This window comes from Pongo abelii, chromosome 18 (genome assembly GCF_028885655.2).
Source record: "Pongo abelii isolate AG06213 chromosome 18, NHGRI_mPonAbe1-v2.0_pri, whole genome shotgun sequence".
Lineage (NCBI taxonomy): Eukaryota > Metazoa > Chordata > Mammalia > Primates > Hominidae > Pongo > Pongo abelii.
Window position 1 is genome coordinate 44,966,893 of NC_072003.2, and position 119,306 is coordinate 45,086,198.

The window sequence follows — 119,306 nt, forward strand, 5'->3', positions numbered from 1 at the left end:
CTTTATGGAGGTATAATTAACATATAGAAATTATATACATTTAAAGTGTATAACATGATGGCCAGGGATGGTGGCTCACACCTGTAATCTCAGCACTTCAGGAGGTGGAGGTGGGCGGATCAACTGGGGTCAGGAGCTCGAGACCAGCCTGGCCAACGTGGTGAAACCCAGTCTCTACTGAATATACAAAAATTAGCCAGGTGTGGTGGCGGGTGCCTGTAATCTCAGCTACTTGGGAGGCTGAGGCAAGAGAATCACTTGAATCCAGGAGACGGAGGTTGCAGTGAGCTGAGATCATGCGACTGCACTCCAGCCTGGGCAACAGAGTGAGACTCTGTCTCAAAATAATAAAAATTTAAAAAGTAAATACGTTTGCTATACCCTAGCCCTTCTCATTTCCAAACCTACATTGACATGTATTTGCTACTTGCTCAGATTATATCAAAGATGTTTAATTTTCCCCTAAGTGAAGACCTTCTAGGAGCACACATTTCTTGGGAGTTTGCTTTCCCTGCTTCCCCGCATCCTACAAGAAAGGGTTTTCTCCCTCCTCCATTTCAATCCCTCTACCTGTGGCCCATCACAACCTTCTACCTGCCCTAAGGTGGCTGTCACCTGCTCTTCCCTGTCTTGTTTATGGCTTTGCCCTCTTTCTCATCCACATGTCCACACATGCGCTCCAAAATACCTGTTCTCCTAAAAACACTTTAAGCCCATCTGCAACCTTGAGATCCTGCCCTCGCTATCTCTTTCTCTGTAGCCCCAAACTGCTCAGCATAGTGCCTTCCCACTCCTGCTGTCTTGGAGGCCAATGGCCCCTCTGGAGGCCGCTCCCCACACCCCACAGCGGCACTGCCTCTGCTGACCACCCACCTCTCTAGTCTTCCCTCCTTTGGCCTCTGGGTCCTCACTTTCCTGGTCTTCCTTCTAGTTCACTGAATATAGTACCTCAGTCAACTGCAGTGAGAAAGCGGAAAAGTCCAGAAATAAATAATTCATCAGTTTCAAATTGTGTGCCGTTCTGAGTAGCATGAATCATTCCTTTTCCAACGTATCATGCTGACACTGTCAGGGCCAAGTGAAAGCTCCCCACTTATCCTCTGAAGGTTCACTGGAAGTTAACTGTAAAAAGGCAGATGAATAGAAGAGAAGACCTAAAAAATTATTAACATGCCCATAAATCACACTAATTACCCCACCATGTAATGAGGTATAGCACGGTCTATACCCTTCTGCTTAGGGGAAAGGGAGGCAGGGAAGTGTGGATGATTTCAGGGGGATACTAAATGATTTTTAGGGAATTCAGTGGGCTTAAAGAACATACAGTGAGGCTGGGCGTGGTGGCTCACACCTGTAATCCCAGCACTTTGGGAGGCCGAGGTGGGTGGATCACCTGAGGTCAGGAGTTCAAGACCAGCCTAGCCAACCCCATCTCTACTAAAACCCCATCTCTACTTAAAAAAAAAAAAAATACAAAATTTAGCCAGGTGTGGTGGTGCATGCCTGTAATCCCAATGGCCCAGGAGGCTGAGGCAGGAGAATCACTTGAACCCGGGAGGCGGAGGTTGCAGTGAGCTGAGATCACGCCATTGCACTCCAGCCCAGGAGACAAGAGTGAACCTCAGTCTCAAAAATAAAAAATAAAATAAGAACAAAAAAAGAACATACAGTGACCTGGGACAAAACCTATTGGGCCTTTAGAGCAGACGATAGTTTGTGACAAGTCTGTCCAGGTGCCTTGGCCGACTTCAGTCTTTCTTCCTGCAATATGGAGTTCAGTTAATGAAAACTCAGGGAGGTGAGCAGAGGTGATTGTTTCCTTCTTTGGTGAGTTCAGACTTTAGGCAGAATAAAGGAATCTCAGAGAACATTGTTCTGTGCTTTGGGAGGACAGAGGACTAAGAGATGGGGGATGTGGGGAGGTCAGAGAGGCCTTGAAGTTTATCCTTCAGTTCAGCCTGACAAAGCGCCATATTTCGGGGTATCAGTTTATGGGCCCCCATATCACTTAGTAGCCAACTAGATTATCAGATCAAAAAAAACATAGTGCAATTTATATAGGGTTCAGTACTATCTGTGATTTCAAGCAGTCACGGGGGATCTTGAAACATATCCCCCGAGAATAAGGGGCACTACTCTACTCCTTCCTGCTCTCATTTATCTTCCTTATGGAGTCCTTTCAGACTCCATAAATGGAGGTGATTCCCAGGGTCATATACTAGCAAGGGCCTAAGGCAGTCTATGGCAACCACTGTGGCCATGCAGGAAAGCAGATTTGCTCATTGATTCCACAAATAATAAATATATACAGTCTAGACTATGTGCCAGACATTGTTCTAGGTTCAAGGGAAACAGGGTAAATGAGACAGACAAGGTCCCTGCCTGCACAGAGTTCACAGCCTAGCAAGAACATGCAACAAACAAGTAAAAAATCAATTAACAAGCAAATTTCAAGTATTCAAAAAATACTAACAATAAAACAAAATGCAGGCTGGGTGCAGTGGCTCACACCTGTAATCCCAGCACTTTGGGAGACCGAGGCAGGAGGACCACTTGAGGTCAGGAGTTTGAGTCCAGCCTGGCCAACATGATGAAACCCCATCTCCATTAAAAATACAAAAATTAGCCGGGCCTGGTGACATGCGCCTGTGGTCCCAGCTAGTCAGGAAGCTGAGGCAGGAGAATCGCTTGAACCCAGGAGGCGGAGGTTGCAGTGAGCCAAAATCACGCCATTGCACTACAGCCTGGGCCACAGAGAGAGACCCTGTCTCAAAAAAAAAAAAAAAAAAAAAAAAAAATGCAGCAGTGTGATAGAAAATGATGCGGGGAGACAAATTCAGACTTTTATGCAAAGCACCTGTTTTTAAATTTAGCAACTATTTTTGTTTAAATTTAAACACTACACAAGCCAGAAAAACTTTATTTCCCAGGCCAAATTGTCCCATGGCCCACCAGACTGCAACCTCCATTCTAAGCCCAAACTACTCAGGGCACAGTGCAGGGACCAGCTGTAAATGCAGTCTTTCTTGCTGGAAGGAGCTTGTTGGAAATGCAGTCTTCCCCACCCCAACCCCAGACCTGCTGGATCAGAATCTGTGTGTGGCAAGATCCCCAGTCCCCAAGTGACATCATTCACATTTGATGCAAAGCCTTTCTGAACTGACCTCTCTCCTGAGGCTTTATTGGTTTTCACATTCCTGCTGGAAAACTTGATGTGAGTTCTTGCCTGTGATTCACCTTCACTGTGCTACAAAGCCAGATCGGAGCACAGCCTTTCCTCCAGCACAGATGCCTCAGCTGCATCCTACTTCCCTGCCACAGCCTGTGTGGACCCCCACCATCTCGCAGTCCTACTGCTGGGAGAGCCTCTGGGAAGTTGCCCTCTGAGAAGCCTCCACCTACCCTACCCCACCTCTAGAATTAACTGCTCCCAGTACAGGCGTCACAAACTTAAATGCCCCAAAAAGCCAGGATGATGCCAAGCAGAGAAGCAGCCACTGGTGTATGTGCAGTGGGGTGTGAACCCAGTGCAGTGGGGTGTGAACCTGGTGTGGCCTTTCAAGAAAAGTCAGAAATCAGGATTTTTTGAGATATCTCCATATTGAAATGTGACCAACAGGCCAGGCGCGGTGGCTCACACCTATAATCCTAGCACTTTGGGAGGTAGATTGCTTGAGGCCAGGAGCTCCAGACCAGCCTGGCCAACATGGTGAAAACCTATCTCTACTGAAATTACAAAAAAAATATAGCCAGGTGTGGTGGCGGGCACCTGTAATCCCAGCTACTTGGGAGGCTGAGCCATGATAATCACTTTAACCCAGGAGGCAGAGGTTGCAGTGAGCCAAGATCATGCCACTGCACTCCAGCCTGGACGACAGAGTGAGACTCTGTCTCATAAAGAAAAAAAAAAAAGAAAATGTGACCAACAGGTTTCAAAAATGTTAAACACCATGCCAGCCAAAATAAACGTACCTATAGACCACCAGTTTGCAATTTCTGAGACATAGTCCACTTGTTATATTGTGTCAGAGGCTGTGAGTTCTTCCAAGGCAGGAAACATGTCCTGTTCCCTTTTGTATTGCTAGCATCTACGACTCAGTCCAACTTAGTAATGGAAAAAACTAAATAATACTGTTCCTCTTCTATAAAATGTGATATCACTGTGTCATTAGCCAAATGGCTTGGGTTTAGAGTCAAGCACTGGGGCCTGGACCATGAGGTTCTGCACCCAGCTGCCTGCAAGAACCATAGATTCATCAGCAGTATCACTGCCTGAGTCAGGGTCGGTGAAGGCTGCCTGTGTTTGGGGTCCTCTGCCTCCAAATCAGAGTATCAGCTTCCCCAAGAACAGAAATTACTATGGGCTTTGATCCCCTGGGAGAAAAGGGTCCCACTATAAGTTGTTACTGGATCTTGATGTGAATGCTTTGAGAGCAGATATGGACTAGGACAGACAGTGCATATTCTAAACAGCAGAGAAAGGGAGGGAGGGAGCCCCAGTCCTAGGAGGAGTCCCATCGGGGTGAGGCTTGTCCCTCTATCTGCAGTTGTACGGAGCCTGGGTGGGCCTGAGCATCTTCTGTTGGAGAAAAAGGTGGCCTACCTTGCCATAGGCTGCAGGGAGAGGACAGACACTAGGTCTCTGCCACTCTGATTGGAGAGTGTGGGGCTCCCCTCATGAGGAAAACAGAAACAAAGAAAAGCCAGGCCGAAATCTTGGCTTGCATTTTCCACTAGAGGGCAGCTTAAACTTTCAAAAGAAAATAAATCTTTTCCACTTTGTGAAGCATTGAGGAGTCCTTCCAGTTTCCTCTTGAGCGACCAGGCCCTTCGTGAGGCCCCTGGGGATGAGAAAGGAATGAACTTAGCCCTTGCCTCATGGAGCTGGCAGTCGGGTGGGGAAGCAGCAAATGAAAAAGAGGACACCCGGTGAGGGTGCAGTCAGAACCTAGAACAGTTGCTGTCAAGGAGAGAGCTGCTGTCAGGAGACAGAATCCCAGGCAGGGGCTCTGCATGGAGGTCTGGGGAAGACATCCCTAAGAAGAGAGCATTGAGTAGGAGCTTCAGGATAAGACGCAGGCGGCTGCTGGCCAAAGGTGGAAAGGGACAGATTCTGGAAGAATGGAGGTGGGAATTCAGGAAGGAGGGTAGGGATCCAGGAAGAGGGGAGCCCTAGCTTGAGAAGCCCTGAGACGTGAGAGAGGGTGGGGTTCCAGAAACGGAAAGGCGTCCTTGAGGGCTCAGCATAGAGTGTGACAGGGGAGTGGCCAGAGATGAGGTTGTGGGGTAACAAAGCCTCAAAGGCCTTTGCAAAAGCTCAGATTTTAATCTACACATAATGGGGTGCCATTGATTAGATTCAAAGAAGAAAAGAGGTGACTTGACTGCTGCTCTGGCAAAAGCTATCTGGCTGTTGTGTGGAGGACACACTGCAGGACTTAGCGTTTGGGAACATCTGTCTCCTAGACACAACGTTGTGTAAAACGAACAGGAACACCGCACATTGCACAGTGCTCTCTTGTTTACAAAAGGGGTTTCATTGGATGCCCAGCCCCCCTCCTTCCCCTTCCCCAACTTTACTATGAGATGTTTTTAGCCTTAATTTATACTAGAGGAAATTTCTTTGGTGAGTTCTTATGAGGTGCCCATAGTCAGAGTGATCAGTAAATGGAGGAGACTGGATTCAAACCAAGGTTGACCTGACTTCCAGCTGAGGGCTTTTTAAATTATGACCTTGGCTCTATGGCCCATATTATATATATATATAAATTTGCACATATCATGTAAAATGGATGCTCATATCCTGGTCTTTGAAACCCTGCAGAAGCAGGTCAGGCATTTAACACTATAGGCTCCATGTGTCCAGATGTATGTAGTCTGGGAAACCAGTCCAGGACACAACTGAAAATTCTCCAGAAAGTAAGAAGAGGAGAGGGGAGCCAGTGTCCAGTGATCTGCCCTCTCCCTCCAAGCCACAGATAACCCTAAATGTGCACAGGCCAGTGTTTGTGCATATATCACACCTACTGAAAGAACAGATCAGTTGGGCGTGGTGGTGTTCATCTGTAGGTCCCAACTACTCAGGAGGCTGAGGCAGGAGAATCGCTTGAACCCAGGAGGCAGAGGTTGCAGTGAGCCGAGATGGCACCACTGCACTCTAGCCTGGGTAACAGAGCAAGACTCTGTCTCAAAAAATAAAATAAAATAATAAGGAAAATGTCAAAATGCTGGTGAGGATACAGAGCAACTGGATCACTCAAACATTGCTGGCAGGAATGTAAAATGGCAACAGCTAATCTGGAAAACAGTTTGGCACTTTCTTAAAGGAAATGTACAACTACCATATGACCCGCAACCGTACTCCTGGGCATTGATCCCTGAGAAATGAAAATTGTGTTCATGCAATCACCTGTACACTAATATATGTAGCAACTTTATTCCTAATAGCCCAAAACAGGAAAAAAAAAAAAACAGATAGCCTTCAACAGGTGAATGGTGAAACTGATATCTCCACAACATGTGTATCAGTCAGAGTTCTCCAGAGAAACAGAATCAATAGATTTTACACACACACACATGCACCAGAGAGGGAGAACTTTGAGGAGGTAGGTCATGCAATTGTGGAGTCTGGCAAGTTCATAGACAGGCAGGCTGGAGACTCAGGTAGGAGTTGATGCTGTAGTCTTGAGGCAGTTCCTTCCTCTCCTTCCTCAAGGGAAACCTTGGTTTTTGCTCTTAAGGACTTCAACTGATTGTATGAGGTCCACCCACATTATCAGTCTCCTTTACTTAAAACCATTGATTGTAGATGTTAACCACATCTACAAAATATCTTCACAGCAACACCTATATCTGTGTTTAACTAAATGACTAGGTTCTATAGCCTAGCCACATTGACACTTAAAACTAACCATTATAGCATATTTAGCAATTAAAAGGAGCAAACTACCATTATACATAACAAACCGGATGACTCTCCAGAGAATTTTGCTGAGAAAATAAAAAAGCCAATCCCAAAAGGTTACATACTGTATAATTCCATTTATATAATATTTTTGAAATGACAAATTTTTAGAACTGGAGGAGCAATTAGTGGTAGCCAGAGATGGAGAGAGGGGCGGGGGTGGATGGGAACCAGAAGGAGGAGGGTGTGGTCATAAAACTGCAATATGAGGACCCTTGTGAGGCTGGAACTGATCAGTTTCTTAACTGTGGTGTTGGATAAGTGAACCTATACAAGAGATAACTTGTGTAACACTACACTCACACACATACACATACATGCCTGTACATACATATACACAAATGCAATGAGCACAAGTAAAATTAGGGAAATCTGATTGAGATTAGTACATTGTATCAATGCCAATACCCTCATATAATAGGTACTATGTCATTCTTTATATCCAGGTATAATGGATACTCTTATACTATATTTTCAAAGGTTACCATTGGAGGAAACAGGACAAAGTGAGTGGCCATCTCTCTGTGTCATTTTTTTTTAACATCAATCTTATTAAGTTACAATTTACATCAACAAAATGCACCCAATTTAAGGGCACACTTCTATGTTTTGACAAATGTATACAATTGTATAATCACCACCACAAAAAAATATGTAGACTATTTTCGTCATCCCAAAAGATTCCTGTGTCTCTTCCCAGTCAACCACCCTCTCGGCAAAACCCCTACTTCTAGACCCTAGTAACCTTGATCTACTGTCACTAGAGATGTGTCTTTTCTAGGTTTCATATAAATAGAATCATAGAGTGTGAATACTATATGATTCCAATTACATGACATTCTAGAGAAGGCAAAACTATGGAAACTAAAAAGATCAGTGGTTGCAAAGGGTTGGGGGAGAGAGAGTGGGATAAACAGGCAGAGCATAGTGGATTTTTAGGGCAGTGAGTCTTTTCTGTATAATACTATAATCGTGGATATGTATTACAGTATACATTTGTCAAAACCTATAGAATGCACAACACCAAGAGTTAACCCTAATGTAAATTGTGGACTTCAGGTTGATAATGACGTGTTGTTAGTGCAGGTTCATCAGTTCTAACAAGTGTATCACTCTGGTGGGGGATGTTGATAATGGGGGAGGGTGGGGGAGGGTATATGGGAATTCTCTGTACTTTTCACTTAATTTTGCTGTGAACCTAAAACTGCTCCTTATAAAATAAAGATGTTTTAAAAAGAAAAAAGTAAGAACAGCTCACAAATCTTAAATGCAGCTGATACATTCTTTTTAACTTTTTTTAATTGAAAAAAAAAAGGCTGAGTGTGGTGGCTCACACCTATAACCCCAGGACTTTTGGAGGCCACAGTGGGAGGATTGCTTGAGCCCAGAAGTTTGAGACCAGCCTGGGCTCCATAGTGACATTTCAAAAGAGGAAAGAAAGAGAAAGAGAGAAAGAGAGGAAAGAAAAGGAAGGAAGGAAGGGGAAAGGAAGGGAAGAAGGGAGGGAGGAGAGGAAGGAAGGAAGGAAGGAAGGAAGGAAGGAAGAAAGAAAGAAAGAAAGAAAGAAAGAAAGAAAGAAAGAAAGAAAGAAAGAAAGAAAGATAAAGAAAGAGAAAGAAAAAAGAAAGAAAAGAAAAGAAAAGGAAAGGAAAGGAAAGAAAACATATCAGCACCTACCAGACCTATAAATTTTAGAATCTTCAGGGCTGGATCCACCTCTCCTTCATGCGTCTATTCTTTCACTGGGCAATTCTATCCAGTCTTACTGCAACTCTAATATGTATGGACAGTTTTTCTTAGCACTAGCTCTCCATATCCAATTGTCTACTACGTATTTTAAGGTCAGCAGGTCCAAATCTAAACTCTTTATCAGTCCCCTCAAACTTGACCTCCATCCAGGATTCTCCACTTGAGTATGTGACACCATTATCTATCCAGTTTCTCAAGAGAAAATAGAGGAATCACCTCTCTACATCCAATCCATGAGCAAGTCTTGTAATCCAACTTCCAAAGCGTGTACCAAATTCTTAACACTTCTCACTCTTTCTCTACAATCATTGCCCTATTCCAAAACATGATCATCCTTTGTCTGGGCAACTGCAATTACCTCTTAATTGGTCTCTGCCTCCCCAGCCTAGAGTAAATGATCTGCTATTCTTACAGCCCCCTGTATTCTTCCTGTGCAGCTCTTAACAATTTACACTTTTCTGGTTTTCCTGCCTCCCCTTTAACAGGGAGCCCTGGCCAGCCTGGTGGCTTCCCCTTGGAATCCTAGTGTTTTTGAGAGGCCAAAGTAGGAGGATCACTTAAAGGTCAGGAGTTTAAGACCAGCATGGGCAACATAGCAAAACCGTGTCTCCACTAAAAATTTAAAAATTAGCCAGGCACAGTGACCTGCATCTCTAGTCCCAGCTCTTCAGGAGGCTGAGGTGAGAGGATCCCTTGGAGCCCAGAAGTTCGAGTCCGCAGCCAGTTATGATTGCACTATTGCATTCCAGCCTGGGTGACAGAGTGAGACCCTCAACTATTAAAAAACAACAACAACAGCAACAACGGTGAGCTCCATGAGGACAAGAGTCAGGTCTGCTTTCTTATCATCTTGTCCCAGTGCCCTGCACACTAGCTGGCACACTAAATGTTCATAGAACTCATCAGTAAAGAAATCAGGACATGGCATGCATACTGCTGAGGACCAGGCCCATAGCCATCTTCCCAGCAGGGAAGCTTCAACAGAGGAGCTGCCCCCATTGCACTTCCCATGTGGTTTGATTTACAAGTGTTTAACTTACCAGCAACTTTTTCTCAGGATCACACATGTGCCTCTGCATATAGTGGAATTCTATTTGGTGTTTGATTCATGTCCTGCTCAGAAAGGCCTTTCCTGACCACCCATCTAAACTAGATCTCACCCCACCATCCCATCATCCTCCAGCACCACACCCAGTTAGTTTCCTGCAGTGCATTTTCACAATCTGTAATTATGAATTTCTTTCTCTACTTGTTTGTTCTGTCTCCCCCCTAGGGTGAGGACTATGAGGATGATATTCTGTCCACTAATATCTCCTCAATACCCAGTACAGAGACTGGAACTTGGTTGGAGCCTAATAAATATTTCTTGAGTGGATGAAAGAATGCATGGAAATTCCTCTTGGCCCTCATTAAACAATCAGTTCCAAAAAATGGGCACTTTCTCGGAAATTGGAACGAATGTGATTTTTCTGCTTCAATTCTCACTAACCTGCCCAGAAACCTCCTGGCTTCTTGAAATGTCTGTTAAGAATACATATGTAACTTACCTGCACATTGCGCACATGCACCATAAAACCTAAAGTATAATAATGATAATAAAAAAAAAAAAAAAAAAAAAAGAATTCCAGCTATCCCAGTGAGCATTTGTACACACAGCACAGCTGGGCTGGTGGGTTAATGATGCAAGGAGGCCTGTTCTCCCCTCCTCCACCACCCCCATCACTGCTCTCACCCAGACCTTCCTCCTGTTCTCCTAAGCAAAGGTCCCTAGAATGGAGCAACCTCTCCCTCAGGAAGCCTCCGAGCCCTTTTGTCGGAGGGAGCCTCACGTGTTATTCTTCCTCAGAGGACATTCTTGAACAGCTGGGGAGATGTGCCCTGGGAAAGGCATCATTCTATATAGTCCTGAGCTCAGAAGCAGAGCCAGGAGGCATTGTCTCTTCAGGACTAAGGGTTTCTTCTCTTCTCAACCCATACCCAAGCCTTAGTTCATCCCATGCAGTCCCATGACTTGAAGCTCCATCTACATCTTCACTCCTCAAAGCCTGCCCTGTGGACCAGCAGCAGCACCTGGGAGCATGTTTGAAGTGCAGATTCCCAGGCGCTGCCTGGTCCTAGTAAATCAGCATCTGCATTTTAACAGATCCCCAGGCAACTCACAGCACATGATAGTGTGTTCCTCCATGCCTGATGACTCCCAAGTTACCTCCTGTCCTGACATCTGTCCCAGCGACTCTGCAGCTGCTCACGTCACATCTCGGCCTGGAAGCCCATCAGGCATCTGAAACCCAACATGTCCAAACCAAACACTTAGTTCCTGCTCCCTAGGCCTGCTCCTCCCCAACCCTCTGGGCCATGGTATGTTCAGGCACAGGGCACTCCTAAGACACTGACTGAATAACTCATTCTTCATGGGCTGATTCATTGCTCAGTTGCTGGACTGGAGGCCATGAAGAGTTATAAGGAGAGCTTAACAAGTGATAAAAAGCCTCAGGGACAGGTCATGACTGTGCACACTTGTTGTCTCCACTACTCAGGAGACTGGAGGAAACCTTGAGCCCAGGAGTTTGAGGCCAGCCTGGATAACATAGCAAGACAGTCTATTAAAAAAAGTCTGAGGGATGTTGGAGTTATACAGCATTCCAACACAGTCCCCTCTTGTGTCCTGCTTAGTGACTTTATCATAATGAACTCCATCCATGTGTATCAACTTGGATACATCCTGAAGCATTGCTGAATAATGAGAAGTGGCAAATGACATGTCAAACCTACAAGAGTGATCACTAGCACTGTCTACCAAATATTTCCAGTTCCCACAGGCACAAACTTTCCCATTCCTTAGAGCTAGGTGATTCTGTTAGAACAGGCAGGTAGCCAGGCAGGGGCAGCTTTCTTTTTGCGCATCTCTGGTCTAAATTTTTTCCTTCAAGAAGACCAAGAACTGGAGGACTCCCTCGCTCTTCTGGGTAACAATTCCATATGACTTGCCCTGGCCATGGAAATATGAGAAGCAACATGAATCACTTCAGAATGGAAGCTTTAAAAGACAATCCACTCTTTTTTTCTTCTTTGCTTTCTCAGCCTCTCGGCCTGAGTCTCTTAGTGGTTCCAATTAACAGATCCCTGTTGTAGACACTTCTCAACCATGTGTTGGAGTGAGAATTAAATGTTTGCTGAGCCACTGAAATTTTTGAAATATTTGTTACCACACCAAAGCCTACCCCTTCTTGAGTAATACATCCACACACAGATGCACACGTATGCACAGACACACACACACACACACACACACACATCCCACCAATAGATATGTTTTCTGAGAACATAATATATTATGGAAATATCTTTAGGGCCAGGCATAGTGGCTCTTGCTTGTTATCCCAGCACTTTGGGATACTGAGGCAGGAGGATCCCTTGAGCCCAGCAGTTCAAGACTAGCCTGGACAACATAGCCAGACCCTGTTTCTAAAAAAATAAAATTAGCTGAGCGTGTACTGCATGCCTGTTGTCCCAGCTACTCAGGATGCTGAGGATGCTGATGTGGGAGGATCACTTGAGCCCAGGAGATTGAGGCTGCAGTGAGCCAAGATTGCAACACAGCACTCCAGCCTGGGTGACAGAGGGAGACCCTTTAGCAAATTAATTAATTAGTTAATTAAAACCCCATGTATCTTTTGTATAAGTAATCCATGTTCGCTACAGAAAAATTAGAAAATAAGAACCGCTTTGGGCATCTCATCACTCACAAGTCTTCATCATTATCTGACAAAGCCCATTCCCTTCCACCCGTCTCAGAGCCTAAATCTACTCTGTGGCACCCACACAATTTTTTTTGCTTATAGCTGCAGTTTTTCACCTATTTTGGATTTAATTAGCTTGGAGTGGGGCCCAGGTATTCATATTTTTAAAAAATGCTTTTAGGTTGGGTATGGTGGCCCATGCCTGTAATCCCAGCACTTTGGGAGGCAGAGGTGGGAAGATGGCTTGAATCCAGGAGTTTAAGATCAGCCTGTGCAAGAAAGCAAGACTCTTGTCTCTACATAAATAAATATTTAAAAATTAGCCGGATGTGGTGCTGTGCACCAGCTACTCAGGAGCTCAGGTGGGAGGATCACTTGAGCCCAGGAGTTCAAGGCTTCAATGAGCTATGATTGTACCACACACTTCAGCCTGGACAATAGAGTAAGACTACATCTCTTTAAAAAAACTGCCTTCTAAGCAGCCCCCTTCAGGGACTTATAGATAAAACTCCCATCTCCCTGGGACAGAGTACCTGGCGGAAGGGGTGGCTGTGGATGCAGCTTCAGCAGACTTAAATGTTCCTGCCTGCCAGCTCTGAAGACAGCAGTGGATCTCCCAGCACAGTGTTCAAGCTCTGCTAAGGGACAGACTGCCTCCCCAAGTTTATCTGTGATCCCATGCTTCCTGACTAGGAGACATCTCCCAGCAGGGGAAGACGGACACCTCATACAGGAGAGCTCTGGCTGGCATCTGGCAGGTGCCCTTCTGGGATGAAGCTTCCCAGATGAAGGAACAGGCAGCAATCTTTGCTGTTCTGTAGCCTCTGCTGGTGATACTCAGGCAAATAGCATCTGGAGTGGACCTCCAGCAAACTCCAGCAGATCTGCAGCATGGGGGTCTGCCTGTTAGAAGGAAAATTAACAAACAGAAAGAAATAGCATCAACATCAACAAAAGGACATCCACAAATAAACCACATCCGAAGGTCACCAACATCAAAGACCAAAGGTAGATAAATCCACGAACATGAGGAAAAAACAACAAAAGAGCTGAAAATTCCAAAAACCAGAATGCCTCTTCTCCTTCAGAGGATCACAACTTCTTGCCAGCAAGGGAACAAAACTGAACAGAGAATGAGTTTGATGAATTGACAGAAGTAGGCTTCAGAAGGTAGGTAATAACAAACTCCTTGCACAAGAACTATGTTTTTCAGCTCCACTAGGTCATTTATGTTCTTCTCTAAACTGGTTATTCTAGTTAGCAATTCATCTAACCTTTTTTCAAGGTTCTTAGCTTTCTTGTGTTGGGCTAGAACATGCTCCTTTAGCTCAGAGGAGTTTGTTATTATCCAAACAGTGTCTGGAGTGGACCTCCAGCAAACTCCAGCAGATCTGCAGCAGAGGGATCTGCCTGTTAGAAGGAAAACTAACAAACAGAAAGGAATAGCAAGAAGAGAGGTTTAGAGAAAAAAGAGTAAAAAGAAACATACAAAGCCGCAAGAAATATGGGACTATGTGAAAAGACCAAATCTATGTTTGATTGGTGTACCTGAAAGTGATGGGGAGAATGGAACCAATTTGGAAAACACGTTTCAGGATATTATCCAGGAGAACTTCCCAAACCAAGAAAGACAGGCCAACATTCAAATTCAAGAAATACAGAGAACACCACAAAGATACTCCTCGAGAAGAACAACCCCAAGACACATAATTGTCAGATTCACCAAGGTTGAAATGAAGGAAAAAATGTTAAGGGCAGCCAGAGAGAAAGGTCGGGTTACCCACAAAAGGAAGCCCATCAGACTAACAGTGGATCGATGGGCAGAAAACCTACAAGCCAGAAGAGAGTGGGAGCCAATATTCACAAGTATTAAAGAATTTCCAACCAAGAATCTCATATCCAGCCAAACTAAGCTTCATAACTGAAGGAGAAATAAAATCCTTTACAGACAAGCAAATGCTGAGAGATTTTGTCACCACCAGGCCTGCCTTACAAGAGCTCCTAAAGGAATCACTAAATATGGAAAGGAAAAACCAGTTCCAGCCACTGCAAAAACATACCAAATTGTAAAAACCAATGACTGTGAAGAAACTCCATCAACTAACAGGCAAAATAACCAGGTAGCGTCATAATGACAGGATCAAATTCACACATAACAATGTTAACCTTAAATGTAAATGCAGTAATTGCCCCAATTAAAAGACAGCCACTGGCAGATTGTATAAAGAGTGAAGACCCATTGGTGTGCTATATTCAGGAGACCCATCTCACATGCAAAGACACACATAAGCTCAAAATAAAGGGATGGAGGAGTATTTAGCAAATGGAAAGCAAAACAACAACAACAAAAAAACAGGGGTTGCAATCCTAGTCTCTGATAAAACAGATTTTAAACCAATAAAGATCAAGAAAGACAAAGAAGGGCATTACATAATGGTAAAGGGATCAATGCAACAAGAAGAGCTAACTATCCTAAATATATGTGCACCCAAAACAGGAGCACTCAGATTCATAAAGCAAGTTCTTAGAGACCTACAAAGAAACGTAGACTCCCACACAATAACAGTGACAGACTTTAACACTCCATTGTCAATATTAGACAGATCAATGAGACAGAAAATTAACAAGGATATTCAGGACTTGAACTCAGCTCTGGACCAAGCAGACCTAATAGACATCTACAGAACTTTCCACCTCATATCAACAGAATATACATTCTTCTCAGCACCACATCGCACTTATTCTAAAGTTGACCACATAATTGGAAGTAAAACACTCCTCAGCAAATACAAAAGAAAGGAAATCATAAAAAACGGTCTCTCAGACCAGAGTGCAATCAAATTAGAACTCAGGATTAAGAAACTCACCCAAAACCACACAACTACATGAAAACTGAAGCCCCTGCTCCTGAATGACTACTGGGTAAATAATGAAATTAAGGCAGAGATAATTAAGTTCTTTGAAACCAATGAGAACAAAGACACAGCACACCAGAATCTCTGGGACACAGCTACAGCAGTGTTTAGAGGGAAATTTATAGCATTAAATGCCCACAAGAGAAAGCAGGAAAGAGCTAAAATCAACATGCTAACATCACAATTAAAAGAACTAGAGAAGCAAGAGCAACCAAATTCAAAAGCTAGCAGAAGACAAGAAATAACTAAGATCAGAGCAGAACTGAAGGAGATAGAGACACAAAAAACCCTTCAAAAAATCAATGAATCCAGAAGCTGGTTTTTTGGAAAACATTAACAAATAGATAGACTACTAGCCAGAGTAATACAGAAGAAAAGAGAGAAGAATCAAATAGACACAATAAGAAATGATAAAAGGGATATCACACTGATCCCACAAAAATGCAAACTACCATCAGAGAATACTACAAACACCTCTATGCAAATAAACTAGAAAATCTAGAAGAAATGGATAAATTCCTAGACACATACACCCTCCCAAGACTAAACCAGGAAGAAGTCAAATCCCTGACTAGATCAATAACAAGTTCTGAAATTGAGGCAGTAATTAATAGCTTACAACCAAAAAAAGCCCAGGACCAGATGGATTCACAGTCTAATTCTACCAGAGGTACAAAGAGGAGCTGGTACCATTCCTTCTGAAACTATTCCATACAATAGAAAAAGAGGGACTCCTTCCTAACTCATTTTATACCAAAACCTGGCAGAGGTACAATAAAAAAAGAAAATTTCAGGCCAATATCCCTGATGAAAATCAATGTGAATATCCTCAATAAAATAATGGCAAACAGAATCCAGCAGCACATCAAAAAGTTTAGCCACCACGATCAAGTTGGCTTCATCCCTGGGATGCAAGGCTGCTTCAACACACCAAATCAATAATTGTAATCCATCACATAAACAGAACCAATGATAAAAACCATATGATTTTCTCAATAGATGCAGAAAAGGTCTTCAATAGAATTCAACACCACTTCATGCCAAAAATTCTCGATAAACTAGATATTGATGAAACGTATCTCAAAATACTAAGATCAATTTATGACAAACCCACAGCCAATATCATACTGAATGGGCAAAAGCTGGAAGCATTCCCTTTGAAAACTGGCATAAGACAAGGTTGCCCTCTCTCACCACTCCTATTCAACATAGTATTTGGAAGTTCTGGCCAGGACACTCAACCAAAAGAAAGAAATAAAGGTATTCAAATAGGAAGAGAGGAAGTAAAATTGTCTCTGTTTTCAGATGACATGACTGTATATTTAGAAAACCCCATCGTCTCAGCTCAAAATCTCCTTAAGCTGAGAAGCAACTTCAGCAAAGTCTCAGGATACAAAATCAATGTGCAAAAAACACAAGCATTCCTATATACCAATAACAAACAGAGAGCCAAATCATGAGTGAATTCCCATTCACAATTGCTACAAACAGAATAAAATACCCTGGAATACAACCTACAAGGGCTGTGAAGGATCTCTTCAAGGAGAACTACAAACCACTCTTTGAGGAAATAAGAGAGGACACAAGCAAATGGAAAAACATTCCATGCTCATGGATAGGAAGAATCAATATCATAAAAATGGCCATACTGCCCAAAGTAATTTACAGATTCAATACTATCCCATCAAGCTACCATTTGCTTTCTTCACAGAATTAAAAAAAAAACTACTTTACATTTCATATGGAACCAAAAAAGAGCTGCTATAGCCAAGACAATCCTAAGCAAAAGGAACAAAGCTGGAGGCATCACACTACCTGACTTCATACTATACTACAAGGCTACAGTAACCAAAACAGCATGGTACTTGTACCGAAACAGATATATAGACCTTTGGAACAGAACAGAGGCCTCAGAAATAATGCCACAAATCTACAAACATCTGATTTTTGACAAACCTGACAACAACAGGCAATCAGGAAAGGATTCCCTATTTAATAAATGGTGTTGGGAAAACTGGCTAGCCATGTGCAGAAAACTGAAACTGGACACCTTCCTTACACCTTATACCAAAATTAACTCAAGATGGATTAAAGACTTAAATGTAACTAAAACCATAAAAACCCTAGAAGAAAACCTAGGCAATATCATTCAGAACATAGGCATGGGCAAAGAATTCATAACTAAAACACCAAAAGCAATTGCAACGAAGCCAAAATTGACAAATAGGATCTCATTAAACTAAAGAGCTTCTGCACAGCAAAAGAAACTATCATCAGAGTGAACAGGCAACCTACAGAATGGGAGAAATTTTTTGCAATCTATCCATCTGACAAAGGGCTAATGTCCAGAATCTACAAGGAACTTAAACAAATTTACAAGAAGAAAACTGCATCAAAAAGTGTGGTGGGGGGGAAGTGAACAGACACTACTCAAAAGAAGATATTTATGCAGCCAACAAACACATGAAAAAAAGCTCATCATCACTGGTCATTAGAGAAAATGCAAATCAAAGCACAATGAGGTACCATCTCATGCTAGTTAGAATGGCAATCATTAAAAAGACAGGAAACAACAGATGCTGGAGAGGATGTGGAGTAATAGGAACACTTTTACACTGTTGGTGGGAGTGTAAATTAGTTCAACCATTGTGGAAGACAGTGTGGTGATTCCTCAAAGATCTAGAACAAGAAATAGCATTTCACCCAGAAATCCCATTATTGGGTTTATAACCAAAGGATTATAAATCATTCTATCGTAAAGACACATGCACACATATATTTATTGCAGCACTTTTCACAATAGAAAAGACTTGGAACCAATCCAAATGCCCATCAATGATAGACTGGATAAAGAAAATGTGGCACATATATACCATGGAATACTATGCAGCCATAAAAAAGGATGAGTTCATGTCTTTTGTAGGGACACGGATGAAGCTGGAAACCATCATTCTCAGCAAACTAACACAGGAGCAGAAACTGAGCGCTGCATGTTCTCACTCATAAGTGGGAGTTGAACAATGAGAGCACATGGACACAGGGAGGGGAACATCACATGCCAAGGCCTGTAGCATTAGGAGAAATACCTAATGTAGATGACGGGTTGATGGGTGCAGCAAACCACCATGGCATGTGTATACCTGTGTAACAAACCTGCATGTTCTGCACATGTATCCCAGAACTTAAAGTGTAATAAAGAAAAGAATAAAAAATTTAAAAACAATAATACAAATAAAATAAAATAAAGATACAAAGACAGAAAAATGCGTTCCAGCAATTCTAGGGTACAGCTGAGCATAAAAATCACTGCCTTCCATCATTGCTCCCACCTACCTCTTCCTTGTCTCCCATCCCAGTTATCATATCTCACATTCCTGTTGAATTTGACCAGAATTGTTTCTTAAGTACAAACATTGTCTAAAGAGCCACTTTCTCTTTCCAGCAGCTCAGAGAACCCATTGCTTGGGTGCTGTCTCCTGAGATCCTAACTTGATGATTATGTTTTATTTGCTCTGAATTCAAGGTTTTGTGTACACTGTGGGCACACACAATGAAACTGCCTAAAGATCAGAATTAAATGCTCAGAAGTAACCCATGTAGACAGCTGGATGTTCTGATCCAGCGATATCCGCTTGGAAAGGGTTTGCAGCATGGCGGCCCAGTTGGAGGGAAAATTCCATCCCCCAAATATTCAGAGGGCCTTTTATTTCTCCCAGTTACCTCTAACTCTCTCAGAACTTTTTCTACAAACAAAAGATACAGGAGTAAAAAAAGTCAAGATTTTTATTTCATGCTTCTGCCTTTACAGATATTTTTATACCCAGGAACAGTGGCAACTAATGTTTGAGGGCTTATTTTAAGATAGACACTGTTCTAAGATTCATGACAACACGATGGTCTAGTCAAAATAGTGTCCCATTTTACACATAAAGAAACTGAAGCTGGTTGTGGTGGCTCTTGCCTGTAATCCCAGCACTTTGGGAGGCTGAGGTGGGAGGATCACTTGAGGCCAGGAGTTCAAGACCAGCCTGGGCAACATAGTGAGACCCCAGGTGTGATGGTGTGCACTCATAGTCCCATCTACACGGGAGGCTGAGGCTGAAGGATCACTTCAGCCTAGCAGGCTGAGGCTGCAGTGAGCCATATTCACCCCATTGCACTCTAGCTTGGGCAACACAAGGAGACCTTGTCTCAAAAAAAAAAGAAAAGAGATAAAAGAAACTGAGGCACACAGAGGCTATGTTGCCTGGAACAAATAGCTCTCCAGTGATAGTGTGCATTTGAATCCAAGCCACTTGACTCCAGACAGAGCAGACTCCTCTGCTCTTAGCCACTCGGATCTAGAGCCACTTACAGGAACAGTAGTACGGACCGAATTGGCTTAGAGCAGGGGTCCCCAGTCCCTGGGCCACAGACCAATACTAGTCCCTGGCCTGTTGGGAACTGGGCCTCATAGCAGGAGGTGAGCAGCAAGTGAGCAAGCGAAGCTTCATTTGTATTTGTAGCTGCTCCCCATCACTCACATTACCCCCTGTCAGATCCCCAGTGGCATTAGATTCTCATAGGAGCAGGAACCCTATAGTGAATTGCACATGCAAGGGATTTAGGTTGCACACTCCTTATGAGAATCTAATGCCTGATGACCTGTCACTTTCTCTCATCACCCCCAGATGGGACTGTCTAGTTTCAGGAAAACAAGCTCAGGGCTCCAACTGATTCCACATTATGGTGAGTTGTATAATTATTTCATTATATATTGCAATGTAATAATAATAGAAATGAAGTGCACAATAAATGTAACGCACTTGAATCATCCTGAAACCATCCCCCTCACGCCCTGTGTGTGGTTTCTTCCATGAAACCGGTCCCTGATGCCAAAAATGTTGGGGACCACTAGTCTGCAGTAAAAATATTGAATGAGCATATAGTTACCGGATGTTCTTAAATGTTGGAAGAGGAAGTGCAATGCAACACAGTGCACATGCGGGTGCTGGATGGATGAATGTGTAAATGTTATGGAGGGTACTGAAGATGATGGATGCTTTCCTTCAAGAAGGAATACCGCTAACGTCCAAAGGGGCCGACCTTGAGCCACTGCCTCCCAGGGAGGAAAGCTCTTTATGTATCTCAAAGAGGCTATCTGGAGGACTTAGGCAATAAGTATAGCTGAGGAAGAGTTGGCTGATATGGAAATAGAACCCCCTCCCCCAAATGCTGCCATATTAACACCTACTATTTGGCCTCATGGTTGTCACCTTGCTGTGCCAGCCTGAAGGGTAAAGCGACCTCAATGTCCTCTCTTGCCAGCCCCTGCTGCTTTCCTCTAGGGGATTTATGGGGTGTAGAGTACATGACCAGGAATGCCATCTTCAAGATGGCAATGGCGTAGGTGATAGTGTGCCTCCTCTATGGGCCTGCCATCATCAGCTGGGACTATTTAGCCAAAAGAAGCATCCTGCCCTGAGGGGAAGAATGGTGCAACTGGTGCTTCCTGATGACAGCCTCCAGTATTGAATCCTTCACCCTCTCATCAGTGTAATTTATTTCAACTTGAGCATCCATGTAAGATTCAGAAGCCCACCTCCCTGAGGAATGACAACATTGCCCCAAGCCGAGACTGCGCAGAGATGAACTTCAGGGAGAAAAAAGAAACACGTCATATTTTTTTCTTTCTTTCTTTTTTTTTTTTTTTTTTTTGAGACAGAATCTCGCTCTGTCGCCCAGGTTGGAGTGCAGTGGCGCAATCTCGGCTCACTGCAAGCTCCACCTCCTGGGTTCACACCATTCTCCTGCCTCAGCCTCCCGAGTAGCTGGGACTACAGGCACCAGCCACCGCTCCTGGCTAATTTTTTTTTTTTTTTTTGTATTTTTAGTAGAGACAGGGTTTCACCGTGGTCTCGATCTCCTGACCTCGTGATCCACCCTCTTCGGTCTCCCAAAGTGCTGGGATTATGGGTGTGAGCCACCGCACCCGGCCACATTTTTTCTTAAATCAGGAAAGAGGAGGAGCAGGAGAAGAGACCAGAGCCCCTCTCCCCAGCACCGGGGCTTTCCTTGGATGTCCTGAGACTCAAGATTTCTCACCTCTGCAGATGGACCTCAGAATCCCACGCAGCAGAACGGCTACAGGGCAGCAAGAACGCCTGCAATGGCAGCAGGTAGCCAGGCCTCCCCAGCACAGCATCTCCCAGAACAAGCAAGAGTCCACGTCACTGGACATCATGGTGTGTGCATTTGTCCTGTGCTGGGCTCCCTACACTGCTCGTGATCATCCAAGCTGCCTGCCATGGGTCACACGTCCAGCACTTTCTCTATGAAACATGCTTCTGGTTGCACTGGCTGAATTCGGCTATCAGCCCTCTTCCGTACCCATTCTGCCATGAGTTTCAGAAAAGCATTCCATCAAACCGCTGTGTCCTGGAAAGGCCAAGGAAGATCCACCCACCCCCATATGTACATGTGACAGAAACTACTCTTGTACTGTTAACGGTGGAGGCTGTCCAGGTTCTTGGCGTCTTGAACAAAGAATTGGACAAAATGCACAAACAAAGCAAGGAAGGAATGAAGCAATTTATTGAAAATGAAAGTACACTCCACAGTGTGGGAGCGGGCCTGAGCATAGGGGCTCAAAGACCCTGTTACAGAGTTTTTGTGAGTTTCAATACCCTCTACTTGGGGTATGCCCGATGTAAATGAAGAAGATGAAGTAAAGTTACAAAGTCATTTATGGAGGACCGCCCATGGACGCCATAGCTGAAGTGTGAATTTGCCTTATGTTCCCTGCCTCCAAACCCTATTTTCATGCCTCAGTACCAGATCACCTGAACCCTCGTAAAGGAAAATTTAAAAAATCTCAGGACCCTCAAACTCCCTATGCCAAAGGGAAAGTTAAGCCTCAGGCTGAGTTGTGCAACACCCTCTTCCAAATGAACAGCTGTTACCAGCATTAAGCATCAGCCAGATCCCCAGGGAAAGGTCGAAGGCCTCAGGCATCTCCAGATGCTCCCACAGATCATTCTTAAGTAAATTTGTAACCGCCCAATGGGTTCACCTTGCCCACTGTCTAGACAGAGCTGATTTATCAAGACCAAGGAATTGCAGTGCAGAAAGAGTAATTCACACAGAGCTGGCTCTGTGGGAGACCAGAGTTTCGTTTTGTTTTGTTTCGTTTTGTTTCTTTCAAGACAGAGTTTCACTCTTGTCGCCCAGGCTGGAGTGCAGTGGCACGATCTCAGCTCACTGAAACCTCCGCCTTCTGGGTTCAAGCAATTCTGCCTCAGCCTCCTGAGTAGCTGGGATTACAGGAGCCCGCCACCATGCCCAGCTAATTTTTTGTATTTTTAGTAGAGACGGATTTCACTATGTTGGCCAGGCTGGTCTCAAACTCCTCACCTCAGGCAATCCACACGCCTTGGCCTCCCAAGGTGCTGGGATTATAGGCATGAGCCACCGCTCCCAGCCTGGAATTTTATTATTACTCAAATCAGTCTCCCCGAGCATTTGGGGATCAGAGTTTTTAAAGATAATTTGGCAGGTAGAAGCTTGGAAAGTGGGGAGTGCTGATTGGTCAGGTTGGAGATGGAATCACAGGGGGTCAAAGTGAGGTTTTCTCGCTGTCTTCTGTTCCTGGGTGGGATGGCAGAACTGGGTGAGCCAGATTATGGGTCTGGGTGGTGCCAGCTGATCCATCGAGTGCAGGGTCTGCAAAATATCTCAAGCACTGATCTTAGGTTTTACAATAGTGATGTTATCCCCAGGAGCAATTTGGGGAGGTTCAGACTCTTGGAGTCAGAAGCTGCATGACCCCTAAGCTGCAATTTCTAATCTTGTAGCTAATTTGTTAGTCCTGCAAAAGCAGACTGGTCCCCGGGCAACAAGAGGGTCTTTTCGGGGTTATCAGTTTTGTTTCAGAGTCAAACCATGAACCGAATTCCTTCCCAAAGTTAGTTTGGCCTATGCCCAGGAATGAACAAGGACAGATTATAGGTTAGAAGCAAGATGGAGTCAGTTAGTTCTGATCTCTTTCACTGTCATAATTTCCTCAGTTATAATTTTTGCGAAGGTGGTTTCAAATTTTTTCCTGGCCTCCCATAAACAAGGATGTGTCCATTGTAACTTCAGATCTGTAATGCAAGCCTAGCTCCTAAAACTAAAGTCCGTTGGATTGCACACTGATTGATTATGTCCGTTACGAGTGTATCTCCCCAGATGCAGAACAAAGATGAGATCAGCCATTCCTCCACCTACCCAGAGACATCTGTGTCATTGATTCTTCCTTTACTTCTCTTTTTCCTTCAAACACTCATCTTATCTATGTAAAATATAGAATTACTGGACATTAGAGTCTCACAGGACTGTAACCATTCGCTTTATTGCCTACCTGCCCTTCTTCCTACATGCCTTCCCCAACCTCCCTTTAAGGAAATGTATAAATAATGAAACCTCCTGAAAACATCTCTGGAAAAACAGACACAGACACACCTGTGGCTCACGGTTTTCCCAGACACGCCCCAAAGCTGGCTGAATGATGCTCAGTTGATTGAGCCCCTGGCCTCGGTCACTCATTTCAGCTGTCACCCACTATGGTCCATGGAGAAAAGAGTCACAAACACTTCCCTAGGCCCTGCCACCAACTTCACTTTAGTCTTTGCCACAAGGAAACATGGAACCCATATAAGAAACGAGTTCCTACAAGCTCCTTTGAAATGTGGTATATGGAATTGCCCTCCAGGGCTTTGTACTCAGAGTGGTCAACAGCATGGAGTTTACCCGGGGGCTTATTAGAAATGCGGGCTCTCTGACCTCACTCCAGACTTGAATTCCAGAATCTGCATTTTAACAAGATTCCCAGCTGATTTGTATGTTTAATAAAGTTTAAAAAGCAGTGGGACTGAGCAGAGTGGCTCACACCTGTAATCCCAGCACTTCAGGAGCCCAAGGTGGGTAGATTGTTTGAGGCCAGTTTGAGACCAGCCTGGACAATATAGCAACCCCCCCACCCCACACCCCTAAAAAGTAAAAGAAAAAGAAGCATTCATCCCAGGGATCTGCAGGAAGATAAAATTGCTGAGAAAGATCATTTTGTACTACCCCATCTCCTGTGGAGACATCCTATTGAAGGCTTAAAATCACTGCAGCTCAAGTTTATGTTATTTTACCAAATTTCCACACAATATCCTAATCAATCCATTTTATTCCTTGATAAGGCTCGCTGTTTAAATATAATTCAACCCTTTTGTTTGTACTGTTTTGGGGTTTTTTGTTGTTGTTGTTGTTGTTGTTGTTGAGACAGTCTTGCTCTGTTGCCCAGGCTGGAAAGCAGTGGGGTGATCTTAGCTCACTGCAACCTCCACCTCCTAGGCTCAAGCAATTCTTGTGCCTCAGCCTCCGGAGTAGCTGGATTACAGGCATGTTCACCACACTCAGCTAATGTTTTGTATTTTTAGTAGAGACGGGGTTTCACCGTGTTGACCAGGCTGGTCTCGAACTCCTGTTTTAAAGTTGATCCACCTGCCTTGGCCTCCCAAAGTGCTCAGATTACAGATGTGAGCCACCATGCCTGGCCTTTTTGTACTTTTAATGGAAAAAAACAAACTGTAAAATATTTTTTAAAGGTTTATTCTGAGCCAATATGAGTGACCATGGCCTGGGAAACATAGTCTCAAGAGGCCCTGAGAAAGTGCGCCTGGGGCAGTTGAGTTACAATTTTTCATGTTTTTTGTTTTGAGACAGGGTCTCACTCTGTATCTCAGGCTGGAGTGCGGTGACATGACCACTGCTCACTGTAGCCTCAACTTCCCAGGCTCAGGTGATCCTCCTGTCTCAGCTTCTCAAGTAGCTGGAACTGCAGGTACACACCACCACACCTGGCTAGCTCTTGTATTTTTGTAGAGATGCAGTTTCACCATGTTGTCCAGGCTGGTCTTGAACTCCTGGGATCAAACGATCTGCCCACCATGGCCTCCCAAAGTGCTGGGATTATAGGCATGAGCCACCATGCCTGGCCAACAGTTTGGTTTCATATGTTTTAGGGAGGCAGGAATTGCAGATAAAATCATATCAATACATGGAAGGTATACATTGGTTTGGCCTGAAAAGGGGGGACATCTCAGAACTGCGGATTACAAGTCATAAGTGGGCTTTAGGGATGCTTTAGTTGGTAGTTGGTTGGAAGAGTTGAGCTTCATCTAAAGACTTGAAGTCAGTAGAAAGGAATGCTTAAGTTCTGATAAGGCGGGAGGTAGTCTGCTGTCAGTCATGCGATGCCTTATGAGAGTCAGGTTGGAAAGTAAGCCACATTATCCTGAGTTAATAAAAAACCCATTTAAATGAAGATTTTATGGTTTGTAGGACGTGACTTAACCTCTACCTTACAATGGACTTAGGCCTTGTTTATAATTTAGTATCTTACTGCCACAGTGTTTTGTCAGTCTTACATTTTTTCTTTCCTTTCCCCTCAAATTCAAACAAGTGGCAGTAATGATTTTTTTTTTTAATATGGAGTCTCACTGTGTCACCCAGGCTGGAGTACAGTGGTGCGACTTCAGATGAAATGATTGTCCTGCCTCAGCCTCCCGAGTTCAAACGATTGTCCTATCTCAGCCCGCTGAGTAGCTGGGATCACAGGCATGTGCCACCTCTCCTGGCTAATTTTTGTATTTTTAGTAGAGACAGGGTTTCACCATGTTGGCCAGGCTGGTCTTGAACTCCTGGCCTCAAGTGATCCACTTGCCTCGGCCTCCCAAAGTGCTAGGATTATAGGCATGGGCCACTGCGCCTGACCAGTGATCTATATTTTAAACTTAATACTGGTCAGTTGTGCCTAAACTCCAAAAGCGAGGTGGTACAATGGGGTGAGTCCAACCTCCCTTCTCATCATGGCCGAGATCTTGGTCTTTCAGGTTTCACTGGGGTCTCCTTGGCCAAGAGGTGGTCCATTCCATCAGCTGGGGGGCTTAGGGTTTTATTTTTAGTTGACGGTACTAGTATATAAAAGTATTCCTCACCTTTGTGTATGTAATTAAACACAAGCCTTGAAAAAAAATGACAGAACCTGATTTCTAAAAATATATCAGGCAGATTTTACATTTTACTTTTTTTCTTTCCCTCATTTACTTTTTTCTCTCTCCTTTCCTGTCATTGTGCATAGATTTTACATTTTACATTTGCAAAACTATACTAGAAGATACAGCCCCTTTCCAATGCAATGTCTCTGGGTAGGCAGAGGAATGGCTAATCTCCTCTTGTCTTTGCTCTGCACATAGGAATATAAGCTCGTAATGAACATTATCAATCAGTGTGCAATTCAATGGACTTTAGTTTTGGGAGCTAGACTTGGATTGCAGACCTCAAGTTACAACTGGCACATCCTTGTTTATGGGAGGTCAGCAAAGCAATTGAAACCACCTTTGCAAAACTTGTAAATGAGGAAATTATGATAGTGAAAGAGATCACACCCAACTGACTCCATCTTGCTTCTAGCCTTTAAGCTGTCCTTGTTCATTCCTGGGCATAGGTCAAACTAACCTTGGGAAGTAATTTATAGTTTGACTCTGAAACACAATTGATAATAGCCCTTTCCCAACAGTTATGAAGTGTCCAAAGGTTTCCTTGTGTTTCTATTTCACTCTCTGCTAAGTGAAAATGGATTTAAGTCACAGCCTAAGATTTTACTTATTTGAAGACATTACTGACACAAGGCTGAACACAGCAATGAGTGGTAAAATAGACAATCTGGCTGGGCGAAGTGGCTCACGCCTGTACTCCCAGCACTTTGGGAGGCCGAGCTGGGTGGATCACAAGGTCAGAAGTTTGAGAGCAGCCTGGCCAACATGGTGAAATCTCCATCTCTACTAAAAATACAAAAATTAGCCAGGCATGGTGGTGCACACCTCTAATCCCAGCTACTCTGGAGGCTGAGGCAGGAGAATCACTTGAACTGGGGAGTGCAGAGGTCTGCACTCCTGCCTGGGTGACAGAGCAAGACTCCATCTCAAAAAAATAAAATAAAATATACAGTCCATCTCCAGAGATTTTGGAAGCATGGACCATTTTGTTGGACAATGCAGGTGTCCTACTGGAGTAATCAGCAATACAAGACCTATCCCGCCCCCTTCCAAATGAAGTGATTTGCATTAACACAAGCCCAGGAAACATTTGTCTTTAATCAAACCTGGGGCAAGTCACTACTCTTTGGATTCAAGTGTGCAGTAAATGTGTAGATATTGGCACCTGAATCAGTGTCTGTTGTCCATGCCCACAGCATCCCCATAAGACCAACCCCAGCAAACAGGAAGGTCTCCTGCACAGATTTCTCTACCTTTCATTTACAATATGCAATCTGGAATCCCCATTGTCAAAGACAATCCTGTTGGGAAATACTTTCTGCTTGAGCTTATTACCTTGAGGCCTCTGAGTGGGAGAGCAAATGTAATGGAAGACTCCTCTGGAACCTAGACTTTGTGTTTAAATCCCCTCAGTGCCTGTGATGGTGCATTTATTCCTTGAGGTCTGTCACATTTCTCAGTGGCTCTGAGAGTTGCACATGAACTGTACACTACAAGTGCTCATCATTCTCCTTCTAGGTGCTCTGGTGCCTGATCAACTCAAACGCCTCTCTCTTTGACCTGCGTGTATCAGCCAGGGCTGTTAACGGACAGGGTGTTTTGTAGTCCATTAACCTGATAATCACCAGTCTCAGGTTTGAGGATGAGTCAGACACATGGATTTCCAGGCAAAGAAGGGATCATCTGGACTCTAAGAATCACTGGTTTCCTGCATGGAGACAGTAAAAGGAGGGTAGGAAAGTCTGACATGGCAGGCATCTCTCATCCACTCACAGCATCTTCCTAGATGTATCCTCCTGAGCTATCCCCTAGTCTTGGAATTTAATGCCATTCGGCACCAAGCCTGCCCTGGTTCAGCGTTTCCATCCACCTGTGAGGGATTCCCCAGCCCCCCACCCCCATTAAGGACCCCATTATTGTAAGTTACAATAAAAATTACTAAAAAAGGAAAGCAGGGAGTAGCAGACACACAAAACACAAAGCCAAATGTTTATTACACCCAATAGACATAAAATTACTCTATCGAATTACTGTAAAAGGTTTTAAATGCCAAGTCAATTTTAAAATACCTATTTCACTACCAACAGCCAAGCCTATAACTTGCTTCAGCCCATAGGTCTGAGTAGCCTGGGACTGCAGGCCAAAGCACTGGCCTCAGAAGGCTAAATAGGCTATTGGACTTGACGTTCAATAAGAATTCATACAACCCTCTGCAAAACTTCCCCATCTCCAATCCCTCAAAGCTCTTCTTCACTGCTCTCCTGGGCATACCCTTACCATCTTCTGTTACTATGGGTCTGTCCTCACAGCAGACTAACATTCTTGAAGCTAGGGACTGTGATCTTCTTCACCTTTAGATTCAGTGCCTAACTATATCTGGTACTCAGGTTTTTTTTTTTTTTTCTTTCTTTTTTTCTTTCTTTCTTTTTTTTCTTTTTATTATTATTATTATTATTATTATTATCATCATTATACTTTAGGCTCTATGGTACATGTGTGCAACGTGCAGGTAAGTTACATATGTATACACGTACTCAGTTTTTGTTCAACAACAACAACAAAAATCTGTAAGTTAAGGATACCAGTAGTGCTTTGGTTTCATTTTTATTTGCTTTTTTTTGTTGGTTTATTATTTTTAAAGTCAAGTTTCTTTACCTCAACCTAGAAAATAAGAGATAATTTACACACTGTACTAACATTATTTTACTCACAAACCAACCTCTCCAATTGAGTTCAAATTCAAGTATTCTCGACTCAAGTCTTTTCTACTATTCCAGTTGTATTTCACAAAACATGTAAATAATATGGACATGTCAAGCCATAATCAGGTTTATACGGGGTAAACTAACACCTGCAAAGAAGAGAAAGGGTTTTCTGGACTATGACATACCACAGAAAGGCTTAACATTTGATACATTTTAGTGGTACTAATCTTATAACTTTGGGAAACATCTGTTCATGTAAAGTCCAGCAAGGGCTAGTCATCAAGTGCTAGCAATGGGAGGGCAGATGGTGAGGGGTTAAGTGATGTAGTCATTTGAAAATGTCTATAAATTTTCCCTTCAAGAAATGGAGCTTAATTCTCCTTACCCTTGAATATAGGCTAGACTTAGTGACTCCCCACTAACTGAATAAGGCAAAAATGAGCATGTCACTTCCACGGGGAGGCCATTGAAAGGCACTGTGGTTTCCTTCTTGCTTTTGCACTCAGGGGAAAGCCAGCCACCATGCTTTCTATGGAAAGGCCCTCAAGGAGAGGAACCGGGGCCTCTGCCCTCAAGGAGAGGAACCGGGGCCTCTGCCCTCAAGGAGAGGAACTGGGGCCTCTGCCTAACAGCCAGGTCAGTGAGCAGAAAAGTCAGCCCCAGTCAAAGTGTCAGATGACTGCAGCCCCAACCAGTATCTTGCTTGCAACCTTATACCACACCCTTTGCCAGAACCATCAGCTAAGCCACTCCCAAATTCCTGATCCAGAGAACTGTAAGATAAATGTTTGCTCTTTTAAGACACTACGTTTTGGGATAGTTTAGCATATAGTAGACAACTAGTATCGATGGTGAGCCTTTGGGGGGTTTATGTGAATTCATTATGCTTTGGGAAAAGCAGGGTAAAGTTGAGGAAAGAAAAGGGGTAAAAATGACTGAAAGAGTAGATGCTGACTTGTTCAACAAGTGCTTAAAACTAGAGTGAAGTGAGCTCTGTGAATAAATGCGAATGACCATTAAACTTCATAGCCATTCTACTAGTTCTTTTTATCAATTAAAGATAGTATGAAAGGGGAAAAAAAAAGCTCCAAAATTGTTAACAGCAACTTTATTGTTTCACTGGTGCAAAAAAATCATAATTGTGATGCATTTCCTGCTGAATTTACAATGAAGGTGATACATAAATTATATAGATCACAAATTTTCTTTTATACTATTTAAAACACAATTATATTGATAAATATGTCCAGAGTACAACATAGATTCTTAATGGATGGCTGAGTCCAAATATGCAAAATATAGCTTCTGGTTTTGACCATGGTGCTTTAAAATTCTCAAACATGCATTAATATATTCTAGTTCTAGGGAAAATCTTACACATGGCCTTATCTTGCAATTTAGGGAAAAATCTAAGCTGAATTTCACCTACAATATTCCTTTCTTCTAAATTAATCTCAAATTGGACTAGAGAACAAAAGAGACAGACACTTTTGGGTTAGTACACCCCAGTAATGAAGAAAATACACAATCAACAATGAAACAAAACAAAACAAAACAAAAGGAGAGCTTCATTAGTAGCCAAGATAAGTGCTTGTGGGTTTTTGTGCGGGATTTTTTTTTTTACAGATCACAGGAATTTTAAATAGCAGATCAGTCATGCTACTTGGGATGATCAGAAAGACTTGAAAACTTACCAAGTAAATAATTTTATTAAGGTCCTGAAGGTGAGTGTCCGGAGGTGCTGGGTAAAACACATCACAGGTAAGAAACAGGAAACCTACCTCAGCATTTCTGAAAGGCACAATCTATGGAAGGGAAACCTAGCATAATAAAACCCTCACTGGATGTACATGGAAAGGAGTATGGTGAGCTGTTTCCTTTTTAAAGGATGAGACCTTCATAAATTGGCCCCTCGGATTCTGGTGATTCCCGCCGCAAGCACAAATGCTCCAGTGTGTTATGAAAATGTTTGTTAATCTGCTCTGTTTCTTCACTGGATTCAAGATTCGGGAGGTCTTCTCGAATCTTTTGGATAAGCTGGTTTAAAATCTGAATTGTTACCTACAAAAGAATATGTACAAATTCATGATCAAGCATGTACCATAAAAAATGAAAGGCAATTTAATAAAACTGTTTTGAGGAGCTTCTGTTACACTCGTCAGTTACTTGAGTAATTATGAAAAAAGAAAGATGGGGATACAATTCCTAGTTTGAACAATTACTGACTATCAAAAAAAAAAAAAAACAACAACAACAACAACAATTTAAAACAAGCAAAATTGGCCCGGCACAGTGGCTTATCCCTGTACTCCCAGCACTTTGGGATGGGAGGCTGAGGCGGGCAGATCACTTGAAGTCAGGAGTTTTGAGACCAGGCTGGCCAACATGGTGGAACCCCATCTCTATTAAAAATACAAAAATTAGCTGGGCGTGGTACCGGACGTCTATAATACCAGCTATTCAGGAGGCTGAGGCATGAGAATTGCTTGAACCTGGGAGGCAGAGGTTGCAATGAGCTGAGATTTTGCCACTGCACTCCAGCCTGGGTGACAGAGCGAGACTGTCAAAAAAAGAAAAACAAGCAAAAATTTATTTAACTTACAAATCTTGACCAAAACTGTATTGCTAAAAGGATACTGCATTTAGGAATTATTATTATTATTATTATTTTTTCTTTGAGATGGAGTTTCACTCTTGTTGCCCAGGCAGGAGTACAATGGCACAGTCTTGGCTCACTGCAGCCTCCACCTCTTGGGTTCAGGCAATTCTCCTGCCTTAGCCTTCCAAGTAGCTGGGATTACAGGTGCCTGCCACCACGCCTGGCTAATTTCTGTACTTTTGGTAGAGATGGGGTTTCACAATGTTGGCCAGGTTGTTTTCGAACTCCTTACCTCAGGTGATCTGCCTGCCTCAGCTTCCCAAAGTGCTGGGATTACAGGTGTGAGCCACCGTGCCCAGCCTAGGAATTATCTTAAACTAGAACATTATGACAAATTAGCCTATTATTTGACATCTGTAAATTATTTTATATTTTTCAAATGAACAGTGATTAAAGTATCAGAATGATAAATTTTTGTACATATCAAATCTCCTAAGAGTAGGAAGGGAAAATATTAGTTTATTAACAACACTTTACTAATTCACTTACCACATCATTTTCCTTTTCATAAAAATAGATGTATCTGTTCAGAATTTCTATGAAAAGCTGCACTTGTAGAGAAGGGTCCATGCACTGATCTGCTATTTTTAGAGCTTTCTTTAGGCACTCCATTACCCTCTTGCCTCCGTGAAGCTAAAATAAAAAGGTAGGGAGACAGTGAAGAGATTAATAAAACATCCCGTTTTCATACAGAGAAACACAACACTACCGTGCTCTTTCGTGTTTTTTTATTTTTATTTTTTAATTCTATTTTCTTTTTATTTTATTTTATTTTATTTTATTTTATTATACTTTAAGTTTTAGGGTACATGTGCACAACATGTTTTAAAGGGACATAACAAATTTAAATCCTTTTCATTCTCTTTCTTCTTCTGTTTTGAAGTATACAGCTCTATTTTTTAAAAAACAGGTAGTGGTTTGAACTTGCCATGTTACAATATCCTCAAAGCAGAGGCTTCACTACAGGATGAGACTCTCTTTTATCACAAAACAAAGCAATTTTGTTCATCAGATTTCCAAGCACTGCAAATGTTTCACCTCCAGAACACAAGGCCATGGCAACCGATCCCTGTTATTGATCCTGTCTGCGATCATGCAGTCACGAATGACCTTACCTCCTCCCCATGTTTGTCTGTGTTTCTGCCAGACCAGAAGAGATGTGCACAGGTGCTCACAGCTTGGCTCTGATCAGGTTTCTTCAGAAGTTTGGATGCAGCAATGGCACACTGAGTCCTCAGAGTTTCATGATTCTCTTCACTGAAGCACTTTATCCTTTCCAAAGTGCCAGTGATCAAGGTGATGGCAGCTAGCTGTGCTTTGGAATCACTGACCTCATCTTCATACAGAGAAAAGGCCTAGTGAACACAAAGCAGAAAGGACTTTCAAGGACCAACCATCCTCTAGTTGAGCATTTCCCAAAGTACTTCTCACCAAACCTCCATCCTGTGAGACTTCTGCAGCCTTCATATCAGAACATGCTGCACACTCTCTTGAGAGCCACAGGACACAGCTGAGATGGTAAAAATGCTAAAAAGTTGCAATAAATGAACTTCTTTCCACTTTGTTTAACCCAGGGTTCCCAAACTGAATTGACAAAGGAACCATGTTCCGTGAAACATTTTTACAATGAGCCACTTGGAAATCTTAGATTTCATCAGCAAATGATCAACACTAGTCAATTATGACAATCATATTAAGAGGTTCCATGATGGTGGGAAGGTGGTAGTTATGTATTCAGTAAAAGAAGAGTAAATTCATGTGCATTACCACCATGCCTGCAAACAAACGACTGAACCCAGCAGAGCTGACGTAACAATGTAGAAAGAACAGATCATCACCTGGAACATGAATTCATATGCGACTGTTTCATGATTTTCAAAACCAATTTCCCCAGCAGCTAGTGCTCCTTGAAGAAAAAGTCTTAAGGGCAATTCTGCCAGCTGTGCTTTGATCACAGCACTGATAGTCTGGTGGGAAAATGAAAAAATCTTCTGGCATTTCTTTTCCCATTTGTCATCCTAAAACAAGAAAAAACATTTTAAGTTACCTTAAGTTCAAAATTAACTTGTTCCAGGATATCCATTTTATTTAAAACTTTTAATAGAACAAAATAGTGAACGCAGTAAGTTGAACTCACAGTTTTCCTGTCATTTCCTTCTCTGTTTCAGTTATAGGGCACACAAGTAAATCAAGCAGAATGTCTTCTCAAAGCATCATTTGAGGTTAAATTGCCTTTGCAATGTTAATGTATTTGATATTTGTTTTTTCTTTTATTTTCTTTCTTTCTTTCTTTCTTTTTTTTTTTGAGACAGAGTTTTGCTGTTGTTGCCCAGGCTGGAGCGCAGTGGTGCAATCTTGGCTCACTGCAACCTCCGCCTTCTGGGTTCAAGTGATTCTTCTGCCTCAGCCTCCTAAGTAGCTGGGATTACAGGCACCCACCACCACGCCCAGCTAATATTTGTATTTTTAGTAGAGGCAGGGTTTCACCACATTGGCCAGGCTGCTAACTCCTGATTTCAAGTGATCTGCCCACCTCAGCCTCCCAAAGTGCTGGGATCACAGGCGTGAGCCACCACACCTGACCTGTTTTTTCTTTTCTTTTTTTTTAAAGCTCTGTTACCTAGGCTGGAGTGCAGTGGTGTGACCACAGCTCATTGCAGCCTTGAACTCCCGGGTTCAAGTGATGCTCCCACCTCAGACTCCCGAATAGCTAGGACTACAGGCTCGCATCACCACACTCAGCTAATTTTTATTTTTTATTTTTTGTAGAGACAGCGTCTCATTCTGTTGCTCAGGCTGATCTTGAACTACTGGCCCTGAGAAAACCTCCTGCCCCAGCCTCCCAAAGTGTTGGGATTACAGGCATGAGCTATCACACCTGGCTGATATTTGTTTTTTCTGATTTGTAAGTAACATTCCCAAATTGGAGGAAATTAGAAAAATACACAAACTCATCCACACATCATCCCTAAATCTACCACCCAGGGATAAGCATTGGTAAGATTCTGATGCTAAACGTCTTCCTTTCTTTTCTTCTATGTAAATGTAATGTAACTGGAATTCGTGTGTGTGTGTGTGTGTGTGTGTGTTTTTCTCTTTGGCGTGATCTCGGCTCACTGCCACCTCTGCCTCCTGGGTTCAAGCCATTCTTCTAACTCAGCCTCCTGAGTAGCTGGGATTACAAGCGTGCCACCACACCCCGCTAATTTTTGTATTTTTAGTAGAGAAGGCATTTCACCTTATTGGCCAGGCTAGTCTTGAACTACTGACCTCAAGTGATCCACCTGCCTTGGCCTCCCAAAATGCTAGGATTACTGGCATGAGCCACTGCATCTAACCCTTATTTTCTTACTTGAGAGTTAAATAAAATTGATTCACACTTCAAGTAATTTGTATGTAATTTTTCTCTTTTTTTTTTTTTTTTTTTTTTTTTGAGACGAAGTTTCACTCTGGTTGCCCAGGCTGGAGTGCAATGACACGATCTCAGCTCACCGCAACCTCCGCCTCCCAGGTTCAAGCAATTCTCCTGCCTCAGCCTTCCAAATAGCTGGGATTACAGGCATGCGCCACCACGCCCAGCTAATTTTGTACTTTTAGTAGGGACGGGGTTTCTCCATGTTGGTCAGGCTGGTCTCAAACTCCCAACCTCAGGTGATCCGCCTGCCTCGGCCTCCCAAAGGGCTGGGAATTCAGGCGTGAGCCACCGTGCCCAGCTCTAATTTTTCTTTCACTTATTTTGTCCTAACAATTTTCCCAATACTAATTTGAAATCATTTTAATGCCTAGAAAATATTACGGAAACTGGCTATGGCATAATTTATTTAACTATTCCCTTTTAGAAATAATCAGTAATATTACAATGAATGTTCTATATACACCAAGTTTTATTGAGACCCTAATTATTCCCTTAGTATAAATTCTTGGAATTCCACTTGGAAGTAAAATTATTGGATATTTTAACACTCTACTTACATACTGCCAACTTCCTAGAAATATTATAGTAATTCACACTGCCAACATTATTAGATGAGAATGAATTTTCATCACACCATCGCCATTGCTGAGCCTTATTTTTCTTTTTTCTCTTTGCCAATTTGATTTCTTAAAAGGTTCGCTGTTGTAATTACAAGTGAGGTTAAATATTTTATCATGATTGACTATCCAAATTTCTTCTTGTTAAAGCAATCAGTTCTTTTCATTTCTAAAAGATGGCTGGGCATGGCGGCTCATGAATCCCAACATTTTGGGAAGCCAAGGAGGCAGAAGGATTGCTTGAGCCCAAGAGTTTCAGACCAGCCTGGGCAACATGGTGAAACCTTGTCCCTACAAAAAATAAAAAATTAGCCATTGTGGTGGCACATGCTTGTAGTCCCAGCTACTCAGGACGCTGAAGTGAGAGGATTGCTTGAGCCTAAGAGTTCAAAGCTGCAGTGAGCTGTAATCATACCACTCTATCCTAGTCTGGGCGACAAAGACCTTGACTCAAAAAAATAAAAAATAAGTGACGGTGACAGTCATAGATCTTGGCACAGTGTATGGCAACACAGCAAGTAATGGTAGTAAATAAGTAAAGGCTAGTTACTTTTATTTATTTACCCTAAATCATTTTTATTCCCAGAATTTTTTCATCTTATAACTGAAAGTTTGTGTTCTTTGGCAACTACTGTTCTAGTCTTTGCTTATACAAGTTCAACTATTTTTTTTTTTTTTTTTTTGAGGCAGAGTTTCACTCTTGTTGCCCAGGCTGGGGTGCAATGGTGCGATCTTGGCTCACTGTAACCTCTGCCTCCCAGGTTCAAGCAATTTGCCTGCCTCAGGCGCCTGAGTAGCTGGGATTACAGGCGTGCACCACCACACCCAGCTAATTTTGTATTTTTAGTAGAGACGGGGTTTCTCCATGTTGAGGCTGGTCTCGAACTCCTGACCTCAGGTGATCTGCCTGCCTCAGCCTCCCAAAGTGCTGGGATTACAGGTGTGAGCCACCGCGCCCGGCCGAGTTCAGCCATTTTTTGGTGACTGGGCCTCCCTCTGTCGCCCAGGCTGGAGCACAAAAGCACAATCATAACTCATTGCAGCCTCCAACTCCTGGGCTCAAGCTGTCCTCCTGCCCTAGCCTCTTTTTTTTTGAGACAGAGTCTCACTTTGTCACCCAGGCTGGAGTGCAGTGGCATGATCTCAGCTTACTGCAACCTCTGCCTCCTGGGTTCAAGTGATTCTCCTGCCTCAGCTCCCAAGTAGCTGGGATTACAGGCATGTGCCCCCACGCCTGGTTAATTTTTGTAGTTTTAGTAGGGACGGGGTTTCACTATGATAGTCAAGCTGGTCTCAAACTCCTGATCTCAGATGATCTGCCTACCTCAGCCTCCCAAAGTGCTAGGATTACATGTGTGAGCCACCATGCCAGGCCCTGCCCTAGCCTCTTGAGTAGGTAGGACTGCAAGCATGCACCACCACGCCTGGCTAATTTTTTAATTTTTTTTTTTTATACAGAGCTCTTGTTGCCCAGGCTGAAGTGCAATGGTGCGATCTCAGCTCACTGCAACCTCTGCCTCCCGGGTTCAAGTGATTCTCCTGCCTCAGCCTCCCAAGTAGCTGGGACTACAGGCATGCACCACCATGCCTAGCTAATTTTGTATTTTTAGTAGAGACGGGGTTTCTCCGTGTTGGTCAGGCTGGTCTTGAACTCCCGACCTCAGGTAATCTGCCTGCCTCTGCCTCCCAAAGTGCTGGGATTACAGGTATGAGCCACTGCGCCCCACCTTTTTATTTTTTTATTATTTATTTATTTATTTATTTATTTTTTAGACAGAGTCTTGCTCTGTTGCCCAGGCTGGAGTGCAGTGGTGCAATCTCAGCTCACTGCAAGCTCTGCCTCCCGGGTTCAAGCCATTTTCCTGCCTCAGCCTCCTGAGTATCTGGGATTACAGGTGCCTGCCACCACACCCGGCTAATTTTTGTCTTTTTAGCAGAGATGGGGTTTCACCGTGTTATCCAGGATGGTCTCGATCTCCTGACCTTGTGATCTGCCCACCTTGGCCTCCCAAAGTGCTGGGATTACAGGTGTGAGCCACTGCACCCGGCCTTATTTTTTAATAGAGATTGGGTCTTGCAATGTTACCGAGGCTAGATGAATTCAACTTAAAAAACAATTCTACATATAAATGAAGTCACGCAGTATTTGCCTTTCTGTGTTTGGCTTATTTCACTTAGAATAATGTCCTCCAGATTAATCCCTGTTGTCATAAATGGCAAGATTTTCTCCATTTCTACAGCTGAATATTATTCTACTATGTAGAGAATATGTGTGTAGATACATATGTACATACATATATATATACAGCTATATATATATACACACACACATATACACAACACAATGTCTTTATTCATTTATTGATGGACACTAAGGTTGTTTTTGTATCTCAGCCAAGATGAATAATGCTGCAATAAACATGGGAGTGCAGGTATCTCTTTGAGATACTGATTTCCTTTCCTTTGAATACGTAACCAGATGTGGGACTGCAGGGTCACATAGTAGTTCTAGTTTCAGTTTTTTGAGGAAACTCCATACCTTTTTCCATAACGGCTATACTAATTTATATTCTCACCAATAATACACAGGGTTCCCGTTTCTCTACATCCTTGCCAACACTTGATTTTCTGTCTTTTTGACAACAGTTATTCTGACAGATGTGAGGTAATATCTCATAGTGGTTTTGATTTGCATTTTCCTGATAAATTATGTTGAACATCTGTTCACATACCAGTTGGCCACCTGTATGCCTTCTTTGGAAAAATGTCTATTCAGATCCTTTGCTCATTTTTAAATCAAGTTATTCATTTTCTTGTTATTGAGTTGCATTCCACATATGTTTTGGATATTGACCACTTTTCAGATGTATAGTTTGCAGATATTCTCCCCCATTCCATTGGCTGTCTCTTCACTCTGCTGATTGTTTCCTTTGTTGTTCAGAAGCTTCTTAGTTTAATAGAGTCCCACTTGATTATTTTTGCTTTGGTTGCCTAGGTTTTTGGTTTCATATCCAAAAAATCACTGACCAATGACAAGGAGGTTTTTCCCTGTGTTTTCTTCTAGCAGCTTTATGGTTTCAGGTCTTTAATCCATTTTGAGTTCATTATTATATATGGTATAAGATGAGAGTCCAAGTCCATTCTTTTGCATGTGGATATCCAACTTTCCCAATACTATTTATTGAAGAGACCATCCTTTTCCCCATTGTGTATTCTTGGTATCCTTATCAAATATTAGTTTATTGCACATTTGGGTTTATTTCTAGACTCTCTATTCTGTTCCATTGGTCTATGTGTCTGTTTTTATGCCAGTACCGTATTTCCATACTGTTTTAATTACTATGGCTTTGTAACGTAGGCTGGCTGCTAGTTTTATTGTTATATTCACAAATTCCTATCCATAAATGCGGGTAAAGAGTGAAAGATAAGCTGGCCTAATAAAAATTGGCCAAAAGCTTCTGTTTCATGCTGGTAGGTCTACTGAATGCATCTTTTTTTCTTTATTATGAGAAAATTAAGTCCCTACTGAGGCTGGGTGCAATGGCTCACACCTACAATCCTAGCACTTTAGGAGGCTGAGGCAGGAGGATCACTTGAGGCCACAAGTTCGATTCCAGCTGGTCAACATGGCAAGACCCTGTCTCTAATAAAAATACAAAAATTAGCTGGGTGTGGTGGTGCACACCTGTAATCCCAACTACTTAGGAGGCTGACACACAAGAATCACTTGAACCCAGGAGGTGGAGGTTGCAGTGAGCCAAGACTGAGCCACTGCACTCCAGCCTGGGCGAGAGAATGAGACCCTATCTCAAAACAAACAAACAAACAAAATTAAGTTACTGAGGTTGTTCCTTGACATAAACCTGACTGTCCAACTTTCAGGTACATGAGCTTGAGGTATTTTCTTCAAAACTACACCATGAAGACTCAAGCCATGATTCTGGCTTGAGGAAGAAAAAAGCTCATAAAAAGTTGCCCACAACTCATGATATTTTTCAATTATATGCCTTTAGAGAGAAATGACTGCAATGCTAGGCCCTCTCCTTAGGTTTTAAAGCTAACCTGAATTAGAACTTAGGAAAGAGTTTCAGCATAAATTCACACTGCTTTAATCTTGCATTTTTAAGTGCTTTTTATGTGATCCCTCAGTTAGTATGTGATCCACCAACGTCACCATTAGGAACACTTAGCACAGGATAAGTAACAAATAGAGAGTTGCTGAAAATGGGATTTTATTATACCACTGTCTATTTTCGTATGTTTGAAATTTTTTATAATATAAAACAAACACACACACACTCTCAGAGCGAGGAAAAAGGAAAAAAAGTACCTAAATACTTAAAAGTAAACTCACCACTTTAGAATTCTCTTTGTATTGAAAAGCCAGCTGGTAAGCTGCAAATACCGAAGGCGGCAGTGTGAAGCGAATCCACAGATTTCCACCAGCTCCAAAATGTTTTCATGCTGTGTTCAAAATCTGACCCAAAAGCAGTAAAGAAAAAAAAAATTTCCAAACTATGATTAATCATTTGTGAAATAAATGTGGGCTTTAATCATCATTGCTAACATTTTGTGAATATATACAATGTACCATACTTTCGGGTAGGCAATTTACGTATTTCTTATCTCCTCAAGTTGTCACAACAACCCAGAGACAGATAGAATCCCATTTCACAAACGGGGAAGCCTGAGTTTCAGAGATATTGTATAACCTTCCTAAGGTAGCGAGTTAGAAGCAAATATATATTTAAATATATTTTCATACACACATGTGCAAAGTATGTTGCATTGATAAAGAATGTAGGCTCTGGCCAGGTGTGGTGACTCACATCTGTAATCCCAGCACTTTCGGAGGCCGAAGGTGGACAGATCAGTTGAGGTCAGCAGTTTCAGACCAGCCTGGCCAACATAGGGAAACCCTGTCTCTACTAAAAATACAAAAATTAGCTGTGCGTGGTGGTGCACACCTCTAATCTCAGCTACTCAGGAGCCTGAGGCAGGAGAATTTCTTGAACCCAGGAGACGGAGGCTGCAGTAAGCTGGGATCATGCCACTGCACTCCAGCCTGGGTGACAGAGCAAGATTCCATCTGAAAAAAAAGAAAAAAAGAAAAAGGAAAAGAAAAGAAAGAAAAAGAAAAGAAGAAAAGAAGGCTGTGAAGATAGACTCACAGACTCACATTTAAAAGTAGATGCTAATACTTACCACATGTGTGGCCTTGGGCAAATTATTTACCTTCTCTTAGCCAGAAGTTTCTGTAAACTCCTCGGGTTGTTGAGAAGATCAAGTGACACATGTGAAGTCTCACCACTACTTAGCACAAGGCATACAACTATATGCATATTACTGGTACATCATACCTCCTCATTCAAAAAAATATTAAGACCGTTTAAATCAAAGAAAATGCTAATAAACTTTAAAAGAGCCACTTGTGAAATATTCCATGAATTCTGTGTTTTTCTTGGATGTTTTTCTAAAATGGCACAATGTATAGCAAATTCAGAAAACTTACAAGAAAAACACAGAGTTCATAAAAAATTTTTAATACGTGTGACACAATGACACCCAGGTTTTGTGAAATTCTCTGATGTGGTAGATGAATAAGAGAATGCATTTCCCCTAGGGGCAGTCAGAGCTAATGACCCTATCAGTAAACATCTCTATACATAGGAATAACCAATCAGCTGCATGCAGAAGGCTTACTTTCTTTTCTTTCTTTCTTTTTTTTTTTTTTTTTGAGACAGAGTTTCACTCTTGTTGCCCAGGCTGGAGTGCAATGGTGTGATATCCACTCACTGCAACCTCCACCTCCCAGGTTCAAGTGATTCTCCTGCCTCAGTCTCCTGAGAAGCTGGGATTACAGGCGCCCACTACCATGCCTGGCTAATTTTTTGCATTTTTAGTAGAGATGGGGTTTCACCATGTTGGCCACGCTGGTCTCAAACTCCTGATCTCCGGTGATCCACCCACCTTGGCCTCCCAAAGTGCTGCGATTATAGGCGTGAGCCACCACACCTGCCCAAAATGCATACTTTGTAACTACTACATTTGGTATGCAATAGAAAATGAAAACACACAGACACACACAATCTCACACAGAAACATAAGGGAATCATTTAAAATAATCAGACAGTCACTCTTGTACAGATCACATAGCTCACAGAGTACAATACCACAGTCCTGGAATGTTTGTCACTAAGCCAAGACAAAGACCATCACACTACCAACAGAAGTCAGCCTCTTATTTCACACTGATTATGAAGAAGCACAGGAATGTCAACTACAATGAAGAAGGTCAACAGAAGGAGATGAGACAGGACATTCTCAAGCAAATGTCTTTTTCATCATAGCAGCCTAACAGCTTAATGCATCCAAGAATAGTTAAACTACTTTGCCCAAACAATAATTAAGCAGCCAACCGTGCTAACCCTTCACTAAAATAAATTATCTAGTGTCAGTCACTGATACCCCTACTCAGGCAACACGTTTTATCCATTTCACAAAGATTCCTGTGGACTAATAATAAAGAGAGAACCTCACGTGATTGTTCTTTATCAGAAAAAAAAGTTAAGAAAAAGGCAAAATGAATTTTTTAAATCTTTCATCAAAAAACAAAAACTTGCATTTTCAATGTGACAAATGTAACTTATACTTGCAAATTTGGAAAAGTAAAATTAAACATAAGAATTGTATTTCGTGTAAAGTTTATTATAAGCAATACACAGTTCAGAAAAAAAATGAACATGGAATAATTATGGGCACTCAAGTAAAAGAAGATTGACTTTTTTGTAATTTCAGATAGCCTTCAAAAGAAATCAGAGCAACTGAATTGTTACTGACATGCTTCAGAAGTTTACAAACAATTATGTGTTTATATATAAAGTAAGAGCCCATGGATGTCATGAATCTTTTTTTTTTTTTTTTTTTTTTGAGATGTTTTTTTTTTTTCTGTTGCCCAGGCTGGAGTGCAGTGGCACAATCTCGGCTCACTGCAACCTCCACCTCCCGGGTTCAAGTGAATCTTTAATTCAGTTGCCCTTCAAAACCATCTAAGATCAGAAGGTGAATTAAACCATTTTAAGCACTTCAACATGTGATTTCACTAGGAGCTGATACAGGGTTATAGTAAGAGTAAACTTGTACCAAGTACTGCTGGTCAGGGTCCTCAGAGCGCAGCAGATGAATGAAGGGCCCACATGGCTCTGCTCATCAGCAAAGTCTTCTGGATCAGGGTCTTCTACAGGTTGATCTGGCTTATCTTGAATCAACGTGGATACCAAATTCATTATGGAATCCACCTGTATCATGTGAGGCACAAGAAACCCAATGACGTGAAACCATTGGCATATAAAGCCACTGTCAAAAGCGTTTCCAGTTATAAAATTACAATACAGTATCAACAAGATATTCCTTTTTTTTTGGTTAGAAAGTCGATACACATGTACGTCATACACACACAAACAGAAAAAAGTCTGGAAAGATATGCAAAAAATGTTAATTAACAGTGGTTATTATCTATCTGGTGGAATTATAAATGTTTTATAATTCTTTATACATCTCCAATTTTCTAATTTATATAATGAATGAGTTACTTGTAAATTTTCTTTAGTATTGAATTACCCTCCCCTCCCATCTCAGGTATCTAGGTCCAAAGTCTAAAATTGTAACACAGTTTCCCTAAAATAGCATGTAGGTATTCTCTTACCTGGTCTTGAGAGACAATTTCTGTGTTATAATTCAGAACATTACTAAGCACATAACAACTCATGCACTTTCTGGACTCATAGTCAAAGTACTCAAAGAGTAGGTGAAAATGTTTTAATTTCAAGACTGTTAAAATATTTTTGTAAGTGTCAACTGATATTTTCAAAAGTCTGGTGAGTTCCTTTGAAACTGCACTACTGGTAGCAATACTACAAAAAGAAATACAGAAGTCTTAATGAATAAAATTAACTTTCTATATACACAAATAGCACTTATTTCATAAGAATTTGAAATTTTTCATTACATATTAAAGTAAATGGGTCAAGTGAATCATACCACCAGAAGACTAAAACGACCTCCTTTCTTTCTTTCTTTCTTTTTTTTTTTTTGAGACAGAATCTCTTCTCTGTCGCCCAGGCTGAGTGCAATGGCGCATCTCCGCTCACTGCAAGCTACGCCTTCCGGGTTCACGCCATTCTCCTGCCTCAGCCTCCCACGTAGCTGGGACTACAGGCGCCCGCCACCACGTCCAGCTAATTTTTTGTATTTTTTTAGTAGACACGGAGTTTCACCGTGTTACCCAGGATGTTCTCGATCTCCTGACCTCATGATCCACCCGCCTCGGCCTCTTAAAGTGCTGGGATTACAGGCATGAGCCACCGTGCCTGGCCAACAACCTCCTTTCAAGAGGATAAAAATGCTTATCTAAACACAAACATATATTCATCTATTATTTTTCTGTTGATCCAAAACTAGACACAGTTTCCAACTCATGAACAGATGGTATAGCTGGAGTTAAGATGACTGTCTAGAATTTGATGACATTTCTTAAGGGAAGTATTTTAAGCGGTAGTTTGGTTCCGAGGGGGCAGCCGACAAGTATTGTATATTCACGATGAAAACAAGTGGGGAAAAGATCCACGCAAAATCAGTAATTCGACACAATAGAAAAATATATAAACTGTTCCTTCTGCGTCAGATGTTGGTGATTAAGGAAAAGCAGGCTGACTGACTTTTAGGTAGTCATTAGTAAAAGCATTCTGTAGATATTGAGGCATATTGGGACATTTATTACAACCTCTTTAGAGATTGTTATTTCTAATTATTTTATCTATTTTTACTTTAAAATTCACTTGGGTGGAAATACATAGATACATCATTTAGTTTTTTAATTTAAATTTTTTAATTTTTAATTTTATTTTTTATTAGAGATGGGGTCTTGCTATGTTGCCCAGGCTGTTCTCAAACTGCTGGGCTCAAGTGATTCTCCCAACTCAGCCTCCTGAATAGCTGGGATTACAGGTGCAAGCCACCACACCCGGCACATCATTTAATTTTCTCTCACACTTATTCCATATCTGGACTTGTTTTCGGTTCACACACACACGAAACCAAAAATGAACAAAAGAAAAAGGGTAATGCAAAGGGGGGAAAAAGAAGAAATTTTCTTGATGCGCGTAAACCACTGGAAGGGAGATAGAAAGGAGGAAGATTACATGAGGTAAAATTCTGAAGAATATGGGCATGGGAGGCGGGCCTGGCTTAACCCAAATCCGGAGCAATGGGGAATGGGGCAGGAAGGGAACTGCTGGGGAAGGTAACAGAATCAGAACTGCCCACAGTGGCCACTAGAGGACGCCATAGGTCTGGGACAGAACAGCTGAGGCGGCTTCAAGTTGGAAACAGTACTGTTGTTGATACGTTCTTTGAAGGTATCCAAATCAAAGCTCAAAATAGAAACGATATTTAAACCAATTTAATTCTGCACCTTAAATATACATACGCCTCTCATTTGTCACCATGTACTCATTCGCAGGAAAACACCTCTTATGGAAATAAATACTGTCTGACAAAGTTTCCTTACCAGTTTAAGAACAAGCAACTCATACAAACAAACTCATTTCATACTCAATACAGCAAGCTTGTCCAACCTGCAGCCCACAGGCTGCATGCAGCCCAGGATGGCTTTGAATGCAGCCCAACACAAATTTGTAAACTTTATTAAAAGATTACGTTTTTTGCGATTTTTTAAAGCTCACCAGCTATTGTTAGTGTTAGTGCATTTTATGTGTGGCCCAAGAAAATGCTTCTTCCCATGTGGCCCAGGGAAGCCAAAAGATTGGATGCCCCTGATACACAGAAAGGGATCCAAATTGGAGAGACTGGTCCCTGAAGACTGCCTGTGGTCCATAGGTACCACAATTTCATTAATATACACAACCAAGTAATTGGTCACCACTTTCTGCCCCTAGTAGTGCTAACCATGACAATCTTAATGCATGATTAAAACAAGACAAATGCCAGCAGTTCAAAAAACAATTGAGAAAGAAAAGCAAATCTAGGACAAAAATGTCTTTATGAGGATTTTTACAAAAATGTAACTTACTGCTCAAGGTTGAGCTTATTGAATATCTCTGCTGTTGTTTCTAGAAGTTTATCAACATAGTCCACACGATCAGGTTAACATTTCCTGGCAAGATTAACGAGAGAGACTTGTAAAGATACAACAACAACAGACATACACCCAAAAAAAAGCTGCTCTAATGAAAGGACTAAGCAACTTAGAAAGAAAGACAGAAAACTTTTAGATAATAATAACTCTATTCCAGGTAAACACCACAGAATAAAACAGCAGCCCAAATCTCACCCATGCCAGCATAGGTCAAGAGAAAAACCTAAACTTTCGCTCCCTCAGATTAACACCAACTCTTTATTAGCAAAGAAAATACACTTTTTTACATCAAAAAACAGTAGCACTTGGTATACAAATAAAAGATGAAAATATCTGAATCTTGCCATATTAGGCCAGTAAGAAAATTGCAATGTTTAACAAAAACTCGGTTTTCAATGGCCCATTAATAACAGAATAATTAAACGACCATAAAAATTAAGCCTATATACATATTGGAAATACATTTCAATTTACACATAACATTAAACAAACTTGGATGAAAAAAATTACTTATTGGCTAAAAAACTCTGCTACTTATTAAAATTATGTATTATTGCTTAAAGAGTACCTACAGAATTCTCACTTTCATGATTCTTTGCAGAAGAAGTGGAAATCCATAGTCCAGAGACCCTTTTTAAAAATGAGCCAGTGATAACCACAATCTATTTATAACTCATATAAGATTTCACTCATTTTATAAATTTTCCCAAGCATTATAATTAGGTGGCATCATGCTTTCCATATTACTTACATCTACAGAATTTTTCCAGCAAAAGATTTCATAGGACTTTTAAAGTAGTTATTAAAATTTAGAACTGCATGTATTTTCCAAACTACCAGGATTTCAATCCAGTGTGTATTTTTATATTTATGAGGTCAGTCCATGGTGTATGCCTTGTGTCCTTGAATTAATATGTGAGAAATGAAGAGAGTCCTGTATTTGGCACATTCACAAAGTTATTCTCCAGAACAGGTAATTTTATGCCACCAAATACAAATGGAAAAAACTAAAGGCCTTACCACATTTTGTACATTTATAAAGCTTTCCTTCAGTGTGAGTACTTTCAAATTTTCAAAAATAATGAAAAATGCCAGAAGGCTTTATTACATTTCTTACAGTCTTAGGGTTTTCCCCTAGTTTGGTTCATTTCTTGTCATAGAAGAAAACTGGGAAAATCAAATACTTTGCCACATTACTCACATTTATAGAGTTTCTCTCCAGTAAGTGATCTTTCATGTTTTTGACAGAAACTGTAATGACTAAAACCTTTATCACATTTTTTTACATTCATAAGACTTTTGTCCAGTTTGAGTTTTTTAATGTCTTTGAAGAAAATAAGAACATCTGAAGCCTTTACTGCAATCCTTACATACTTATGTTTTCTGTGCAGTATGAATTTATTTACGTTTATGAAGAGAACTGGAAATAGTGAATGCTTTCTCACATTTCTTACATGCATAGAGTTTCTCACCAGCATGAGTTATTTCATGATAAAGAAAGTTACTAGAATAACTGCAGGCTTTCCCACCTTCTTTACATTTATAGGATTTCTCTCCAGTATGAGTTATTTCATGGTCACGAAGGTGGCAGAACTGACTGAAGCCTTTACCACACTCCTTACATTCACAGGGTTTCTCGCCAGTGTGAGTTCTTTCATGTATGTGACAGGACGTGGAAAAACTGGAGGTTTCATTACATTGTTTACATTTATAGGGTTTTTCTCCAGTGTGCCTTCCTTGATGTATTTGAGATGAACTGGGGAAATCAGAGACATTTCCACAAACTGTAAAACTATATTGTTCATTTCCAGTGTGCATTCCTATGTCTCTTCAAACTCTTGTGAGAGAAATGAAGGTTTTCGACACTGTTTACATTCATATGGTTTTTCTCCATATTCCTGACACTCATATGTTCCAGAGTGAGACATGATGTGCCTATGAAGTGGGGAATGGCATTTGAAGAATTTTCCACACACTGCATTCACATGTTTTTACTCCAATGACAACTGTCTTGCTCAGATGAAGATTTTGAATCTGGTTAAAGGTTTCTCCACATTGCCTTCCTGCCTTACTTTCATGCAGTGTCTCTACCATATAACTTCTGCAAAAAATGACAAGCCCATCATTAACAGTTGGTTTACTATAATTTTATTAACAGGTTTTGAATGTACATTGGTTGCTATGGCTATTACGAAAAGTAGAGGTTTTGTACCTTGACAAAAGTAGAGGTTTTGTGTTTAAAAGTGAATGGATTGATTACCCATCCACACAGCTCCTTCCCCCGTAGCAATGATCAAAACAGTAATATTCATATTTGCAGTTTCTTAGTACTTGATATAGGTTGGATATTTGTCTTCTCCAAATCTCATGTTGAAATTTGATCTCCAGTGTTGGAGGTAAAACCTGGTGGGAGGTGCTTGGCTCGTGGTGGTAGATCCCTAATTAATTGTGCCCTTGCAGTAATGAATGACTTCTCACTCTATTCATTGCTGTTAAATGTGATTGCTAAAATGTCTGACATCTTCTTTTCCTCTCTCTTGCTTCTTCTCTCACCATGTGACGTGTCAGCTCTCCTTTCCTTTCCACCATGATTGGAAATTCCCTGAGGCTCTCACCAGAAGCAGATGCTAGTGCCACGATTTTTGTACAGCCTGCAGAACTATAAGTCAAATAAACCTCTTTTTGTTATAAATTACTGAGCCTCAGGTATTCCTTTATAGCAATGCGAATGAAATAACAAAGCACTGTTTCCAAGTAAACTATATTGCAAACAGTGAATATCTACATTACATTAGAGTATATAGGTTTGGTTAAAAACTTTCTAAATATAAATAAATTTGAAGTCGTGCTCATTTAATTTGTTTGCTTGCTTTAGAAATATTATGACATGCTAAGACTGCCCCAAAGAATATTACCTCCTCTTAAGTGGAAATTATCTTAGATTTCTCCAAGATTTTCTGTACTAATCTTCAATGCTCTGATTTTCCTATTTGTTTCCTAAAATGTAGACCCCACAAACAGTACAAATTATTAGACATTATTTTTAAAAATTAGATTATAAGTGCTATGATGTAGATTTAGTTTTTACTCAACAAAATGTATGTTGAAATTTGATCAACAATATGGCAATGTTGGGAGGTGTTTGGGTTATGGGCACAGATCCCTCATTAATAGATTAATAGCCACCATTGGGAGTACATAATTTACTGCTCCTGCAAGACTGTATTAGTTACCAGAGAGTTGGTTATAAAAAAAAACAAGTTTGGCTCCCTAGACTCATTCTTACTCTCTCACTATGTGATTTCTTTGCATATGCCCACTTCCCATCTCCTTTCTCTCATGACCTGAAGTAGCATCAGGCCCTTACCAGCTGAATCTACCCAATCTTGGACTTTCCAACCATGAGCTAATACAACATTTTACTCTTTGTAAGTTACCGAGTGCCATGTATTTTGTTATAGAAACAGAAAACAGAATTAAACACAAGTTTCATTTTACACTGTGGCCATGCCAGATTATTCACCAAAATATTACCTTTCCACATTCTAAATCATGGAACAACATTGAAAACCATGAAACACTTATCCTCTAATTGACAAAGTAAAGAAATCTTGTTATTTTTACCTATAGAAGTCAGGTTCCTGAAGATTTCCTGCATTACACCTCTACAGAGCGCCTTCTGGGAAGAAGGCAGCAAATTCTACTTCTCCTAAGTGAAGTTGACAGCCACATCCTCAGATGCAACTTAGTCCTAAAACATCCCACGTTTATGTAGACAATTGGTGAGAATGATTGCACTGAAAATCTATAGTCAATTCACAAGATATTCACCTGATTCTGTGCTGCCCAAACATTTATTCCAGGATTTAGTAGACAGAACTGTTATTCTCTGTCCACAAATACTTCCTCCCACACAGCAGTCCTGATGCTAAAATTGAACTATCCAGCAGGCAAAGGCAGAGTAGCCTTTTGGTTGTTGGGCCCAGGGAGTAAGATGTGCTACTAGGTCACTTCTACTTTCTCCTTGTTCAGTGTATTGCTAGTACCTGTCATAACAATGTCCTACTACATGATGTGCATATAAAAGTTAATTTTAGCCATCCTAAGACAAATCATCCTTAGAAAGGCCTGCTTATAATGTTTCACCTTTGCTGGTATCAAAGAACTTAGATTTGGGGAGGGATCCCAACAACCTATGTGATAGGAGTAGCTCAGTGTGGCTAAAAAGTTTATCTAAACAATATGGCATTGCTGAACTCCTGTATTGCTTCTGAAAGTCTATTATTTTAATTCATTATCACAGCACTGCCTAGGGGATCATCCTCCAGAAAATACCCTGAGCCCTGAGTATCCATTAATGAACTTCCCTCGTAGACAATATTTCACAAGTATATTGTCACAACTTGTTCATTGGGAAAGTGTGTCCCTCCCCTGTGGTTACATGAAGAGAAAACATTTGATAGCTTGTAAAATGTATACTCCAGAACAAATTTAATTGAGAAATAAATAAGACTAAAAATATTTAAGAATTACAACAGAAAAAGTTTAGAAATTCTATTAGCAACTGTCAAAGCAGAATGAGTAAGTGGAAACGTAGCACATGTTCTTAAAAATAACCCATATCACCTGGATGTCACCTCTTACAAATGAAGTCCTAAAATTCAGAAATCCCCAAAACAGGCTTTGTAGTAGTTAACAAAAACTACTTTTCAAAATGTATAAAAATAATAAATGTCTAATACAATTTCAAAGTCTTCTGAACAAAAATGTAATAGCTTGCCAAATATCCATAAAGTATTCTCAAATATAATATGTAAAACAGTGTAGTATTAGCAGAGATGTAAACAAATAGGCCATGAGAAAGAAAAAAAAATCTTTAATGAGCTGGAGTTTATATGGAAAGTTGACTAATGACAGAGGAAACACTATAAAATAGTGTAGAAAATCTCAAGCACTTTAAAATGTGAATCAAATTTAATTGGTATTTAATCGGTAAAATGCATTCATTCCTCTCTATTCTATGGATAATAATCAATTGATTGTATATTCAAATGTGCAAAATACAACTGGCAAACTTGCAGAAGACAAAGAATAGGCAGTTTTTGATGTAAGGAAAAGAGACAACAAGAAACCAACACGTTCAAATATATTAAAATTAGAGAATTAAAAGACAAAAAACTGACACACAAATCTGCAATACATACAATATTAAAAAAATTAATGTGCACAGTAAAAATAAATGAATAAATAATTTACCACATATGAAAGAGGATTCATCTCCTTGGCAATAGAATACTCAAATAAAATATAATATAGATAATATTTAACATTTATTACAAAGGGAAAGATTAGTCAGCTAGAGAATTCTAAGTGTTGATGACCACACCTAACAAATAATTATGCATGAATAAAGGAAGAGCCTGTGGATACCCTCTATTGCTATTTATTGTGATTTGGAATTTACCACAATCTGCAGTCTAGTAATTTTTCTATACTGTCCAGAAAATTGATTGTGCATTTACATTAGGAGACTGAAGAAAATGATAGGAGTAATATTTCTTTCCAAGAGCAAACAGTTGACTTGAAAAAGCCCACTGAAGTGGACAAGTGGATAGCACATAGCCTTAGACACTAGTGTGTGTAAAACAAATTGAGGCAAGGAAACCACTGATAAACATTTTCATTTTAATCCATTAATATTCATAGCATAAATAATACATGTTTAAGGTGGTGAATTTGATGGTTGCCCTGATTTGATCATTACACAATGTATGCATGTATGGAAATTTTACATTGTACACCATAAATATGCAAATTACTATTTGTCAATCAAAAATAAAATAAAACTGAAAAAAGACACCAAAATAATAAAAATAATAGAATTATATACTGGGACAAAAATAAATAAATTAAACCTGATTGAATGTTGGAAACTCCAGCTACCACTTTTTCTTCCCTCACCCTCTACATTTCACATACTTTGACTATCCTTAGGAAGTACAGTTGCCTTTCCTTGGAATCATTAGTAAAGATTAAGGAGACGCTTGCCTTGGCTGCTTAAGCATGTATGTTATAACACCCAGAGAATAATGAAAACACTGTTCAAATTTATGGTGTGAAGGAAAATAAATAAACTGAATTATTTTTAATTAACTCAGTGTTGAAGCCCTATTTCTTCTGTCTCCCATATGTGAGGTAAAAATTATGAGGAATTTATTAGTATTAAAAGTATCATTTAAGGAGGAAGAAAATAGAGATCTCTGTGCACTTGAATGATAACTCACACATATTTCAGGCTTAGAATGTAAGGAGATGGAGGTGGAATAATGTCTTTATTTTAGGCAGGAGCCTCTGAGAATAAATGCAATGGGTTAATAAGGCAAGAGAGCCTCTGGATGCTACTTTCTTTTCCCTTGCCTCAGAATGGGCTGTGACTCATCACTCAGGGCTTCTTCCGTCACATGCCCTCTGTCTTTGCAATTGATGTCACAAAGTTCTGCTGACACTCTCTGTGACAGAGCTGTTTGGAACTCACCTTGTGTCCCCATCCTGAGCTGCTAGCTCCCATCTCTCCACTCGGTGAGCAGCTCCTATGGCCGATCCCCAAGTGCAGGGTACTCTGGGCTTCTCTCTTCCCTGACAGCCTCAGACAGAGGAGACAGAGATCTTGGGGTGAGACTCGAGCTTCTTCCAGAGTGAGTCTGTCCCACAAGGGCTACACCGCAGCCTAGAAGACATGCCCAAAATGCCTGTCACCAAATGTTCAAAGACCCTGTGAGGTACATCTTCTAGATTGAAGTGAAGCTGTTTTAGCCCAGTCTTTCTTCTTGAAGGTATTTACCATAGTTTATGACACATAATAGTGTTCAATAAGTAGCACGTTTTCTCTTTTCCTGCCAGGGAGTCACAAAAAAACAGCCAAAGGGAGAAAGTGTAAAAGAGAGAGGAAAAAGTGTATTACTGAAGTGAGGGTCAGGAATGTTTGTGCACGAGGCTGATTTGAGCGAAGATCTGAGAAGGAGATTATGAATTGTTCTGGATTAGTTCCACCATTTCACCATGATAGCATCTTCTATAATCTCTATCAAAAATGACTGCTTTGCTTGAAAGCCTTTCCCCCAGAAGGTACTGGTGTGTTACCTTTATCAGCTTAAAAAAACTAAGCCATACAATAAATTAAATATTGTATGTATTGTTTATGAGCTTAAAAAAATTAGGCCAGGGATGATGGCCCATACTTGTAATCATTTTGGGAGGTGAAGGCAGGTGGATCTCTTGACCTCAGGAATTCAAGACCAGCCTGGGCAAGATAGCAATACCCCATCTCTAAAAAAAAAAAAAACAAAACAAAAATTAGTGAGGTGCGGTGCCATGGCTCTGTAGTCCCAACTACTTAGGAGGCTGAGGTGGGAAGATCGCTTGAGCCAGGGAGATTGAGGCTGCAGTGAGCTGAGATCCAACCACTGCACTCCAACCTGGGTGACAGAGTAAGACCCTGTCTCAAAAAAAAAATACATTTCTGGGGTTTTGTTTTGTGTCTTTGTGTTGTTTAAGTAACTGGTATTTTCAAGCTAAAAATTAAAAGTATTATGGAAAAACTAATAATGTATTCATAGGGAAAGAATAAGGTCATATAATTTATTTGTTATAAGATGTAAATGTTATGTTCTAGAAACTTTTTCTCTGATTTGTAAAATTTTCCCTCTCAAGAAAGTTTTTCTTTATGTCTTATAATTTAAAGACACTCTGAATTACTTAAAGCGTGATAGTTCTGTTGTTGAAGTGAGGATAATGTTGCATACAACCTGACTTTTGTGGCATCGTCTTACCCTACTTTTCATAACAGAGATACCAAGGGTTGGCCTTAAGAAACTGGGGCTATTTTTGCATTGTGATTTCAGAGATGCTGAAAATACTGATTTTCTGATACCCAAAATTACACTAAAAATTTAAGAGACTTGGGCTTTTTTGAGTCTTGAAAAGTTTTCACCCTGAGTTTCTATTAAAATCTAAGATGAAAAGCAGCTTCCATCCAGAATCCTACCAGGGGTTGCTGCCAGCCAACTGAATGACTTGGATTACAAGTGTGAGCCACCATGCTCACCCATCCAATATCAATTTTTACTGCAGTGTTATAGTCTGGTACTAGCATAAGTATAGATTCATGTAGGCCAACGGAATAGAATAGAAGGGTCACTAATAAACACATCAACTTATGGTAAATTGATTGTGTCAAAGATGCCAAGAAATTGTAGTAGGAAAAGTCTTTTCAAAAAATTTTGCTGGGAAAATTAAATATACACTTTGCCAAAGGAAAAAGTGGACCCCTAACTCAAACAGGAGACCCCCAAAAATACTCAAAAAGGGTAATATATCAAAATGTAAGAGGTTAAACACAAAATTATTTGGAGAAATCTTATAGTTAATATTTGTATTCTTGGGTTACATAAATATGTCTAAGATATTACACAAAAAGCACAATTTTATTAAAAAAATTATACTTTATTGAATTGGAAACTTTTGCTTTTAGAACATCAAAAGGAATATGAAAAATATGCTGCTTAATGGGAGAAAATATTTTAAATTGTACACATTATTTGGGTCTATTAGGGTTTATGAAGAACACTGTATATATATATATAAAATCTTGTTTATATATGGAATCTTAAAAACCAAACTCAGAGAAGCTAGTATCTAGAATATATAAAAAACTCTTAAAACAACTATTGACCAATTAAAAATGGACAAAAGATTTGAATAGACATTTTCCATAGAAGATACACAATTTGCCAATTTGCTCAATTTCATTAGTTGTTAAGAAAATACAAGTCAAACCACAATTAATACTAGTTGACACCCACTAGAATGGCTGTACCAAAGATACAATGACAAATGTTAGAAAAGAAGTGGAGAATATGGAACTCACGTATGCTGCAAACAGGAATGTAAAATATTGCGCCACCTTGAAAACAAAACAATACGAAATAAAAATGCGGCTATCCCTCAAAATGTTTCACATAAAATCACCATAGGACACAGAAATTCTAACCCAAAGTTAGTATGCAAAGGAAATTCCTATAATCATACAAAGACTCTTATATGAATGCTCATAACATGTGGTCATGTCCATGCAATAGAACGCTACTTGCCATCCAAGAGGAATTATGTAATGATGCAAGCTACAACAGAAATGAAACCCAAAAACATTAGGCTAAATGAAAGAAACCAGTCCCAAAACACCACATAATTCATGATCCTGGCTATTAGAAACTCTGATAATAGGCTCATCTATAGAGACATAAAATTGATTGTTGTCTAGATCTGACATGGCAAAGGTGAATGCAAATAGGATACATTTTCCTCTTTAGGGATACAAATATTCTAAACTTAGGTGGTAATTAAGCTCGCATGGCTCTATAAATATACTAAATAGCCTGGTGTTGTACTTAAAATATGTGATTATATAAAGTATACCTCAGTAAAGCGTTTTAAAAAATTAACATGTCAACATACACTAAGGTTGTTTAAGATTTTCAGAAACCCAAGTCACAGATTGTAAAAATGAAATCTATTTCTTGTCCATTTCAAAGCATAACAAAGAAAAGGGAGGCGGCAAGCTAACACGCAAAGATTTGGTTACTGATGCAGGGGTATTAATGGGCAGGAACCATGTGATTCGTTTAACCAGGTCAGAAAAGCAAAGGAAATGATTGTAATTTATTGAAGACCGCTCTGACTCAGACTGACTCAGATTGTTAGGAATGTGAAAGCTGTACTCGTAGGGTTGGGCATATTTCTTATCAAACACAGATCAAAAGAGATATCTCACAGAAAGGTTATCAACGACTCTCCTATCTGCAGTTGCCTAGAGTTTTACAGTTGTCTACCGCCACTCCTAAAACTGCACTGTAGTCACTCATTCTGAACCCAGTGTAACACTCAAATCTAATACGAAACTCCACATTTCATGACTACCACATTCAATCATTTGCCTTTTTTTTTTTTTTTTTTTTTTTCATTTTTTGGCCAGCCCTCCGCATTCCCTCTGTTTGTAGCCGTACCTGTCGCCGCTCGCTCTGGAGCAAAATTGTCCACCTCTGGAGCTCGGGCTGCGGGTCCGAGTTCTGCACCGGGTGCCCGTGTTGGCTGGCTCAGGAGCTGTGGGGCGGGCTTGGCGCTCACAGGGCGCAGATGTCCCCTGACAGTCCCGGGAGCCTGCGGCCGCCCCCCGCACCAGGCCGCGCTCCCCTCTGTAGGCACCCCAGGGGCTTGGATCTGCGCTGGAAACTGCGCCTGGCAGAGAAGGAGCAGTGGGAGCGCAAACCTTACCCTCCGCTCCGCACCGTCGGCCAAGTAAACCCAATTCCAATTCCGTAATAAAAGGATGCAGAGGTGCGCGACTAGTTCCGTCCTTTCCTGCTGCCGGCCCTTAAGGGGTGGCCCCGCTGTCCCCAAGGCTGGAGGAGGTTCCCCGCCCAGGAGCACCGCGACTCCCCCCGAACTGAGTTTGCCAAGCTCCACGTGTGGGAGGCGGGAGCCCCGGCCTCCTGGCCGCCTCCACCGGGCGGTGCGGAGGGCGAAGCCCTTCCACCGGGACCCAGAAAGGTCTGACGCCTGGCAAATACCCCGCCCCGGGTTGGTGCGACCCCAGGGGCCCCATGGATCTATCTCACAGACGCCCTACAGAAGGTCCCTGCAAGACCTAACTTGCTGAGGCACCTTCCTTCCACACTTTACCCCTCGGGGGAGCCATCATTTCCCTGTGAGCCCCCCTAGATTATTCCTGCACACCCCGCATTGACCTCTGGCCTTGGAGCACCCTGGAGTTTTCCCCGCCCGGAACTGTGGGGCGGGGACTCCACAATTATTCCCCTCCAAAGACCCTTCTCAAACCTGTCTCCTGGCATCAGCGACGCTGACACACCGCGGCAACTGCCCAGGCTGCCTTCTTCCCCGTCCCAACCACCTCGGAGTCTCCACAATGACTTCCCCAGGTCGAGGGCTGTACTGAGACCCCGCACAGCGACCCCGAAACACAGGGCGACCCTCCAGCACTCCCTCAGACATCCCGCCCACCCTACAGGGGAGACCAGGCCCCACCCTCCACTTAGGCGATGGCTTCCCCCAACCACCCCTAAAAGGATGCTTTCCCGGAGACCACGCACAGGGTACCTCTGTCACACAGGAGCGACCCTATGAATCCCTCCCCAGATATCCTCGCGCCCTCTCCAGAGGGAGATTGCACAAGCAGAGAACTCCCCTGGAGAGGATCCTCAGACACCATCCTCAAAGCCACCACCCACAACCAGAAAGACCCAAGGGAGAATCGTGGCCGCAAAACCCATGTCCACACATGCACCCCTCCAGGCCGGCATCTCCAGGGCCCCCACTCATGGCCACCTCACCCCATGGTGACCTCAAAACGCTCTCCCTACGTTGCAGGGAAAGAAAGGGAGAGTCCAGCCAAACTTCCCGCAGGAGAATCCATTTTCCTTTTATTAATTATGCAGCGGAGCTAAAGTGCAGGGCACGAAGGATTTTACACAAAATTGTAAGTTCTTATGTAGAGGTTTTCATGGAAATTTAAACATTTAACAATGATAGGGATAATAGATAATAAACCCATCCTAAGTACATTATCACTAGGTTTCAGCAATTCTTATTTTGCCATTTATTTTCAACTATCAATCCAAATATCCTAGTAGTATTTTAAATCAAATATAAGATACAATATCATTAATTTTGGAAAAATTTAAGTAACTATATCTAACAAGTGAAGATAAAAAAGAAAATATTATCACAACTAATACAATTTTTAATATATAAAATAGATAAATTTGTGTATTCACCAAAGAGTAGACTCTACAACCACTGAAGTTTCGCATGAAATGTTTTAACATGTTTAGTCTAATATTTTATCTTCAGACACAAAATATCAATACATGAAAATATTCAATTACATATAAAGGGCCATAGATTATGGTTGGAGGAGGAAATCACAAATCAACAGTGGGATATTCCAAACCACTGCACTGTGAAAATAAAAGCAAGAAAGAAAATAGGGATTCCTATTGTTCCCGATAAAAGGAAAGGAAAGGTAACTCCTAGAAAGCCACTCCCTCACTTTGCCATATTCAAATGTCTAGAACAAGGCACAGGTCTGGCCATACCCAAGGAAAGATTCAGGGTGTAACAAAAGACAGCAGAGATCATAAGGGCCTCTTAGGATTCTGCCCGTCACATCCACCCTTGCACAAAACTTGATCTAACGTCTCACATTGGTGGGGATCTGGTCTTGTAAGAAAAAAGAAAGTCTCAGAAAGTGTTTCCCTTGTAGACTCTGAGGCTGTTGATCCTCAGCACCTTCTATTTTGGAAGCCAGAAAATTCTTTCATGATTGAGAAGGGGGGCAGTCCTGTGCACCATAGAAGTCCCATTGTTGACTGCATGTCAGTGGGTGCTGCCAGTTATTACAACCAGAACTGTGTGGGCAAACTTCCTCAGGATGCAGAAGCCGCTCCTGTGAGAACCGCTGCTCCTCTCCATATGTGAACAGACTGACAGGTGCAGGCAGCACCAGCAATCTCTTGAACCACTGAGGTGCACTGGAAAATGTGAGTTGTGGTGTGTCCCTGTGTTAGAATTATTGAGAGGCTTTTGTTTTGCTGACAAGTGCTGAGACCATACAATGCACCAGGGCAAGATTAGCTGGGAACATGATCTTCTGATAATGTTTTGAACCCAGATGTTCCGCCTTTGTTGTTTTCCCGGAACTGGGTAAATTCAGTTTTCACTTCCGTAGCTCCCCTAACAATCCCAAGGCCAGGTCTTTTACTGCTTCCCTAGGTGGTGTGACCATTATTGGCCTGGGGGAAGATGAGCTGATTTAATCTCTTCCTTTATAACCATGATGTAGGGGCCTCATTTCACATGCACAGATTCCCTCCAAAGACTAGATGAGCAGGACTGAGCCACCCTGGTGCTTGGAGTAATGACAGCCTTGCCCCGATGCCACTCTCTCCCAGTCATTGTTGAGTTTTGGGCCATCATGTATTCAGTGCCTCAGTGGACAGAGAACCAAACCCACGTGCTCTCAGAAATCTGGAGCCAATTCTAAAGTTTTTTGAGCTCTAGCTCAGCTCAGACTACTGTCACCTGCTAGGGACTGTGGGAGACTGTGGACACTATTGGCACCTGCTTCAGACTGTGGGTGACTGGACTCTGAGCTGGGATGTGCTGTGTCCATGTGACACTCCTTCTCCCCAAGAGTTGTTCAAGGTGGTGCCCTAGGAATGCCATCTGGACCCAGTGAAAGAGGAAGGGCAGGAAGCACCTGGCACCCACTGTTCATACCACCATCACCCAGTTCCACAATGTGGCTAACTGGAAGATGCTTCCTGTAGATGAAAATCCTAAACACTAACAACAACAACAACAAAAACAAATAACAAAACAAATAACAAAACAAAGAAAAAAAAGAAAATCCTAATTTTGTTGTTTCTTTCAGCAGAAGTGATATTTTCTAGTCTTTACAGTTGAGAAGCTCAGGGTCTTTTAAGGCCAATTTCTCTCTTTAAGATAAGATGGCATTAGAGCACCGAATACCAATGAAGTTCATGCTGACAGCCCTTTTCATTGCAGCGGCATCTCGATGCAGGTCTTTGTATTCACACGGCCGTGACCTAGCCTAGGAAAGTAAATCAAAGAGAAAAGAGGTATAATTTAAAAAAGGGCTCCAACTTATTATTTTTTTGAGACTGAGTCTCACTCTGTCGCCAGGCTGGAGGCAGTGGTGCGATCTCCACTCACTGCAAGCTCCGCCTCCCGGGTTCACGCCATTCTCCTGCCTCAGTCTCCCGAGTAGTTGGGACTACAGGCGCCTGCCACTGCACCCGGCTAATTTTTTGTATTTTCAGTAGAGATGGGGTTTCACCGTGTTAGCCAGGATGGTCTCGATCTCCTGACCTCGTGAACCACCCGCCTTGGCCTCCCAAAGTGCTGGAATTACAGGCATGAGCTACCACACCCGGCCGGGCTCCAGCATTTTTTAAAAGGCACCGCTGATGAGAAGCCACACATACAGATTCCTTTAGATGGTTCCTTTGCAGCTGCTTTGGCTGAGGTTTACAGGGTCAGGTTCTGAGGATGCTACTCCCTGCCCATTCACTAAGGTGATCTCTTTTAAGGGCTATGAATAGATTGCCAGAGCCAAGAGGAACTTACTTTATTAAGTTATTTTAAAATTGGGCTCATCGCTTAATGATACCGTTACATAAAAAATAAAATAGGACTCCCAAATATTTCAAGAGTATTGTGACAAGATCCTAACAACAATATCATCTGCTACCTGTACACCTGTTCCTTCAACATAATAAACATGCACTGGTGCCAAAAAATCAATTTACTCAGAGATTCAAATTCTACCCAATCTTTATTAGTTACTATATACTCAAAGCAAATTTTAATGAGACAGGTGTGTGCTGGGCTATTTTGGAACATCCAAGAAGTCTAATGACTGAAACACCATAAGGTGCTACTTTACTTGCACATTGTGGTAGAAAAATGTATTATTCCAAAGTACCACCAAGATACCAGAGAAAGTGCCAATTTTATATGTGTCTATTTCAGTTGTAATTTTCCTGTATACTCACCAAGGGTCATAAGCCATAAATCTTACGTTGCCCCATGAAAGTTACCACTTTCATTAAAAACCCATGACCTTCCTACAGATAGTACTTGAAACACTGGCACCTTGTACAGTCTAAGTACAGGTCTATCAGCCACTACTGCTTTGTCTAATAAACTCACGGGACTGCACTGTATTATATACAGTAGACAATGATGTAAATTTCCAAACTGTGTAAGTAAAAGACAGTCAAGAGTGGTAAAGTGCATTGTGTATACAGATATAATTAGGAATACAATTGCATTTATTCACGTATTGTTGTCTGAATGGATAGAGGTTAAAAACAAAACCCATTAAAATCACATTAAATTTAATTAAAAATATTCTGAATTATGGTCATAGCAGAAAGAATATCAATAATTTTTTAAGAATATGGATCATTGGCTGGCGCGGTGGCTCACGCCTGTAAATCCAGCCCTTTGGGAGGCCAAGGTGGGCGGATCACCTGAGGTCAGGAGTTCGAGACCAGCCTGACCAACATGGCGAAACCCCGTCTCTACTAAAAATACAAAATTAGCTGGGCATGGTGGCGCATGCCTGTAAACCCAGCTACTTGGGAGGTTGAGGCAGAAGAATTGCTTGAACCCGGGAGGTGGAGGTTGCAGTGGGCCAAGATCGTGCCATTGCACTCCAGCCTGGGCAACAAGAGTGAAACTCCGTCTCAGAAAAAAAAAATGTATATGGAGGATCATTGGCTGGGCGTGGTGGCTCACACCTGTAATCCTGGTACTTTGGGAGGCCTAGGAGGGTGGATCTCCTGAGGTCAGGAGTTCAAGACCAGCCTGAACAACAAGAGCGAAACTCTGTCTCAAAAAACAAAAAATTAATTAATTAATTAATAAAGAATATGGATCCTTCTATAAACCATAACAGATAAGAAATATGATGCCAAAGAAATAAGCTCTTTGGTCTGTTAATTTTAAGGCTTTCATTTTCCTAATCACTACTTAATATGATTTTGTAACAGATGTTGGCTTTTGTGGCCAATGGAAAATTCCACTAAGTGACTTCACATCCTTACCTCCAGCTTCTGTGCTTTATCTTTGTGAAGAAAACCAAATAGAAAATACAGGTCATGGTCATTTGCCAAGGCACGCAGATTGAAGTAATATTTTGCATAGACACTGGCAGATACATGAATATTAAACTCAAGTAGCTCCAAGAAACACTTCTCCATCTTGCTCCTAGGGGAGGAGAAACACAATAAAACCAACATAGGACAATTCTAGTCAAGTGGGTTAACTTAAAAAATACCATTCTGAGCTACTAGGATGCTCTAAATTCTGTTTTGAAACAAATAAAGGCTGCCTGGTCGGGTTCCTACACTAATGTCCAAACAAGACACAGCTGCTTGGGGTCTCTTCTGCATCCCAGCACCCCAAGTTTGGGATGAGGGAAAGGTGGAAGCCTCTTCTGCACTCCTGCTGCAGACTCGGGGCTCATTCTTGAGAGTTCCCTTAGGGCAGCTGCACAGCTCAAACTCCATGCTCACTCACGAGCCCCACAATAGCAATCACATGACAGGAATGATGGGTGCCATTTATTAGCTCTGAAGGACCTCCAGGCATTTTTACCAGGACAATAACAGGAAAGGGCTTACTGAAGTAGAGAAGCACCAACAGGAGGACTGGGCACATCACCATGGCAACAAATGGACCCATGGAGAGCCACCCTATTATCTCAGAGGAGGAAAAACTCTAAGGCTACAAAAAGGATTCATCCCAAATAAATACATAACCAAGCTGCATTCCATGGCAAAAAGAATCTCCTTCCCTCTGCTCCAGCCCACAAGGCTATGTCAAGGGGGTATAAAGCAAGTTTCTGCTCACCTTAGTATTATGAAGAGTTGAAACTGCCACTATGACAGGGCAAGGATATTCTTTAAAGTTTGAAAGGCAGAAAAATCAAGGAGAGACATTTTGGGTAGACTAAACCCATTTTATGATGTGATTTCTAGTAGGGCCCTGGCCTTATACACGCAGTCTTGCTCCTGAGTTGGGAATGCAACCCTGAAGTGCTCAGCATCTGTCACCCCTGGCCAGAATGGGATTTGGGGGAGTTGAATACAGTGGGAGAGGAAAGGGCTGGGAGCTGTCCTCTGCCACATGGTCATCCAGCCGCCCTCACCAAGGCTAAATTAATAGGTACACAGTTAGAGTAAATCTGGCTGTTTTCAGAGTAACCCCTGTAATGAGTTAATTGCTTAAAAATGAGCAGTATCTGAACAATACATTTGGTTTCTTGGTTTGAAAGTTTTTAATATTTTATTGAAAGTTTTTAATATTTTACCCACTGGCTAAGTCAACAAATGCTTGATGTTCTCCTGTAAGGGGGACAGTTAGACCACGAGCCAAGATGTGGTGATCTAATTTGCTGAACTTAAAACCCAGCTGAACCTACTTCCAAAATTAATTTTCTCTTCACACGTCGATAAGTCTATAGAAATTTAAATATATATATATATATTTGAATTATATATATGTATAACTTGAATTATTGAATTAACTTCTAACCTCCAAGCTGTCCTTGTTGATTCCTAGGCAGAAGCCAAACTAACTTTGGGATGAACTTAGGTTATAGTTTAACTTTGAAACAAAGACGGTAGCAGCCCTTTCCCAAAACAAACCTGCTTCCTGCCTGGGGACTGGACTGCCTTTCCAGGACTAACAAATTAGCCACAAGATTAGAAATTATGGTTTAGGAGTCATGCGGCTGAAGGCTGCAAGAGTCTGAACCTCCCCATATTGCTCCTGGGAATAATATCACCATTGTAAAACCTAAGATCAGTGCTTGAGATACTTTGCAGGCCCTGTACTGGGATCAGGTGGCACCACTCCAATCAACAAACTTGGCTCATCTGGTTTTGTGGCCCCCACCCAGGGGCCAACTCAGTGCAGGAGGACAGCTTCAACGCTCTCTGATTCCATCTCTGATGCGACCAATCAGCACTCCCCACTTTCTGACCCCCTACCCACCAAATTATTCTTTAAAAAACCATCCCAGAGTTTTTGGAGAGGCTAATTTGAGTAATAGTAAAAGTGGTCTCCCGTACAGCTGCCTCTGCATGAACTAAACTCTTTCTCTATTGCAATTCCCCTGTCTTAATAAATCAGCTCTGGCTAGGCAGCAGGCAAGGAGAACTCAGGCAGTCACAAACCGTGCTTCCTTCAAGGGACCGGTTTTCAAATGGATGACTATGAGCAAGGCCACTTTAGTGTTTGCAACATCCAAAGTACTTCCGTTAGTTTCAAATTCATTTGCGGTCACACTCTTTGCTAAAATTGCTACCAGAAATACCACCACGATCACTTGGTTTACACTATTAGCAAAGTGGTGGCAAAAATAGATTTTTGTTTTTGTTTTTGAGACAGGGTCTGGCTCCATCACCCAGGGCTGGTGTGCAGTGATGTGATCACAGTTCACTACACCCTCAACTTCCCAGGCTCAGGCAATTCTCCCACCTCAGACTCCCAGGTAGCTGGGATTACTACAGCTGCCTGCCGCCATGCCTGGATAATTTTTTTAAAAAAATTTGTACAGACGGGGTTCACTGTGTTACTCAGCAGGTCTTCGACTCCTGAGCTCAAGCGATCCACTCACCTCAGCCTCCTGAAGTGCTGGGATAACAGGCATGAGCCACTGAGCTCAGCCACAAAGGGGTCATTTTTAAATGTAGATATACACTGAGGTATATCTACAATATACACTGTATCTTCAATTGCAGACATACACTGAGGTGACTCAGAATGACAGTATTATCCAGAGTCATGGACAAAGGTCACAAAACTAACTTGTGCCACTGCCTGGAATGATCTTGATGGGCTGCTGCTGCTCAATGTGAACAAGAGCTGCTCCCTTGTCTTGCACAGATGCAGCCTGCACAGCTGTCCTCACTGTCCAGCGGGCACCCAGGAAGGCTCTGCTGGAAACACCTCCCTGCTCACCCTGCCTGCCAGCTCCAGGGCCCGTCCCTTCACAGCAGTCATGAGGCCGGATTGGAAGGGAATCCTGGTGAAACTGTGTCGTGTTGGTGCATCTGGGAGGAACCCCATGCCTCTGCAAGGCTCCTCGCACTGTCATGGGCAACTCCAGACACCTGAGTGCTGCCACGGATGTACCCATGGAGCCTTGTGAGTGTGGTGGGCATGGAGAGATGCCCCAGAAATGCTTTTCACACCACGGGAGGTGAACGTTGGAGCTTCTAACTCATCAGGCTGATTTCCAAACACATGCAACACTCTCAGTGGGGAGGGGCCAGGGCACAGAAATCTATGGCTATTTAACTTCATATCTCAAGGTTCCTATAAAAAAAGATCTTCAGATAAAAGGGGGAGGAAAGGACCAGCAAAAGCAACTACACAATGGGGGACTTAGGTTGAAGCTAAAACTTCTCCATAGTCCAGAGTCCTTAAGACCTTAACAGTGGCCAATTATTTCAAAGGCCAGATGTTTGCCCCTTAAAAAGGGACTGAAACTGGCAGATAGCTTCTAAAAACCTATAAAGATATTTACTGTACTGTGTCATTCTCATAGTACACTTGTAAGAGGTTTGCCAAAAGACAATCAGAAAAATACTTTTCAGTTTATCCAGGAGGTTATTACAACAATAACACATCAAGACCTACTATGAATGCCGGAAAATATAAACTGTTACACTAAAGCTGGATAGAGAGAAGTCTGTTGTCTTATGCCTATTTCCTTTATCTGCACAAGCAAACCTATAAAGATATTTTTTACAATGTTAACTTGGAGAGCAAATGAGGTATGGAAATTGGTTACACTGTTCGCCAAAACCTTACAAACTCACATGTTCTCAACTGCAATGTCCTCGGGATTCCGGCTGTCATCCACACTCCACAGACCACGATTTCTCCCAACCTTGGAGGCAAGAAGCATGGCTCCGAGGACAATCTTTTTCCAATTAGTAGGACAAAGATCGATGTTAGCATTAGTTAAAAGTCGTTCGATGTACACCTGCAAAATAGAGCGCTGCTCTTTGATTTCGGTTCAGATTAAGTGTGGTGATACGAACATTTAAGAATGAAAGATTTCTTCTGGTTTTGACCAGAAAATGCATGCCTTTTATTCCTATGTTCTGCAGAGACTTTGCTCAGACAAAGCAAGAGGCCAAATCACAGTCATAGTGAGATACCTCTGCAGCCTACTCTGCCCATAGACATTTCCAGCCCAATTTCAGTCACAGGGATGACTGGACATCCCTGTGGGCATGAAGAGAGGCACCATTAACACCTTCACACTTATGAAAGGCAGCACAAACTCAAGCCCAGTGCAGATTAATGTTGTTCAGGAAACACTCCAGTGCCGTCCGTGTGCGGCATCACACCTGGCTGGCAGGTAGGAATTTTACAGGTGGGCCATGCTTGAAAATGTAATGCCCAAGTGATACTGAGAACACTGCTGTCTTCTCCTTTTAACAATAACTAACCCACTCTTGGGACACCAGCTGAGGAACTGCGGGTCAAGAGCACTTCCCAATGCCTGCTGTGCAGACAGCATGACAAGTGCAGGTGTCTGTGGCTCAGAAATAATCTCCATATTCAGTGCCTTGATAAGGAACGCATGTGTGTGAAAGGAGGGTCCTGCTCACAGCCCCTATTTTCCATGTCTCCACAATCACTTCATGAAAACTCATTTCTTGTCCTACAGTATCTGCATTCAGTCAATTCTGTTGGTTTTTAGGTAGAGACAGCTGTCAGCCTCTGTATCCCTGGGGTTCCTCTCAACCTGCCAAGCAGTTTGTGAGACAATCTCAGAAAGTATTTTCTATCTTTCCAGTCTCTATCCTATAAAGAACTGGGTGAGGGACCAGCTGAGTGAAGGTTACAGAGGTGAGCTGTGAGGCATTGCTACCCCAGATGGTGCTCTGCAGAACAGTATGCCTCTATGCTACTTGACGTCTTTGTATCAAGACCAAAGGAGAACAGTTCATTTTAAGAGAGTTCATTTATTGTCTGAAGGTTATAGATTAGTGGCTCAGATCTGGCAATGTTCTCCAAACTCAACTGTGTTTTCAAAATCAAATGGCTCTTGAACATGATACGTTCTTATGAGAGATTCTGCTCTCTTTCCCCCTAACACTGCACTATCGGGTATCCTAGGAATGACCCTCCCTCCCAGGGTTCAACTCCACAGGACTCATTAGAGAGCACTTAAACAGCATTGGTGAGCCCTCACCTTCCTGTCACCTTTACTGGTAAGCTGGACCTGCTGACACTCACTGATACCACTTGCCCTCCTGGGTCAGTGAGAAAGTTCCTTTTTTAACACCAACTCTTCTAAAAGCACAGTGGATCCCATCCCACATTTGTAGAATACTGTTCCCCAAGTCACCTCTTCTTGAAGACTTTCTCCCTCTCTGCCAGAGATTTCCCCCAATACAAATGTGTTTCCTATTCCCATCCTGCTCCCCATAGCTCCCCAGGGGCATCCTCTCATTTGCTTACAGCATCAGGCCCTGTTGCCAGCTCCTCACCTCCCATCTCTCATTAACCCACCTCACCCACCCCCATCACTTGCCTGAGACTCCGCTTGCCGAGGTCCTTGGAGTCTTGACACCTACAAACCAGAGCCCTTCACCCTAAGGCTCCACTCCCCAAGCTGGCCCTAATCTTGTCCAGGGAATTGCCATTGGCCTAGCCCCTGGGGACTAATACTTACATGTGAGTTACCCTGTTCCAATCTGTGTGCAATCCCTCTATGCCTACCTTCACTGGTAGGCTGCCTGCTTCAGATTCTGAGCCACCATGGGTCACGGCTCACCTATATCACCCTAGTTGCTTCTTGGTCCTCTTCTCTGCCCCAACCTTCCTCCCAACTGTGGTCTACTCTCCCCAAAGCCGTCGCCATAACCTCTTCAATTAAGAACACTGCACTCCCCTGCTCAAGATCTACCATGAGTGCCCCCATCAAACTGGTTGAACTCCTTCCCATGGCCTGCAAGCCAAAGGGCTCTGTGAGCTGTGGCACTGCCTGTGCGGCCTCATCTCTTCTGTTCTTTCCTTCATTCCTCTCACCATGCGGGGCCCTGTTGTTTGTTCCTTGAACACACATGAAATGTGTTCCTGTCTCAGTCTTCGCACTCATCCCACTGCCTGTCATGCCAGCACTCCTTATTGTCCTCGCTTTATAGTCAGGTCACTGTTCAAATGTGACCTCTCTACAGAGGCTCTTCCTGATCATCCTATCTGAAATAGTGAGCCCCTCCCGTCACTCTGTCTTTATCCTGCTTTATCATTTTGCTATTTTCCATAACCTAAAAAAATTGCTTTCCTCATTACAACATAAGCTCATAAAGACAAGGACTGTGTTCAACCTGTCCTCTTCTCTACCCCAGCACTTAGAAGAGTGGGACAGGGTCGGCATCCAGGGGGTGTTTATGGAACAGACAATTTCTTGCAACATTTAGCACTGTGACCACAGCCTTTCCTATCTTGAACCGTTTGTTCTTCTTTTATTATCCTCTCCTGCTCTTCCTCCTCCCACTCTAGCCACTTTACTGGAGGCTTGTCCCTTACATGCTGGTTGTTCTTACACAGCTATCTTCTGTCCACCTTCCTTTCTTTTCCTTTTTAGAGATGGGGACCTGCTATGCTGCCCAGGCTGGACACAAACTCCTGATCTCAAGTGATTCTCCTGCCTCGGCGTAGATGGGACTATAGGTGTGTCCCGCCATGCCCGGCTTCTCCACTTTCATTCTAAACACTTTCTCTGCATTTGAGCAGCTACTTTCTTTTCTTTGAGACAGAGTTTCGCTCTCATTTCCCAGGCTGGACAGCAGGGGCGTGATCTCGGCTTACTGCTACCTCCGTCTCCCGGGTTCAAGCGATTCTCCTGCCTCAGCCTCCTGAATAGCTGGGATTACAGGTGCCCACCACCACACCCAGCTAATTTTTTGTATTTTTTAGTAGACAGGGTTTCACCATGTTGGTCAGGCTGCTCTCGAACTCCTGACCTCAGGTGATCCGCCTGCCTCAGCCTCCCAAAGTGCTGGGAATACAGATGTGAGCCACTGTGCCCAGCCTTGAGCAGGTGCTCTTACTCTTCATCCCTTATTTCCAGTTCAGATTCATGCTTCAGTCCCAATGATCCAAATGTTGACTGCACACGGCCACTCTGCTATCTTACAGTAACACCAAATTTAGCCTGTCTACAGTGAACACCCCCTTCTTCCAATCCAGCTTTCCCTCCAGCATCAGCTCTCTCTCTCTCTCCAGCTGGAAGTTCCACTCCTGCTTCCTGCCAGCAGGTGCTGAGCGTTCCAAATGGCCTGCAGCTCGATGAAGAGGCCTGCGTCTGATCCAGGGCCCATGGAGGGGTTTCTATGCAGGTGCCCAGCAAAAGCCTTCTCTTCTAAGCTCTAGCCAGATGCTAAAGGAGAGGGTACTTACTGCTCTAAGTATCTTTTCTCTCCTGGCTGCATGGCTGACGTTCCTCTACAGGTTAGTGTAGGGAGGGGTAAACCAATCCCAGCCATCTGAAGAGGACTTCATATTCACAATGAGTCTCACCACAGGAATTCTGTGAGAATGATGTAGAGGTAAGGATACAGCTGCGGCTTAGCAGGCTATCTAGCAAAGCCTGTGTCCAAGTCTTACTGGTACCACATTCCTGGGCAATTTATGGAGCAGGCACAAGAGGTCAGCAAGAACAACAAAGCATTCAGAGCAGCAGCTCCCAGTCACAGCATGCATCAGAAGTGCCCAGGGAATATGGCCTGGGACTCAGCCTAGATCTACATTGGAATCTATTGAAGGAGAAACCAGAAATCTCTCCTGCTGCCTTTAATAGCATTTATTCTCTGATAAGAAAAGCAATGGCATCATTTTAAACCATAATGATGATTAAACTCAAATATGTGTATTTACTTTGCTTGCACAGGTTTCTCTTAAAAGATCTGATGATAATTCCAGGAATCTACTTTTAGTTAGAAACACGGCCATACCCTGTGTAGGAGACCAGTTGTTAAAGATGCTTTATACATAAGAAATATCTTACCAAAGCTATGATTGCACATGGAGCTGTTAGTTTTATGACTAGAAAAAGAGTACACAAATACCTGAAAATACAGTTGCATTCGGGATCATGCTCGAAGGATTTCCCTGGAGCCTTTCCTTGCTGAAAGAAGAAAAAAGGCAACATAAATATCCACTCAAGAAAACTTTTTAAGAACTCTTAAGATGGCAGTGTTCACATTTGTGCCCACGTGTCCCTTACAAAAATTTTGATGGGATAAATGTCTTTTAATTTTAAAAATATAAACAGCAGGATCTTAAAATGTTTTTGGTTTTCTGCAAACATAGGCCCTATGGTAGCCCTGTGGCTATCATATGTGAAGAAGGAAGTTTTTAAATTTTTATAGCATTTAAACTGATTTAAACTTAAATTGTTTTCTAGTTCTATTCACAGAGATTGTGCATATTTGTCAGGACTATTTGCAAATATTTATATTGCTTGGTGCTATAGAAAATTATTTTTTTAAATGACACATTTTGTTATTTGGATGGTATATTTACTCCCCTTAGTGCACTAATTAAACAAAGCTGCAAGTCAGCTCTTACTCCAGCATGCCCACTTGACAACACTCCTTATATAAGATGATTAGACACAACAGAGGGAAGACTTAAAGGTGGGTGATTTTGACTTCAGCATGAACTAAATACAACTCTATGAGACAAAAATGGAACCTCAAACAAAGTGACACTTACTGGAAGTGGATGTATTGGCTCGTCAAAAATAGCCAGAGATCTATTTGCATATCTATAAAATAAGAATGTGCATTTACGAAATTAATTCGGGAATTGTTAACATCTTAGTAAAGTAACTGCTGGGAGTAGGGCATGGAGGGTGGAGGGAGACACACCTTGTTTGCTTTGGGAAAATTTGTTCACCAAAACAGTTTTTGCAAATTTTTCTCCTGGATCCTGGCCTTCAGAAGGTTTCTTGACATCTTTTTCTTCAGCACATAATGTCCCGAACTGTGAAGTCTTTTCTACATTGATGAGCCAGACTTGCCTTTAAATATTGACCCCCACTAACAGGCAATGGTAATAAACTATATCTATTTTCACTCCTCTAACCTCATGCTGGAACACAAGAACATTTTATGAAGCAGTAGTGGTTGCCAATAAAGTTTTTAGAACTTTTAATAAATGTGAATGAGATTCAGATTTCCCAAATCTTCCTGTAGTATACATCTATCATATTTGTTTAAGTGGTTTGAGTTACAAACTCAGTTGCCTTTTTATTTTAAAAGAGGCCAGTCTTTAATGGACTTTAAAAAACTAACACATTGTGTGCTCATTTAGGAAACCAGTGGTTCTCCAAATGTGGTTTGTGGACCCCTGAGATTCCCTAGAAGGCCCATAATGTCACAATATTTTTTTTTTTTTTTGAGACAGGGTTTTTTCTTTCAGCCAGGATGGAGCACAGTGGTACAAACTTGGCTCACTGCAGGCTTGACTCCCTGGGCTCAAGAGATCCTCCTGCCTCAGCCTTCCAAGTAGCTGGAATGAAATGTGCACACCACCATGCTCAGCTAATTTTTAATTCTTTTTTGGTATGGATGGGGTCTTGCCACATTACTCGGACTAGTCTCAAACTCCTGGTCGCATGTAATTCTCCCACCTTGGCCTCCCAAAGTGCTGGGGTTACAGGTGTCAACCACCACCTATGGCCCTAAATGTTCTTATAAGAATACTAATTCAACCTGAGAAACTGATTGAAAATAAAACATAAGAATAATTTATTGCTTTCTAAAAGTAGTAAGACATTGCTTGCTTTCTTACTGTTCAACACTTGTAATGATTGCATAAAAGCAAAAGTGGGTAAAACTGCTGGTTTCTCAGTGTGAATAAGGGCCATGGTACCAAATTATACTAGTATTCATTCCACTCTTCACTGCCCCTTGCAGTTTTTATTAAAGTAGCCTGTTTCACTTAAGAATGTCCTTGATGAAACAGTAAAAATTAATGGTGTTATTAAATCCTGAACTCTCTTTTTAGTATTCTAAGTAGGAAGTTCACATAAAGCACATCTGCATGCTGAAGTATGGTCATGTTAAAGAAAAGCACTTGTGATTTAATTGTGAGCTGAACAAGCCAGTTTTTCACGGAACACCATTTCTATCTGAAAGTATGACTGACTATCATTCTCAAAAAGAAGTCAAGTGAGTCTGTCATTTCAAGGAAAATAACAAGTATTTGTTGTGTATAATAAAGCTAACGTTTTCAAGCTAAAAATCAGGACTTGGAAAACACATACCTACTACTGTGAGCTTGACAGCATGTCAATATTTGAAGACATTTTTATAATCATTGTGATACTAATGAAAGTGAGTTTTTGACACTATAGATGAACATGAATTAATATTTTCCAAATAGCCAATGTATAATATTATAAAAGCCGGTAAGCAGAAAGATCCATTTATTGTACAAGAAAGATCAGTGAGTATTAGTGGAATGAATTCATCGATATGTACAATCCCATTATAACTATTTGAATAAATCAGCACTTGTGAAGTTTTGGTGTGGCTAAAGAATACCCACAATTACCTGAAAGCTTTAAAAATACACATTCTTCCTACTATATATTTGTATGAGCCTAGTTCATCTTTTTCTTTCTTCTTTACAATAAATTGCAAACAAGACATAAACAAATACATTTTGAGACCCTCAATAATTTAAGAGATAAAAGAGTCTTACAAAAACCCACAAATGATTCACTTTAATACTGTAAAATAAACACTCTACAGCTTATGTCTACAGTTATGACCTAACAGCGTGTGTCATATTATACGAAGTGATGAGCTGGAGTAACAAGGCAAGTTTTCAAAGAGCTCACCTGTGCTTTATGTTGCAATATATTGCCAAAGTCACACTGTGGAGGGAAAAATATATTTGTAAGAACTGATTTTATCATTTGTTTGGCCTGAAGATATGTTTTTAAAAGGGGGAGGAGGGAACCCTCTCAGTGGCCCTGAAATCGTCTTGTTTGAAACAGTACTGTATGAGCACTTTTCTTTTGTTTTAGCTCTCTGGCTTTATAGCAAAAATAGGAGAACCAAAATGCTAGGCAATATGCTGTTAGAAGATGTTTCTGCTGATGGTTATTATATATAAATAATTACATATTTTCCCTGTCATTTGCTCTTCCATCTATAGAACCTTTCATCCTGTGCAAGTCACTTACATCTATGTGTACATATGCTTCTGTTTAGGCCATACGGTAATGTTTTGCTTTTTAAGTGGCTAAGCCCTGCATTTCAGCTGATTTAGTTCACCATCACCTACTCACCCATTTGTCATTATTTCCATAAAAGCACATAATGAATGTGCTTTACACCAAATAAAGTAATTTAAAATCACCTATGCATAATTATTAGCAGAAAATTTATTAGTAAACATAATGCACACAAAAATTAATGACACTTTTAGCTCTCCTGATATAAGCAGCACTAAACACACAGTGTAACTCTGCATCATACAATGTTCATGACAGGTATCTCCACATTCATTTAAACAAAATATTAGTGAACAAATACAACTCTTCAGATCTATGTTACTGTGGTCCTAAGTCATCCTCAGATGGTGTGTGTCAGCAAACAGGGGCTTCTCTTGGATAAGTTCTGTGCTTCCATTTGCCCTCAGCATTTAAAGTGAGGTTCAGAATAATTTGAGAAGGCAAATTTGAGTTGTAAAAACTAGGCCTTAGAACATTATGAGTATCTAAGATGGATATTTCTATAGTGCCTCAAACAGTTTCATCTCCAAATTGATTTCAAAATCACAGAATTTGAAGTTACATGCTGAAAAGACCACTGAACCTTACATGACACTCTATGAACCACCCATTTTACAAATAAGAGAACCAAGGCTTCAAACTGATTTGCCCAAGGTCCCCACATAGTGCTTTTGTGAACTGCAGGTGTTCATGAAACACTATAGTAAGGTTTAAATTTAAGCATATGCACACATACATAGAAATGACTTGCACAGACGAAAGGCTCTATGGGTAGAAAGAAGAGCAAATGACTGGGAAAACATGTAATTTATACATGAGAACCATCACTCCTCCATGCAAAGGAAGCCGTGGCCCCCATGTTTGCTGCACACTGGATCACCCAAGGAGCTTTAAAAATGGCCTTACTGCCAGCTGGAGACATTCTGATTTAATTTGCATTGGGTATGATTTGGGCATCAGGGTTGCTGGCAAATTTCCCCAGGTGATTCCAATGTGCAGCAAAGTTTGGGAATGACTGAGTTAGGGTTAAGGTCAGAATCATCTGGGATGCTTTTGTCCATATAATGATGCCTCACATACTTAAACATTTTTCTAAAAGGCTTGTGAGTGCCCAGACATGGAGGGAATGTGGAGCTGGGAAGATGCATGTGTTTGCAGACATATATTTTGAAGAAACATGTATATGTGATTCTAATATGGCTCACTCATCCCTTTGAGAACAATGGACTACTAACCATGAAAAACATTTTTCAAAATCTTTCCAAAAAGCCAATTTGCTGCATTAATTTACTCAGTAAACCTTCATTTCATCAAAAGTAAATATACCAAATGATCCCTTCTAAAATTGGAGAGCTAATTAAAACTAACTGTACTTCAAAAACAGACTTCTAGGCCAGGCGTGCTAGCTCCTGCCTGTAATCATAGCACTTTGGGAGGCTGAGTTGGGTGGATTACTTGAGCCCAGGTGTTTGAAACCAGCCTGGCCAACACAGGAAAACCCCATCTCTAAAAAAGAAAAAAAATCCTATTTTAAAGAAACTTGTAAGAATTAGACTATGCTGGAAGAAAAAGCAGAACTTCTACTTGTTTAAGCAAGGTGAAGCTTAAAAACTAGTTTGGAATTGCATACTGAAACATCAGAATCTTTTGAAATCAGAAGAAACTAGGGACTCTAGCCAAAACAGAGGCTTTTTACTTAGGGCTGAATACAAACATTAGGTGATGACTCCATAGAGGCCAAACCTCAGGGTTTTAGACCTAGGTGGAGTCCAGTTCCTGCTGAAACAGAATTTGATCTCGATAATTGTTATACATGAGAGAGGAAAGTGACATTATTATGAGCACAAATTTACCATTTTTAATTAAAATGGAAATTACTGACAAATTAGCTTAAAAAGCTAGTACATTAGAAACAAAATTAAGCTTGTAAGCTAGTCATGTTTATAGACTGGAAAGTTAAGTTAGGGATAAGGACATTAACAGGCTAAGACAGTAGTTCTCAAACTGTTTTCCCAAAAATCAACACTCATAATCTAAGGAGATGTTAATAATATTCCCTGGACACCTCCAATGGAACTGGGCTTTGTTGTGACTTTTTAAATAAACTTGAACCCATCGTTCAAGGGTGTTTTGAAAAGGCATGTCTGATTGTAGCCTATGAAGTGCTCACGCATGATGGGAAAATGTAAATGCAGATACACTATGGTACCACTGGAGGACAAGCCGTTTCTTCTTCCAAGAGTAGTTTCCAAAGTAGTACCCATCATCTTAGGCCTGTAGCCCATAAAGAACTAATAATTTTTCCCAGAAACAGCCAACAAAAGGCGCTTCTCCTTCCCATTAGGTTCAACACTCTCATAACATGAATGCATCGAATAAATAGCTATGCTTTTTCTGGGATTGCTTATTTGCTATCTGGCTTTTCCTTCTACCACACAGCATCTAAGGTTAAAAGAGAAACAGAAAATTCATATTTAGGTCCCAGAATTCCATATAGCATTGACATCAATTTCTTAAACTGCTTGCTGAAAAGGGCAACCAAATGGCTGAAATGACAGAGGATGGCCCTGATGCTTTTAGCATATGGGGATCTGTCACTTGGCCCTTGGCAGCCTTGTTGTACTCACCCTTCTAGTGTGTGTCTAAGATCAGGCTGGCTGACTGTGCCATTACCTAGCAATATGGTGGAACATGAGCTGTATTTTCTGTCAAGATGCCATGGAGGTATCTGAAGGAGAAGGAAGATAGAGAAAAATGTTTACAGCAGGCTGAACCTACAAAAGTGTGGGCTTTTTTCCTTAGTCAAAATGTCAAACAATAAAGCATTAAGGTATTTCTTATGCCCCATGACCTGCCTGAGTGTGGTACCATGAGCAGCTCTATGGGAAACTCATTGGAGGCGCTTAACTTCCGCAGATGATGTTTGAGGAATGGGTTATAAAATGGTGCCCTTGCTATGATACCAATCATCAAACCTGGCAAGCCTCTACTATGAACTCCCTTTATAAATAATGGGAAAAGTTTAAAATAACATTTCGTGTTTTTTTATTATGCAGTAAAAGGCAGCTGAGATTTTCTTATTTCTGTTATTCATTAACTACAACAAAAGGTCATACACTAAATAATATTGGCACAAGAGCATTTTTATTGCAGTAAATAAAGACCTAATACTACATTCACTAAGTTACTAATCCTAAGTGTACTCATTCAAGAGACAGTGTGATGGAACCAGCGTTTTAGAGTCAGAGACCCTGTGTGCCAGGGCAGTTCAGTGACCAAACAAGTGAGGGGCTATAGGTCTCTCTGGGCCTATTTCCTTGGGGGAAGATAGAAGAAGTACTGCTTTAAGACTCTCTCACATCTAGAAATCAGATGATGAAAACAACTATGGGAATTTAACTTTCACTTCATGTTTACGTAAGACTGCTATTACATGACTCAAATGAGAACTTCCGAGAATACTTTACGTTCATTTCAAAAGTTGATTGATTTTATTCTGTAAGTTATTTGACACACATCATGGCACTGTCCTGCCTCATTCATGCTGCTCTCTGCCCGGAATACCTATTTCTTTCCCCCTTGTCCCAGCAAGCTTCACCTCCTCTGCCTTCTGGGATCCCTCTGCCAGCAGCCACACCACAAACCACTTCCGGTTTTGTGTACTCGTCAGTCTAATTCACTGCGTGTTACATGATAGCAATTGCCTGCAGAGGATCCCCCTGGTGAGAAAGTAAGCCTCTCCAGGGGAGGGAGGGCCCTTCCTCCCCTAACCGCAGCTGCTGAGCACAGAATGTGGGAGAAATTCAGGAGTTCAATAAATGCTTGACAAGTTATTTAAATCAGTTACAATTTGGAAGGTAAATCTTCCTACAGTTACAAATCGGTGAAAATTTATCTGCAGTGCTATCAGAGAGGTGACAGTGAACCTTTTGAGCCCTCTAGAAAATAAACTATCTCTAAAACACTTTAAAAGTATCTGTTCACTTGTCAAGAGTGCAATAGCCACTATGGAAACTGCCTCATTTATGTTAAGAAAATGCATTTCCTGGCCGGGCGCGGTGGCTCACTCCTGTAATCCCAGCACTTTGGGAGGCTGAGGCGGGTGGATCATGAGGTCCGGAGTTCAAGACCAGCCTGGCCAAGATGGTGAAACCCCGCCTCTACTAAAAATACAAAAATTAGCCGTGTGTGGTGGCAGGCATGCCTGTAATCCCAGCTACTCAGGAGGCTGAGGCAGAGAATTGCTAGAACCCGGGAGGCGGAGGTTGCAGTGAGCTGAGCTCATGACACTGCATTCCAGCCTGCGTGACAGAGCAAGACTCCGTCTAAAAAGAAAAAAAAAATGCTCTTTCTTAAAAATAATGGCAGTAACCAAATCCTAGTCACCAAATAGTTGAAGAGATCAATAGCATTATTTAAAACCACAAAATACCAATTATTGTAGCTTTAAAAAAATAACTCAGATGAGCCTTCCTTCCTCCTATTGGGATATGCTTGTCTACATCATGTTATCACACTCTTCCATCAGGGTCTCCCACAAGTACATGAAAGACAGGGTAGGGAGAAGATCTAGTGGTTGTTTATAAAAGTACACAGTATTTAAAAATTGCCTGTAGCCAATAATCAGAAATATCCATACAGTCTAACACCATTTTGCTTGTTTCAGATGCTTTTTACTATAAATCCACTTACTACTTAACAAAAATCCCAGATGTTTTTGAACAATATTACTATTTGAAGGACAAAATTCTCCTTCAAGGTAGAAATGTTTTAACTCTAGCTAAACTCTTATGTCTCTTAAGCTATTCTATTAATGTATATACTTTACATTAACAGTGTATGTGTGTCAATGTACATACTATTATTGCCTCAAAAAACAAATATAGCATGAAAAATGAAAATGGACTCATTGAGATACTTTCATTCAAAGTCAAAGAAGGTATCCCTTAAGGTCACTACTGTTAGGGGTAATACTAAGCCATAACAAAAGTTGTTTCTGAGGAAAAATCCATATATGAGAATAAAAAGAACAGAAAAAAAATGCACCAAAACATAGACTAGTTGGTACAGCTTTAGGTGATATCTGTCCCCATTTTGTTCTATTTAAAATTTCATATAAGGAACACATGTCTGTTTGTGGTTTTTTTTTTTTTTTGGAAGTCTTTCTCTGTTTCCCACCCTGGAGTGCAGTGGCCTGACTCAGCTCACTGCAACCTCCGCCTGCCAAGTTCAACCAATTCTCCTGCCTCGGCCTCCTGTGTAGCTGGAAATACAAGCGAGTGCCACCATGCTGGGCTAATTTTGGCCAGGCTGGTCTCGAACTCCTGGCCTCAAGTGATCTGCATGCCTCAGCCTCTCAAAGTGCTGGGATACAGGTGTGAGCTACCATGCTCAACTCTCAAGATCACTTTTTTCTCCCCACTTTTTTTACAAGACATGTTTTAGATATTTTTAAAATAATGACTTTTAGCTAACTTAAAAATTTCTAACACTTTGTGCACTAACAAAAACAGCTCCATCTATGTTGCACAGCAATGGGACCACATGGCATGTATGGAGTTTGAATAGAATTCTTACACAAGGCCTGAGTGGAAAAGTGTAATATGCTTATTGGAGGTATAAATAGAAATCGTCTGAATTAATATCATAATTATGTTGAATTTAAACTTAGATTTACACTTACATAAGGGTTCTAAATTTGGATTAAATATGATGGATTGACCAGAAATTTATTTTCTCTTCCTTCTGAAATCTCATTAGCATTAGTCATAAAATAAACATTATACACAGGACCAGGAGACAGGACTGACGGCACATGATTCTGAGTCAATGCTGCAAGCTGAAAAGCAGATAGAGGAGTGGCAACTGACATGGAAGCACAGCTTTGGAGCTGACAGGGAGTGACTGGAACAGAAACAAGCAATCTTGTTTGTTTTGAAGAACCCAATCCAGGCTCTGAAATCAGAAGCACATGGTACCTGGGAAGGTAGGGTGAAACATACAACAGAAGCCAGCAAAGTCAACTGTAAAGCTGTGCTTAGAGCCCCAAGTCCACCTCCCCTCCCATCTTATAAGGAATCTGTATGCACATTCTCTGGATATATTATACCTGAGGGTTTCTGGGCTCAGAGCTACTAGGGCTGAAACCTAGGAAATGGGATTAAATTGCACACACAAATGGAAACTCCACCTTCCTTCTCAACCCTGCTTCTAGAAAGCCAGCAGCCATGCTTGCACTGCCCAGGCAGAAAATTAGGAGACCCTTCTCGGAAGAAAACTGAACCATTGTAAAGAAAATACCCTCATACTCTCATATAATACACTGATGTCCCCCAAAAGAAAAGCTGGCTTGACCTCCAAATCCCCACAATGAGACCCCTTAGTGAAAAAAGGTCCTGCTTCCAAATAGAAAAAGCCTAAGACCACCACCCATCTGAGAGAAGCCTTCAATGAGAGATCAAAACAACAGGAAAAAGGAAGTCTTGGGACCAGTAAAAATTCTGGAGCAAAACTTTTTTAAAAAAAAATCTTAAAATACCCTTAAGGAGATAAAAAAAATTCAATAGAAGGGTTAGCACAGAAAGTCAAAGAATCTCTAAGAAGCAGAACAAAAGACAAACTGGAAAATAGGAGGGGAAGAAATTAAAGATCAATGCAGAAATACTGGTCTAAGAGGCCCAACATCTGAATCATAAGGATACTAAAATAATAATAATAAAACAGAGAAAATAAGAAAATTCTCTAAAAGAGATAGTCTGCGGGCTTAATGGCCGCAATAAAATAAAAGGTCCCCACAAAGCTGTATTGTACAATTTCAGAATCCCGGGAACAGAGAAGATCCTAAAAAGCTCAAGAAATGTAAAAATTGGTTACATATGATGCATCACACAAAGGCAATAGTTTCAAGAACAGTATAATGAAAACACAATAGAGAAATGTCTTCAGAGCCATGAAATTTAGTTTTCACTCTAGAATTTTATACTCTATAACAAAGGAGGGGTTTTGAGAGAGGCTAGATCTCTATACATGTGTGTCCATGAGCCTTTCCTCGGAAACTGCTCCAGCACCACTGGGGAGTAACACAAGGCAGAGGGCAATGCACAGTCTAGGACTCACTGATCCAACATGAGTGGGCACAGAAGAGTTCAGAGAGGGCTCCCAGGCAAACAGGCCCAGGACAGCCGAGGGAAACATAGTCTGTCCTGGAGGAGGATAACCAAAGGCCAAGGAAAGTTGCTCCAAGAAAAAACATGCAACATATGTTTTAGTAGATCAAACATTATTTTTGATAGCATGTGACAAATGTTACAACACTTGGGGAAGAATAGCTGTCAAAAAAGAGGCAAAGGAACATAGTCAGAAAATTAATTCCATACACAAAATAATGAAGGATATGAAAACAAAGAGGCCAGCTGGGTGGTAATGGTCGCATTTGGCTTTATGAGCTATCATGGGCTAGGAAAAGGGGAGTTACCTGGGAGAAGTACAGAAGTGTTCAGATTTCAGAAATACTTAAGAGAAAAAATGAAGGATGTACAAGGAGGAGGCACAGTCAGCACACTATATGACTCAGCAGTGAATAATATGTGCATATCCATAATCATGTAAATATCATTGAGTGATTTCATTAAAAATGTGTTACAGGTGGAAGAAACAGAGAGAGAAATAAGGTCACAGTGGAGTGAGGAAGCTACGCTTTCACCTGCTATGACAGGAAGTCAGCAGAAAGTGTTGAGGAAAGCGGACTTAGCTATTTTTAATTTTATTTGAATACAAAAGATTAAATATTTAAGGCAGATATTTATATCACAACCAAATTGTGTAACTTAAATGTCAGACACCCTTAAAAATGGGCACAGTAAGCTAAAGACTTTCCTGCATAAATCTGATACTTAGGAAAATAGAAGAGATTTAAAAATTCCATCAAAAAAGGATCATGCTAACAGCACTGGCTCCCTGTTAAATATTTAAAGAATCATGACAGATTTTTAGTTCAAACAATTAATTTCTTAACTTTTCAAAAGCTTACTTACATAATATAGGTGAGAGCTCCTCCTCTTTTCTTGCACTAACAATGAAAAAATAACTAATCAATTCCGGTATAAATACCATAGAATAAAAGTAGTTGCTGATCATCTGATTATCACTATATAAAATGAGATAAAATTCCATTCTTAAAAATTCTTACCAACAGAATTTATAATTTAAATAATCTGGCATGATGAATCTCGTAAAGTAAAATCTAAAAATATAGTTTTACTTTTTGACCTAACAGATATTTTATTACACAAAAATGAAAGAATCCCCATGTACACAAGGAAAGGCAAAACAAATTAGGCAAGTGTGTGCCCTGAAAATCTCATGTTGAAATGCAGTGCCCAGTGTTGGAGGTGGGGAAGTGTTTGGATCACAGGGGCAGATCCCTCATGAATGGCTTAGCGCCATCCCCTTGGTGATGAGTGAGTTCCTGCTCTGAGTTCATGCATAATCTTCTTGGCTTTTTGTTACTGTTGTTGTTGTTCTGAGATGGGGTCTGACTCTGATGCCCAGGCTGGAGTACAGTGCCGTGATTATGGTTCACTGCAACCTTAACCTCCTAGGCTCAAGTGATCCTCCCACCTAAGCCTGCGGAGTAGCTGCGGCTACAAGCACGCACCACCACACCTGGCTAATTTTTAAATTTTTTGTAGAGACAGGGTCTCACTATGTTGGCCAAAGCTGGTCTCAGACTCTGGCCTCAAGTGACCTGCCTGCCTCAGCCTCCCAAAGTGCTGGAGTTACAGACATGAGCCACCCCACCTGGCCTGATCTGCTTGTTTAAAAGCAGGTGGCACCTCTCACTCTCTCTTGCTCCTTCTCTCACCATGTGAGAGATGCCTTCACCTTCCACCATGATTATTAGGTTCTTGAAGCCCTTGCCAGAAGCAGATGCAGCACCACACTTCCTGTACAGGCTGTAGAACTGTGAGTCAATAAAGCCTCTTTTCTTTATAAAGTATCCAGTCTCAGGTATTCCTTCATAGAAATGCCAAAATACAGGACAGATGAGAAATTTAACTAATAAAAAATTTACCTATTGTATGTCTGAACCCCTAGGCAGTAGTGTTTTCTGATTCTACATTTACACATAGCTTACTTTCATTACCAGGATGTAATAGCTGACAGCTCTAAGAACCAGTTTCTGGCCAGGAGCCAATCTCCAGATGCACTAGAATCCCTGCAAGCATCCCAAATTACTTATCGGTCATCTACTAATATGTTACCAAAAAAATTAATGGGTCTTTACACAACTGAAAAGTAGCCTCTCTTGAACTCAAATGTTTAAATGAGTGTCCAACCTAATTGAGCATGGTATCCTCAGCACACAAAATCATTTTTTTCTAATACAGGTCCAAAGAATAAAAGCTACAAGGGGGACTTGGGCCACACTTTGTTCTCCACAATGCCTCCTCCTTTGAAGTTGAACTGGTCTCACTGACACACATTTCTCACTGCTGAAGAGACAGGGGCATGGGGTAGGTTTTCTTCTACTTCCATGCACTCTGTGTGTGAGAAGCCCATGGCTCTGGAAGAAACTGAGAAATACGACAATCCTAACCAGAAGTTACCAGCTCAAGACAGGCAAAGTCCACACAAACTATGAAAATGCAGGGGAGAAACCCATTTTTTACTGTGCTGCATTACTTCAGATGTTATTATAGAACCCCCCACTTCTTGTATTCTTGCTGGTAAAAATAACTGAAAAACATGGTGTATGGCTTTTTTTGAAAATAAAGTAAGATTTAGCAGAATGTTACAAAAAATAAGCAGGAGTACAGAAAACTCCTACAGTTCTAATTCTCATCCTAAAACAAGCAGGATGTGGAAACTTTATACTAGTTTCACACACTAAGGCTAACCTGGAAAACAGCACAGGCCATGTTTACATTTCCATTACATTCGAATGAATAAGTTCTGAGTAGCATGAACATGGATGTGATAGGCTCATGTGGTTAGAGCACTGTGTAAAAAGGAGGCCAAAATCACAGATCCAATCTAGAACAATGGATTCTTTTGATTTGTTCAAGTGAAATCTAAGCTGTAGCCTAAATCCTATCACTCATCATTAAAACGTACTCTTTGGAGCAAGCGAAAAATGGCAAAGATGTATGAAGAAAAAGGCATAAATCCATGACTACTACATTAAATCATGTGGCCAATTAATTGCATTGATAACAATGTCACCAATTGTGTAAACACAAAGTCTGCATGTTTCCATGAACAGTGACAACTAAAGGAAATTATGTCACACATTAAAATAAGACAAGTAAATATATGAAAAGTTGAAAAATTTTTAACTAATATCTGAGTTCCTCTAAATATGTTCTGTAATACACAAAACAGAAAGTTTGTAGTTTTTTGCTTGGAGGAAGAAACAATATTGTCTTACCACTCATTTGATATTTTCTCAGGAAGAGTGTGCTTTCCCTTGGATGGTCAGAAGCAAAATCTGTAGAGGAAGAAGAAGGAAAAATGTAATAGTTTAGGTGAGTAGAAAAGATTCTTTTTAAAGCTACACATCCAATTTAATCACTTTTAACAGTCTTGAGAAAAGTTTTTAGCAATAAATGTAAAGAAAATTAAAGCCACAATGTCCCAATTCTACTGGAGAATGCAAAAATCACAGAAGTTCTCCACGTATGTGGAATAAAACCAGGCTGTTTCTGGGACTTCTTTTTAAAACTTGCACCTAAACTGATGCAACTTGTAGATGAATCATACACATGCCTTCCTCCTTCTACTTATCAAATATACCCACCCTCCTCTATGCTGTTATTAGCAGCTCATTTCAGGGAAAGTCTCCAGCAGCAAGTGATGCTGTGGTCAGTGTCAGACACCGGCTTCATATATCAAATACGTAAAAACAAAGAGCTGTTTTAGGCAAAAAACAATTTTGTAAAGAGACAAGGTCTCACTCTGTTGTCTGAGCTGGAGTGGTGCAATGGTGCCATGGAGCCAGCACAGCTCACTGAAGCCTCAAACTCCTGGGCTCAAGTGATCCTCTTGCAGCTGAGACTATAGGTGCAAGCCACCATAGCTGGCTAAGTTTTAACCATTTTTTTTTTTGTAGAGACAAGGTGATATATAAGACATACATGAAAATGTGTTATAAATCCTAAGGAATGATATAAAGAGTCTATTTTGGGCTCTCATCCAACACTACCCATCTACTACCTAGTGTGTAAAACCACTCAGAGCCTTACCTTACACCACCAAACAAGGAAAAACTTTCACAAGTACTTGCATGCTTTATGTATAAAGGTACAACTCATTCACATACTATCTTTGTTCATTCTTTCACAATTTTTGAATATTCCAAGAGTACAGTACTTTCCAGTTACAAAGGCACATTCATCATGAAGCTTAATTATTCTAACGTTTAAATAAATTAAGAGGCCAACCAAAGTTTAAACAGAAGAGCTGTAAGACACTTCCTCTATAGGAATGAAATCCGTAGTGTACATTTTCTATTTTGAAAACTTAGTTTTTGGCCAGCCTCCGGAGATGAGAAAGGGGCCAGAACTGGGCACTGGGGTAGGGAGGAGGAGAGAAACCACCAGATGCTGCAAGGAAAAAGAATTGGGGGTCGGGGGGAGGGTGGGCAGGCACGAAGCAAGGCCAGTCCTCCTGCCTGGTCCGGTCCCTGGGCTGGGGGCAGCAGGGAGGAGCCCAAGGCTGTGGATGCCTCTAGCGGGGACCTTGGGTCAGTGACGGCCAGAGGCGCGCCTGAGGGCACAGTATCAGCCGCCTCCTTACCTTTGGGCATCCCCTGGTCGCTGATATGCTGCAGGTCATGGCCCTTTTGGGCTCCGAAATCCGACGGAGCAGGCTCTACAGCAGTGGGGTGTGGCGCTACTGCCACCTCCGCCTCCGTGATGTTGTAGCTGCAAAGCGGTTCTGCCCACCGCACCCTTGCGCTGTCTTTGCTTGGGGCTGGCATTAGGGAGCAGCATGTTCCATCTGTGGCGGCTCTGCTCCTCTCTGCCTTGGCCTGCACCTTTGCTTGACGCTGCCTCATAGATGTCAGCGCTGCAGGACAGCTCTCCAGACCTCCTGCGCTGGCCCCGCTTGGGGCTGGCGTTGGTGCACAAGCAACAGCTCAGCGTGTTCCCCATGGGGTAGCTCGGCTCCTCTCCAGCAGCTTGGGCCTTCCCTTGCTTCCAAGTCTGCAGAGCTCAGCACTTCCACCTCTTCCCAGCAAAGGTACGCTGGCAGGGCCAGCCCCTGGCAATGGGGCTGCACCCCACTAGCAGCCTGCACCTCGCCTCAGACGCCTCCCCTGAGCTGAATTGTCTGCATGGGTCCCTTGGGAACCTGCTTGGTTTATTTAGAATGGGTCTAGATGCAACAAGCTGTAATTGCGAGGAAGAGAGCACAGAGGGAGCTCCTCCTCCTTCCACTGCTTCCCACCAACTGAAGGAGGTTGCCCTGCCAACTGCCAGAGCTCCCTCCTGGTTCTCAGGAACCAATCAGGCCCAGAGTTCCTTCCACACGCCCCCGCCTCCATTGTGATGTGGGAGCCTAGGCACGTGGCTCACTTGGCCCCGCCCTGCTGGCAGCCCTGCCCCCACTTTTCATTCATTGCTGGCTGCTGGGAGCTTTCGGAATTCTCCACTGTGAGGAAGATCTTATGGTTTCAACAAAGGAAGAGGCTTATGTAAAAGAAAACCAGGCCAGGCGCGGTGGTTCACATCTGTAATCTTAACACTTTGGGAGGCTGAGGCAGGGGGTCACGAGGTCAGGAGATTGAGACCATCCTGGCTAACATGGTGAAACCCCGTCCCTACTAAAAATACCAAAAAAAAAAAAAAAATAGCTGGGTGTGGTAGCATGCACATGTAGTTCCAGCTACTCAGGATCTGAGGCAGGAGAATCACCTGAACCCGGAATGCAGAGGTTGCAGTGAGCCGAGATTGCTCCACTGCACTCCAGCCTGGGTGACAGAGCAAGACTATGTCTCAAAAAAAAGAGAATAGAAAAGAAGAGAAGAGAGGGGAGGGGAGGGGAAAGGAGGAGAGGAGAGGAAAGAAAACCACCACATAATAAGATTTTAAATGTAATCCTAATTGCTTTTATTTATTTATTTATTTAGATGGAGTGTCACTCTTGTTTCCCAGGGTGGAGTGCAAAAGCACAATCTCAGCTCACCATAACCTCCACCTCCTGGATTCAAGTGATTCTCCTGCCTCAGCCTCCCAAAGTGCTGGGATTACAGGCGTGAGCCACCATGCCCAGCCTGCGATTTTTTTTTTAAGAGACAGGGCCTCACTTTGTCACCCGGGCTGGAGTACAGTGGTGCAATCATAGTTCACTGCAGCCTTTAACTGCTGGGTTCAAGCAATCTTCCTACTTCTACCTTCTGAGTAGCTGGAACCACAGATGTGTGCCACCATGCCTTCCTAATTTCTAAAATTTTTTAGAGATGAGGTCTTGCTATGTTGCTCTAGCTGGTCTCAAACTCCTAGCCCCAAGCGATCTTCCCACCTCAGCCTCCCAAAGTGCTGGGATTACAGGCAGGAGCCACCACAGCCAGCCTAAAATAAATTTTTAAGAAGCAGCTTACAACTTCCATTAACGCATGGAAAGTAAACATTGGAAATATGGCTGCCCAGAAATCTGCAAATGTGATAATGGCTAAAGGCTATTCTGTCTAGCAAATTTGAGGCTAAGAAATTTTGTGGGATTGCAACCACTGTGATAATGCATGAGAGGATCATTTGCCTCATAAGATATGTTTAAAATCAAGAGGTTCATAATCAATAGCCTAAAAACAAGTCAAACTCAGATTTCTTGTACCCCATGTAATTCTGGAGAATAAATGGTTCTGGAGCAGGCTAGCAAATTTGAGGCTAATAAATTTTGTGGGATTTCAGCCACTGTGATAATGCATTAAAGGATCATTTGCCTCATAAAAGATGTTTAAAAATCAAGAGGTTCATAAAAAATAGCTTAAAAAGAAACTCACATTTCTTGTATCCCATGCAATTCTGCAGAATAAATGGTTCTGGAGCTGGGGCAATGGGTGGGGTAAAGTAATAAACAACTCTTCTTTATGCTTATTTTGGAAGTCCCACCATCTACAGAACTTAACATAGGATCAGACAAAAAGTTCCCAGCACATATTTAGATTCACTGGTTGATGGCCATCATCAAAATGGCTGCTCTTGTCCACAATCTTGTTCAGCCAGATTCCAAATCTTAATCTGAACAAGAAAATTCCTACTGGAATCTGAGTATCCGTGAACATATTTACTGGTGACTGGTACAAATAATAAATCTTATAACATTCAAAGCAATTTAAAATGTAAATATTTTTAATCTTTGTCAGTTGGAAAGGCAGAAAACTTTAAAATTATACTCCTTAAAGCAGCATTTTCCATAACAGTGAAAAGATGGGAACAACCCAAATATCTATCAATGGATAAATAGAGGAATAAATAAATTGTTGTATGTACATAAGTGGAATAGTACTAGGCCATAAAAAGAAAGTACTCATGCCTGGCTATGGAATCAATGTAGATTGCTACAACTTGGAAGAACCTCCAATATATTATGCTAACTGAAAGAAGCCAGGCATAGAGGGGTACATATTGCATAATTCCATTTATATGCTATATCAAGAATAGGCAAATCCATACAGATAGAAAGCAGATTAGGCCCCTATTCACTTATTGGTCTCCTCTGTTCCAAAAGACTCCCAGAGGCTCCTCTGGGGCTTCCATCATCCTGTGACCTGTAGGTACTGGGAGATCTGTTGGGAGACCATTCAGATACTGCAGAAGCTGGGAAATTGACTAGTGGCCTTTGAGGATGTGGGTGTAACTTCACCCTGGAGTGGTGGGCTTTGCTGGATCCTTCCCAAAAGGGTCTCTATAGGGAATGTGATGTGGGAAACTTTTAGAAACATAGCCTCTATAGGAAACAAATGAGAAAACCAGACCACTAAGGATTAGTACAAAAATTCTTGGAGAAATCAAAGAAGTCATATGGTAGCAAGACTGTGTGAAAGTAAAGAAGGTAGTCAGCATGGAGAAATGTTCAGCCAGATTCCAAATCTTAGTCTGAACAAGAAAATTCCTACTGGAGTAAAGCTGTTGTGAGAATCAGGAGATTGGAGAGATCAATAGGTAGAATAGGAGGATTTTATTGAGTGCACTCAGACCTAGGGGATTAATATCAAGGGATTGGGCCTAGAACAAAGACAGGACTTGAATTTTATACACACTTCTAAAAGGGGGTTGGCTAGTTTGAAGCAAGCTTACAGTGGCGTGAAGTGTAGTGGAGCAAAAGCGAGTGTACAGAAGCAGAACAAAGGCAGTTAATCAAGCTGTGACAGGTTCATAACTCAGAATTACATGTGACTCTTGCTATGCGGCCTAGATGGCTGTTATCTAGGTTTACTCAAGTCCCTTGCACGAGCTTATCTTATAACCTTCACTATAGTGCCTAGATGGCTGCAATCCAGGCCTGCTCAGGCATGTCTTATGACCTTCACTGTGCTGCTTAGATGAAAAACAGAATACTTGGAGTTAGTAGTTACAGAAAACAGGAATCTATAAACTCATAAATTTTCTCATACTATAGGGGAAAGGAAAATAAAAACAATTTGTTTTCTTCTCCTTATATTGAGAGAGTGCTGGGAGACTCTCCAGAGCACATTTCTTGGAGCCCTGGCTTCTTAGATAATGTTATCGAGACTTTGCCTGGGTCTGGAGTTTGCCTGTTACTGCTTTTAGGATGAGTCAACCTAATACAGAAGCTTGTTTTTTTTTAAGCTTGTTTTTCTCTTTTTATTTCTCTTTTTACATTTCTCTTTTATTTTTCTTTCTTATTTTCTTTTTCTTTTTATTTTCTTATTTTATTTTCTTCTTTTTAATTTCCTGCCTCAAAGCCATGTAAAAGCAGTGTGTGTAGAAACACCTTCACCTGCCATTCTTCCCTTGGGAGGCATATCATACCTAATTCTGGACAAAAATCAGAGTGTGACGAATGCAGAGAGAAGACATACACATGTAAACAATGTGGAAAAGCCTTCATTTCTCACCAGTGTCCAAGGACACATGGTAACACACACTGGAAGTTGATATTATAAATGTACAGTATGTGGGAAAGCCTTTGATTTCCCCAATTCATTGCAAATCTGTGAGAGAACTCACACTGAAGAGAAACCCTGTACATGAAATCAATGTGGAAAGCCTTCAGTTTTTCCAGGTCCTGTCAAATACATGAAAGAATTCACAGTAGCAAAAGACTGTGAATATAGGGAATGTAGGAAAAGATCCATTTTTCCTTTGTCTCTTAAAATACATGAAAAGATTCACACTGGAGAAAAATTCTATAAATGTAAGAAATGTGGTAAAGCTTTCAGATATTTCAGTTCCCTTTATAACTGTGAACTATAACAAAACCCTATCAATATAAGGAATGTGTTAAGGCTTTGCTCATTCCAGATACCTTCATAATCATAATTAAACTCATACTAGGGAGAAACTCTATGAATGCAATTAATGAGATAAAACCTTCAGATACTTCAGCTCCCTCCATTACCATAAAATAATTCATACTGGTGTGAAGCCATACAAATATAAGAAATGTGGTAAGGGCTTCACTCATTCCAGTCACCTGCATAACCATGAAACAACTCATACTGGAGAGAAACTCTATGAATGTAGGAATATAGGAAAGATTTGCTTTTCCATTTTCTCTTAGAAGACATTAAAGTATTCACACTGGCTAAACACCCTATATGTGTAAGAAATGTGGTAAAGTATTCACTCTTACTTGTTCCCTTTAACTACATGGAAGAACTCATACTGGTGGGGTGTGGTGACTCACACCTGTAATCCCAGGACTTTGGGAGGCCAAGGTGAGTGGATCATCTAAGGTTAGGAGTTCGAGAGCAGCCTGGCCAACATGGCAAAAGCCTGTCTCTACTAAAAAAATACAAGAATTAGCCAGGCATGGTAGCATGCACCTGTACTCCCAGCTACTCAGGAAGCTAAGGCAGGATAATTGCTTGAAACTGGGAGGCAGCAGTTGCGGTGAGCCAAGATCACGCCATTGCATTCCAGCCTGGGTAACAGAGCGAGACTCCATCTCAGAAAAAAAAGAAAAAAGAAAAAAAGAAAAGAAAAGAAAGAAAAGAGAACTCATACTGTCAAGAAACCTTATAAAACTAAGAAATATAATCAAGCTCTTATCCTTAGATGTTTAGTTCCAGGAACCAACTCTCATACAGCCTTTCTCAGTTGAGTTTCTATCACTTATAACTGAAGGAATTCTGGCAATGGACTGTAACACAACTATCAAAAGAATAAGGTGGATTTGTATGTACAGATATATTTTTCTGCAATGTATTAAGGGAAAATAGCAACAGCAATTTTCAGAGTGTTGTTACATTATGCCTGTTTTGTTGTTTTTAAAAAATGTATATTTTTCTATTGAATAGTAAGGAAAAAGAGGAGAATGTTCACTTCAACACATATAAGACTTTAAAACACACATATTATATTTAATCACAGAATAAAACAAAATGTTATAAAATTAAATGCTATGCATAAATTTTGCATCAAAGCCCAATTATCAAAATTTATTTCAACTTAATTTCTATAGAAGCCTGTGGAATGTACTTCCCAGAAAGGAATAAGAGTAAAAACAGCAAACTGAATTACAAAGAAACATGAATGACACGGTTCTTATGAGCTCATCAGTGTTTTATTGAACTTTCTTCAATCTCCCTCTGAAAAGCAAAATCCAGAAAATGGTTATTTCACCATCCTTCTATAACTCCACAAAAGTGAAGTATATGCACTTGAGATCAAATGATCTCTGGGCAGTTTTTAAAAATATATTCATGTTAGTATCTATGGTGCAATAATACAACAAGAAACTGAGTAAGAGAAATACATCTAAAGAAGCTGAAATAAAATACTCAGATCAAGGTATAGAATTTTGCTACCTGCCATAAATTCAAGGTCACACTAAGTGTGGACCATAAGGACAGGACACACAATTAGTCAACACAGAAGTCTCTCCTTTTTCCACATCGGTGTTTTAATCTCAAATATCAAATCCATACCCCTCCAGGGCACTCCCTAAATTCCCTATGCTATGCCACTGGAGATGTTTAACTCTCCATAATTGAGGCAAAATGTACTGCATATAACTTAAATAAGAACAAAGTAGGCCTACTCATTGTAACGAATTATGTGAGTAAAAATTAATATAAGCTTAGATTTAAACTAAAATAGAAATGAAATCTGAAAAACTCTATGTTATAAAAAGGAAGGTATTAATGTTACTAACTTATCTACAAAACCTAAACCAAGATAAAGTAGAAATTCAATTGAAAAACCAATGTGATTTGGGAGGCTGAGGTGGGTGGACCCACTTGAGGTGAGGAACACGCCTGTAATCCCAGCACTTTGGGAGGCCGAGGTGGGTGGATCACTTGAGGTCAGGAGTTTGAGACCAACCTGGCCAACATGGTGAAACCCCGTCTCTACTAAAAATACAAAAATTAGCCAGGCATGGTGGCAGGTGCCTGTAATCCCAGCTACTTGGGAGGCTGAGGCATGGAATCACTTTTGAACCCAGGAGACTCAGGTTGCAATGAGCCGAGATCATGCCACTGCACTCCAGCATGGGTGACAAAGCAAAGCTCCATCTCAAAAACAAACTAAAATAAAATAAAATTAAAATAAATACAAAAATAATTAGCTGAGCATGGTGGAATGAACCTGTAATCCCAGCTACTCAGGAGGCTGAGGCAGGAAAATTGCTTGAACTCAGGAGGCGGAGGTTGCAGTGAGCTGAGATAGCACTACTGCACTCCAGCCTGGGTGACAGAGCAAGACTCCATCTCAAAAAAAAAAAAAAGTGATTTTTTTTTAAGTTGAATAAGTGGTATTTATCTTAAGGCATCACATCTAGAGGCAAAAATTTTAAAAAAGAATAGAAGGTTTTAATATCAACATTTGGCTGAAACTGATGCAGAAATGAACATTACTTTTTAAACCTCTTTGCGATAAGATTTTTAAAAAGTAAAAATACCTTTCAATGATCAAATAATAAATTTAACACAAATCCTACATTTAGTAGCATCCAAAAAATAAGAATTATTTTTTACTCAAATTTAAGAAACAAATATAACCACACTTCATGGGAAAAAATGTAGTACTCTTTCTAAAGCATAAAAACAGATACCAAAATACCATGTGTTCTTCAATGGATCACATATGCGACACCGACACTATGGCCCATCGTGGGTTTGAAAAGATATAACAGGATTCAATTTTGTTATTTCATCACTATAATGTTAATAATTAGGCATATTAATGTCACACACAGTTTTTAAAATACGAATATTTTTAAAAGCTGTGTTTTACAATATGATACCAAGAACACACAGCAGATACAGGTTGTACAGTTCATCATTTTGACTGTGTCAGTATTATAATCAGAATACTGTAATGGTAAGAGAAAAATACTTTCTTTTGAGACAGGGTCTCGCTCTGTCACCCAGGCTGGAATGTGGTGGTGCAATCACACCTCACTGCAGCCTCAATCTCCTGGGCTAAAGGATCCTCCAGCCTCAGCCTCCTGAGTAGCTGGAACTACATGCATGCACCACCACACCCAGCTATTTTTTTTTAAATTTATTTTTAGTAGAGACAGGGTCTCACTATGTTGCCCAAGCTAGTCTCAAACTCCTGGGCTCAAGTGATCCTCCTGCCTCAGCATCCCAAAGTGCTGCGATTACAAGTGTGAGCCACTGCTTGGCCTGAAAAATACCTTGTTTTTAATCATTCACATTCAGCAATAGTGAAAATACTCTATTTACAACATTGGCTCTGAATAACACATTTCATTTCTGCTTCAAACCTCCTGTGCTGTCTATCGCTGTTTTGATGACTGCATAGCTCAACAGAAAAATGCATCCCATTGACAGTCTCAATAATAAGTCTGATTAGGCAGATACATTCCCAATCACAAAAGCTTTTATTTTAAGACAAGTATTATGCAAATACAGCATGGAAGTCAGACTCACTGTAATTGGGATGAAAAGGCAACTCTAAGAATAATGCTATACATATGACACCTATTGCATTTTTATGCACTAGTCTTGCATTCCCTTCCTTTCTTCCTCGTCTTTGAAGTGCTAAAGGTAATTACACTAAAAAGCTACTACCAGGCTTAATATGAGAGAACCATGTGTATAAGAAAGCAAGACTTTCAGATAAGCAATCTCCAAATATTTTCTATTTTATATGTGTTTATGATCTTTCTTATAAAGGGGAGTGTTTTATGTGCAACATCTGCAAATGGAAATAAATCTACCTTTCACTCAAGCCCAAATAATCAAATATAAAATACAGATATTACAGCAAACTACAATGGCAACAGTGATTCTTATGGCAGCATGTGCAAAATCCAGTATTTTGCTATCTACTTACATCCCTGTGGTCAGAAAAGAAATGTGCCAAAACTACCTTTCCCACTCCACTTGAACTGGTTCCCCACAATCCCAACAAACATCTCCTGTGACATTAAGTTGTCATCAGCTTGCGTGACCCCAGTTCACTCAACCTTTTCTTCTTCATCTGGCCTTTTTGTGTGGAGGCAGCAATTAGTTCATTTACAATTTTCCCTCGACTTGCTCAGAAGGGTCAGTTCTTGCATAAAGCTCCATTTTACCAATTGCACACTGAATCAGCTCTTCTAGATCCACCCTTTCAGCCACATCTGCCTCTCCACCTGTCTGAATTTTAAGTGCTTTATTTTCTGGAGAAACAAACAAATAATAACAAAGTTAAATATACAAGCTAACCCAACTAAAACATATATTTCTACACAGTCTGTTAGAGCTTTCAAGTTTTTTTTGGCAAACGATTTCTGCTGTCCTCTAACTGGATTTTACAAATTGTTTGCCATAAGATTCTCAATGAGCAGCTGCCTTGCTTTCTATGCCAAGGTTCCCTGACCCTCATTCAGGATCACCAATTTTGAACTCTTCCTTTACCCTTTTCATCCCAGAATTACTTTTACTTAACAGACATTTCCTGGATAGTTACTATCTGCTAAGCACTGCATTAGGAGGTAGGATGCACAGACTGATAAGATAGTGCCACTTTTCTAAATGAAGTCCCAATCTAGCAGCTAATTCTAGATAGGCCCCATGATCCCCACCCCCTGGTATTACTTCCATGGCTATTAAATGGCAGAAGAATTTTGCATTGTAATTTTACAATGTAATTAAGATTGCTAATCAGTTATCTCCAGCTGGTTGCAAAACAGGAAGTCAGAGAAATTCAGGGCATGAAAGATTTTCCTTGAGGGATGTTCTCTGTTGCTGAGATAGGGATGCCATGAGGTAAGAACCTGAGAGCAGCCTCTAGGAGCTGAGTGCCAGCCCCAGCAAACAGCCAGCAGCCAGCAAGAAAATGGAGACTTCAGACCCATGAGCTAAAGGAATGAATTCTGCCAGTGAATGACATGAATGCATTTGGAGGCAGATTCTGCTGCCAGAGCTTTCAGATGAGTCCTGCCCAGCTGACGCCTTGATTTCACTTTTGTGAGACTTGTGAAGAAATAAAGAACTTGCAGAGATGTAACTGGAGCAGATCCTGAAGAATGACAAGGACTACCCTTTAACTCCTCTTTCAACCTGAAAAAGCTGATGAAATAAATAAACTGCTTTAAACTTTCCTCACCTACATCAATGCTTAATCCTTCTCTATGACGAGACTTAATAGTGATCTACATCATAGCTTGAAGTTCACAAATTTCCACTGAGTTAGCTCCCCTTTGCTGCCAAGAAAGGCAGGTGACAGGAATGCATTTACTTCTACCAGTAAAAACAGAGGTGAACTCCACTATCCCCTCCAGGAAATGCAGCCTTCAACCTGGCACTTTTATGTCACTGCCTCCAGCCTTAATAAATGCCAGGAGGAGCCACCTTTGCTGTCACGCACCCACTGTTGCTGTCACACACCCACCATAGCATCACGCACCCACCATTGCTGTCACACAGCCCCTGTTGATATCACACATCCACCCTCATTGAAAGCTAAGTATGATAAGAAGGGAACTGTGCAGAAACCACAACATCAAGACTTTGAATGACATTTGAACTAGTTGACCTTGAAAGTTCCTTTCACATTCTATAATGTTATGGCTTTATCAGCCTTCTCTCTCTCCATGCCCATGCATATCCCAACAACCTTTTTGAAGGAAGAGAGGAAGACTCAGATCCTTAATCAGCATTTAATGCAGAAATAAATTATGTCTGGATTTATATATTAAAAATTACTAAATATAACATACTTTCAGTTCCATCTTTAGCATTTTCTTGCAGGTCAGAGAAGACTGTAGGTTTCACCAAGACAGCACCATAACCTTCATTATTATGTATTATATTATTCACCATGGATATCTTGGGAATGTCACAATGTTCATCTAAGAAGTCCTGTGACAATGAAAACGAACGTTTTAGGAACTGTCATATTCAACATTTCCTGCTTTAAAAATCTTTATTCACGCTATTCTAAAAATAAAGGGGAAAAGCTATGCTTAGTTCTATGTTGTAGCACAGTCTGAGCCCTTAGTGACACAGATTTCCTCTGTCATTTCTGTAGATCTATAGGTAACAAAGCATTATCACAAGAGATTCCAATCACTGACTACTGATATTATCGAAATGTGTATACTGTTTATGCTTTTCAAAACCAGAAAATAGAACCCAACAATTTAATGAAGCATAATTTGTAGGTGAAGCCATTCTATCCATTGAAAAGTGGGTGTTTTGGCCAATGCTCACCTTAATGAAGATCCCTTCTTTGCAGTGGTGGATCCCATTGTCACTCAGGGTGCACTGACTCCCAGGGTAGATTTCTATACCGGCACCCTGTGAGTCACAGTTTGAGAAAATGACAATCAGTTTTTAAAAGGCAAGACTATAAGAGTTTATTATAATTACTTCTTAGCCTTTAACACAGTACAAATGTACAGCACAAAGATAAAGTATTTTACAGATAAGTTTTATCAGCCATTTTTAATCATTTCCATTTGTTCCATTTCTAGCAAGTTGTTGACAATTTATCACTTTCAAAACCACACACACACACATACTTGCCTACATGCCAGCAGTTAATTCTTGTTGTACTCTTTTTCATTCTAGATAAATGTTTTCTGATTCTGCCAAAAAAGGGTCATTTAACAATTTTGTCGAAAGATGCACTTATTCAAAATGACCATTCTCTCAGATACTCAATTAGTTGGAGAAAAGCATTTGAATTTAGTAAAATACTGTAATTTGAGGATAGAAACAAGACCCCACATTTTCCAAAATGTGCCAGTTTTAAAATACCCCACCCAACTTAAAAATCATTTCTATGAGTTAAACAATGGCTTTCCCTACCACACACGTTAACGTTAGCAGCCAGTACAAATGTCATTCAAACACAGTAACCAGAAGGATCAAACATGACACTATTCTCTCACACCTCATGGCACCAAAAACCATAAGAGTAATAAGAATTTCTTTCCTAATGCTATGCAAGGCACTCTGGAAAACAAAAATAATTCACCCAAACCTCTATAGTTATTTCAGCAACCATTTGGGAATAATTTAATACACAACAGCATCAATGAAGAAGAGTTGCTATAACCATTGATGACACATCTACTGCATGTATGTTCAGTTAATTTTCTAGTAGCACTAGTATTCTATGAGAAAACATTTATGATTACTTAACCCTGTACATATGCCTGAACCATATGTATACACCAATCTAACTCTCTGTAGAGAGGATTTTAAAAATGTGCTAATTGGGCCTTCTTCTAAGAGATTGTCAGTTTGGGATTATGTGCAAAAAAAGATTTAGGGGTGATTACATTAAAAAATATCTACAGCAAGATAGTTAAAATTAAATATCAAACTATCAAGAATCACATAAAATTTGTAAAGGAGAACAATTAAAACCAGCAGTCATGTAGCAAATGAAAGTCATATTCAAAATATGTTATGAAAATGTACAGATAATTTGTCAATTAAAAAGTAACTGAGGAGCCTGCCACTTCTGCGATAATGGAGTAGATGTCCCTATTCCTCCTGCTAGGTACGACCAAAAACCGTGGGCATTATATATAAAACAAGCATAAGACTGAAAAGTGGAGAGAAGAAGGCAGACCAGCTAGGGACCTCAGGACCCAAGAAACAACACCAACACAGTGGTTAAGTTCCTTTCTTCTTTTTGCTTCATAATCCCTAGACTTGGAGCTGAAGAAGCCAGCAATCCAGTACACCAACAGACATACACCCAAAAAAAAGCTGCTCTAATGAAAGGACTAAGCAACTTAGAAAGACAGAAAACTTTTAGATAATAATAGCTCTATTCCAGGTAAATACCACAGAATAAAACAGCAGCCCAAATCTCACCCATGCCAGCAAAGGTCAAGAGAAAAACCTAAACTTTCACTCCCTCAAGGATGTAACCAGGTACCACACCTTGACTGGGGCAGTACCAGAGAAGATCAAGCAAGGAGCCAGGACTTTCATCCCCACCAATCACAGTTACAAGGCCTTCCCTGCAGTGTCAGTGAAAACTACATGAGGATCCTGGACTTGTATCCCAACCTGGCAGTGCCCAGACAACCACTCCCTCCCTACTGGGGCAGTGTCAGAGCAGGCCTACTGGAGATTCCAGACTTTCACCATTGCCCAGTGGTAACAAGACCACTGCCATATATCACAGTGCCAGTGGACACCATGTAGGAAGCTACACCTCCCACCCCTACATAGCAGTAATGAGGAGCTCCTCCACCCAACTTGGGTATTAATGGAGACCAAGGGGGAACCATGACTTCTACCTCCACCAGTAACAAGATGATGCCCATCTACCCCCAACCCTGTCCCTTCTTCTAGTAGTATCAGAGAAGCCAAGTTAAAACAGAAGATCCAGATTCTCACAACATAATACAAAAATATCCAACTTTCATTTGAAAATCCCTTGTCATACCAAGAATCAGGAAAATGTCAAAATGAATAAGACAATCAACAGATGCCAAAACCAAGATGTCAGAGATGATAGAATTAACTGGCAGTGATTTTAAAGCAACCATGATAAAAATGCTTCAATAAGGAATTATGAATGCACATAAAACCAATGAAAAATGAAAGTCTCAGCAAAGAAGTAGATGATATAAAGAATCCAATGGAAATTTTAGAACTGAAAAATACAATAACTAAAATAGAAACTCAGTGGATGTGCTCAACAGCAGAATGAAAACAACAGAGGAAAGAATCAGTGAACTGGAAGATAGAACAATAAAATTTACCCAATAGCAGAGAAAACATACTGAAAAAGAAAAGTAAACAGAGCTCCAAAGGTCTGCTGGAATATAATAAAAGATCCAATATTCATGTCATCAGAGTCCTGGAAAGAGAAGAGAAAGAGGGTGAGGCTAAAAACATACCTGAAGAAATAATGACTAAACGCTCGCAAATTTGGCAGGATTTGGATAACAAGGTTCAAGAAGCTGAGCAGACCCCAAACAGGATAAATTCAAGGAAATCCATGCCAAAATACTTCATAATTAAACCAGCGTAGCTAAAAACAAAAATTTGAAAGCATCAATGAACATTTTATGCCTTACCTACAGGAGAGAAAATGTGATTGACAGCATCAGAAACCATGGATGCCAGATGAAAGAGACACAGTATTGTTCAAGGGCTAAAAGAAAAAAATTGTCAACCAGTGAAAATATTCTTCAGGAATGAAGAGGAAATCCAGATATTCTAAGAAGAAGGGAAAATAAGAAAATTTGTCACCAGCAGACCTATCTTCATAGACTGACTAAAGGAAGTTATCTAAACAAAAAAGAAATGATAAAAGAGATGATCTTGGAACATCAGAAAGAAAAAAAACACATTAAACAAAGATATAGGTAAATACAATAAGCTTTCCTTCTCTTGAGTGTTCTAAATTATGTTTGACATTTGAATCAAAAATCATAAAATTGTCTAATATGGTTCTAGATGTATGTATGTAAAGGAAAAGTTTGAGACAATTATAAAAAGGAGATGGTAAAGAATAATAAAGGGAGGCAAGGTTTCTACACTTTACTTGAACTGGTGACACCAGTAAACTGTGATGTTATGCACATATAACATACAACTTACAGCAACCACTAAAAAAGCTATATAGAGAGATATTCTCAAAAACAAATGAAATTCTGAAAAATGTTCGGGTATCCATAGGATGGCAGAAAAAAAGCAAATCAAGAAATGAAAAGCAGAACAAACAGAAAACATAAAAGACTTAACATCAATAATTAAATGTGAGTGATCTAAATACAATTAAAAGACAGTTGCCAAACTGGGTTTAAAACATGACTCAACTATATGCTGTCTACAACTCAGTTCAAACAGAATATAGGCAAGTTGAAATTAATAGAAAAAGGCATATCATGCAAACAATAATCAAAGGAAAGCAGGTGTGGCTATATTAATATCAGATAAAGTAGACTTTGGAGCAAAAAAAATTACCAGAGACAGACATAAAGTGATCATAAACATGCTGACTCACCAAAAAGACATAGCAATCCTGAATGAGCATATACCAAATAATAGAACTGCAAAATATGTGAAGCAAAAGCTAATAGTACTGAAAAGGCAAACAAATTCAGTTATAATTAGAGATTTCAACACCTTTCTCTCAACAATTGACAGAAGAAAAAAATCAGAAAGAATACAAAAGAACTCAACACCACCAACCAATTTGATCTAGTTGACATTGTACAGAATATACCACGCAATGACAGCAGACAGAATGTAAGAATGACTCACTTTCTTTTCATTTGATCACAGAATATGTATCAAGATAGACCATATCTTGAGCCATAAAATAAACCTCCAGACATTTAAAATAATTAAAATCATATAGCGTGTTTTTTGACCACAATGGAATGAGACTGGAAATCAACAACAGAAAGATAATTGTAAAACTCCAAATATTTAGAAACTAAACAACACACTTCTAAATTCTGCATGAATCAAAGCATAAAAATAAAAAATATCAAAATTTACAAAACAGCTAGAGCAATGCTGAGAGACAAGTTTCTGGCATTAAATGCTTACATTAGAAAAGAGAAAAAGTCTCAAACCAATAATCTAATCTCTCAGGTGGAAAACCCAAAGCAAGTAAAATAAACCAAAAAGAAGCAGAAGGGATGAAATCATAAAAAGAACATAAAAACATAAAAATTAAAATTAAATTTAAAAAAAGAACTAAAATAAATGAAATTGAAAACAAAACAATTATCAAAAAGAAAAAAAAACACAGAACAATGAAACAAAGAATTGGTTCTTAAAAAAGAGAAGACACAAACTACCAATATCAAGTATGAAACAGGGATCTTTTCTATACACCCTGAAGATATCAGAAGAATAAGGAAATACTACAAACAATTCTATAAATATAAATCTGACAACTTAGAAGTAGTAGTCCAATACCACAAAAAGCACAAACTACCAAAATATACTCAATATGAAATAGGTCATTTGAATACCCTTTTAACTATTAATGAAATTGAATTCATAACTTAAAAATTCCAAAAAAGAAACCTCCAGGCCCAGATGATTGCATTGGAGAAATCCATCAAACATCTAAAGAATGAACAGCAATTCTACACAATCTCATCTACAAAATAGAAGAGAACACTTCAGTATTCATTTTATGAAGCTATTATTATCACTAAAACCAGACAAAGACAGTGGTACAGAAAACCAAAACTAGAGTCCAATATTCATGAATATAGATGCAAAATTTCCTAAAAAAGATTAGCAAATATAATTCAGCAATATATAAAAAGAATTATATACCATGACCAAGTGGGGTTTATGCCACAGAGGCAAGGCTGGCTCAAAATTTGAAAATCAACCAACGTAACCCACCATTTTCTGTTTTCCAATAAGAAAAATCATGTGATCATATCAATCTATCCAGAAAAAAACATTAAAAGTCAGCCTATTCTTGAGAAAGGAACTCAGAAAAAAAGTAGTCAACATCCACTTATGTTAAAAATTCTCAAAAAAAAAAAAAGAAAAGAAAAAGAAATAGAGCAGAAATTCTTCAACTTCATAAAGAATATCTAAAAACCTGGTCAACCTTATTCTTTTTGATGGAATACTAAATATATTCTCCCTAATATCAAAACCAAGGTAAGGATGTCTGCTTTCACAGTGCTGGAAATTCTAGCCAGTGCAATAAGGCAAGGGGGGAAAAAGGCATAAAGATTAGAAAAGAAAAAAGAGAACCTGCCCTTATTTGCAGATAACAATACTCTCTATATAGAAAATCCCAAGGAATCTACAAAAACATTCCTATAAGTACAGTTTAACAAAGTCATAGGATATAGGCTAAACATATAAAAATAAATTATATTTCTATATACTAGCGATGAACATATGGACATTGAAATGAAAAATATCACAATCACTCAAAAAAGTGAAATAATTAGGTACAAATCTAACAAAACACATAGAACATTTGTATGCCGAAGAGTACATGATGTTGATGAAAGAAAACAAAGATTTGGCTGGGTGTGGTGGCTCATGCTTATAATCCCATCACTTCGGGAGACTGAAGCAGGAGGACTGCTTGAGCCTAGGAGTTGAACAGCCTGGGCAACATGGCAAGACCCCATCTCTACAAAAAATAAAGTAAAAAATATTAGCTCGGTGTAGTGGCATGCACCTGTGGTCCCAGCTACTTGAGAGGCAGAGGTGGGAAGATGGCTTGAGCCCAGGAGACTGAAGCTATGCCATGAGCCATGTTCATGCCACTGCACTCCAGCCTGGGTGACAGAACAAGACCCTATCTCAAAAAAAAAAAAAAAAAAAAGAAATCAGAGATTTTAAATAAATGGAGAAATACATTGTGTTCAAAGATTGGAAGGTGTTAATCCTTCCCAAATTGACATATGAGTTTATTTAAAGTTCTTATCAAAATCTCAGCATGATCTTTTGTGGATATAGACAAAATTATTTTAACATTTGTATTGAAAAGCAAAGGAACTAGAGTAGCTGAAACAATTTTGAAAAAAAAAAAAGGAGGAGAAATCACTCTACCTGATTTTAAGACTTAATGTATAGCTACAGGTATTGGTGGAGGGATGGCTACACAGATTAGTGAAACAGAATAGGAAAAGAAATGAACTGTGACCTAAACCTCACACCTCATACCAAAATTAACTAGAAAATGGATCACAACCTTATGTAAAATATAAAGCTATAAAAATTTTTAAAAAATAGGAGAAAATCAGGATCTATGGCTAGGCAAAGAGTTCTTATCACCAAAACCTCAACTCATAAAAGGAAAAACTGATACACTGGACTTCATCAAAAGTAAATACTTTGCTCCATAAAAACCCATATGAAGAAGGTGAAAAGACAAGCTACAGAGTGGCAAAAAATGTCTCCAAACCACATATCTGACAATGGACTAGTATCTAGAATATACAGAGAACTCTCAAACCTCTACAGTAAAGAAGAACAAACAATCCAATTAGAAAATGGTGCAAAAGTCACAGATATTTCACTAAAGAGGATATAAGGGTGGCAAATAAGCATATGAGAAAATGCTTGACATCATTAACAACTAGAGAAATGACAATTAAAACCCCAATGAGATATCACTACACACTTAATCAGAATGGCTAAAACAAAAAATAGTCAAAGCACCAAATGCTCTCGAGGACATGGAGAAACTGGACCACTCAAACATTGCTAGTGGGAATGTAAAATAGTACAACTACTCTGAAAAACATTTTAGCGGTTTCTTAAAAAAAAAAAATTAAACATGCAACTACTATATGACCTACAGTTGCATCCATGGGCATTTACTCCTTAAAAAATGAAAAATGTGTTCACACAAAAACCTGTACCCGAATGTTTACAGCAGCTTTACTGACAATAGGCAAAAACTGGAGACAATCTAGACATCCTTGCACAAGTGACTAAACAAACTGTGGAACAACCACACATTGGACTATTCCTCCACAGCAAAAAGGAGCAAGCTGTTGGTACATACAGTGACCTAGGTGAAGCTCCACAGAACCGCACTAAGAGAAAAGCCAATCCCAAAGAGCCACATACTGTGTGATTCCATTTCTACATTTTTGAAATGATGAAATAAGTAGAAATGAAAAACAGCTTAAGGTGTGCCTGCAGTTAAGGAAGAGGTTGGTGGGAGAGGCAGGTGAGTTTGGCTCTAGGAGGGCAGCATGAGGGGTCCCTGTGGTGATAGGAATATTCTTCCACTTGACTGGATCGATGTCAGTATTCTGGTTGTGATGTTGCATGACAGTTTCACAAGATGTTACCATCAGGGGACACTGGTGAAGGGCATAATGCAGGATCTCTCCCTGTTATTTCTTACAACACTGTGTGAATCTACAATTCCAAAGTTATAATTTTAAGGACCTAAACCTCTCTCAAAGCTACATAAAGTAATTGTGAGATTTATTACATTTCTTCTATCATTTGAAAATGCTACATGAGAAGACCCTTGCACAGTTGAGTTTGACTGACTTGGTAGGGATGACTGTCTGAAGAGAGTGGGACTATGCACATACATCTTGGTCCCATATTTCATATATTCATTTACAACTTCTCCAAGAGGACAAGAGCTTCTACCTTGGCACCATATAAATCCGAGTTCTTCATTAGAAACTCCGCTGATGTCCGCGCTGTTACTCCGGTCATCTCACACTTCAGCACACAGTTTTCCAGCATAGTCTTACCACGGTGAACAACTGGGATGAAAATACATGCTGACTGTTTTAAGAAGTAATGTGCCTTTTCCAATGTTAGAGATAGCCTGGCGCTGACATTAGCTATGGTCTAAATATTTCTCAACGGCTACCATTTAAATTTTCTTACCTAAATTACAAATTCATAAAATATGAAACAATGACTATTTTGAGTTATTTTCTACAATCTAAAAGCAACATTCTTTAAAAAGAATGACTTGACCTCAGATACAAAAGCACTTTCCATTACCAGAAAACAAAAAAAGTATCAGAGAGCAATTTTGCGGAATATCTGGGAAGAAAAAGACCTTGATTCAAGAAAGGGGATACAAAGATTCCAGGAAACAAATCCCACATGAAGATAACTTCAGTCTAGTGCTACCTTGAATACACGGAACACAGACCACAACACTGGAAACTTTTCAAAGAAAAAAATCACTACACAGAAAAGAAACTAATATTAAACAACAAGTTATCATGAATAGGCTATTTTTCACTTCAGGGTTAAGATTGCTAAGTCATCACACTATGTACATAAAAAAATAATTTTTTAGGCCATATGCAGTGGCTCACACCTGTAATCCTAGCACTTTGAGAGGCCAAGGGGGGTGGATCACTCAAGGTCAGGAGTTCAAGACCAACCTGGCCAACATGGTGACACCCCGTCTCTACTAAAAAATACAAAAATTAGCCGGGCGTGATGGCGGGCACCTGTAATCCCAGCTACTCAAGAGGCTAAGGCAGGGGAATCACTTGAACCTGAAAGGCGGAACTTGCAGTGAGCCGAGATCACTCCACTGTACTCCAGCCTGGGCAACAGAGCGAGACCTCTGCCTCCTGGGTTCAAGTGATTCTCCTGCCTCAGCCTCCTGAGTAGCTGGGATTATAGGCGCCTGCCATCATGCCCAGCTAATTTTTGTATTTTTTAGTAGAGACGGGGTTTCATCATGTTGGCCAGGATGGTCTCGAACTCCTGACCTCAGGTGATCTACAGGCCTAGGCTTCCCAAAGTGCTGGGATTACAAGCGTAAGCCACTATGCCCAGCCTAAATGAATAATTTTTTTTTTTTTGAGACACAGCCTCCCTCTGTTGCCTGGGCTGGAGTGCAGTGGTGCAATCTCAGCTCACTGCAACCTCTGCTTCCTGGGTTCAAGGGGATTCTCCTGCCTCAGCCTCCTGAGTAGATGGGATCACAGGCATGTACCACTACACTTGGCTAATTTTTGTATTTTTAGTAGAGACAGGGCTCTACCATGTTCACCAGGCTGGTCTCAAACTCCTGACCTTAGGCGATCCACCCTCCTCGGCCTCTCAAAGTGCAGGGATTGCAGGCGTGAGCCACCACACCCAGCCTCATAAATAAATAATCAGCCTTCCATACACACGCATATCCCAGAGATATTGCAGGTTGAGTTCCAAACCACCACAATAAAGGAAATATCACAATTAAAGTGAGTCACACAATTTTTTTGGTTTCCCAGTGCATACAAAAGTTATGTTTATGGGAGTCTGAGGAGAGTGGATGGCTTGAGGCCAGGAGTCTGAGACCAGCCTGGGCAACATGGCAAGATCCCATCTCTAAAAAATAACAAAAATTAGCCAGATGTGGTGGCACACGCCTGTAGTCCCAGCTACTCGGTGGGGGCTGAGGCAGAATTGCTTGAGCCCAGGAGTTTGAGGCTACAGTGAGCTATGATCATGCTATTGCACTCTAGCCTAGATGACAGTGAGACTCTCTAAAAACAAAAAAATAAAATAAAATTTATGTTTATACTAAGGAGCATATGAGTTTATACTAATGAGTACTATGTTTATAATGCATCTATTAAGTGTACAAAAGCATTATGTTTTTTAACAATGTATACATCTTAATTTAAAATATTTTGCTAAAACATGCTAACAATCCTCTGAGCCTTCAGGAAGACAATTTTTTTTTTGCTGGTGGAAGGTCACCTCAATGTTGATGGCTGCTTACTGATCAGAATGGTGTTTGCTGAAGGTTAAGGTGGCTGTGGCAATTTTAAAAAATAAGACAACAATTAAGTTTGCCACATTGATCGACTCTTCCTTTCATGAAAGGATTTCTCTGTAGCATGTGATCTTGTTTGATAGCACTTTACCCACAGTAGAAGGTTTTTCAAAATTGGAGTCGATCCAATCAAAATGTGCCTCTGCTTTACCAAGTTTACATAATATTCTAAATCATTTGTTGTCATCCAACCATGTTCACAGCATCCTCCCCAGGAGATTCCATCTCAAGAAACCACCTTCTTCGCTCATCCATAAGAAGCAACTCCTAATCTGTTCCAGTTTTGTTATAAGATTGTAGCAATTCAGTCACGTCTTGAGGTTCTACTTGCTATCATCAGGCTCTAGTTCTCTTGCTATTTCCACCACATCTGCAGTTACTTCCTCCATTTGAGTCTTGAATCCCTCAATCATCCATGAGGGCTGGAACCAACTTCTCTAGAACCCCTGTTAATGTTGAGATTTTAACCTCCTCCCATGAATCATAAATGTTCTTAGTGACATCTAGAATGATGACTCCTTCCCAGAAAGTCTTCAATTGACTTTGCCGAGACCCATCACTATCAATAGCTCGTATAGCCTTATGAAGTGTATTTCTTAAACAGTAAGACTTGAAAGTTGAAATTACTCCTTCATCCGTGGGCTGCAGAATGGATGTTATTAGCAGGCATGAAAACATTAATCTCCCGATACACCTCCATCATAGCTCTCAGATGACCAGGTACATTGTCAATAAGCAATCATATTTTTAAAGGAATCTTTTTTTTCAGCAGTAAATCTCAATAATGGGCCTAAAATATTCAGTAAACCACGTTATAAACAGATGTGCTACCATTCAGGCTTTGTTGTTCCATTTCTAGGGCACAGGCAGAGCAGATCTGCTATAATTCTTAAGGGCTCTAGGATTTTCAGAATGGTAAATGAGCACTGGCTTCAACTTGAAGTCACCAGTTACATTCGCTCCGAATGAGAGAGTCAGCCTGTCCTTTGAAGCTGTGAAGCCTAGCACTGACTTCTCTCTAGCTATGAAAAGTACACAGAATTCATAAAATATTTTTAATATGTGTGACACAATGACATCCAGGTTTTGTGAAATTCTCTGATATGGTAGATGAATAAGAGAATGCATTTCCCCTAGGGGCAGTCAGAGCTAATGACCCTATCAGTAAAGATCTCTATACATGGGAATAACCAATCAGCCACATGCAGAAGGCATACTTTCTTTTTGTTGTTGTTGTTGTTGTTTTTGTTTTGCTTTTGAGACAGAGTTTCACTCTTGTTGCCCAGGCTGGAGTGCAATGGCGTGATATCCACTCACTGCAACCTCCACCTCCCAGGTTCAAGTGATTCTCCTGCCTCAGTCTCCAGAGCAGCTGGGATTACAGGCGCCCACCACCATGCCCGGCTAACTTTTTGCATTTTCAGTAGAGATGGGGTTTCATCATGTTGGCCACGCTAGTCTCAAACTCCTGACTTCAGGTGATCCACTCACCTTGGCCACCCAAAGTGCTGGGATTATAGCCATGAGCCACTACGCCCAGCCAAAAGGCATACTTTCTAACTACTACATTTGGTACACAATAGAAAATGAAAACACACAGACACACACAATCTCACACAGAAACATAAGGGAATCAGTTAAAATACTCAGACTGTCACTCTGTACAGAACACATAGCTCACAGAGCACGATACCACAGTCCTGGAATGTTTGTCACTAAGCCAAGACAAAGACCATCACACTAACAACAGAACTCAGCCTCTTATTTCACACTGATTATGAAGAAGTACAGGAGTGTCAACTACAATGAAGAAAGTCAACAGAAGGAGATGAGACAGGACATCCTCAAGCAAATGTCTTTTTCCTCATAGCAGCCTAACAGCCTTATGCATCCAAGGGTGGTTAAACTACTTTACCCAAACAATAATTAAGCAGCCAACTGTGCTAACCCTTCACTAAAATAAATTATCTAGTATCGGTCACTGATACCCCTACTCAGGCAACATCTTTTATCCATTTCACAAAGATTCCCTGTGGACTAATAATAAAGAGAGATCCTCATGTGACTATTCTTTATCAGAAAAAAAAGTTAAGAAAAAGGCAAAATGAATTTTTAAATCTTTCGTCAAAAAACAAAAACTCACATTTTCAATGTGACAAATATAACTTATACTTGCAAATTTGGAAAAGTAAAATTAAATATAAGAATTGTATTTCTTATAAAGTTTATTATAAGCAATAAACAGTTCAGAAAAAAATGAACATGGAATAATTATGGGCACTCAAGTAAAAGAAGACAGACTTTTTTGTAATTCTCAGATAGTCTTCAGAAGAAATCAGAGCAACTGAATTGTTACGTGCTTCAGAAGTTGACAAACAATTACGTGTTTATATATAAAGTGAAAGCCCATGGATGCCATGAATCTTTTTTTTTTTTTTGAGACGGAGTCTCGCTGTGTTGCCCAGGCTAGAGTGCAGTGGCACAATCTCAGCTCACTGCAACATCTGCCTCCCAGGTTCAAGTGAATCTTTAATTCAGTTGCAATTCCTTCAAAACCGTCTAAGACCAGAAGGTGAATTAAACCATTTTAAGCACTTCAACATGTGATTTCACTAGGAGCTGATACAGGGTTATAGTAAGAGTAAACTCATACCAAGTACTGCTGGTCAGGGTCCTCAGAGCGCAGCAGATGAATGAAGGGCCCACAAGGCTCTGCTCATCAGCAAAGTCTTCTGGATCAGGGTCTTCTACAGGTTGATCTGGCTGATCTTGAATCAATGTGGATACCAAATTCATTATGGAATCCACCTGTAACATGCGAGGCACAAGAAACCCACTGAGGTGAAATCATTGGCATATAAAGCCACTGTCAAAAGTGTTTCCAGTTATGAAATTACAATACAGTATCAAGAAGATATTCCTTTTTTTGGTTAGAAAGTCGATACCCATGTATGTCATCCACACATATACAGACAAAAGTCTGGAAAGATATGCACAAAATGTTAATTAACAGTGGTTATTCTCTATTTGGTGGAATTATAAATGTTTTATAATTCTTTATACATCTCCAATTTTCTAATTTATATAATGAATAAATTACTTGTAAATTTTCTTTAGTATTGAATTACCCTCCCCTCCCATCTCAGGTATCTAGGTCCAAAGTCTAAAATTGTAACACTGTTTCCCTAAAATAGCATGTAGATATTCTCTTACCCGGTCTTGAGAGACAAAGTCCAGAAACAACTCATGCTCTTTCTGGACTCATAGTCAACATACTCAAAAAGTGGGTGAAAATGTTTCAATTTCAAGACTATTAAAATATTTTTGTAAGTGTCAACTGGTATTTTCAAAAGTCTGGTGAGTTCCTTTGAAACTGCACTACTGGTAGCAATACTACAAAAAGAAAAACAGAAGTCTTAATGAATAAAATTAACTTTCTATATACACAAATAGAACCTGTTCCATAAGAATTTGAAATTTTTCATTACACATTAAAGGAATGAGTAAAGTGACTGATACCACCAGAAGACTATAACAACCTCATTTCAAGAGGATAAAAATGCTTATCTAAACACAAACATATATTCATCTATTGTTTTTCTGTTGATACAAAACTAGATACAGTTTCCAACTCATGAACAGATGGTATAGCTGGAGTTAAGATGACTGCCTAGAATTCGATGACATTTCTAAGGGAAGTATTTTAAGTGGTAATTTGGTTCCCAGGGGGCAGCCAACAAGTATTGTATATTCACGATGAAAACAAGTAGGAAAAAAATCCATGCAAAACCAGCAATTCGACACAATAGAAAAATATATAAACTATTTCCTCTGCATCAGATGTCGGTGATTAAGGAAAAGCAGGCTGACTGACTTTCAGGTAGTGGTTAGTAAAAGCATTCTGTAGATATTGAGGCATATTGGGACATTTATTACAACCGCTTTAGAGTTTGTTATTTCTAATTATTTTGTCTATTTTTACTTTAAAAATTCACTTGGGGGAAAGACATAGATACATCATTTAATTTTATTGATTTAAAATTTTTTAATTTTTAATTTTATTTTTTATTAGGGATGGGGTCTCGCTATGTTGCCCAGGCTGTTCTCAAACTCCTGGGCTCAAATGATTCTCCCAACTCAGTCTCCTGAATAGCTGGGATTACAGGAGGAAGCCACCACACCTGGCATATCATTTAATTTTCTCTCACACTTAGCATTCCATATCTGGACTTGTTTTCAGTTCACACACACACAAACCTAAAAATGACCAAAAGAAAAAGGATAATACAAAGGGGGGAAAAAAAGAAGAAATTTTCTTGATGCACATAAACCACTGGAAGGGAGATAGAAAGGAGGAAGATTACACGAGGTAAAATTCTGAAGAATATGGGCGGGGGAGGCGGGCCTGGTTTAACCCAAATCCGGAGCAATGGGGAATGGGGCAGGAAAGGAACTGCTGGGGAGGGTAACAGGATCAGAGCTGCCCACAGTGGCCACTAGAGGACGCCATAGGTCTAGGACAGAACAGCTGAGGAGGCTTCAAGTTGGAAACAGTACTGTTGATAGTTCTTTGAAGTATCAAAATCAAAGCTCAAAATAGAAATGATATTTAAACCAACTTAATTCTGCACTTTAAATATACATATGCCCCTCATTTGTCACCATGTACTCATTCGTAGGAAAACACCTCTTATGGAAATAAATACTGCCTGACAAAGTTTCCTTACCAGTTTAAGAACAAACTCATTCACACAAACTCATTTCATACTCAATACAGCAAGCTTGTCCAACCCACAGCCCACAGGCTGCATGCAGCCCAGGATGGCTTTGAATGTGGCCCAACACAAATCTGTAAACTTTCTTAAAACATTATGAGTTTTTTGCGACTTTTTAAAGCTCATCAGCTATTGTTAGTGTTAGTGTATTTTATGTGTGGCCCAAGAAAATGCTTCTTCCAATGTGGCCCAGGGAAGATTGGATGCCCCTGATACACAGAAAGGGATCCAAATTGGAGAGACTGGTTCCTGAAGACTGCCTATGGTCCTTAGGTACCACAATTTCATTAATATACACAACCAAATAATTGGTCACCACTTTCTGCCCCTAGTAGTGCTAAACATGACAATCTTAATGCATGATTAAAACAAGACAAATGCCAGCAGTTCAAAAAACAATTGAGAAAGAAAAGCAAATCTAGGACAAAAATGTCTTTATGAGGATTTTTACAAAGATGTAACTTACTGTTCAAGGTTGAGCTTATTGAATATCTCTGCTGTTGTTTCTAGAACTTTATCAACATAGTCCACACGATCAGGGTAACATTTCATGGCAAGATTAATGAGAAAGACTTGTAAAGGTACAACATCCTCTGAAGGCATGTCTTGTCTAGACTGGAATGTTTAGAAAACCATACAATTTATTTTAAACAATTGTAAAAAGAAGGCAGAGAAGTTTCAAAGTTTTGATAACTTAGGAGAAAAACTACACAAACCTGTATCACTGTAGCCACCTGCTGTGAAAATATATCAAAAAGTTTAATATCCACTGGGATTCCAGGTCCATCTTCACAGTGAGCAAATAAAGCTAATCTAAAAAAACCCCAAAAACCCTTTATTTTAAAAGATATAGGGTTTGGGTAGTGAGATCATGCATGACATCTTATTCTTTATTGCTTTTCTATATTTTGTATGAGCCCAAAAGGTTTTTAAGTCAATCATTCTCTCATGTTTTGAGACAGGGTCTCCGTCTCCTGCCCAGGCTGGAGTGCAGTCACATACTCTCCGCTCAATGAAACCTCCACCTGCTGGGCTCAAGCTATCCTCCCACCTCAGCCTCCTGAGTAGCTGGGGCTAAGAGCATGTGCCACCACGCCCAGCTAATTTTTGTGTTTTCTGTAGTGATGGGGTGTTGTCATGTTGCCCAGGGTGGTATTGACCTGGACTCAAGCAAGCCTCCCTCGTTGGCCTCCCAAAGTGCTGGAATTACAGATGTGAGGCACTGCACCCGGCCTCCTCAATTCATTTTTAACTAAACAGTTTTGCCAATGAAACCTTTTTTCATCAGCATTCTTATTTCATACCATACTAAGTAGATTTTCAACAAGATAATTCTCTCAAACTCTTTGAAGCATAATTAAGTAGATATGGACAGAAATGCATTAAAGGGACAAATGTATTCAACAACCATGATTTAAATAAATAATCTTTAAAAAATAAAAGTATATAGACTATTTTAAGATACTGTATTTTTACTACTTAAAGTTTGAAATACAACTAAGTCTAAAATTCATAAAATTAACTTTTATTTCCCACATCTTAACTTACTCAAAATAATGTCTGCTTCATTATCATTATCTGTTTGTCAGAGTCACAACTACATCCACATTTTGTTATGCCCAGAAGCATCATTACTGACAGAGATGGGGAAGTGGCATTACAGGCAACACAGGAAAATCCAGTTACCAGCTTCCTTTAAGAGTGAGCCCAATAAGTATGGAATTCCTGCTGTCCAGGACTGAGCTGGTTATTTGGAAAACTTTGTTATCTAAATTCTCAGACTTTAAAACTAATAACCTAGTTTTTTAAAAAACATACAAGGTGTATCTGTAGAAATAAATCTTCACTTAGGTTTCTGGTTTCATGACAATGCTTACAAGTAGTAGGACAGACATCATATACTACTACACAACATGGCTGCAAAAAAGTCACCCATTGGCCAAGCGCAGTGGCTCACATCTGTAATCCCAGCACTTTGGGAAGCTGAGGCAGGCGGATCTTCTGAGCTCAGGAGTTTGAGACCAGCCTGGCCAACCTGGCAAAATCCCGTCTCTACTAAAAATAAAAAAAATTAGCCAGGCATGGTGGTGCATGTCTGTAATCCCAGCTACTCTGGAGGCTGAGACACTAGAATCACTTGAACCCAGGAGTCGGAGGTTGCAGTGAGCCGAGATAGCGCCACTGCACTCTAGCTTGGGCGATGGGGTGAGACTCTGTGTGAAAAAAAAAAAAATCTAAGAAAATAAAACTTAAAGTGGATGTACTAAACATATGTGATACTTAAAATTTTTTCTTTAAGAAAATGTGATGATAGAGTGATTACTTGAACATTTTCAATCATCTGTATCTTATGGCTACTCTAAATCAAATGAGTTCCCACTGCAAGATACTTACATCATGGTAAAAAAACAAATTTTGTTCTTCAATATGATCTTTGGATTTGTACAATTTTAAAAATAAGTCTGTACAACGTCTTTAAATGTCAATCAAACACACAGAATAAAGATATTCATTATCTTCATGTCTCCTGCACATTTAAGTTAAGCCTCTTTGATGTCTAACCTAGGCAAGTACCTAGTACTCATACTCACAAAGCTAAATTATTTATAGTATAATTAAATTAAGATCATTGGTATGATAAAGATGTAACAGAAACAAAGAATTCAAAAAAAATGTTTAAAACTCATTATTCCCAAGTCAGAGCATCTATCCTCCAGTGTTGGGAGGTCTTCCCTATCAATTAAAGCAATGATTATGTTTTTCACGTTTACATTCTGGTGTAACTTAGCACAGGCTCGAAGAAAAGGATTCAAAGTCTGGAGGTGAAATTCATCAGGGAAAACCTGAAAATCAAATGATCAATACAAGTAAAAGTATTTCGCATAATATTCTGAACTCATATATGGTAAAGGTCACATTTGTGGGAAAAAAAACTGTAATCTTATACAACTAAATTCAAACACACTAAATTCAAACACATTACTTCTGAACCTCTCTACTAAATATAAGCTCAGACAGAAATATTCCAATATACAAAGTGCACCTACAATTAAACTAAAGCTATGGAGACCTAGAAAACTCAGATTACTCATTCCTACATTTTGGAGGAAAACAAACCACACTGATACAAAGACCAAGTTATAAGTTAGAAACAAAATTGCTGTTTTAAATTATTTTTAAAAGAAGCAAGATTACATGAAAAAAAGAAGCATTGAAAAATGATTTTAATATTTTATAGAAATGGCATCTTGCTATGTTGCCCAGGCTGGTTTTGAACTCCTGGCCTCAAGAGATCCTCCTACCTTGAACTCCCAAAGTGCTGGGATTACAGGTGTGAGTCACCACACCCAGCAAGGAAAATTCTTTATTCAGGAAAGCTTGTTTCCTACTCCATCAAAATTTTTTCAAAACAATTAAATTTAATGAAAGATAAAATAGGTCCTTTAAAAAAATGAAATAAGTATTCCCACCTACCAGAATAACACACTCCATGAGATATTCTTGAGCCAAAGCATCCCTACAGTTTACAGCTTGCTCCAATATGCCAGTCAAAACAATATAAAAGAGAACAAAACACACACGTAAGGGTTAAAATCTGTTTTCAAAATCTTAAGCTATTCCCCTGGTAGCATACTTGAACTACTAACTTGAACGTTGTATTTGAGATTTTTCTCACCAAGCCTTCACTTCTAAACTTTAAAAGCTATTTTCTTTTTGAGACAAGGTCTTGTTCTGTTGCCCAGGCTGGAGTGCAGTGGCACACTCTCCACTCAATGCAACGTGCGCCTTCTGGGCTCAAGCCATCCTCCCACCTCAAGCCTCCTGAGTGCTGGGACTATAGGTATATTCCACCATGCCCAGCTAATTTGGGTAATTTCTGTAGAGATGGGGTCTCCCTATGGTGCCCAGGCTTGTCTCAAACTCCTAGACTCAAGTGATCCATCTGCCTTGGCCTCTCAAAAGTGAGCTTTTTTCTCCATGGCTTGTGCTTTTATGTGTATCCTCAGAAATCTCTGTCTAATCCTAGGTCATAAAGATTTCCTCTGTGTTTTCTTCTAACAGTTTTAGGTTCTATATTTAGGTCTCTGATCGATTTTTGGGTTTTTCTATGTGGTATGAAGGATGGGTCAAGGTTCAGGGTTTTTTGTTTGTTTGCATATAAACATCCAATTGTTCCAGAATCACTTGCTGAAAAGGTTGCCTTTGTACTTTTATCAAAAATAACTGATCATAAATATCTGGGTCTATTATTGATAGTGTAGTCAGAGATCAGTAAACTGAGCTGATGCTTGTTTTTACAAATAAAGTTTTACTGGAACAGCCATGCCCATTCACTTCCACATTGTCTGCGGCTGCTTTTGCACCATATCTGCAGTGTTAGTAGTTGTAGACCAGGGGTGTCCAATCTTTTGGCTTGAAGAAGAATTAGAAGAATTATCTTGGGCCACATGTAAAATACACTAATAATAGCTGCTGAGCTTAAAAAAAAAAAGGAAAAATCTCATGTTTTAAAGTTTACAATCTTATGTTGGGCCACATTTAAAGCTGTCCTGGGCCGCACGTTGGACAAGCTTGTTGTACAGCATATGTCTTGCAAAGTCAAAAACCATTTATTATCTGGTCCCTCACAGGTAAAGTTTGCCATTCCCTGTTTTATTCCCCTCCACTGATTTGTATGTCTGTCCTTTTCACCAATGCCACACAGGCTTTCACTGTAGCTTTATGGTAAATCATGAATTCGGGTTGTTTGGGTCTCAACTTTGTTCTTCCTTTTCAAATTTGTTGTAGCTGTTCTAGGTTCTTTGTTTCTTCACATAAACTTTACAATCAACTTCTTAATTTCTACAAAATTCTGCTGGGATTTTGACTGAGATTACATTGGATCTATGATGAATTTTTTAAAAAATGCTCTCTTGACAACATTAAATCTTCCAATCCACAAACATTGCATATATATATTTCTGTTTATTTAAGTCTTCTTCAGTAAAAGCCATTTTAAGATTTCTTCAATGTAATATTATATACAAAAATATTCTGATTTTAAAAATCAGATTTCAGTTTATCTCAGAACATAAGAAGACGTAACAAAAAGGTATAAACCTGTTTGTAACGTTCCACATTTACACCTTCCAACTGACTAAGGTGCACCAAATTTGTTCCCACTAAACTTCTCAGTTCTTATCCTTCTCGTTCTCTTTTTTCTCTATCTCGGCTATGTCCCTGATGCTGCATTCACACCCAGAGCTTGTTCATTTCTGCAAAGTTGAGCAGTACAAAATCCATGGAATCACTGATATCGCCAGTTGTTTCTTCGCTGCAAAGAAACAGAAAAGTCTTTACACAGTATTTACAGGACCAACTTACTACTATCCCTCTCCTTTGTGCATTTCCTACTTATCTCTGTAGTACACCAATGCTTTATAAAAAACCACTTTCAATTTCTTTGGCTTAGTGTTAAATTTCAAAGGGAACAGAATCTAGGGAAAAAAGTACCTGGAGAGGACAGTATAAATTTAAAGGGCAAATTACTTTCCCCAACTCCCTATCCTGGGCCAAATGGACTTGCTCTTATGGCAACTTCCTTAATTCAAAAAGGCTAGAAGGATGGGCATGGTGGCTCATGTCGGTAATCCCAATGCTTTGGGAGGCCAAGGCAGGAAGATTGCTTTAGGACAGGAGCTTAAAACTGGCCTGGGCAACATAATGAGACCCCATCCCTACAAACCAAAAACAAAAACAAAAGGCTAAAAAAATTAACACTTAGGGTGTACTGCTAAGTACATCATTTTACTGTTGAATATTTTGTTTTTAATTGGAATGCAAGCTTTGTGAGGGAAGAGACCATGGATTTCCTGCTTTATTTTTCTAGATCTCCTGGGATGGAGACCTCGGTAGCTTTCAAAAATTTTTATTGATTGCCTAATTAAATGCTCAAAATGGACAGTCAAAATGTAATAAAGCAAATAACTTCATCAATTTCTCTACATTGTTAAATTTTTTTATCTTTTCTGTACTGTTTTAAAAGAAATTGATGCAGATATATTAAAAACCATTGAATTGTACACCTCAGAACTAAATGAAAATATTAAAAAGAAAAAACCAAAATCTGTTGGGGCAAACTGAAAAAAGATTAAAAATTAAAGAAAGAAAATAAATGCATAAACTTTTTAAAAAAGGAATGAAGTTCTTTAATCTGGGGACCTGTCATGTGAACAGCTCACCCCACTGAAGACCACAGTTGGCTGACCACCTGCCCCTGCTGTGAGATAAAATTACAGTAGACTTTGATGCCAGAATGCTGATTACACTAGAGACAGGAGTGTCTCTGAATGGCTTTTATTTTTTCTTTTCTGGAGTTAGTAGCTAACTTGTAACAGATAATTCAAATCACTTATATTCCAAGGTAACTAGCAGTCTATAAACTATAAAAACTGATAGACATTGAAGGAACAATTATGAAATCCAGCTGGCTCATACTTTATTTCATTAGAAATTGAATTTCCAAATATAACTCCCTTTAAAAGTTGTATTTTCTTTTCTTTTTTTTTTTTTTGTTATTATACTTTAAGTTTTAGGGTACATGTGCACAATGTGCAGGTTAGTTACATACATATACATGTGCCATGCTGGTGTGCTGCACCCATTAACTCGTCATTTAGCATTAGGTATATCTCCTAATGCTATCCCTCCCCGCTCCCCCCACCCCACAACAGTCCCCAGAGTGTGATGTTCCCTTTCCTGTGTCCATGTGTTCTCATTGTTCAATTCCCATCTATGAGTGAGAACATGCGGTGTTTGGTTTTTTGTCCTTGTGATAGTTTACTGAGAATGATGATTTCCAATTTCATCCATGTCCCTACAAAGGACATGAACTCATCATTTTTTATGGCTGCATAGTATTCCATGGTGTATATGTGCCACATTTTCTTAATCCAGTCTATCATTGTTGGACATTTGGTTTGGTTCCAAGTCTTTGCTATTGTGAATAGTGCCGCCATAAACATACGTGTGCATGTGTCTTTATAGCAGCATGATTTATAGTCCTTTGGGTATATACCCAGTAATGGGATGGCTGCGTCAAATGGTATTTCTAGTTCTAGATCCCTGAGGAATCCCCACACTGACTTCCACAATGGTTGAACTAGTTTACAGCCCCACCAACAGTGTAAAAGTCTTCCTATTTCTTCACATCCTCTCCAGCACCTGTTGTTTCCTGACTTTTTAATGATTGCCATTCTAACTGGTGTGAGATGGTATCTCATTGTGGTTTTGATTTGCATTTCTCTGATGGCCAGTGATGATGAGCATTTTTTCATGTGTCTTTTAGCTGTATAAATGTCTTCTTTTGAGAAGTGTCTGTTCATATCCTTCGCCCACTTTTTGATGGGGTTGTTTGTTTTTTTTCTTGTAAATTTGTTGGAGTTCATTGTAGATTCTGGATATTAGCCCTTTGTCAGATGAGTAGGTTGCGAAAATTTTCTCCCATTTTGTAGGCTGCCTGTTCACTCTGATGGTAGTTTCTTTTGCTGTGCAGAAGCTCTTTAGTTTAATGAGATCCCATTTGTCAATTTTGGCTTTTGTTGCCATTGCTTTCGGTGTTTTAGACATGAAGTCCTTGCCCATGCCTATGTCCTGAATGGTAATGTCTAGGTTTTCTTCTAGGGTTTTTATGGTTTTAGGTCTAACGTTTAAGTGTTTAATCCATCATGAATTAATTTTTGTATAAGGTGTAAGGAAGGGATCCAGTTTCAGCTTTCTACATATGGCTAGCCAGTTTTCCCAGCACCATTTATTAAATAGGGAATCCTTTCCCCACTGCTTGTTTTTCTCAGGTTTGTCAAAGATCAGATAGTTGTAGATATGTGGTGTTATTTCTGAGGGCTCTGTTCTGTTCCGTTGATCTATATCTCTATTTTGGTACCAGTACCATGCTGTTTTGGTTACTGTAGCCTTGTAGTATAGTTTGAAGTCAGGTAGCATGATGCCTCCAGCTTTGTTCTTTTGGCTTAGGATTGACTTGGCGATGAGGGCTCTTTTGTGGTTCCACATGAACTTTAAAGTAGTTTTTTCCAATTCTGTGAAGAAAGTCATTCGTAGCTTGATGGGGATGGCATTGAATCTATAAATTACCTTGGGCATTTTCAAAGAATATTTAGTGTAGTGGGAAAACGCTCAATTACATTAAATTTAAAAAGCAGGTCTCAATAATCCAAAGATAAAATTTGCATAAGACTACATTTTAGATCATACTGCATATACTGAGGAGTTCTATATGACAAAGGAAATCTATATACAAATGCTAACTAAATGGCTGACTAGGTGGAAGAATTATTCATACTTATTGTATTTTTGTCAATGTTTCCACACTTTTATACATTCTACAATGAAAGAAATATTGCAACAAAGTCAAGAAAGACAATCACTTACTCTGTTGGCTCTCTTTCATCAGGTAAGATATTTCTGGTACACTGAAGAAGGTAATTTCAAAGAAACAGACCCCTCAAGGGATGCTGCACACTATGGCACATTTCTACCAAATCTTTCAAAATGTCCTTCCTGAACTGAGGAAACGACTTGACATATACAACTCCAACTGTGATCAAAAGGTAACTAGGAGAATTATGAAGAAATGCTGATTAGAAATAAAATATTCAAATCAAGAATTTGATTATTTCCAAACACATTGAACAAAACATTAAATAAACAAGACAGGAACCAT

General features: G+C 40.4%; 2 protein-coding genes, 1 long non-coding RNA gene and 2 pseudogenes across 3 annotated transcripts; all 5 read right to left on the reverse strand.

The window, feature by feature from the left end:
- Positions 1-30,829: 30,829 nt before the first annotated feature.
- On the reverse strand, positions 30,830-33,881 carry LOC100454007 (vacuolar protein sorting-associated protein 35-like; annotated as a pseudogene).
- A 22,135-nt stretch (positions 33,882-56,016) lies between these two features.
- Positions 56,017-70,445, reverse strand: LOC129050766 (cyclin-Y-like protein 1B). Its single transcript, XM_054533838.2, has 5 exons — positions 70,398-70,445; positions 69,688-69,807; positions 65,480-65,646; positions 61,694-61,856; positions 56,017-59,673 (listed from the first exon to the last, which is right to left on the reverse strand). The coding sequence occupies exons 3-5, from the start codon at positions 65,566-65,568 to the stop codon at positions 59,560-59,562; spliced, it is 366 nt and encodes a 121-aa protein (XP_054389813.2). The 5' UTR covers positions 65,569-65,646; positions 69,688-69,807; positions 70,398-70,445; the 3' UTR covers positions 56,017-59,559.
- Positions 70,446-72,390: 1,945 nt separating this feature from the next.
- On the reverse strand, positions 72,391-85,752 carry LOC129050767 (cyclin-Y-like protein 1). Its single transcript, XM_063717282.1, has 5 exons — positions 84,727-85,752; positions 83,360-83,419; positions 80,964-80,998; positions 75,558-75,658; positions 72,391-72,567 (listed from the first exon to the last, which is right to left on the reverse strand). The coding sequence occupies exons 1-5, from the start codon at positions 84,986-84,988 to the stop codon at positions 72,528-72,530; spliced, it is 498 nt and encodes a 165-aa protein (XP_063573352.1). The 5' UTR covers positions 84,989-85,752; the 3' UTR covers positions 72,391-72,527.
- A 6,793-nt stretch (positions 85,753-92,545) lies between these two features.
- Positions 92,546-103,765, reverse strand: LOC134760402 (SHC SH2 domain-binding protein 1-like; annotated as a pseudogene).
- A 5,324-nt stretch (positions 103,766-109,089) lies between these two features.
- Positions 109,090-111,403, reverse strand: LOC134759382 (uncharacterized). Its single transcript, XR_010137756.1, has 3 exons — positions 111,304-111,403; positions 111,054-111,202; positions 109,090-109,205 (listed from the first exon to the last, which is right to left on the reverse strand). It is a non-coding gene; the product is annotated as an uncharacterized LOC134759382 (long non-coding RNA).
- Between the last annotated feature and the right edge of the window lie 7,903 nt (positions 111,404-119,306).

Bases quoted from the DNA above. Each gene is read 5' to 3' on its own strand.
- LOC129050766 (XM_054533838.2), bottom strand. From the start codon at position 65,568: ATGCTTCTTGCCTCCAAGGTTGGGAGAAATCGTGGTCTGTGGAGTGTG. The intron at 61,857-65,479 runs GTGAGTTTGTAA...CTCCTCCCCTAG, and splicing joins GACATTGCAGTTGAGAACAT to GAGCAAGATGGAGAAGTGTT. The intron at 59,674-61,693 runs GTAAGGATGTGA...TTACTTTCCTAG, and splicing joins ATAAAGCACAGAAGCTGGAG to GCTAGGTCACGGCCGTGTGA.
- LOC129050767 (XM_063717282.1), bottom strand. From the start codon at position 84,988: ATGAGGCAGCGTCAAGCAAAGGTGCAGGCCAAGGCAGAGAGGAGCAGA. The intron at 75,659-80,963 runs GTAAGTAAGCTT...CTTCTCCTTCAG, and splicing joins GGAGCTCTCACCTATATTAT to ATACCTCCATGGCATCTTGA. The intron at 72,568-75,557 runs GTGAGTACAACA...TTCCCTCCACAG, and splicing joins CTTAGACACACACTAGAAGG to TGTGACTTTGGCAATATATT.